Raw genomic sequence first — 139,258 nt, forward strand, 5'->3', positions numbered from 1 at the left:
ATTCCCATCATCATCCCTGACAGCATCCATGTCATGATCCCCATCCTTATCCTCATCCCTTCCTTTCCTCTTCCTCATCCCTGTAAACCATCTCTGATTCCATTCCCATCCCCACTGAGGCTTCCAGCTGCTCCCACAGCCACAGGGATGCCCATGCCAGCAGGACTTTGCTCCAAAGGCCAAGGTATGAGTCCAGCTCTTGCCAGCTACCTCTTTTCTAACTGACTGGTGCCAGTTTGGCTCAGGAAGTTGGGAAAAGGCACTTTTTAGCATCCTTAAGACTGCAGAAAGCCTGGCAGCTCTTCCTTCCCATTTGCAGAGGATCTTCAGGGCCCGTGGTTTGTATTTTCAACAACCCCCAAACATCCCTTGGAGCAACAAGGTTGTCCTCCCTTTCCCTCCCCTCTTTCCTGCTCCCTCTGCCTGTTGCCACCTCCAAGGTGCCACCAAATGCCACCATTCTCCATGGGAGGGACACCCCATCTGGGGTTTCACCAGGCAGAGGGGCTGCCGGCCCCTCACGGCTCCCAGTTTCCCTGGAGAGCCCTGGGAGGTGTTTGAGCTTCAAAGAAAAGCCACTTTTTGGCACGGGGAACTCCTGGAAGGCTGCGGATTGTGTCCAGCTGGCCTGGACCCCACTCGAAGCCCTAATGGTTTTCCATGGCCAGGCAGAGTGACTCCTTCCAAGGGCTGGAGCCAGCCAGCTGCCTGCAGCCGAGAGGGCAGCAGCCTCTCCGGATGTGACCCCCACGGTCACATTCCCTGGGACAGCCGGGCTTCCAAACAGCTTGGTCCCGGCATGGCTGGGAGCTGCTTTCCAGGATGACCAGGATGCAGTGGATTGCACCCTGCCCAGGATGGAGGGGACAGGAGCCACAGTGATAAATCCCTGTCGCTGCGATAGACGGGGTGGAGGGTGTCCAGCTGCTCCCCATGTGAGGATTCCTGTCGGGAATGCCATGAATGTGTCCCTGATTTATTTCTCTCGACAGCCCACAGGGGTTTGACACTTCTCTCCTTGTTATCTGGCATTCCTCGGGCATGTATATGTCTCGGGACAGATGCAATACTCCAGGCCAGGGAAGTGGGAAACGCTCCAGGAAGCTGGAGCAGAGCTTTTGGCTGCTCCCAGCCCGGATTTCCAGGAGCATTCATTGAGTCCAGCTGCCTGGGATTTGAGCTCGTCCTTTCCTCCACCGCTGTGGGTGCTCCCACCCCAACATCCCAAACCAAAGGCAGGGAACCCCTCCTGGACCCGTTGGTCATTCCAGACCTCTCCGGGCGGGGATGATGGATGATGGGATTGAGAAAGGATAAACAGCGGTGACCCCGCGCCCGGCCGTGCGTGCGTGGGGGGCCTCTCGCTGACAACTTGCCAGTGGAGCTGTACGACACATTTTGGCCGGTGGCTGTCCCTGTCCTCCCCCGCGTGTCCCCTGTGGATGAGGAGTCACGTTTCTTCCCGGCTCCAGGGAGTGGGATCCGAGGGAGAGAGCGGGGAGCGGCCAGTGCCTCCCGCCCACGCCGCGGCCCTGGGCCCGACCCGGCTGGATACGGGCCCGGCCCCGGGGGCGTTGCAGCGAGGTGGGGGGTGCGGGGCTTCGGGGGGCACCGGGGCACGAAGAAGGGATCCCACTTTCCTTCCGCAGGAGGAGACCCCCCAAGGGATGCCCTCCCGGGATGCCCCCTCGGGGTAGCGCCGCCGTGGTACCCGGGTCCCCCCGGGTTGCCGGTACCGGCACGGGAGATGCGGGCGTTGCGGGAGGGGGGGGACTGCGACCCGGGACGGATTTTGGGATGAGACCCGATTGGTCGGGGCCGGGGCCAGGGGGTCCAATGGCGGCTCGGCCGCGGCTTGGCCACACCCCTGCCGGGCCACGCCCCGCCGGCTCCGGTTCCCTCCGCCGGGCCGGGGCTGCCCCGTCGGGTCCGTCCCGCTCCGCTCCGCTCCGTCCCTGCGCTCCGGTTCGCCCCGTCGGGTGCGCTCGGCGCCGTCGGGGGGTCCCGCGGGCCGGCGGCGGGATGCGGGCGGTGGCGGCGGTGCTGGCGGCCGTGCTGGCGGTGGGGGCAGCCCTGCCCCGCCCGGGGCTGCTCCCGCACGGCCCGGCCCGCGGCGATGCCCGGCTCCGGCCCGGGGATGACGAGAGCTCGCCCGCGGTGCCGCTCCGCCGCGCCCTGCGCCTCTACGGCCGCACCGCCCGCCGCCTCTACGTGAGTCCCGCCTGGCCCCGGCCCCGCTCCCCGCTCCCCTCTCCCCTCCCCTGCCCTCCTTCCCCCCGGCCGGTCTTCCTCCCAGCCCCCCTTCCTCCTCTCCATCATCTCCCCCTGTCCCTCCGTCTTCCCTCCTCACCGTCTCTCCACACTCTATCCCTTTCTCCCTCCATCCCTCCGTGTCTCTCCATCTTCCCACTCTCCATCCCTCTGTCCCACCGTCCCTCCCTCCTTCTGGCTTTCCACCCCTCCGTCCTTCCATCCTGCTTCCCACTCAACCCCTTCCTCCCCAGCCTTTACACCCCTTCCTCCTCCCCCCCAACCCTGCCCCTCCGTGTGCCTCTTTGCCGTCCCACCTCACGTGTCTCTTCTCCATCCACCCCTTTCCTCCATCCATTTGCCCCCTTCCCGGTGTCTCCGGCTGCGGAGGAACAAGAGGGCTTTCTCCTTCGCAGCTGTTCCTGCCAGCAGCGGCCGCAGCTGGGATGGCCCCCGAGCTGCAGCTCCCTGGGGGATGGAGAAGCCCGAGGTCTTTGTTTTCTCCCCGTGGCCGGATGGGGCCACGCGGCCTCAGGGCTCTCACTCCCCCGCGGAGGGGGGGGCACGGCGGGGGGACCGGGGGTGGTGGCACCTCTGCAGCTCCTGAGCACCCTGCCCCGCTCTCCCTGCAGGTGGGGACCAACGGGGTCATCTCCACCCAGGATTTCCCCAGGGAGACCCAGTACGTGGATGACGATTTCCCCACAGACTTCCCTGTCATCGCTCCCTTCCTGGCCGACCTCGACACCTCCGGGGACAGAGGGAACATCTACTACCGGCAAGATGACTCTCCGGACCTGCTGGACCAGGCTGTGGGATACATCCAGGCTGGGTTCCCCCGCACTGCCGGCTCCTTCGTGCCCACCAATGCCTTCGTTGCCACCTGGGAGGATGTGGGTGCTTACCAGGAGCTCTCCCAGGACACCGAGCCCTCCACAAAGGTGAGGCCAATGGGCTGAGCTTGGATTCCCACCCCCACAGGATGAGTCTTCCTCGTGTAGCACCCTAAACACTCAGTCTCTTCTTTCTGGATGGTGGGTCCATCCATCCATCCTTGGGTGAGCACCAGGGGAGCTTTTTCTCTCTGCTCAGAGCTGTGGCACTGGTGGAGCTCTTGGCTTTGCTGGTGGGCAGGAGAGGTTTAGAGGTTGCCTTCAGCTCCGTGGTTGGAGGTGCTTGTACAAGGGCCTGGAGTGACAGGATGAGGGGGAATGGCTTCAAATTGATTGGATTAGATGTTGGGAAGAAATTCTTGACTTTGAGGGTGGTGAGGCCCTGGCACAGGTTGCCCAGAGAAGCTGTGGCTTCCCCAGAAGTGTTCCAGGCCAGGTTGGACGGGGCTTGAAGCAACGTTGTCTAGCGGAAGGTGTCACTGCCCATGGCAGGGGGTGGAATGAGATGAACCCTTCCAACCCAAACCATTCCAGGATTCAGTGATCTTTTCAGGCAAAACTGTCCAGTGCTGGTAGCTCTGGATTTGCAGGGGCAGCTGGGAGAAGCCGTGGCTCAGCTCCATGGTGCTCCTGACCTTTGCCAGTGGCTCGGGGCTGGTCCTTCCTTCTGCCCCCGTGCTGATTATGCTGCTGGCGAGGAACTGGCTTCAGAGTTTCCACGATGGGTTGATTTTGTGCCTGGAAAACAAGCTCATAGGTGGTCTGCCAGGTCGGGGAGGTGACCTGTGCTCTCCACCCACGGGGCTGATAAGGCTCCTGCGTGGGTGGACCTACAGCGCTGCCTTTCCCCGAAAACGCCGGGACATGAGGTGTCACACCGGGCTGATGATGTGCTGAGGAGGTGACAGTGACACTCTGCCAGCAGGATGGACTCCTTGGAGCGAGCTGGATATGATGAGCTGCAAGAGGAAAACTGGTGATGGATACCCAGGGCTGTGTGATGGGTGACAGGCTCTAGCCGTGGTGGGGTGGGCTGATCCCAAAGCCCATCAGCAGCCACCAGATCCCCATGGACCACCAGGAGCCATCCCTACCATCCATTCCCCCGCTCCGGGGCCCTTTGGGAGCGGGTTGCTGAGAGAGAAGCCAAGCAGGGGAAGAAACCGAGGTTTGGAAGGAAACAAGGCACATTTTTTCCTCTAATTTAAAACTTGGGAAAGCAGCTGAAGAGATGCCATCAGGGGCCTCACAGTGACCTCCCGGCCATCGAAAACGCAGCCTCCTCTTCTTTTCTCTTCCCAATTGTTGGGTTTTTTTTTTTTCCCCTCTCTGAGAAGTTGGATCAGGCTTTAAAATGAAACTGGTCTTGTTTGGAAACGAGCAGCTCCGGGGAAAGCTTCATTGAAGACTCGCTGAAGTGCAGCTTGTGCCTGTGCTTTGCTGAGCTCCCCCTTAGCCAAAACTGCTGAAAACCTCCCCAGACACCACTTTTTCTCTGACCAAATGTGGCACTTATGGAAACGCTGCCCTCCTGCTGCTTGGAACCGGGATTGACTCCAAAGCCTTTCCCCCACCACCGCTTTGAAAAGTCGCGGCTCATCCTTTTTGAGCCTCAAAAGCAGAAACCTGGGTTAAGGTGGGGGTGTAGGGGGTCCCCAGACCCCTGCTTTGGGGATCCTGCCTAGATGGGGGGTCTGGCAGCGCTGTGGCAGCGCCCCGTCCCCTCCAGCTCCTTGGGACACATTCCTGGTCCCTGCAGTGACGCCTTCCCGGGCTGCAGAGCCGGACAAGAGCTGACCCCGCTTCTGCAGAAGCAAGACTTGCCCTTTTGGGCTGGAATTTGCCCTTTGCAGCTCTTTGCCGGGAGCAGCCGGGGGCTTCCCCCCGCTCCCCCCTCCTCCCCTCCATCCCACCGTGCCAGCACATCGATGTCACCCATCGCGTCCCCCCTCGCCACCCACCACACGGCCAAGCGAGCCCTGCAGCTGCTGCTGTGATTTGGCTGCGTGGGGGAGGAATCCAGCCCCGGGCGTTGGTGGTGGGGGGGTTATCCCCGCCCCTTCCCAGCTTTTTGGCCGCCTTTTCGGGGTCTCTGAATGCCCGAGTGTGCGACGTGCACAACAAGGCTCTTTATATCCCGCGGGGCTGCCGGGAAGCCTCGCAGTGCCCCGGGGACCCCAAAATCGGGGCTGGCGCTGTGGGGACGGCGCGGGGGCAGCCCCCACCCCTCCCTCCCGCTGCTCCGGGGAGGGGGGAACTGGGAGTTTAATCACTTTTCCTTCGCTCGGGCGCCGTTCCCTGTGTGCTGCTTCCAGCGGCTCCCTGGGAAGGGCTGCTGCCGCTGCCCGCTCGTGGTTATTTATTGGGGCGGCAGGAGCCGTGTGGGGTTGGTTTCTCCGCCTTTGGGGTGACCACGGTGCGTGTGTGTGGATTCTCCGGCGGCTCCGGAGGGCTGGGCTTGCTCCGCAGGCTCCCCATCCCTGGGTTGTTGCCGTGATCCCGCTCCCTGGCGCGGCCCCAAGGCTCGCAGGGCTGGCAGGGCAGGCGGCCAGCGTGCCTATAGCGGGATGTATGGGTGTGGGGAAGCCGGGAGCACAGGCGTGTTTTTTCCGGAGGAAACCGGGCTAAAATTGTTCTCCGGGAGAAGCGGGGGGTGCGGGTTTTCCTCCGGCACTGATGGGACGGGGGGAGGCTGCTGCTGTCAGGGGGAGGGAAACAGCAGTGAGGGGCTCCCAGGCTTCAGCACCAGCCCAGTGCAGGGGTGACATGGCCAGGGATGCTCCTGGGTATGGTACAGGGCTGTCACCTTCCTGTGTGACAGCTCCAAGGGACACCCCTGCACGGAGGGGGTGGCCTGGTTGTGCCATGGGATCCTGTGAGGATGCTGAGCATCTTGCCAGGATGTTGCACTTGGGCTCTGGCTGTGCGTGAGCAGGAGGTCTCTGCAGGCTGATTATAGAATGGTTTGGGTTGGAAGAGACCTTAAAGATCATCTCATTCCAACCCCCTGCCATGGGCAGAGACACCTTCCACTAGACCAGCTTGCTCCAAGCCTCATCCAACCTGGCCTTGGACATTTTCAGGGATGGGGCAGCCACAGCTTCTCTGGGCAATCTGTGCCAGGGCCTCACCACCCTCACAGGGAAAAGTTTCTCCCCAATATCCCATCTAATCCTTCCCTCTGGCAGTGGGAAGCCATTCCCTCTTGTCCTGTCCCTCCAGGCCATTGTCCCCAGTCCCTTTCCAGCTCTCTTGGAGCCCCTTTAGGCACTGGAAGGGGCTCTAAGGTCTCTCCAAAGCCTTCTCTTCTCCAGGCTGAACAATCCCAGCCCTTCCATCCTGTCTCCATAGATGTGCTCTCTGATGGAGGGCTCTTTTGGGGTGCTTCCCTGCGCTGTGGTGTGTGGGGAGTTGCCAGTCACATCCTCGGTCTCCATCCCCATCTCAGTCCTCCACTGGGGTCTTCCTGCCCCTCCGTGACATCCATCTATCCCACCCTCCCTTTGGCAGCTCAACACCTTCCAGACAGTCATAGCCTACAGCGACGAGGACACCTACACCATCTTCCTCTACCCCGACGGCGGCCTCCAGTTCCTGGGGACGCGGCCCAAGGAATCCTACAACGTCCAGCTGGAGCTGCCAGCCAGGGTGGGCTTCAGCTGGGGGGACGGCGACGACCCCAAGAGGGACGGGCTGTTCCACAGCCTGGCCAGCAGCGAGCAGGCTCTGAGGAACCTGGAGCGGTGCGTGGTGCCAGGGGGGGCTCTGTGGGATGGGCAGGGGGAGCAGGGTCACCTTCTCCCTGCCCTGGAGCCTTTTAAAGGCTGGAAGAAGGAGGGGAATGAGCTGGGGGTGCTGCATTTGGGGTCCCGGAGGGGTGGTGTGGAGCAGGATGGGTTTACCAGCACGGCTCTGGTGGATGCTCACGTGTGCTGCTGTCTGCAGGGAGAGCAACACGGGGGTACCTGGAGTGTGGGTCTTCCGTGTGGGCAGCGTGGACCACGTGGAGCCAGGAGGCAGTGAGGCACTCGGTCCTGGAATGCCACAGAGCCTCCCTGTGCATCCTGATCCCGACTACACCCGCACACTGTACAGCCATGCTGACCACGCATCCACGGAGCTGCCAGCACAGCATCCCAGCCATGGGTCCCGCACCCCAGTGCTCCTGGGCTTTGTCCCTGAGAGGAGGGATGCCCAGGAGCGGAGCCGCCGGCTGTACCCCGACGGGGACGGCGACACCCGGCAGAGCTACTCTGCCAACCCCTCTTCCTACAGCTCCGGGCACCACGGCGTCGGCGTGGAGGAGGACGTGCATTTCAACCCCGATGGTGAGTGGCCACAGCCCTTCCAATGACCCAACGGGGACAATGACCCAGCGGGGACAGTGACCAAATGGGGACAATGACCGAGCAGGGATGGCTCGTGACGGGTGGCTCCCTAAAAAAGGCCCCTTACCGCAAGTTTGTCCCTTCCCAAGCAGCCAGGGCTGGAGCGAGCGTGGGCTGGAGTTGCTCCTGCAAAGCTGCTGCCCTTCCAGCTCCTCTCCCCCCAGCCAAATCCTGCTGCCAAGGGGCTGCTGGAGCCATACAACCCTGCCTGCTGGGTTTGCCGGTGGAAGCTCATGGGGTGGGATTCTCAGGGGGCAGGTCCTGGCACAGGGACAGGGTTGACCTTTCTGCCCTCCCCGCCACCGAGCCAGCTGTGGAACCACTGTGGCACGTGCCTGGGGGAGCAAAGTCCCATCCCCAACCAGCTGTCTCCCAAAAATACCCAGGAATTTGACCTCCTGCCCTCTGTCAGATCCGCCTGAAATCGGGCAACAGGTTCCAAACCCTCCACCACCTCTCTGCATCCTGAGTGACTTCCTTGGGAACTGCTGCCAGCTGGCCTGTTTCCCAGCGGTGTTTTGGGGCCCAAGAAGGCAAGGCGCCCACCCCGCAGTGAGGGGTGGCTTTGTCACCGTGTCCCAAACCCTTTTCCCCCTGCCCCCAGTGTTCACCTACAGTGCCTCCAGCAGGGAGACCTGTGCCCAGCACCACGGGCGCTGCTCCCCACACGCCTTCTGCACCGACTACGCCACCGGCTTCTGCTGCCACTGCCGGGCCACCTTCTACGGGAACGGGCGGCAGTGCCTGCCCGAAGGTACGCGGGGCGGGCGACGGGGACGGGCAGCCCCTGCCTGGGTGGCCACTGCCAGGGGTGCCCCTCTCCCTGACCAGGGGCCGTGCATCGCCTCAACGGGAAGGTGAGCGGGAGCCTGACGGTGGGACGGGCGTCCGTGCGCTTCCAGGACGTGGACCTGCACGCCTACATCGTGGGCAGCGACGGCAGAGCCTACACGGCCATCAGCGGGGTGCCCCAGCCCGCTGCCCGCGCCCTCCTGCCCCTCCTGCCCGTCGGGGGGCTCTTTGCCTGGCTCTTCGCCCTGGAGGAGCCCGGCTCCGAGAACGGCTTCAGCATCACCGGTGAGCTGGGATCCGGGATGCACCATCGCTCCGAGGGACGTGGCTCCTCGGAGTGATGTGTGGCCTGGGGTGGGTGATAAGGGGCTCAGGGCAGCTCCAAGGCTCCTCCAGCCTCCCCAGGTTCCGCTGTGCAGGATGGGCAGGAGGAGCAGAGCGATCTTCTCCAGCCCCTGGAGCCTTTTAAAGCCTGGGGGAAGGAGGGGAGTGAGCTGGGGGTGCTGGGCTGCGTCGGGAAGCTCAGCCCCCCATGCACTGGAGCTGCATTTGGGGTCCTGGAGTGGTGGTGTGGAACAGGAATGGTGTCTTTGGGGTGGGTTTCCCAGAACAGCTCTGATGGATGTTCATGTGTGCTGCTGTCTGCAGGGAGAACAACACAGGGGTATCCAGCACGTGGGTCTACCATCTCATGGGTGTGCTGGAAAGGTGGGGAGGGATGCCTTGGGGCTGTAGCCCCTAAAAATCCTAAAATCCTTAAAATGATGCCTGTTTCCTTTTCCTGTCCAGGTGCTGAATTCACCCAGAGCCTGGAGGTGACCTTCTACCCTGGGGGGGAGACGGTCCAGGTCACTCAGACAGCCGAGGGCCTGGGGCCGGACAATTACTTGAGCCTCAAGACGCGCATCCAGGGAGAGGTGCCATTTCTCCCGGAGAACGTCACTGTCCACGTCACTCCCTACAAGGAACTCTACTACTACTCCAGCTCAGGTAAGACCTGTGCCCACCTGGGCTCAGTTTCTTGCACACCATCCCTGCGTGCCCCAAAACCGCCCAAGGCACGGCGACACTGCAGCCGTTTTTCCCACATCCCACGGGGTTTTCCTTGCCGTCTGGCAGCCGTGACGTCCTCGGGCCAGCGGGAATACGTCGTGGCCGCGGGAACAGCCAACCAGACCTTGTCCTACCGCCTGCGGCAGAACATCACCTTCTCCGGGTGCTCCCACTCCCGCCTGCCCGCGCGGCAGCAGCTCAGCGTGGCGCGTGCCTTCGCCCTCTACGACGGCCAGGAGCACGTCCTGCGCTACGCCCTGGCTGCCCGTGTTGGCTCGGCACAAGGTGAGCGCCAGCACCCACCCCCAGGGTGCCAATCCAGGGTGCCACCCCCCCGGGCCAAGGGATGCCGGGTTCTCCTGCCCGCCCCCAAAGTGCGGCACGCTCGCTTTGCCCAAAAACGGCCAAAAGAGAGGGGGTCTCATTGCAGGTACAACTTCCTCGTGAGGGGCAGAGGAGGGGCGGGCGCTGATTTCTGCTCTGTGGGACAAGTGACAGGACCTGAGGGAATGGCCTGCAGTTGTGTCAGGGGAGGGTTAGGTTGGACATTAGGAAAAGGTTCTTCCCCCTGAGGGTGACTGGGCACTGAACAGGCTCCCCAGAGCAGTGGGCACAGCCCCAAGGCTGCCAGAGCTCAAGAAGCATTTGGATGATCCTCTCAGGCACATGGTGTGACTCTTGGGGATGGTCCTGTGCAGAGCTGAGGGTTGGACTTGATGATCCTTGTGGGTCCCTTCCAGCTCAGCTTATTCTGTGATTCTGTGATTCTGTTTTCCAAGCAGCCTGAGCCTCAGCACTCCTGGCATGGTGGGGTTGCACCCAGAGTGGCAGTGGGTGGTGTGGCCATAGTTCCCTGCTGCGGTGCTGCGGTGATGCCTGCATCAGATACAAGTGGGAATGGTCACTCCCTGTGTCTCCCAGACCTCTTCTTCCCCCGTTACATCCCTCTGTGCCCACAGATGGTGCCGGGAATCCCGCGGTGAACCCGTGCCATGATGGCACACACGGGTGTGAGGCACCGGCGCGCTGCCAGCCTGGAGCAGGGATGGAGTACACGTGTGAGTGCCCGGCCGGGTACCGCAGAGACGGACGGGGCTGCCGAGGTGAGCGGGGCTGGGGTGGGCGCTGGAGGGGGGCTGGTGGACCCTGTCACCCATCGGGCACTGTGGTGGCCGCTGACATTTGGGCTGCTGGGACGTGCCACGGCGTTGCAGCACTTGCGATCTCCTGGAGCTTCACCAAGGATATGAGGGGAAACTGAGGCAGGGTGCTGGGATTCCCAGGGGAAGCGCTCCACAAGCATCGTGGGGATGGAGGATGTGGCAGATGTGGGATGGGCAGTGTGGGGCAGGACATTCTCCCCCAAGACCAGGAGCACCCAGACTCCAAAAACGGGTGCCTGCTGTCTCCCCCTTCCTCTAGATGTGGACGAGTGCGCCGAGGGCCTGAGCCGGTGCGGCCCCTTCACCGTGTGCCTGAACGTGCCGGGCAGTCACCGGTGCGAGTGCCGCGGCGGGTACCGGCCGGCGGGGGACGGGCAGGCGTGTGTGCGTAAGTCTGGGGTCAGTCTGGGGTCTCCCTCACTCTTATGCCCCACAGACACGCCCCTATCACTCCCTCCCCTGTCCCCGCAGCGCTGGCCCCGGCGAGTGACCCCTGCGAGGACGGGAGGCACCCCTGTGCGCCGGGGGGCCGCGCGCGGTGCCTGTCCCGCGGCGACGGCCGCCCCAGCTGCGAGTGCCTCCCGGGATACACCGGCGACGGCATCCACTGCTCCGGTACGTGGGTGAGGGAGGGACCGCGGGGCTCGCACACCGCGCAGCTGCCGGGGCGCCCTGTCCTGGCTGATCCCCTCTTCCCTGCGCGCAGACGTGGATGAGTGTGCCGAAAACCCGTGTCACCCGGCCGCCACCTGCTACAACACGCCGGGCTCCTTCACCTGCCGCTGCCGGCCTGGCTATGAGGGAGACGGCTTCCGGTGCATGTATGGTAAGGGTGCCCGCTCACCTCCACGCCCTCTCTGCCCGAGGCAGCTTCCCTGGCCTCACTCTCCCGTTTTCTGGCTTCCCAGCGGTGGGAGGGAACCCGCAGCGGCTGACGCCCTGCCAGCATGAGCAGATGTACCCGCGGGAGGTGCCACCGGGACCCTCGCCCGTGGGAGGCAGGCACGTGCCCCAGTGTGATGAGGAGGGTCGGTACCGGCCCCTGCAGTGCCACGGCAGCACCGGGCACTGCTGGTGCGTGGATGCTGCCGGGCAGGAGATCGCTGGCACACGGACAGCACCGGGCACCACCCCACCTCGCTGCGGGAGCCCAGGTCAGTGACATCCCACTGCGCTCAGGGGGGAGAGGGGACGTGGGTCTGATCCTTTGGCATCCCAGTGGCATGCCAGTTTGACCCAGGCACCAGCAGTGTGGGGACAAGGAGGCCACAGCAGAGGGGACTCACAAACTAAATGGCCACAATCTAAACCCCAGCACCTCAACACGAGGAATAACTTTTCACTGAGGGTGGCAGAGCACTGGAACAGGCTGCCCAGGGAGGGCATGGAGTCTCCCTCTCTGGAGATGTTCCACATCCACCTGTGTCACCTGCTCCAGGTGACCCTGCCCTGACAGAGGGGTTGGACTGGATGATCTCCAGAGGTCCCTTCCAACCCTAATAATTCGGTGACCCTCTGTCCAACTGCCCGGCTCGAGGCTTCACTGCCAAGGCCTGGGGGCAGGGTGCTGCCAAATGGGTGCTTGAGCACATTGGGGGGCTCCTGGGTGTTTAGGGCACCCTGGCCCATGGGGTTACACTGCACTGGCCACTGGGACACCTCCTGTGTCGAGTTGTGATGGAGGGGACAGCTATGGGGTGTCGAAGGGGCTGGAGAGGGGCAGTCCCATCCACCTCAGCCCAAGGGGTGCACTTACAGCCTGGGGTGAAGGGGGGGCCAAACCCAGGTGCCAGGTGGGTCCAGGGGAGGTGCGTGGCAGCCCCTGAGCCCGGGTTGGGGGAATTTGTTGCCGGCAGAGTCCATCCAGCAGCTGACGCCCTGCGAGCACGCGCGGATGTACCCGCGGGAGGTGCCACCGGGACCCTCGCCCGTGGGCGACGGGCACGTGCCCCAGTGCGACGAGGAGGGCCGGTACCGGCCCCTGCAGTGCCATGGCAGCACCGGGCACTGCTGGTGCGTGGACGCTGCCGGGCAGGAGATCGCCGGCACACGGACGGCGCCCGGCACCACCCCGCCTCGCTGTGGGAGCCCAGGTCAGTGCCCGGGGGGGCATCCTCAGCGTGGAGGGGGCACCCAGCAAGGAGAGGGGGGACCCAGGGCTGTGGTAAAGCCCTGAGCCCCCCAAGCTCGCACGTGGGGGGTGACTGTGGCCCTTTCCCCCCCCCCTATTCCAGAGCCCACGGAGCGGCCGCCCAGCATGTGCGAGCGCTGGCGGCAGAGCCTGCTGGAGCACTACGGGGGCAGCCCCCGCGGCGACCAGTACGTGCCCCAGTGCGACCCCCAGGGACACTTCACCCCGCTGCAGTGCCACGGGGACAGCGGGTACTGCTGGTGCGTGGACGAGAGCGGCAGGGAGATCCAGGGCACGCGCTCGGAGCCCGGCACCGCCCCGCCATGTAAGAGCTGAGCGCCCCAAAGTGGCCCCTGCTCCCTCCTGCTCGCTCCTACTCAGGTGTAGAGCTGAGCCGTCTCTCCCTGAGCCATCTCTCCTTCCCTGTTCCTGCTGTTCCCGTGCCAGGTCTCCCCAGCGTCGCGCCGCCCACCGTCCGGCCCTCGCCCCGGCCCGATGTGTCCCCACCGACCACGGGGACCTTCCTGCTCTACGCTCAGGGACAGCAAATTGGATACCTCCCGCTCAACGGGACGAGGCTGCAGAAGGAGGCGGCCAAGACCCTGCTCTCCCTGCATGTACGGTATCCCTGGGGATGGGGGCGGGGTGTGGGAATACCAGAGGGAGTTTGGGAAAGGCTGGTGCTGCTGCTCCGTGTTTCACACCTCCCTGGACCACTTGTCTGAGCTGTGATGGTTTGGAGGGGGTCACCTCTTGAAGGCTGATGTTGTTTTGTGGGGACATTGGCTGTGCTGACTTGGTGCTGAGGTGGCACTTTTGACAAGGGCCTGGAGTGACTGGACAAGGGGGAATGGCTTCACACTGACAGAGCAGGGTTAGATGGGATATTGGGAAGGAATTCCTGGCTGGGAGGGTGATGAAGCCCTGGCACAGGTTTCCCAGAGAAGGTGTGGCTGCCCCATCCCTGGAAGTGTTCCAGGCGAGGTTGGACAGGGCTTGGAGCAGCCTGGTGTGGTGGAAGGTGTCCCTACCCATGGCAGGGGGTGCAACAAGATGGTCTTTGAAGTCCCTTCCAACCCAAACCATTCCAGGATTCTATGGAGGAGTGTTCTCACCTCTCCCTCCGCTCTTCCCCAGCAGAGGGGCAGGTCAGTGATGGATCCCAGACCTGGGACTGCCCACAAAGAGAAGGATCCTGGGTGCTTCCAGAGCTCCCCAAAGTAGGTCATGGCCCTGGGCTTCCAGCTGCACGGCTCTACTGCAGCCTTGCCTTTTCCCTTCCTCGGACTCCTCTTGGAATGTGGCCATGTGCATCTCCAGCCAGGCCAGACCAAGGGGGAGGAACACTGAAAGCTGGGCCACGACCCTCCCTATACCCCAGGGAATTAAACACTTTGCCAAGTATTCCCTCTCCCCATCCTGAAGGTCATTCCTGGGGCTGGCTTTGCTCTTGGAGCAGCCTCGCCTCGAGGCAAGGGGTTCAGATCCATCTGGCTGTGGGTGTGTGCCTGCACCAGCTGGCCTAAAATCCTCTGCTGCAGGATTCCGCTGGGAGGGTGCAGTAAGGACCCGTTGGAGTTGGTTTGTGCTGGAAAAAATGGGATTTGAGTGTCATTACCTATTGCTGCATCCCTCAGTGTGCACCAGGCAGCTCCCACTGCCAGCTGGTGGGATAAGGATGCTCAGTGAGCCTCCTGGCAGGATTTCACCCCGTGTCCCTCTCCCAACCTTGCCAGGGCTCCATCGTGGTGGGGATCGACTATGACTGCCGGGAGAAGATGATCTATTGGACGGATGTGGCCGGACGGACCATCAGCCGGGCGAGCCTGGAGCCAGGGGCCGAGCCGGAGACCATCATCAACTCAGGTGTGTCCCCGTCCCAGTGACACCTGCCCCAAAGCCACATCAGCAGGTCACAGCTCCAGGACTGTCCTGCTTTGGGCTCCTCCACCCGCGCTCCCATTCCCCGGTGTCGGGTCAGGAGGGCCGTGGGGGGCTCTGAGGGATCCCAGAGCAGCAGTTCCTGAGCCGCTGAGCGTGGCCTTCCCCGGCAGGACTCATCAGCCCCGAGGGCCTGGCCGTGGACCACCTGCGCCGGGCCATGTTCTGGACCGACAGCGGGCTGGACAGGATCGAGAGGGCGCGGCTGGACGGCTCCGAGCGGCGCGTGCTCTTCGACACCGAGCTCGTCAACCCCCGCGCCGTCGCCGTGGACCCCGTCCGAGGGTGAGCAGCGGCAATTCCCGAGGGATTTGGACACCAGGTGCGAGGGTCGACCAGATGCGGCCGCGCCAAGGCCCCATCCTGACCCTGGGAGCGGCTCCGCTGCGCCGCACACCCCGCAGGAGGGGTTGGCTCCGTTCCCCGGCCACGCTTTTATTTGGTAATTCAGCATTTGGCTGAAGCTGCTGTTTCAGTATCAGGATGGACATTATTTTTGAAAGCTCTGAAACACTCCTGGCGTTTGGAAACACAAGCTGTGCCTCCAGGGTGCTGTTGTGATACAAAATGTGCTACTCCTAAGGCTCGCCCTCGTCTGGGAGCTGCAGTTTGGGTCATAAACATGTTTGATATTGCTCTGCTTTGCTTTCAGGGATATTTTCCTAATCAAATAAAGATGTTTCAGGCACTGATAAGGGGAAAACCAGGCCTTGCTCCTGACAAGAACCAAATGAAGGGATAATCTCCCGCCACTCCTTACTGTTGTGTGTCCTGTTTGTGCATTATTTCCCAAGAAACCTTTACTGGACGGACTGGAATCGTGAAGCTCCCAAAATTGAAACTTCCACTGTCAATGGAGCCAACAGGAGGGTCCTGGTGCACACAGACATCGGTTTGCCCAATGGCCTGACGTTTGACCCCTTCTCCAAGCTGCTGTGTTGGGCAGATGCAGGTAAGGTGAGCTCCCCTGTTGTGCCAGAGTAGAGCTGGGTTGCATATTGGAAGAAATTTTTTTCATGGAAAGGGTGGTCAGGCATTGGAACAGGCTGGCCAGGGCAGTGGTGGAGTCCCCCATCCCTGGAGGGATTTAGAAGCCCTGTGGATGTGGCACTTGGGGACGTGGGGCAGTGGTGGCCTTGGCAGTGCTGGGGGAACGTTGGACTCGATGATCTTGGAGGGCTTTTACAACCTAAACGATTTTATGATTCTACATCCTTAGGCTTAAAAGCTGCTTCCAAATGTAGTAAATCAAGAAAAGGTTTTTCACCCATAGGGTGGTCGGGCACTGAACAGGCTCCCCAGGGTGGTGGTCACGGCCCCAAGCCTGACAGGGCTCAAGGAGTGTTTAGACAAGGCTCTCAGGCACATGGTGGGATTTTGGGGGTGTCCTGTGGAGGATCAGGAGTTGAACTTGATGATCCTTGGGACTCCCTTCCAACTCAGCATATTCTATGATTGTATGAAATACAAAGAACGTATTCGCTGGGGTGTTTTTTTGTGGTATGATAAATACCTTGTGTTTGAACAGGCACAAAGCACCTGGAATGCACATTCCCTGATGGCACAGGCCGGCGTGTCATCCAGAACAACCTCAACTACCCCTTCAGCATCATCAGCTACGCCAACCACTTCTACCACACGGACTGGAGACGGTGAGGGGGGAAAAGCCACTCCCTGCATGGCTGGGAATGCTGAGCTCCCTCCAACAGCTGGGAGCCAGCCTCCATGATTCCCTGAGAGCAGCCTGGAGGGGTTTTGTGCCAGAGGGGGAAAACAAAGGCTGTCCCCAGCCTGCTCCCGAGTCCTGGAGCCTCACCAGAGCTGTCGTGGCTCTCTAGAAAGCTGAACGTGGGTTCAGCAACACCCGCTTGTAAATCTCAGCACAGAGTTGTTTAGACACAGCCTCAGCTCTCTGGGAGGGACAGAAATAGTGGTTTGTTTTTTTTTTTTTTTAAACTAAAACTTGGCCCAAGTCTCCAAATCTAGATTAGGGCAAAGCAGAGATTCTGTCCTCAGCCGTTCCCTCTGCCCCGACACCCAAAGGCCTCGGCACCAGGAACTCGCCTCTGTTCCCACTCCAGCTGGAAGCTCTCAAAACTCCCATCAAATCTTAGATTACAACAAACACTTAAGTGCTTGCCACGCTTGGAGGAGACTCTCAGGGAGATAATCTCTCCTTGGAAGGCTCTTTCTGTGGCTGCATCAGCGGAGAGAAATGCACTGAATGAGCTGGAGGGAGCTTTTATGGGGCAGATTTCTTTCCACTTGTCCTGCAGGTGTTCAGACCAGCCTTTTTAGCTGCCTCTGTTCTTAAATGCACATAGAGGGGGGGGAAAAAAATCAAGATTTATAGATGAATAAAGCACTTCTCCCCCTTTTTTCCCCAGGGATGGGGTGATAGCTGTAAATAAAGACACCGGCTCCTTCACTGATGAGTATCTTCCAGAGCAGCGATCCCACCTCTATGGAATAACAGCAGTTTATCCCTACTGCCCTGGAGGTAAAACCCACCCCAAAACCCACCCCCTTGTGACTCTCTGATGGCTGCTTGACACACTAAAACTACCCTTTTCCCCCCTGCAGCAAGGAAATAGTAACTCCCAGTTTCAAGGAATCAACAATCTTTGCACCCAGAAGAACTTCAGACCCAGAAAACTGTCACTGCATGAAAGGAGGGAAAAGCCCTCAGCCAAGGCCAACCAAGCAACCTGCTTTCCTGCAAAAAGTATTTTTTTTTATGGTTATACCTCAAGACTTTACTACTGTATTTTTTTACCGAGTGGAAAACATTGATATATTACCAAAAAAAAAAAAATGGTCCTGGGCATCTCAGGCCATTACTCAAACTCTTGCTTAATGCAAGAAGGTTTAAAATGTAGCTTTTTTTTTTTTTTTTTTACTCAAATGTTTTATTTTAATGGAAGAAGAATGGATTAATTTTTAACTTGTTTGACAATCTGACCAACAGGTCCTTTTATCCAAAAAAAAAATTAAGTGCCTATGGGAAGCTTTGGATGCAGTATCTCGCTGGGTCTAAATAACCTACAGCCCTGAAGACAGAGACTGTGTGTGCTCCAAAAAAGGTGCAGAACAGGGATGTGACGTGGCAAAGGCATTGAAGATTTTTCCAGAAGATGATTCTGTGTTCTCACCACTGCCTCAATGCATGTCTTTTAGTATTTATATTAGAAGAATATGCTAGAATTGATCTGTTCATGCTTGTTGGTTCTTCCAAGTGCCTTCATAGACCTACCCAGTGTAGACCAATACATGTTCAGAAATACCCAGTTACCTTGTAATGCTTCACTTTTTCTAGGTTACTTCAATAATTGAATAAAGAGGTTGGTTTAAGTTTCCCTTTGGATTTAGTTTTTTAAATATTTCAGGGGGGGAGCAGCAAGCAAGCCAGGAGCAAGCTGTTCACAGGGCAGGACCTCAGCAAAAGAGGGTTTTATGTAACGCTCCCCTCTCGACACGAAGCCAAACACAATTGAAAAAGAGGGGAAAAAAGTCTTATTTGCCAACCCAGAGCTAACCAGAACAATTTGTCTGTTTTCTCCAATCTCATTTATTTAAAGAAAAAAAAAAAAAAAAAGACAATTCATTAGAAGTCAGAATTCAATTTCCTGTTTTCTTTCCAAACAGTGAAACAATCCCGTTTCAAGCCGCATGCCGGAGTACGGGGCTGTACGTGGTTCCTACTTGCACTAAGCACACACACAGGGCTGGAAGCCTTTATCCCTTCATCTCCCAACTTTCCCCAGTCTGTGGTCAGTCTTGGGATCAGCGATAATGGCCTGGACAGCTACGATGGCTTCGTTAATCTTGGTCTGCAGCTCCCGGAGCTCCTCTATGTGCAGCAGGCGGAGGATCTGGGCAGCCTCGTTGATAACAGCATCTGGGGAGGGGCAGGAAGAGAAACTTTCATTCCATCCATCATTTTTAGCTCACAGGAAGGACTTAAGAAGAGCTTAACTGGAGCTGGTGGTTGTGGTTTCCAGGCTGGCGATAGGAAACAACTTTCCCTGCTGCTACAGAGGGATGGGGTGTCCTCCAAAACCTCACCCAGCCCTCAAAAATCCAGGGTTGGGTCAGAGAATCAGAGAATCACAGACTGGTGTGGGTTGGAAGGGACCTTAAGGATCATCTCATTCCAACCCTCTGCCATGGCCAGGGACACCTCCCAGTGGAAGGTTGGTATGAAACATTCCAAGCAGCGATTTAGGTGGCGTGGAGCCAGACTAGTGGAGTCCCAGGTCACCTGGTCATTCTTTATAAATAACCCATCAGGTCACGCCAACTTGAGCTGCCTCCATTAGGTTTTAGGTAAATCAGGCAGCTAAAATCCCTGGAAGCAGCACAGATGTCCTCTGCTGGTAGCAGCAGGATTTACAAACAGCAGGATGCATTCCTTCCTTCCTTCCGCTGGGAAACGTGGCTGCCACGAAAAGCTGTTATTTAAACATGACTCTGAAACAACATCTTCCCCAGCTCAGATTTAGGCTTTTCTGTTCCAAACCCAAATGCTCAGGAGTGCTCATAAATAACCAGCTGGGAGGGAGGAATTCTTTCCACTCCAGGGTTTTTTTTACTGGACACATCAGCTACATATTTGACAGTAATAGGCTCTGTGGCTGTTCAAAAGTCACATTAGGAGAAGTGCTCACCTCCCGTGTCAAATCCAAGAATGTGCTTTTCCAGAGCAACAGGCAGACCCTTGGAAAAGAAAAAAAAACGTGTTCAAATGCAGTTAAAAATGTATGTTTGGTAAATAAAAGCAAGTAATGGCAGCAGGTAACTCTGGAGGAGAAGACACGAGTTTTGCTTGTGTGTGTTTGGTTACACAAGTCTCTGTCCTGAAACACCAGAGTTTTATTACAGAAAAATCTGCCTGGTTAATAATCCCCTGAGTTGTCAAGCAAACCCCATTGGACACACACTGCCTGCATTCAATCCTTAAAAGGCCAACACCAGGACTGGGAGAGAACACCCAATCCAGCAGCATCGCTCCCCAGGCGAACAAAAACCCTGCACAAACTGGGCTTTCTTAGAAACTTCTGCCTTTAAACAGCTGCCAGGTTTTAAGCACTGGATGATTCAAAAGAGCTGCAAAAACGCTCTGTAGTAAGAGTTTCTCGAGCTCACAGCTTCCAGCAACATCCCCCAAAGCATTTGCTCAAGTGTTAAGCTCAGGAATAAACTAAACATTCAATTTTTCTAAACACTTGCTCTATTAAAACACTCCAAGGCAGAGTTTATTAGTGGTCATTTACAAGCATTGCTCTGTTTCCTTTACCCTCTCCAGCTGTAGAGGAGCAGTCACGCTAAATAATTACTCACCATGTCTCAAAATGCACTTAAAATCAGACTTAAACATTGCAAATCTCAGAATTTCCTTTTGCTGCCTCAGTAATCTTTTTTTCGACGTTTGCCAAATGTTTTGCATTTGGCACAACAAAAACATTAAAGCTCAGTACCACCAGTTTCTGCAGTGATGGGGTTGTAAAGCTTCCAAATGGTGAGGATTTCATTTAAAGGCTTTTATACACGTGTAAAAATAAAGGATCTGAGTTGATCAAAATACACATTAAATACAAATTGGTGACTGCAACTCGTTACTTACCCCATTTTCAAAAAGTGGTTCTTTTCCATGGCTTTTATAGGCAAATATATGTATTTTTAAGATTGCAGTCGAACATCTCCACTGTTAAAACTGGTGATAAAAATGCCCCTAATGCCACTTCAAACAGATTCTAGCAATATATCAGACTTCCTACATGTATTTTTAAAGAAATTAGGTTTATACTTGAGGCTGCAAAGAGCTTCCTGCCACCCTGGTGTGTTTTTTGGTGTTGGTTTTTTTTTTCCAGTCAGTTCTTTGTGGATGAATTTCCCCAAGGCCACTGCAGGTTCCCCCAACACTGAGTGTCACCTTCACCTGGTAGCACAGCATTCCTCACCCTGCCTCCTTCCCACACTCCCTGTGTTTGCTGCTTTTTGGGAGGTGGGAGCTGCCTTTGGAATCCCCCCAGCCCACACCACAAGTAAAACAAACACATCCTCCTTTGCACAGCAGCTTCAGGTACATCAGGGACTACACAGACCATTTCCAACCTCAGTCCCCAAAAATTTAATTTATAAATGCTGCACAAAACACTTGCAATGGGCCTGACCACCACGGACAACTCCCCTGTAGCAGGAAGTATTAAAAATAAAACCAAATTCCCTGGGAGTGGGAGGAAAAAAGAGTGTCCAGATTTCACAGCAGGGGATAAAAATACCCACTTTGTCGTGCTTTCAAACATATCCCCAGGGAGCATCCCTAAAGTGATCCTGAAGGGCATCTGTTGTACTTGAACCTACTTGGGATACACTCACCAGGGGAGAAAAACCCAAGATAAAAGGCTGTCAGCATAAATCTGACTCCTGTCAGTATAAATCTGAACTCACTGAATTGCCAGCCATTCAAAGTATAACCTAAAAATCATATCTTACCTCGCAAATATCTTGCAATATCTGACCTTGACCACCCAACAAGATAAATCTCATTTTTACTGGGTACATTTAAACCACAACCACAGCAGTTTGTTTCCTCAGCACCACCCTCACCCCCATCCTTCAGTCAGAGAACATCTCTCCACCTATTTTACCTTTTCCCACTCTATCTTGATCTCACCAAGAAGGCAACTGGTGATATTTTGGGTATCAAGCTGTCTGCCATGAGCAGCCACAGCTTTTATTATTCATAACCTGTTTCTGAACACACAAAGTGCCACTGGCCAGCGTTTTGGCCATTAGCAAACCTGTCAAAATCAGCAGCAGAGCTCTAATTTTCCTTTCTTTTTATCCTGCAACCCTCTGCTTTGAAGATATTTTCTCCACTCCCCTGACACATCATGATGTTGATGATCTCTGCTGGCACAGACAAAGCTGTTTTCCTGCCTCTATCCCCCTGCTTTTTCTCCACCTCCCTTGAAATTCAGCATTCCCAAGGAGGATATGCTCCCAGTAATATTTATCACAGTCAGTGGCATCTCAACCTGAGACCTATCGAATATGAGCATCTCCCTGTCAGGAAAAAAATTCCCAGTTCCTCAAGGAAAATCCCATCTTGATCCCTGTGTGTCAGCTTTGCAGCTATGAAAACAACAACTAAAAGCTGGTTTTTATTATTATTATAGAACTTAAAATGAAGACAAGTCTCAGCTGCTTTCATATTTTTCTGCTCTTTTAACAGTTTTATGGATATACAAGTCCAAAGCTTTGATTTACTCTTCCAAGGCTTCTGGCAATTACTGCAACTCAGAGCACCTGTGGTTCCCTGTTGGAAAACATCCCCGGCAGTGTGATGATAATAAATAAATCATGGACTGTTGTGAGCAGCTGCCAGGAAAGATGAAGGGATTTGGGCTCTTTGAGCAGATCCAGTCACTTTATCAGGGACTCTCGTACTCAAACACCTGATACACCTGCAGGGCAGGTGAGGCCTTTCCCAGCTGTGTCCAAACTCAGTGCCAGCAGCTGCTGTGCCAAATGCCAGAGAGATGAGCAGAGAAGTGGAATGCTGAAGAAATGACAAGCTGAAAAACCCCCCGGAACACCTTCCCAACAGAGGTTACAAAAGAATTCTGCAGAATCTGAGTTTAAGGGTGGAAGTTTCCTTCATCATCTCTTTTTTTGGGGAAGAGAGGAGGGAGGAGTTGGATGACCAACATCTCATGCCCCAAACATGAAGTGTATGCACAAAACCAAACACTCCACACAAGGAATGTTTCAACCTGTTTGCACAGCCAGTGCTGCTGATTCCAAGGAAAAGCTGGGCCATACATTTCTTCTCAGACTTGCTGTACTGAACAGTCAGGGTAATGCTCTGGAAAATAACTAAGGGAAAAGCTATCCCATGATACATTACACAGATATATTTGTATCCAACTGAAACAAAAAGAGCTTTGCCTACCACCCTCCACAATCCTCTGGGTGTGTTGGGACCAGAGTGGTGAGGATAAAGGAAGCTTCCACCACCCTCCTAAAGGAAGTGTTGATACAGAACTGGCTTTGCCTGAGGGGACAGACATTTCTCATCATTAATTGATATGGAATAATTAACCCTGGACACATGGAATGTGCATACAAACCTCCTTGGACTGACTGGCCTTGGCGATGGCGTCCTGCGTCAAACGCTCCTGAACCAAAATGCGAATTGCCTGGGAAAGATATGGAAAGGTGAGAGGAAATAACTCATGCCTTGGTGCATTTCTCAGTAATTCCAAGGGAAAAGGAGCCAAAATTATAACTCAGCATAACCTCAAACCCAGTTCTGTGACAGTTTTTTCTGGAGAACTCTTTCAGACCTCAAACCTTTTCATTTCATTTCACTCCCGGTGTCTCACGCGGGTGTGTGAAGCAGCTTAACCAGAACAGACAAGGACATTAATTCCACATGAGTTATTTCAGCCACTCCTGGGCCAGAAACTGCAAAGTACAAGGAACAGCCCAAAAAGCTCATGATTTTTAGCCTGGAGAAAAGGAGGCTCAGGAGGGACCTTCTCACTCTACAACTCCCTGACAGGAGGGTAGAGCCGGGGCAGGGGGGGGTTGGGACCTTCTCTACTGGTAAAAAAACACAAGACAAGAGGAAACAGCCTCAATTTGCACCAGGGGAGGTTAAAATTGGATATTAGGAAAAATTTCTTCCCCAAAAGGGTTGTCCAGCCCTGGCACAGCTGCCCAGGGCAGTGGTGGAGTCCCCATCCCTGGAGGGATTTCAAAGCCATGTGGATGTGGCACTTGGGGACGTGGGTCAGTGGTGGCCTTGGCAGTGCTGGGAGAACAGTTGGACACAATAATTTAAAGGCCTTTTCCAACCTAAACAAGCTGATCACAATCCCAAAAGCAGCAGCACCACTTTTCTTTTTCTGTGATCTCACACCTTAAACGCTGCACCAACGTAGATTCTTCAGGAAGGAAATCCTGCTTCAGGATGGAATTCCTGCTAACAGCACCTCCTAGTAGGTGCTGGACCACCTTCCATATGCAGAGAAACCTGGAGCAAGGCCATCCACCCAGGTTTTAAAAGAGACTGAGAGCAAAGAGGAGTTAATTTTAGACTCAGGAACAAGAACAGCCTCGACTTTGACAATCCTGCTGCTCATCCGTTCTCACTGGCTCCAGCACATGGGATGAAATCCTATCGGAGCCATCAGTTACTGATCCTTTCCAGCTCTAAATGCCTCTAAGAATAACTGCAGGAATACCAGGCAGGCAGACTTCCACAGGAAAGAAGAACTGGGTCTGTCAAACACATTCCTCAGACTTTCCCTGATGAGCAGCCAAACGTGGCAGAAGCAGCTTTACCACTTCGTGTTTCTCCCCCAGGATTTCTCCCAGGTTTGGTCATGATTAAAGCTGAGCTGATCCTAGAAAGTTCCCACAAAATACTTCTAGAAATCTTTCTAAATGAAGAGAATAGCCTGGACAGAAGAATGATCTGATGAGGATTTTACCAGTAAATTCCAGCAGTGAAACCAGACCTTGTGAAAGAGAATTCCGAGTGCCTTTTGCCTTAGAACACGGATATCCAACTGTGTTACCCAGATGCTTCCTGATCAACCTGCCAGATTTAAATTAATAAAATGGGATTCCAAATATCTCTGCTTGCTCTGGGCCAGATGTCTGTGGTGTGCCTGCACCCTTTGGCTCTCCCTAAGCATCCTCTCCTGAGCGTCCAAGCCTTAACAGGGATCATAAATTCCCTCCGTGTGCACTGAAAACCTGCTTATTGTGGTGTAGAATGAAAAGTTTCACTGACACCTTCTAAGATCACCAAGCCAGCACTGCTGTTGTTCATGTAACATGGATTTTCATTGCAGGGATTTACTCTCACTGTAACTAACAGCAAGGAAATTCAGGCTGGTTTTGTCCAGCCGCGTCTGTCCGAAAAAAGCAAGCCTAGAAATGTAGGGACAGTGACAGAAATGTAGGGACAGTGACAGAAATGTAGGGACAGTGACAGAAATGGAGAACCAGTGACATAATTGTAAATGTATTTATGCAAAAAGCACATTCTATCTCTTCCAGCTGCCAGGAGCAAATTTGACGGACCCAGTAAAGTTTGCCAGCCCTGGACAATCCTGCAAGAAGAGGTGAAGGAATTCTGTCTGGAAAGAGCTGAGTTCATGCTGCAGATCCTCAACATCACCATTCCCAGCATCTCCTCTCTCTACCTCATATCCCTTTTCACTGATTTTTGTAGGATTTTAGGTTGGGTTTTTTTGGTAGGGGTTTGATGTAAGATCTCCACTGCTCTTTAAAGATTGATGAAGGGTTGAAGGGTTATTTTATCTTCCCAAAAAAGGAGGATACCATACTGGAGAGACTGAGAAAGAATGGATGGGATAACTGCAGGCTGAGAATTCCTTAAGAAACCAGGCTACCAGGATAACCCTCTTTCAATAGACCTGTTACAGACTTACACACACTAAACAAACTCCAATACTCCCGGTGTTTAGTTTCTCCAAAATAAGTTTGGCAAATATCACAACTACTGTCATGAGTGGAACTATAGGGGTTTTTTTCCAGTGAAATGCTTTTATTTTGGTGCCAAAGAAAACTCAGCTTATTTCCATATTTATGGCACGATCAAGTAGGAACTCGGGATTGCTACAGTCTCATAAATAAATGTATTTAAAAAATACAGTATGGGATTGACCCCAAATCTACTGAGTTCCACCAGTAAGTCCCAAATTTTCCTAAAAGCATAAAAAATATGCTTTAGAAAATTAATTATCCTATTTAGTGAGTTTAAAAGCCATAATTAGTTGTCAAAACTAAATTGACTCTAGTAATGACAAGGAATAAACAGTTCATAGGACCAAGAGAAGGAGGAGGAAACTTTTAACTGTGGGTCTCCCTTGGATGTTTGTTTTAAAACATCCTCTGCGTCATTAGCTCCTACATTTTCAAGTTTCTCTGAATTTCTAGCACTGGAATACAACCTTCTCCTTTGAGTATGTTCCTCAAGGAACTCTGCTCCAACTGAACTGTTTACCAAGGTAATTACCCCTGCATTAATTTCCAGGCTTTATGTTCTTCCCTGCTTGAAAAGACACAGAGAATAAGGGGTTTTTTTTCCCATTTGAGCCCAAAAATTCATATTTATCAGTAACTCTGCACCTCAAGCTATTAAACACATACCAGGCACTGGGGAAAAGAAGGAAGAAAGGAGATGGGACAAGGGGGAAACTCACCTTGAGCATCACCAAATAATCATCGTGGCGCTGGATCTGAAGCAGATTAGCCAAAGCCATCACTCCAGCCTTGAAATCAGGATTATTCACTGGAAAATAACCATTATCATTAAAAATATATGCTACTTTAACTGATTCCAGAAGATAAAACTGGCTTCCTGACTCCATGGTATTGGATTACTCCCTGGAAGTGTTCAGAGCACAGGTGGATGTGGCACTTGGGGACATTATTTAGTGGTGAACATGGCAGTGCTGGGTTAATGGTTGGACTTCATGATCTTAGAGGGCTTTTCCAACCTTAGCAATTCCATGACTCCAAGGCCATGGATACCCAGCAGCAAGGAACCACCTAATCTGGCTGCAGAACAATCAGCACTGGGCTTCACAACCAGGCAAAGGCTTTGAAAATAAAGCAAGTTACATGCAGGTGTTTATTTTATATCTACCTACATATAAAAATAAAATATAATATTTATAAATATAACATATAAATACAAATATTCACATCTACCGTACAGATATTTATTTTACACACTTTTATCACTGTGGAGCAGAACTGTGCCTGCTGGGTGAGGGCAGCACCAATTCCCAGCTGCCTTTTTGTAGGAGGAGGAATGGGAAAAAAACCATGGGGATAATTTTACAGCTATTTTCCACCACTTCCACTTTTAGTGAGAAAAAACCCAAAATTATTATGACAGGAACAGCTGGGGAAGACTGAACCAACACATAACACCTGACAGTATGGAAGTAACCAGCGTGCAATCATGATTCCTTGGATTTTTAAAAAATTTTTAAGGTATTTTGCTACTTCTTCCTCACCCAGAGTAAGTATTTATGATTTACAGAACTCTCTGCAAAGCTGTCAAGGTAAACACCCTTCAGCTGCTCCTTCACTGCCAATAAGAGCCCTCTCTAATTATTCATATCTGGGCACCTCGTTCTGCTGGGAAAGGTTCTCCCTGTTGCCCTTCCTTTTCCCAAGAGGAGAAGCTCACATCCATATGGAATTCACAGTGGAGCAGTTCCTCTTTAACAGGAGCACAGAAACAACTCTAACTCTCAAACCACTGTTCACAGAGAGGCACTTCCAGCAGGTGTAAAATACACGAGCTCTGCACTCCTGAAGCTTTAAACTGGGCTTTAAAAATCTGCATCACGGGATTAAAGAACTTCAAAGCTGAAGAACACACAGGCCATGGAACCCATTCCCATCCAGGAGGTTGGTGCACACTCACCATCCAGGTTAATCAGTGGCTCTGCATTTTTGGCCGTGTTGTCAGTGTTTTTAGCACCATCAGGGGTAGAATCCTTATATTTATCAGCTGTAAAATTAAGAGACAAACACGAACACCGTTAGAGCCAGTGACAAAACCAACCAGTTCCAAGTTTAGCACCAAGCTGGAGTTCACTATACCTGGATTTTTTGGGGTGTTTTAATTATCCAAGAGCCTTCTGAGCTTATAAACTGGTATTTTGGAGCTCCCTACTAATGTTCCCAAAGGCTGAGAAGCAGAGTGCAGGTATTTATATCCCATCCTTGTGTTGGGCAGAACTCAGCCCTGCAGGAATTATAATGGAAAACAGCACTTTGGCTGTTAGTTTTTTGCCCCCAGTAATTACATTTGCATCCCCACTCTCACTACAAGGAGATGAAACTGCTGTGACTGTGGAGATTTTGACTCAACTTTTTCATAACCTTGTCCTAGTTCCCAAGGGTTCCAGATCTACTCCCTGTAAAAGAAGGGTCTAAGAATAACTTATTGGAATAAGTGTAGTACTAAATATAATGCATTTAATACACTTCAGAGGAAGTTCTCATAAAGGCAATCCCACAGGGAGAAGGGGATAAATATGTACAATGGGGGTTGCTCTATCCAGAAATTAAATAATAAATGCAATTATGCTACTGCAGCCCCAGGGGAGCTGAAAAGAAAGAGTATGGGGCGAAAACAAGCACATGGAATTGTATTTATTTTGTTTAAAGATAGCAAGATATGCTTTTGACATTGTCTGAATTTGATGAATATTTCACAAAAGCACTGTGGATTTGTCTAGGGGAAGGTGTCCCTGCCCATGGCATTTGATGGCAGCTGACACACCCCACACCTGGGATGACATTCCCAGCCTGTGGGGTGCCAGGCTTGTGACATCACAGCACGTCTGGTGACACGTGGTGGGTGACAAGTGACAACCAGAGCTCAGGCTCTGTGAGCTGGGCCCAGGGTGAGCTGAGCAGAGACCCCAGCAGGATGTTCAGACTCTGTGAGCTGGGCTCAGGCTGAGCTGAGCAGTGATCCCAGCAGGATGCTCCGAGCGGAGCTTCCCCTGCTCCTGACCCTCGGTGTGTCCTGGCTCTTCCCCCGGGACAGCGGCTCTTCCTGCCCTCCCTCCTGGGCCACCCTGGTGTGGGATGTGCCTCCCCCGCTGCTGGAGCAGGAGGGCACTGCCAGGAGGGGCATCACCACCCCACAGGTGGTTTTTTGGAGCACCTCAGCCCTGTGCCTGCTGCTCCTGGGGTATCACCTTGGGCGCCTCCTTGCCAGAAAAGCCAGGAGACCCTGGAGAAAGGTGAGGGAACGGCAGGAGGGTGGTCTGGGAGCCCAAGGGGAGAAGGAAGGTCCTCCCCAGCCCTTTGCCAGCCCCAGGAGGCAGAGGTGGGGCTCAGCCACCATGAGGGAAACCAGGACAGGCTGAGCATCCCTGCCCACAGCAGGGGGTTGGAACAAAACGGTCTTTAAGGCGCCTTCCAACCCAAACCATTCCAAGATTCTGGCACAAGCTGTGCCTGGGGGGCAGCCCAGCCAGGCTTGAGTCTCTCTCCAGGAGAGGCCAAGCCCATCATCCAGAGAAGTCTCGGCCCCCTGAGGCCCCTCTGCCCTTTCCATCACAAGGCTCCCTGCCCTGTGCCTTCCAGGTGAGACCCTCAGAGATCACCTGCCGGGACGGTTCCTGCTGCAAGTCCTACTGGCTGATGCGCCGGCTCAAGGAGGATCCCGAGCTGATGAAGCGCTTCCGGAAGCACCTGAGCAACTGCAGGACATTTGCCCTGGACAAAATTCAGGTCAGGAGGAACCTGGCCCGGCTGGAGATGCCCCTGCCCAGGGCAGGGGTTTGGCCTGGAGGGTCTTTACAGGTTCCTTTCAATTTACAGGTTCCTTTCAACCCAAACGGCTCTGTGACCCCCCAGGCAAGGCAACAAGAAAAAGTGGGAAAACTTGGAAGAGGAGATGACAGACATTCCCAGCTCCAGCAGGGTTCTCGGGAAGGCAGAACACTGCAGGGGTCGGAATGAGCTGTGCTGTCCCTGTTCCTTGGGCCACCTTGGACAATAAACGTTTTAGATGCAACTGTGTCCAAGGTAAAAATAGCATGGAATGGATGCTCCAAGGGAGGGTACATTCCCTACAGAGGGAAGTGACACTGCACAGGGACACTGCAAAGTGCCTCTGAACCAAAGGGAAATCATATCCATGCCAACTGTTCAGGCTTCTCCACAGAAAAAGCAGGAAACAAGAAGACTTGCATCAGCAGCTAAAAAAAAATAAAAAACTGGACCCTCCTGCACTGCCCATGAACAACATTATTCCAGTAATTAGTCCCACAGGATTAAGTGAGGCTGCTCTCTCATTCTCAGTTAAACACATTCAAATGCCTGCACAGACCACCATAAAATTTTATTTCCTTAGGTAAGATATAAAGGGCCTCCAAATGAGCTGGAGGGACTTTGGACAAGGGCCTGGAGTGACAGGAAAAGGGGGAATGGCTTCCCACTGACACAGGGCAGGATGAAATGGAATATTGGGAAGAAATTCTTCCTTGTGAGGGTGGTGAGGCCCTGGCACAGGTTGCCCAAAGAAGCTGTGACTGCCCCATCCCTGGAAATGTTCCAGGTCAGGTAGGATGGGGCTTGGAGTACCTGGGCTAGTGGAAGATGTCCCTGGCCATGGCAGGGGGTTGGAACAAGATGGTCTTTAAGGTCCCTTCCAACCCAAACCATTCTGGGATTCCATGAAAATAAAGAGAAACCCCCATTTCCCACCCATTCTGAACCATTAAATCCATTCCCTCATACCATTGTCTCCATACTCCAGCCTAACAGCCAAGCCAAGAAGCCAATCCACTGTTTCTTGTCGTTCCTGTATTTTGAAGGGACAGTTCACGTCCTTCATGTACTGAGGAGCAAAGAGAAGAGAAAACAAACAGATGTTACTGACCTGTGTGAATTAATCTGGAGCACAGAACTGTTGTGGGAACAGTCACTCTCCCACAGGCCTTACAGGTAGAAGACATTAATTAACAAGAAGCATCATTGTGGAATTCCTGCTGTGGCATCTGATCCATCCAAGAGATATTGGAGTGTCCCAATCCACCTCTAACTTTGAGTCTGACTTTTATTAAAAAGGAGGTGCCACTGCTAAATGTTATTTATTGCCAGGCTGCACCCAGAGAAACCAACACACCCTTTCTTTGCTCTCTGCTCATGTTACAGAGCAACTGGAGCATGGGAAAGGGGAAAAAATGGCAGCAAAAGCTTCCCACCCGGAGCAGGAAGGAGGAATGAGGCTGCCTAAGGCTTTCACAATGCTGAAACCAGAGGATTCCCAGGGGCAGCAGAAGTAATTCTCCCTTTTTTAGGGATTGTGTACAACAAGAGAGGACAGAAAGTGGCTGACATTCTGTCTCTGCTCTTCTCAGCCCAGAGCACAGGATCCAGCCCAGGCTGCTGCCAAGACTCCCAAAGGCCAGGACATTCTGTTGTGTCCCTTTGCTGCCAGTAATTCCAACAACATCTACATTTATCTATAGAATATTGGAATGATTTAGGATCCCCCTGCAAAGCCTGAGCACTGCAACTCCTGGGCAGTGAGCGCAGCACGTGATTCCAGGGGGAAAAAAAAGTGGGATGAACGGGCTCTGAGCATTACAGAGCAGCACTTTCAGCTCTTTGCTGGGCTGTTTGGAAAAAAAAGGGAAATGGGGAGCAAGAGGAAAAGCTCAACAGCCTCGTGGTGACTCAGAATGAGCACAGAGGAGATCACCCATGCAGGATGGCTTTGTGCCAGCCATGGAAAGCCATCCATCTGGAATGCCACGAGGTGCAGAGCTGTAGCTTTCTTCCACATGCTGGCACAGCCTAACCCACTTTCCTTTTGGTACATGGGAATCATTAATGCAGAAAAGAAGCTGTTTATTTGCAGCCAACCTTCCTTCTGCTTCAAGAGCTGAGTCAAATCAGGCAAAAAAAAAAAAAAAGGGATCAGGGTGGATACTCCATCTCTTGTACAAGCTGAGTGCAAACCTTCTACAAAATTCTCCCACCTTAATAACTCCCCCAGTTTGGCCTCAAGAATACATTTAAATTCCTAGAAATATAAGAGTTCACTGACAGGACATATACTCAGAGTCATTTCCATTCAACAACTGCAGCAGCTGTTAAACATCATTTACACCAACACTTGGAAGTGTGTTTGGAACAAGGAAATACCTTCTCAAAGGATTTGGGCCAGTCATCACTGTGGATGTTCCTCAAATTCCCTCGGTCTTCAATCTTGTAGTGTCTGATTTTCTGGTCTTCCAGCCAGACAATAAAGTTCCTGAATTCTGTTTCATCTGTTGGGAGAGGGAAACAAAGCAGGAATTAACCAATAGCTTAAAGGCAGAAACAAGACTTTATTTTTTTTATGGTAAAAGCACTCGAGGGCATCAGTATTTGTATGAATTGGATCAAAACTTAAAGTATATATATATTTCTATCTAACACTAAAATCATGTATCCCCTGACCAATAACCAACCCTGAGTGGTTTCCATCTTTCAAGTCACTTCAAACTGGCTTGTAACTGACTGACTACAATAAAAGACATCATCAGCCAACAGGTTGGTTTTGTTGGGAATACCATTATAACTTATCAAGCAAAGAGGAAAAGTGAAAAAATGAGAGAGAAATTCAGTTTCTAGCTCTGTTTTCCAGACAAACAAGACAAAATTCCTCCCCAAAAAAAACACCACACAGATGTCATGGCCGCAAAGGCATTTTCTTCCTTTACTGTTGACTCAACTCTTCTTGCCTGTTGATTCAAAATCTCGTTATTTGGGAGCTGGAATTCCATATACAAAGGCTGTGGTCCACACAGGGATATTCAGACTGGATGAAGCAATTGGTCTGTACCTGTGCTACAGTGACAGAACCCACTTGTGGACACAGTAGGTCACATCTCTGGGTGTCACCAGCCCTCCAAAACCTTTTGGCATTGGAGGAGCTTTAATCATGGAATTCTGGAATGGTTTGAGCTGGGAAGGACCTTAAAGCTCATCTCATTCCACCCCCTGCCATGGGCAGGGACACCTTCCACTAGCCCAGGTTGCTCCAAGCCCCATCCAGCCTGGCCTTGAACACTTCCAGGGATGGAGCAGCCACAGCTTCTCTGGGCAACCTGTGCCAGGGCCTCGCCACCCTCACTGCAAAAAAATTTAATTCCTATTTATAATAAGAAACAGAGACACGGTCACAGCACACACAAAGGAAACCTTTGAGCAAGACCTTCTAAATTTTCTAAACTGGCAAAACAAACCTTTTAAGCGAAAAAAGAAGAAACGGTTGACCGGGAGGAACTTGGGACACGCAACAAAAAAGATGCGAGCACACAACATCCCAGTAAAACCACGCGATTTTATTATCATGTTGCAAATATTACCGTGTCCCAAATCCTGCGCTGCAGCTCAGCCCTGAGCCCGGGGAGCTGCGACGGGAGCCCAGCAGACCCTTAACTAGCTTATCCTAATTAACAGACTAGAATTATGAAGTGGTTTGGGTGGGAAGGGGCCTTGAAGCCCGTCCCGTGCGCGGGGACACCTTCCCAGACCAGGTCTCTCCAAACCCCGTCCCGGCCCCCCCCTCAGTCCCTCACCCCTGCAGTTGAACCCGGCGGGGTTGTGGTAGTCGAGCGCCGAGAGCTTGCGGCGGAACATGGTCCCGGTGATCCGGGTGATCCGGGTGATCCCGATCCCGGTGATCCCGATCCCGGAGGTGCCGGTGCCGGTCCCGCCTCCCCCGCTCAGGCCGCGCCGACGTGACGGGCCCGAGCGAAGGAAGCGCCCGCCCCCGGCCTCGCGCTCCGCTCACCCATTGGCCAGCGTGCTGAGCGGCAGCCACTTCGGCCAATCAGAGCGGCGGAAGGGGCTGCCGGGAGGGGAAGAGGCGCTCGCCCGCCTTCAGGGACACGGACGGAAGGGGCGGGGCCAGAGAAGGGGCGGGGTCATGGGGTGGGACCTGGGGTGGTGGGCGGGGTCTGCAAGGGGGAGGGGCCTGTGCCCGCCGCAGTGCGAATTGGGGGTGTGCGCTGGGCTGTACTGGGAGCCGTACTGGGAATGCTGGGTAGCTGTACTGGGACCACTGGGGAGCTGTACTGGGAATGCTGGGTACCTGTACTGGGAGCCCTGGGAGCACTGGGCAGCTGTACTGGGAGTGCTGGGAGTATTGGGGAGCTGTACTGGGAACACTGGGGAGCCGTACTGGGAGTGCTGGGGAGCTGTACTGGGAGCTCTGGGAGTGCTGGGAGCACTGGGGAGCCGTACTGGGAGTACTAGGGAGCTGTACTGGGGGTGCTGGGGAACTGTACTGGGAGTGCTGGGAGCACTGGGGAGCTGTGCTGGGAGTGCTGGGTACCTGTACTGGGAGCACTGGGGAGCTGTACTGGCAGTGCTGGGGAGCTGTACTGGGAAGATGTACTGGGGATCACTGGGGAGCATTGAGCTGCACTGGGAGCACTGGGGAGCAGTGAGCTGTACTGGGAAGAACTGGGAAGCACGGAGCTGTACTGAGGAGCACTGGGGAGCAGTGAGCTGTACTGGGAAGAACTGGGAAGCACGGAGCTGTACTGAGGAGCACTGGGGAGCAGTGAGCTGTACTGGGAAGAACTGGGAAGCACGGAGCTGTACTGAGGAGCACTGGGGAGCAGTGAGCTGTACTGGGCAGCACTATGGAGCACTGGGCAGCACTGGGCAGCCGGCAGGTGAAGGATGCCAGTTTAAGGGGGATTTTTGGGTGCTTTTCCCTGGAGAAGGTGATGAGCTCCGGTTCGGAGTGAGCCCACCCCCGTCCTTCCCCCCCTCTCCCAGGCCAGGGTGGCACTTTGCAGACGTGGTGCTGACAGCGTGACGAGCCAATGCAATCAATATTCATCCTGACATTTCCCTCCGTGCCAGCCCTTCCCAACGCTCCAGCTGGCAGCCCCCGGCTGCGGTGCCGCGATGGCAGGGTGGCTCAGGGATGAGCCAACCCCTTTCCATGGAACTCCCAAGCCCTGGGGGAACCTGGGGGGCTTCTGCCTCCCTTTTCTTTAGCATCATTCCTCTTTCATCTGCTGTATCTCCTCTGGCTTGTTCCTGGAGCGGTTTAAGGAGAGCAGGGGCTCCCTGTCATCGCTTCCTCCTTCAGCTTTCATGGAATCATGGAATCCTGGAATGGTTTGGGTTGGAAGAGACCTTAAAGCCCATCTCATTCCACCCCTGCCATGGGCAGAGACACCTCCCACGCTCCAAGCCCCATCCAACCTGGCCTTGAACACTTCCAGGGATCCAGGGGCAGCCACAGCTTCTCTGGGCAACCTGTGCCAGGGCCTCCCCATCCTCACAGGGAAGAATTCCATAAATCCCACCTAAATTTCCTCTCTTTCAGTTTGAACCCATTACTCCTTGTCCTGTCACTGCTGTTCCTGATGGAAGGTCCCTCTCTGACCTCACACCTGGAGCCCACGGGGGCTCCAGTGTGTCACCAATATGTGTGTAAGGGGTGACATGGAAGTGACAGTAAAGGCACAAAGACTCCAGCATGGATAAAAGGAGCTTGGGACTGTCCCCAGGGTGCCCTCAGCCACACCAGTGTCACACACTGTCCACCCCAGCAAGGAGGACCAGGGATGGATGCAGTGAAACCTCCGCTCTCCACCCTTCCTCTGCCTCTCTTGCCTTCATCACCCTCAGAACAGCCCTTCCCCTTCCTACCTCATCCCGTTTCACCCTGGATTTGGGGATCATCCCCTTCCCTGGTGGGTCCAACCCTTCCTGCAGCAACACCCAGGGCAAATCCATGCCCAGCAGCTGCAGTGCTTCTCCTCTCCCCACTCCACGCTGCAGAGCTAATGAATGCAATTAGTGCAAATGGGTTTGTTCTCATTAGGGACCCGCCCAGGGCCTGATGCCGGTGTGGGGATGGGCAGCAGTGAGGAGTGCAGGGAGCAGCATCCCGCCCACGCTCTCCCTGGATGCTCCACACCTCCTCCAGCTCAGCAGATGCTGCTGCTCCGGAGTGAGGATGGAACGGGGCGAGCATTGGAGATGGAGGGGAGCCAGCGAGGTGTGAAGCAGCTGAGCTGCCTGGCTTGGCACAGCGAGCAGGAGACAGTTGGCTTGTTCCTTCACAGTGACACCATTTCCCTTTCAAGCTGTTCTGATGGACACAGAGAAGGATGAGAGGCTGAGAGTTGAGCCCTGACAGCGCAGGAGAGAGGGGGGGACACTTCCAGCATCTCAGGGTTGGGCAACATCTTGCTGCTTGCTGACGTGTTCGGAATGTGGATGGAAAACTGGAATCCGTGCTGGGCTCAGTGCTGGTGGGTTTCATTGCAAAACCCATCCTGCCACCTTGTTCCCGGCCCCAGGGGTGGGCTGAGGCCAAGCAGCCTCAAACTGTGTCCGGCTGCTTTGCTGGGAAATCATCTGCTCATGAGTGTCCTGTGAAACAGGAGTGGAAGTGCAGGGTGTGGTGAATTTGGTAGGAGCAGAGTATCTTTGATTCTATGATCAGGAGGTGTTTTGGCAGTGGAACAAGTAAGAATTATGGGATCACAGAATCCTGGAACGGTTTGGGTTGGAAGGGACCTTAAAGATCTTCCAGTTCCGCCCCCCTGCCATGGGCAGGGACACCTTCCACTGGACCAGGTTGTTCCAATCCCCGTCCAACGTGGCCTGGAACACTTCCAGGGATGGGGCAGCCACAGCTTCTCTGGGCAACCTGTGCCAGGGCCTCATCACTCCCACGGGGAAGAATTTCTCCCCAGTATCCCATCTCGCCCTGCCCACTGTTGGTGTGAAGCCATTCCCCCTTGTCCTGTCACTCCACGCCCTTGTCCAAATTACTGTGGAGAGCCTGTACTGACTGCCAGGGATGAGAGAAAAAGGAAAGAGAGGGGAGAAGGGATGGACAACAAAGTTAGAAATTTTAAGTACCTCTCAGTTTCTGAGGAAGGAGCAATGTCCCACCCTGAAGGAGCCTGTTCTTCCCTGAGCTGGATCATCCTCTGGGAACAGAAAGCTGTGTCTGGGAAGGGGCTGAAACCCCAAGAGGCTTCATTTTCCCTCGCAGACAGGCACCAAAACTCCTGCCCGCCTCCAAACCCAATGGAAACAGGATCCAGCCGCAGCCAGGATGGGAACCCACCTCCCCAGAGGTCGACACGCACAGAGAAATCATCTCCAAAGGCTTGAAACAAATCCAAAAGTTTATTTCCAACGAGTACACAGACCACGTGGGATGGGGGATGCGCTACATCACGACGCCGACCTCCCCGCTCTGGCTTCCTCTCCCAACCACCCCTTCCCCAAAAACCTGGCAGTGGCAGGTTGGCACCCAAGGAATGGATTTCCCCCGCCACCAGCAACCTTGGCAGGCAAAAAAAATAAAGTCCTTTTCCAGTACTCCAGATATATTTTTCTTTAAAAGCCTGGGGGTTGAATGTCATTTGATACCACGCTGGAAATACAGCATCGGGATGGAGGGATGGCTGGTATTTTCATTGAGGAGGGAAAATGATCTTGGCAGGCGATCTCTACTTGGCTAACAAAGGCATATCTGTGTAAATATAAATACTGGGGTGAAATACCTGGCAGCACACCAATGTCAACACCTCTACCAACATAAAATAAAGCCCAGCAACATAAAACACCTTCAATGAGTAGTTTGGGTTAATTCAAAATTCCCTCCCCCCCCCCCCCCCCCCGCTCCCCATATTCTTCATGCAGGTTTATTTCACCGTTCAGTTATTAAGAATTCAAGTTGTAAAATACGCAAGTCGTTAAAAAAATTATTACAAACCACTTTATGACAGTGTTTGAGAAGGGTCAGGGGTGGGAGCCCCGGGGTCAGGCCGGCTGCGCTTCACTCTCTGTGACGGTAAATCAGCGTTAAAAAGAAAAGACAAAAACCCAGGATGGGGTATTTACATGTCTTGGTAACACCAAGAGTGAAACCAGCTGCAGAGCAAACGGCTTCATCCATCCTTCATCCTAAAGCTACACAAGCTGTAGTAAAAAGATCAAAATTGGAGGGTTAGGGGGGGCCAAAAGCCACCGTGGGAGGGCTGGGACCATCTACGCTACTCGTGGCGTATAAACATTCCCAGATGCCAAAGGTTTTGAGTCCAGTGTAAGAACAACTGGTCTTCTCCGTAGAAGACTAGAAAAAGAGTATGAAAAGGTAGAAAAACCAAAAAGCACTTGTTACGGGCTAGAAAGAGTCACCAAAAGGTACCTAAAGACTAATGCCCTCTGGAATCCACAGGGATTAAGCTGATACCTGGTTCAGAACTAGTTTAGTAAGGTCACCACAGATCCCCCAAGGCCCCATGAGACACCCACCTAGTTATTCCCAAAGTTATGATTCCCAAAGTTTCCCAGGAGTGTAGAAGAGCAGGGGAAGCCAGGAGGGGTTTAGCAGCGGAAAGGAGAGACAAGCCACATCCTTGGAAGTGTGAACCCGAGGCAGAGCCCAAAAAGGTGGCGTGTGTCCCCTGAGAGCAGATGAACCAGAGCTGGGAATAATTCCCCAGCCTGCCAGGGAGCTCAGGCTGTGTGTAAACAGGGTATCAGGCACCTCCATGAAGGGGTGGGCCCACAGCTCCCCAAGCTGCTCCCCTGCCCCTCACCAACGTGGTGGAGCAGGAATGGGATTTGGTGGGTGTGGGAAAGGGGCAGAAGCATCCCACCAAAAAGCAGTATCCCACAATGGGACAGCATCCCACGGTGGGGCAGCATCCCACAGTGGGGCAGAATCCCATGGTGGGGCAGCATTCCATGGTGGGGTGCCATCCCACCACGAAGCAGCATCTCACCATGGAGCAGCATCCTATGGTGGGGCAGCATTCCACGGTGGATCAGCATCCCATGGTGGGGCAGCATCCCACCACGGGGCAGCATTCCACCATGAAGCATCATTCCACCATGAAGCAACACCCCAGGGTGGATCAGCATCCCACCACAGAGCAGCATCCCACCACGCAGCAGCATCCCACGGTGGAGCAGCATCCCACCACGGAGCAACATCCCACCACAAAGCAGCATTCCAGACCAGCCCCAAGGGAAGGAGGTACTACCGGGAAGCCAAAGAACAGGACCAAGCGAGCAGGGCAGAGGCACAGAGGTGTAGGAGAAAGGAAAGACCCGGAAAGGAGTGGTTGACTTTGACTTTCGGATTTTTAGCTACCCCACAACGCCCGGGGCAGGGGCCACCCCGAGCCCCTTCACCCGGGTTCTGGCACCTGCCCTATCGCAGGAGGTATTTCAGGCACGTCTAAGGCATCACAGGAGTTCTCTCTGCTTTCAGAATCGCCTCAGTCTCCTCCCTACAGCTCCTTCCACCAGCCAAACAACAGAAAAGAAAAGCCTGGAGCGGATGAACGGACACAAACTCTCATGCACTACCACCGAACGTCGTCACGGGAGTATGAAGCACCAACCACGACACATGAATCACTTTTACTTGCAGAACCAAAGCTAACCATATACAAAATGGTAAAAAAGTGGGGTTTGCCAGGAACACGGAGCTGCCAGCACGTGGGGGACAGGCAGGAGCTGCCGGTGTCCCCCCCAGACCCACCGTGGGGCCACTCAACCCCCCTGCTGTGCTACCACCAGAAATTAAAAAGCACAAGACCAAACATTGAGCAACATCATAAGTCACCTAACCTGTTGCTATATATCTGACAACTTAAATAAAAAATATTAGTCTGGAAAGAAACCAACAATATCATTCCAAGAAGGTTACACACATCCTTAGCAGTTACTTTGCTCAGCACAGCTCTGGTGCTTTGAATATGGAACAATCAAACGATTTTTGTGAGCAGAAAAGTGACACATATTTATTCTTTACATTTTTTTTTTTTCTCTCTTTCTAGGCAACTCTACAGACTTCAGATCTTTTGCCTCACAATGCAGATCATCTTATTACCCCAAAAGGTGGCCAGGTTCTTTAAAACATGCACATCTCTGTAGCTTCCAGGCTGTGTATTTTACTTATTTTTGTTTAAATTCTGCGGACTAGCAGGTCGTCCCCATTCCTAAAAACTCTACATCAGTGTTCAGGGTGGCCTGAGTGCCCGTCAGGCTCCTCAAGGGTTTACAGGATCACACAGAAGAACTTCTTCTCTCTAAAGGGGTTTTCTGAGGCCGGGACGGGGGTCAATAGAGGGTCCTCCTTGGCGTGGGCTTCGCAGTACGCCATCAGGTCTGCTGCTGCTTTGGACACCTGCAATGGAAGGAGCCCTGAGTTAGGGACAGGCTGTGCTGGGAAAATCCCACCTGGAAAAAGATCCTGCCAGCAGGGTTGGGCAGGAAACATCAGACCCTCGACAAGAACCTGACCCATGACCTCACAGCACATCCTTGGTGGGGCTGGTTCTTCACCTCTGTGCTCAGGGCTGGTTCTTCACCTCTGGGCTCTAAGCTCATCTGTCAGCACACGATCCCAAAAGCATCCTTCACGTCCTTTATCCATTCACATCCTTCACCCATTCCCATCCTTCACCAAACCTGACCACAGCAAGGTCCGACTCTAGCATCCCTGCATCCCTGCTGGCTCTCCCCCAAAACCCTCAGCAGGGACATCCATGGCTGCTACAGCAACATTTGCTGCACTCAGCCACCAACCTCATTAGTTATTCTGGACATGGCAGCAGCTCCCAAGCCACTGGAGCTCAGCCACACCCCAAAAGGTGAGGTGTTGCTTGCATCCAGACGTGCCTGCAGCCAGCAGCCGCCACTGCAGCACTTCTCTCCCTAGATTTAACCTCTTCCCAAGGAGGTGAGATGCCTTGGGAACAGTCAGTCCTTCCCACCCACCCAGCAGGGCTCCAGGTGATGCTTCCAGCTGCCTTCCATCCCTAGGAGTGCTCGATGGGGCTTGGAGCAACCTGGTCTAGTGGAAGGTGTCCCTGCCCATGGCAGGGGGTTGGAACGAGATGGTCTTTAAGGTCCCTTCCAATGCAAACCAGTCTGTGATTCTATAATTCCATGGGCAAGCACCTCCCTGCCTCACTGCCCTCAGCCACGGCCATCGGGATCACTTGGAAGAGCATCTGCCAAAAACACCACCCAGCACCACATCCCAGCTCCCACCATGTGCTTTGGGCAGCTGCTCAGCAGCAGCCACTGCCTCAGAGCATTCCCCAGCCAGCTCCTGAGCCTCCCTACCTTTATCCTGTCGATGTTGGCTTCCATCTTCAGCTGCTCCACCAGCTTCCGTGCTTGCGCTATGCTGGCAGTGTTGTTGCTAGCCATGGGCAGGGCCAGGCACGCTCCCCGGGGGGGCTGTGGGCATGAACACACGTGGATCAGCCTTTGGGCCCTGAAATTCCCCAAACTATGTGCTGGGGTTGCATATGGGGAGCGTTAAGAGCCATCAGAATGAGGGTGTGAGGAAGGGGGTGCAGACCCAGGGCAGGGAGCTGCAGTGACCCGCTGCCAGTGGCCCTCTTCTGTGCCCTCCCCACGGTCCCCAGAGCCAAGCTTTGGGGCCACTGGGACCATCTGGAGCCCAGCCGAGCTGTCCTTTGGCATTTGCTGTTCCATGAAAGGCTGTGACAGCAACAAGGAAGTAAGAGAACAGGCTCCCCCCCGGCAGCCCAAAGTGCCTCTCCAGGCTCATTCCCTGCGCATCATCCAGCCCGTGCCGGTGCCCAGCGTGAGTCCGGTGTCCCTTGGCCTCCCTCGCTTTGTTCCTGCTGCCAATTTGAACACTGAGATGCTAAACAGGATGCTGGAGTTTCCTGTTTCTCGAGATTTCCACCCCAGGCAGGCGGGGGGACGCTCATTAAGTCCCTGCCGGCTCCATCACGGATGTTTTTCCGTCACCTTCTAACAGCAGTGAGCTCCGGCCAGAGTTCCAGCATCCCACTCCCCCGGCAGCCCACGCTTTTACAGGCAGCAAGTATTTTCCAGCAGAGGCACAGCTGTGCTCCTGCCTGCCTGGGGCTCACTGCCAGCTCCAAAATGTTGGGGTTTTTTGGGATGTCCCGCAACAGCAGGGCTCAGCGAGACCCCCGAGTGGGGGGGACAAGGATGGCACAGCCCTAAAGGAAGGGAATCGTGATGTTTTAAGGAAAAGCTGAGGGCATGTCCAGCTCAAGCCCATTATAAGGGTGTTTGGACAAGGCTTATCCTGGGACTTAGAGAAAAAATCAACCTGGCACTGGTGCCTGTGCTCAAAGAGTGAGTCGTGCCGGGGTTTGAGGATGAGACCCCTCCCCAGCCCCCTGCGCCCGGTGGGGACCCGAAGGAGGTTATTTTTTACCAGAAGCCGGTCTCTCCGCTGATCTGTGCCTCTAGGGGAAGATCTGCTCCTCTTGGCCGCTCACCACCTTCAAGCAAAGGGAATATGGAATCAAAAGGAGCCGGGTTAGGTGGCAGTGATGCCACTCAGCTCCATATTTACGGCGCCAGGAGCCCCGGTGGTCCCGCAGACGCCGAGCTCCGTGCCTGGCACAGAGGCCGTGGCTTTCCTTCCGTGTGCCCCCCCCGCCCCGTGCCGTGCGAGCACGGCCCCCAGCGGCATCATTTGTTTGCATTCGGCGAGGTTTTCGGCACAGGAAGAGGTTTCAAGCCAGTGGGCGAGCATCCGAGGGCTGCTGGCAGCCAGGGCTCGTGGCTGCTCCCCAGCTCGCAGGACGGAGGATGCTCGGGGAGAGGGGATGGATTTAACCGTCTGGTGCACAGAGCACGTGGCAGGACGGAAGGAGCATCCCCCCGGGGAATGCTGCCAAAATCCCCCAGCTCCCGACAGCCCGAGCTCCCGGCTGGATTTGCTCTGCCCGGGCAAATCTCTGCGCCTTCGCTGGGGGTTTAGCTCGAGCCTGTGCGCTGTTTCCGCGCTGGTTCATCTCATCTCTCCCGCCCTTTTTTTTGTGTTGGTTTTTTTTTTGTTGTTGTTGTTGTTGTTGTTTTTTTGTTTTGTTTTTTTTTGTTTTGTTTTGGTTTTTTGTTTTTGTTTTGTTTTGTTTTTTTTTTTTTTTGTTTTTTTGTGTTTATTTTTTTTTTTTTGGCTGGAGAGGAGTTTGAGCAGCAGGGTACAAGGGTACAACTCTGCTTTTCCTTCCAGTTCTCCCTCTGCAAAGCCATGGAGTGGATGGTGATGTGCTGTGGTTCTGCCACAGCACCTGGCACTGGGCTGGTGGGGCGAGGACACCACCAACCAAGATGCTGTCGTGTGGTTTGGATGCCACAGGGGCTCTTCTAATGCAGCAAATGTTAATCTGGTGGAATTATCATCCCTGGAAGTGTTCAAAAGACGTGTGGATGTGGCACCTGGGGACAGGGGTTAGTGGTGGGCTTGGCAGTGCTGGGGGAATTGTTGGACTCTGTGATCTTAGAAGGATTTTTCAACCTAAACAATTCTAACAACAAAACCTGTTGCTGCTCCAATGACAGGGAGTCACTTCAGCAATTTCAGCCACTCCATGTTTAAGGTCATGGAAGAGGCATGGGAGCAGGGAGGACTGCTGGGAGCATCTGTACGGCTGCTACAGCCCTGATCTTAAAAAAATTATATATATCCAACCTTGCTGCCACCCTCCTGCAAGGAAACCCTCCCTTCTCTTACTACTTCCAGACCTGAGGGCACTTAAGTGTGGAAAATAGCTCCAAAAACAAAGCTAGGGAAGACCAAGACCCTGCTGGGACAGGGGAAGGGACATCTGTGTGAGCTGGGATGTCCCAGGGCTGCTGAGGTGACAATGGGAACTCAGGGGCAGCTCAGACACCTTGTAGGACCCTCCCAGGGGCCACCACAAACCCCAGCCACGTTCTGCCCCTCTGCAGATGCTTCAACTAGAAACTAAAACCATTTTGGGGGCAGTGATGATTTCAGAGCGTTTCCACTCTGTGTGTTTCCTTCCGCATGAATAACAAAAACATGGCAGGTGACACCTCAGAGTGAGCTCGTGAGTATCCTGCACCAAAAAACAACCCCACAACAGCCCAGCAGTTCTCAAGTGGCAGCAAAGCTGCTCAAACAGGGCAGCCACAAAAGCAGGTTTTTTAATCCCAAACTGAGGACACCCCACTGTATCCCCGGGAGGGTGTGGAGCCACCAGGAGTAAACTCAAACCCCCCTGTCTTTTTGTTTGGGTTGGATTTATCAGAGAATCACAGGATGGTTTGGGTGGGAAGGGAGACTAAAGACCATCTCATTCCATGCCCCTGCCATGGGCAGGGACACCTTTCACTAGACCAACTTGCTCCAAGTCCCATCCAACCTGGCCTTGGACACTCCCAGGGATCCAGGGGCAGCCACAGCTTTTCTGGGCAACCTGTGCCAGGGCCTCATCACCCTCACAGCCAACAATTCCTTCCCAATATCCCATCTAACCCTGCCCTCTGGCAGTGGGAAACCATTCCCCCTTGTCCTGTCACTCCATGCCCTTGTCCAAAATCCCTCTCCAGCTCTTTTGCATCCCTTTAAACAAATTCAACCCCTTCCACATGCTCTAAATAACCCATGACCCCTCTGCACAACAGACAAGTATCAAAACAACCTGCCAAGATCCCGAGTTGTTATTACTGTGGCAGAGCCCAGAAGAGACAATATCCATGTACTGGACACGTTAAACATCATTAGCATGAAAATAATGAGTAAGGACTCATTAACCTGTTGGCTCCAAGGCACGAATCCCATTATCCAGGCACATGTGCCATTAAGCTAGGGAAAAAGCACTCTGTCTGTATTCCCTTGTGAGCACCATAAAACTCTTTTCATTGCAGGCAAGGTTTAGCACAGCAGCAGAGGGTGTGAGATCAGCCAGTGACAATGGGGATATCAGGAAATACTGGGAAGCAGGGTGATTTTTAGCTCTATGGTAGGCATTTTTCCTCCAGCTTGAGGATTTACCTACTTTCCAAGGTGTAGTTGGGTTGGCTGCAATCAGTGGTAAGAAGGCACTGGCGGTTTGAAGGAGAGGAGGATGCTCCAGCAGCTTGGTTTGGATTAAATCTCTTCCCTGTGAGGGTGGGGAAGCCCTGGCACAGGTTGCCCAGAGAAGCTGTGGCTGCCCCTGGATCCCTGGAAGTGTCCAAGGCCAGGCTGGTCAGGGCTTGGAGCAACCTGGAATAGTGGAAGGTGTCCATGCCTGTGGCAGGGGAGTGTAATTAGATGGTCTTTAAGGTCCCCTCCAACCCAAACCATTCTGTGATTCCATGATTCCACAAAAAGCCCTTGCAACAAATGCCTGGACTTGGAAGTTTTGTTGCTAATTTTTACTAGTTGGCACCTAAGCTGCAAAAAAATTCTAATTTTTTGTTGTCTGTTGAATGAAGAGCCACTGACATATTTGAATAACATCATCTTCTTTTACCTGCAGCACCCGGGCAAAACAGGCACCAAAAACTGGGATTTAGTTGGGAAAACAGCAAGGGAAACCCCTGTTCCCAGGGCACTGATGCAGCATTTACAGCTGTGTCAGCCCTTGGTCTGCTCCACCCAGCTTTTTCAAAATCTTCAGCTTTCACCTGTGATGTGGAGCAACAAATGTGGATGTGGAGCGGCGAGTTGCTGCTCGATGGGATGAGATTGGGATTTAATGTGCTCTGAGCTTAAAGCCAACATTGCTTTGGACCAAGGAAGAACTAGTTCTCCTCAATCCCAGTAAATTAATCCCATCTACCTCGATTTCTGGATGCATTTCCACAGAAATTGCCACGTAAAACCCAAGAGAGCCGCTGCGAAAGGAGCATTTCTTGACGCCGAGCCCTCCTGCTGAGCTGCCATCCCACTCCTCCCTCCCAAACTGGGCTCCTGGGGGGCTCTGGCATCCTGGACCTGCCAACACTGCTTGAAACAGTAATTAGGCTTCGTTTGCCAGCTCCTTGTCAGCACAAGCTGCCTCCTGCTCTGCGCAGAGCTGTGCTGAAAGGCTGCGGAGCAAGGGCTTGGGAAGAGAGGATCCTGGAATCCGAGTGCCTTGTACCAGCTCCGTCGCCAGCTCCAGCTCCAAACCCAGGAAATCTGAGCCCAACCTCCCCCCTAGCAGTTTACCCCCCTGTTCCCTTGGGGCTTATCCAACTTGCATGTGGGTGGAGATCAGAATTCTCACAAATGTTTTAAAAAATGGCACTTCCCCCCCTCTGGAAGTGCTGAAGGCCAGGTTGGAATAGGCTTGGAGCAACCTGGGACGGTGGAAGGTATCCCTGCACATGACAGGGGGTTGGAATGAGATGAGCTTTAAGGTCCCTTCCAGCTCAAACCATTCCATGATTCTATGATTTTAAGGGTGATTAATTAGTGCAATTACCCTAAATAGGACACCAGCATCCTTGGAAAGTGTTTCCTTACATTCCTGAAGGTGCAAAAGGGCATCAAGTGAGATTTCATGGATGTCACAAGACACCTCCTGTGTCTCCCGGGGTCTGAAGTGTTTACCCACTCATCTGTGATCCTCTGCAGTTTTAAGCCTGTGGAAAACACCCTCTCCTGTCTCTCAGTTGGAATTGGAATAGGCAGGAACAGGCACTGGAATAGGCTGCCCAGGGCAGTGGTGGATTCACCATCCCTGGAGGGATTTAAAAGCCGTGTGGATGTGGCACTTGGGGACGTGGGTCAGTGGTGGCCTTGGCAGCGCTGGGGGAACGGTTGGACTCGTCGGTCCTTTTCTAACCTAAACAACTCTATGATTCAATTCTCCAGACCTTTTTCATCTCCCAGTGAGTGTTTTCTCAGCTCTCTCCCACCACACCTCCCAGCTGAACCGAAAGGAAAAGCAGGAATGAAACAGAAAGTGCTGCCAGAGTGAAACCTCGCTGTTCCCTCACCACAGAGACCAAAAGCAGCATCACCCACCACCCAGAACGGCCCCTTTTCGGGGTGAAAGCAGCAGCTTCCCTGCTCCTTGATTTCAATAAAAAGTCATATTTTCCATCCCTGATGCACCAGTGTTTTTCACCCAGTTAATAGTAAAGTGAGTGAATCCCATTGGGGCAGCCAGGATTTGGGGAGAGAAGGGATCAGGCTTGTTCCTACCAGGCAGGGCAGCACCCAGGACTTTTTTGGTCCAGAGGAGGGTTTTTTTGTTCTGCAAATGTTTTTTTTTTTTTGGTCCAGAAAAGGTGCCAAGCTGGGTATCGTAACAGAGGGATTTATCCGAGCTCTCATTCATGCTCGGATTTCTCCTGCTTCCTGTGCTTCCCAGCAGCTGAGCCCATCCCAGCTCACTGCATCCCCCCCTTGAGGCAAGCAGGCTCTCCCCAAACCTGCCTTTTCCTCCCCAAAAAACGCCTTTTTCTCCCCAAAACCAGCCATGACACAGCATCCAGGAGGAATAACCGAGCATATGGAGGTGCCATCTCCTCCCCGGAGCCGGCACTGCCGGTCACCGGCCGGCTGGAGCGTGGGAATCCCTCCTGAGGGGCCGCCTGGCTCTGCCAGGCATCTTGTTGCTTTTCCTAAAAGCCACAGGCTAAAAATAGGCGGCTCAGCTGAAAAAAAATAATTGCTAAATATATCCAGAAAAGCATAAAAATAGCACAGGCTGAAAAGAAAATAGCAGAGCCACGTTTGCAGGGGGTGGGAGATGGGGTAGTCGCGTGGATCCCCGCAGCAGTTACCGACCTAGGTGGGAAAGGAGCCTTAACACGCCCAAATTCCATGTGTTTCGTTATTTCCTTAAGGGAAGAAAATGTTATGAGCTCGGTTTGTGCCCGTGGGCTCCCATCACGCTGCTTTGCTGGGGCAAAGAACCTTAATCCTGAGTGGTGGTTACAGCCACAGCTCCCAGCCCCCATCCCCGGGGGTTGGATTCCCTTTTCCAACAGCCATTTTTTATCCCTGATGTTCAATACGGTGTATAAATCACTACAGAGCAGCTTGCAGGTCAGAGACGTGCTGGCAAATAAATAAATAAATTAAAAGACAACTGAGTGGAAAATGGGACTGTTTCCATGGGAACAGCTCCGTTATCACACCAACATCTGATCCTTCCTGCCAAACAGGGATGAGGTGGGATGGGCGCCCATTTTGGCCCAAATCATTCAATACCAGACTGGTTTGGGTTGGAAGGGACCTCAAAGCCCATCTCATTCCACCCCCCCCTGCCATGAGCAGGGACACCTTTCACTAGACCAGGTTGCTCCAAGCCCTGTCCAACCTGGGCTTGAACACTTCCAGGGATGGGAATTACCAAGGCAATGCAAAGCACACAGAGCAAGAGGGAGCTGCAGGAAAGATTCTTCTCTTCCCTAGTTTTGCTGGGGCATTAAATGGAGAGCTCAGGGCTGGAGCTGGCTTTGCAGAGAGCCTGGCTCGGGATGTCCCCTCCACCCACCTCGTGTGCCGGAGCCAACCACGCCTGCAGCCCAGATGGAGTCAGGAGGCTCCAGCCTCACATTCCTGGTCTGGCAGGGCTGGCCCTTTTGCCTGGAGAAGTCACTGCTCTGTGGGCATCACGTGGAAGTGAGAATCTCAGCGTTTTGTTTTCTCACAGGCTCCGTAACGGCTCAAACCGAAGCAAACAGGAACCACCCTCCACTTCCTTTTTTTGTTTTTTAGGCTTTTTTAAAGGTTTTTCTAAAGGTTATTCAGATGAAGGATCAGCTGCCAGTTGGCACAGCCTGGCATATCTGCTCTGGTCCCTCCAGCCACCATTCATCCAAGATATTGGCTCTCTCCACCTGGGTACCACGGGGAGGGGGCACCGACCTCCTCCAGGGTTGGCACAAGGGTCTAGAACAATGGGAATGCCACCAGGGAATGCATCAAAAGCCAAGCAACCCTCCCAGCCTGCCCCAGGGACTCCAGGGAAAACCATTTCTGGGGGAAAACCCTGGGAGAGTGTTTGTGCAAAAGGGACAACCCCAGTGGTGTGCACAGATCTGGGAGGATGGGTGTCCTGAGCTTGGCCAGATACTGGGGAACAAGGATGCCCAAATCCTGAGGAATAGGATGCCCAAGTAATATAAAATAAGGATTTCCAAATACTGGATAATAAGGATGCCCAGATACTGAGGAATAAGGATGCCCAAATACTGAGCAGTAAGGATGTCCAAATATCAGGGAATAAAGATACATGAATATTGGGGAATAAGGATCCCCAAATACCATAGAATAAGGATGGCCAGATTCTGAGGAATAAGGCTGCCCATATACAGGGAAATAAGGATGCCCAGATACTGAGGACTAAAGATGCCCAAATACCAGGGAATAAGGCTGCCCAAATACTGGGGAATTCAGGGATGCCCAAATACTGAGGAATAAAGATGCCCTAAGCCAGAGAAGGCTGCTCTCTCCTTATGCTGTGACACAGAAGGAAAGAGGCCTGGGCTGTCACGTTCTGGTGACACCAGAGGGGACAGATAAGGGCACATCCTGTCACACCACCCCCAGCACAGCCTTCCAGGGGCTTTAGGCACTGGCTCCAATCCTGTGGTTTCCCCAGGGCTCAGCTCCACCACTGCTGCACTTCACTGAAAAGAAAAATGGTTTAAGGGTTGGGCTGGTTTTGGTTTTGGGTTGTTATTTTTAAATTTAATAATATGTCAGGCAGCACCCAGAGGCCAACGGGAGACTGAAGGCTCCTTCAGCACACGGGAGCAGAGGAGAGGAGAACACACAGCTTCAGGAATTCCCCAAAACCCATGGGTAAAGTGTCTCCAGCACACAGATCACAGAATCACAAACTTTGGGTTGGAAGGGACCTTAAAGTCCATCTCATTCCAACCACTGCCATGGGCAGGGACACCTTCCACTACCCCAGGTTGCTCCAAGCCCCGTCCAACCTGGCCTTGGGACACTTCCAGGGATGGGGCAGCCACAGCTTCTCTGGGCAACCTGTGCCAGGGCCTCACCACCCTCACAGCCAAGAATTTCCTCCTTATCCATCCAGCTCTGAACTCCTGACCCTTAATTAAGGGAAGCAGCCAAGAGCTATTATTTCACACTAATTAACGGATCCAGTCTTGAGTTTCAGCTTTGAACATCCTGCCCTTAAGAATTTACCAGGGTCAAGATAAAGATCTTCAGGGGAAGATGGGAAATGAGGATTGAAAGCGAAGGGAAGATGAAGGGAGCACTGAAAGGTGGAGACATTTCACCCACCATCACATTTCCAAGAAGATTTGGGTACTTGGCTGTGTCATCTCAGCTCCTGAAGAGCCAAACCCACCCTGAGCCTCAGGCAAAGTCACCCCAAATTCATGTCCACAGCAGTGCTGGGGAATGGTTGGATCTGATGATCTTAGAGATCTTCTCCAACCTAAATGATCCCGTGACTTACCAATCCCTGCCCATCAGCAGCCACCCTGGAGGAATTGGGGCAAGACATTGAGTTGCCCTGATTTGGCTTAAAGATTCTATTTTTTTAGGGGGCATCCTCCCCATGACTGTAGAAAATGGGAAGGAGCACGTGGATTTTGCATTAGTTGGTGGTGGATTACGTGCTCATCCTCCTGCCAAGCAATTTTCAGCTAAAATAAACCCCAAAATGGCTCTTTTTTTTTCGGTGAAAGCCTCACTTTTTCTCCCAAAGAGCTCCTGCAACAGGAGAAGCCTTGGGCTGCAGAAATCCTTGCAATGAGAAATCATCCTCCGATGATTTCACCCCGATCAAACCTTTATTAGAATTTTATTTTAAGTAACACTCACACAGAGCCCAATAACCCTTTCCAGCCTCTGGGAATCACCCAACAAGTTACATCAGCGAAGAAACAACCCCATTAGCTTCGGCTCCCCCCCCAGGAATTACCTGAGACTGCTTTAATTAGGTAACCACCATACAAAAGAATTAATTAATTGGTGATAAGCACCTGAACCACATTACTCATAAGGCTCTATTTCAAGCTTCAAATACAGCAAACAGGTCACAGCCCATTGGGGATCGTAGAATGAATTCCCAGTGCTGCCACTGCCTGGTATTTCTCTTCCCATCCCTGTCCTGGAAGCAGCAAGGCTGGGAGTTTTTTGGGTTTTTTTCCTTATTTATTGATTGATTCATTGATTGATTTTCCTTCTTTGTCCCCTGGAAGTGCCCAAGCCCAGGTTGGACAGGCTTTGAGCAATTCAGTCGATCAATTTTCCCTCTTTATCCCCATCCCTGGAAGTGTTCAAGGCCAGGCTGGATGGATCTTGGAGCAACCTGATCTATTGATTTTCCCTCTTTATCCCCATCCCTGGAAGTGTTCAAGGCCAGGCTGGACAGGGCTTGGAGCAACCTGGTCTAGTGAGAGGTGTCCCTGCTGTTGAATGATTTCAAGGTCTCCTGCAACCCAAACCGTTCAGGGATTCTATTTCTTTTCCAGGTTTTTCCCGGCATCCAGAGCTGGTGCCTTTAGGGCCAGTACTCAGACAGTGGCTGCACCACATGGAGATGGGAGTTTTGTGCTGATTTTTTGGGATTTGTTGTGGTTTAGGTGTGGATTATGGGGTAAAACCCCGTTATCCCGCAAGGGTTTCACCACAAAGCTGTTGCGCGACGGCATCTCTGAGACACCCGTGAAATGAGTGAAGCATCTGCTCGTGGCCACATCCCAAAGTGCAGGTGGAGGACTGGCATGGAATGGGGGTGGGTTTAGCAGGTTTCTGAGGGGAAAAAAACAGGTGAAAAAAAAAAAATAAGAGGTAAAAAAGAGGGGAAAAAAGAGAGGGAAAAAAAGAGAGAAAAATGATTAAGCAAACAAACAAACAAAAAAAAAACAAACCAGAAAATAAAAGAGAGAAGAGAAAAAGAGGGGGAAAAAATCAAAATCATAAATCATAAATCATTCTTGCAAAGTGATTTATCGTGGCTTGGGCTGGCTCTGACATTTCATGACCTGGTAAAGGAAAGAGTACAGACAAGGATGCAAGCAGGGATACAGGTGGGCATGAGGAAGGGATACAGGCAGGGATGAGGACAGGGATGAGGACAGGGATCTGGGCAGGAATGCAGTCAGGGATGTGGGTAGGGTTGCAGTCAGGGACACGGGCAGGGATGTGCACAGGGATCTGGGCAGGAATGCAGGCAGGGATGCAGACAGGGGTGTGGGCAGGGATACGGGCAGGGATGCAGGCACTGATGCAGGCAGGGATGTGGGCAGAGATCTGGGCAGGGATGAGGGCAGGGATGCAGGCAGGGATGTGGGCAGGGATGTGGGCAGGGACGTGAACAGCGATACTGACAGAGGTACAGGCAGGGATGTGGGCAGGAATCCAGGCAGGGATGTGGGCAGGGATGCAGGAAGGGATGTGAGCAGGGCTGCAGGAGGGGATGTGAGCAGGGATACGGACAGGGATGCAGGCAGGGATTCAGACAGGGATACAGGTGGGGATGCAGGAAGGGATGTGAGCAGGGATCCAGACAGGGATGCAGGTGGGGATGCAGGCAGGGATGCAGGCAGGGATGCAGGAAGGGATGCAGACACGGATCAGGGCAGGGACACAGGCAGGAATGCGGGCAGGGATGCGGAGCCCTGGCAGTGCTGCAAACCGGGTTAGCTGGGCTGGCTGGGCAGAAGTAGGTTGTTGCTGCTGCTGACCCATATTATCCCAATTAAATTTCACTCCTGTGCCCTGCTGCTGCCTCTTTTTTTCCCTGTAACCTAATGCATTTCTGTCTAAAGTAGGCCCTGGTTACGGAGGCAGCGAGTACACCTGGGTCCTTCCCCATGGAATGAGGAGAGGAGGGCACGGCCAGCGTGGCAGAATTGGGACAGGGACGTGGAGCGGCATCGAGAGGCATCAGCACCGGGGCCCCGTGCTCAGCAGCTTCCCTTTGCTCCAGCCCTGACCCACCTACATCATTCCCGACAACAGTGCTCCTGCAAAACAGCAAAATCCGCTTTTCCCTCCCGAGCCGCGCCCTCGGAGCCTTCCCCACGTTATTCCCCAGCCCGTCTCCATCCTCGCTCCCTCTCACTGCTTACAAACCTCCACACACAACATCTTGCTTTTCCCCACGGAGCCCAAAATCCCTGAACCAGACAGTTTTCCCCTCAAAACGCGGGCAGAGCATCCCTGCCCCGCTTCCTGCTGAGTCAACGGCCCTGCTTTTCCCACCGTTCCTGCTTTTCCCACCGTTCCGGCTGGATCTGGAATGACACCCGCTCGGCACACACCGATGTTACGCGGGCGGGAGGAGAAGCCGCCAGCCCGGGCGGTGGTTTTACACTTCCATTGCAAAAAAACCAAAAAAAAAATTAAAAAAAAAAAAAAGGTTAAAAAATTTTAAAGCCAAAGAAACTCGTCAAAGCCCGGATTAAGCAGCGCAAGACGCGCTGAATTCCCTCCCTTCCCGTGCATTGAACCTCATGTGCCGGGGATCAATCCACCCTGGCCCCACGTGCTTTATTTATCCCCCTCCGTGTCCACTCCCACAGATTTAATCCTCCTGCCAAAAGAGCTGGAACTACTGGGATTTGACTCCAGCGCTCCACAAACTGCTTTCCCAAGAGCCTTTCCCTGCCTACCTGGTGCTGGAAAACCTCAGTTTCAGTGGGTTTCTGTATTTTTCCCAGTATGAGCTACAAAATCCATGGAGGCAGCTGCTCTTTGGGGGCTTGCAATGCCAGGTAGGATGGAGCAGCAGCATGGATTCACAGCCAGCCTAACTTTTCCATCATTTAACAGAAACACTTACTCAGGGCTTAGATTTAGGTTTAAAAAAATAATAATCAGTGCCTCCCTTATTTGCTGCTTATACCTCTCCATAAGCCTGGGTTGCTGCATTAAAATAATCTTTTTATTCCCTTTGTTCCCTGTTTTTATTCACGGGGAGCGGAGGCAGGAGGGGAGAGTCCCCCCTGCAGGCATTAGATGGGGAGCGAGGGAAGCACCGGAGGCGGATCCAAGCCCCCCCCAAGCGAGGATGTGAGGCTGAGCAGCAATTATATTAAATCAGCTGATAAATAATGCAACGTATTTTGATGGTCCCGGCCCTGCCAGCGCCGCACAAACACCACCACGGCTCCACGACTTTAAAAATCCAAGGGATGCGGCGCAATCGGGTCGGCAGGACTCCAAAAACTGAGCCTTTGGAAAACCCAAAGCTGCCCCAGGGTCACACTGGAGCCCTGGCCCCACGGCAGAGCCACCAGGTTGTTGCCTCTTCCCAGGGTCCTACACAAATCCATGGAATCCATCAGACCTGGTCAATGTTCAGCACTTTCCCAAGGCGAGAAACCTTTGCTTGGGCACTTTCCAGCAGGATCAGAGCTGCTCCAGAAGCACAGTCCTGAGGACTGATTGGAAGAGGATCAGATGTGGATGGCTGATGACCCCCCAGTTAAGGACCTCAAACTGCTGCAGACCCAGCGAGGGGGTGGGAAGTCCCTGAGAAGGCACAGCTTCCCAATATCCCATCTAACCCTGCCCTCTGGCAGTGGGAAGCCATTTCCCTTCTTCCTGTCACTCCATCCCTTCTTCCAGGTCCCTCTCCAGCTCTCCTGGAGCCCCTTTAGGCCCTGGAAGGGGCTCTAAGGTCTCCCTGGAGCCTTCTCTTCTGCAGGTGAACCCCCTCAGCTCTCCCAGCCTGTCTCCAGAGCAGAGGGGCTCCAGCCCTTGGAGCATCTCCATGGCCTCCTCAGGACTCGCTCTGGGCACTGGGAATCTCTTCTGCCCTCAGGAGGAGACTCAGACCAACACCTGCCTGTTCCTCCCAAGTCCTATGTGAAGAGGAACAAACCCTTTGGTTTGGGTTCAGCCCTCAGCAAAATCCAAACCCACCCAATGCTGTCAGGAAGGAGAGGGACAACCCCAGAGCCCAAAGCTCATCCCATGGGTGCTCCTCAATCCAGCTCTACCCCAAAGTGGCCATCACAGCTGCAAACATAACGAAGCCCTAATGATGACAAATGTTCCAGGCAGGGACACTGTCCTGGGAGATTTGTGGAGACACAATTCTGGCACTCCTGACTCCCTACAGCTTCTTCATCCCGCTTCCCTCCCTTCCTTGCACCTGCTCCAAAGGAGAGCCAAAGACACCGGATCCAGAAAGGAATCAGATCAACACCGAGCATCTCACATCTGCTGACAGCTGGTGCTTTCTTACCCAAAATGACCCCAAAAGCACAACTTCTCCAAACACGTGGTTACTCACGCTGTGCTCAATCCGAAGGAATTCAAGGCTACACGGAAGATTTTAAGACAACCAAAGCCTGGAGGATCCTTTCAGCATTCCTTCAGCGTTCCTTCAGCATCCCCCTTAAGGGGATCACGCCTCAGGCTGTGACTCTTGGACACCTGGCAGCGCTCCCTGTGCCATCCCAGGTGGATGCTGCAACAGATTCAATGCTCCTGCACTTCATCCACCCTCAGCTCCCGGTCTCTCCTCTGGGACACAGCTCAGATGGGAGCAGGCAAGAGAGAAAACACCACTCCTGTCCTACTCCACATCCCTGCGGGCGCTGTTGGATGCACAGGGACACTCTGCCTGTCCTGGGGGAGCCACGTGGGTCCCACCACGACGGCTGCTTTTCCCTGGCTGCAGGGACTCAACGCTGCTCACGGGCAAATAGACCAAGAACAGAAATTATTAAAAGAGGACTGGCACTGGAACAGGTGGAGGCACCATTCCTGGAGGGATTTAAAAGCCCTGTGGGTGTGGCACTTTGGGATGTGGGTTAATGGTGGGCTTGGCAGTGCTGGGGGCACATTTGGACTCGATGATTTTAGAGGGCTTTTCCAAGCTAAACAATTCCATGATTCTAAGCCTGAGGCTGGAGCAACGCTGGCATTTGCTGTGCATGGATCCAGCCACGGGAGCTGTTGTGGAGGAGCACAGGTTTCCTGACACAGCAGGAATAACACGAGAGAGACGTGACAGCACTGGAACAACCCAACTGTAATTCGAGCACGGACCCACCCCAGCAGTGCCAGTTTTCCTCGAGGTGCCAGCCATGGAAAAACCAGGGCTCCAGCACAGGCAGGTGGAGCAGGAGGAGGAGGAGGGTTCTCAGCACCGACTCACTCTGGGCATCTGCCATCATTAGGTCTGTGTCCCTGTGCAGAGGCAGTGGTGGTGGCACAGGGCACCGATGTCCCCACGGCACCGACGTCCCCACGGTCCCCACTGCAGCTGGCAGCTCCTCCCATGGGGATGGGCACAGGCAGCTCTGCCTGCAGGGATCTGAATAGGCAGCTCTTTCTATGGGGATGGGCACAGGTAGCTCTGCCTGCAGGGATCTCAATAGGCATCTCTGCCTGCAGGGATGGGCACAGGCAGCTCTGCCCATGGGGATGGACACAAGCAGCTCTTTCCCTGGGGATGGGCACAGGCAGCTCTGCCTGTGGGGATGGACACAGGCATCTCTGCCTGCAGGGATGGACACAGGCAGCTCTGCCTGTGGGGATGGGCACAGGCAGCTCTTTCCCTGGGGATGGGCACAGGCAGCTCTGCCTGTGGGGATGGACACAGGCAGCTCTTTCCCTGGGAATGGACACAGGCAAATCTGCCCACAGGGATGGGCACAGGCAGCTCTGCCTGCAGGGATGGGCACAGGCAGCTCTTTCCCTGGGAATGGACACAGGCAGATCTGCCCACAGGGATGGGCACAGGCAGCTCTGCCTGCAGGGATGGGCACAGGCAGCTCCAGAAGGCAGCAGCCAGGCTTTGGATCTGCGATTTATCCGCCCTGGTCGGAGGATGCTGCAGGCAGAAGGAGGAAGGATGCCGAGCAGCCTGGTGTGGGGTAAAACCAGCAACGCAGAGGACTTTGCAGTGGGAATATCCCATGGTCTGCCAGAGACTTTTTTTCCCTTTGGACAGATTTCATGAGGTCCAGGAAGGAGCACTGATGCTCAGGATCCCAAGGCTCGGGCAAGGCTGCTCCTTCCCACCTAAGTCATTCCCTCTCACTAACCCAGCTGCCCAGCCAGGACCTTTCCAGCCAGGAGAGCCACTTGTAGGAATCATTACAGGATGAACAGAGTCAACTTTCCTTCCCAAAGCTCTCGGGAGAGCAAGTGAGGGCAGGATGATAAACCTGTTAAACTGAGACACCAACTCAGCCAAAGGAGCTTATCCACAGCTCCAGGGTGCCCGGCTGTGCCTGGAACAGCCCTTTGGGGGGCACAGCCACAGCCCTGAAATAACCAACCCGCAGCTCAGTGGGCCTCTGGATGCTGGAGGAAAGCATCTCTCACCACCAGAAACCTCCCTGTGGTGCCAGGACCCTCTGGCCACAGTCCAGCAACACCTGGACCTTCCCTGGGATAAACTAATTAACCCGAGTTATGATGACAATGGACTACAGGGGAAGAAAACTGCTGTGTGAAAAGCAAGGGAAGGACGAGATAAGGTGAAAACTAATGGTGTTTGGTAGGATAAGCAGGTCCTGGCACAGCTGCTTCCCAGGAATTATTGAGGATGTCTCAACTGCAAGTTGCTGATTTTTTAAGGCTTGGTATGATGCCATTTCAGAGGGTTTTTTTTCCCACTGAGCCTGTGAAAAATTTGGTTTGGTGTTTGAAGTCCATCATTCCGACATGAAACGCAGGAGAGGAGTGATTTTAGACTTCAGCCTCAGCACAGCTGCATCCTCACTCATCCCAGATGGTCCTTCAGGTCCCTTCCAACCCAAGCCATCCTGTGATCCTGTGGTCCTCTGATCCAACATCCAGCTCCCGCTGCCTCCCAGCCCGCCAAGCGCCGGCGATTTGCTCACACATCTTAATCAAAGACACCATTAATTAATCACTGGCCTGACCCAAAGTCCACGCTCGACAGACACCATCCCAGACGCTTCAGATGGGTTTTGGAGCAAGCCTGGCTTCCCCATGGAGCCAAATCCGTGTCCTCCTGGCAGCTGGAGCCCGTCCTTCTCCCCAGCTCAGACCTGCTTTTCCACGGGGCGAGCGCCAAACGTCTCGTGCCAAGCATGTGCGGAGAGCTGGGAATGACAGCCCGTGTTCCCCGCAGCCATCACGCGCCTCCCCAAGAGCAGCAGAACCAGGAGCCTCCCCTTGCTGTTCTCCCCAGGATTTTGGGGGTGCAACACTGCTCCTGTGCTTTAGACGGTCGGGTTTTGGGGGAATTTGCACCGTGCATGTGGCACGGAGGAGGAAAAATGCACATGAGGAGGGGCTGGGAGTGAGCAGGGAATAAAACTGAGCAAGGGCAAGTGTAAAAATTTCCTGGTAAGCGGACCAGGATGCATCCCACATCCTGTCCTGCATCATGGGGTACCATATCCTGCTGCCTTTCCCCCCATCCCTCCTCCCAGCAGCTGCTGCGACCCCAAAAAGGGGCTGAGCGAGAAACCAGAGAGGGAGAAACAGAGAGAAAAGAGCCTGAAAAGCAGGAAAAACTGAAAACCCATCCTAACCCCTTTGCTCATTCCTCCTGTTTCTGAGTTGGCTGTGAAAGCACACGGACATATCCCACTCCTGCATCCCACTCCGGGTGCAGGAGTGAAACGCTTGGAGAAGCCCCTCTGAGAACGGATGCAACTCGTGCCAAAAATGGTGCTTTTCCTGCAGTGAACCCCTTATTCCCAACCCAAAGTGGGTCAATCCAGCAGGAGGGAGCAGGAGGTGCAGCCCCGTGGTCCCCGGTGGCACCACACGTGTCACGGGCGCGCCAGCCTGGAGCATCCCGGCACTGATCCGTGGGATGGAGCGGCACGGACACCCCTGGGCAGCACTTTTTGGGGACACAGGCGGGTCTGTGGGGCTCCAGCCCCGTCTCTCCAGCCCTAATTACTATGGTAACAGCCTGTGCCGGTGCCTGGCTGTCCTCCTTTGGTGACTCACTGGGTTTCAGGAGGAGAAGTGGTGCCTTGGCCACCGCCGTTCCCAGGCCAAAGCTCTGGAATCCCACTGGGAGCATCTGCGGGGCTGCCACGTGGGATGGCACTGCCCACCCTGGCAAAGTCACCTTTTTATTGCATTTTCCTCCTGCTGCCACGTTGGCACTGGGTGGCAAAGGAGCAGGATGGTTCGGTGATTAATAATAATAATAATAATAATAATAATAATAATAATAATAATAATAGAGCTCTGTCACCAGCTCGCAGCCATCTATCCATGGGAATCCCATCAGGATTGCCTGCTCCTGGCCTTGATAATCCTTATGCCCTGGTTATCATCTCCCCCAGATCCAAAATGTGCCCCAGAGGCCACCACCAGCTCATGACTGCAAGGAGCCTGGAGAAAACACCATGAGATCCTTAATGCTGGTATATTATCCACTAGGAACAAAGCTGGCAGCTCCCAGGGAATTTGGGAGAGACAACGAGGCACCATGTTAATGGGGGGGGGGGACCCACAGGTCCTCCCAAGATGGGACTACCCCGTTTTGGGGACAAAGCTGACTCGAGGTGTTATCCAGGTGATGCTGAGACTGCCAAAGTCATGTCACAGCCGGCAGCACATCGTGTGAACAGCATCAAGCAGCATCTCTGCTTCCTCCTGCAAGGCTGAAAATGCCAAAAAAAGCCCCAAAACCAGTGCCAAGGAAGCTGGGGCAGGATGGGGCTGAGCCACGTGCCCCTCTATCCCACGGCACGGGGTGAGAAAAGCCCCATTATAACCCCGGGAGCACCTCCAAACCTCCTCCTGGAGAAAGGCTTCGCCCCGGGGCTTTCCTGGCAATAATTAATTGAGTCATATTTCAATCCAGCCAGCGGCCATATGGTAGGAAAGAGGATTAAAATCGCATGCTCCAGTTGCATTCAGGGAAATCCAGTTATAAGGAAAAATCCTCAGTGCCTGGCTCCAGCCTGCTGCCAGGGGATGTGCTGCTGCCATCCACATCCACACGGTCCCTGCCCCTTTTCCCACTCGTGGCCAGGGAGCACGGGATTGCTGGTGAGGCCAGAGGGAAACAGGGAAAGAAAGAACACAGAGAACCTGCGGCAGCAGGGACAGCAGTGGCAGATCACTCCTGCTCCGAGCCACTGCCCTTTGGGTACCGTGCTTTAAGTTCATTAGTAACTCATTAGCAATTGATTAATGGGAGGGGTATCGCTGTGCATCCAGGTTTGCCTTAAATATAAATCATTCTCCACCAAGGAGGCAAGAATCATGGAATCACAGAACGGTTTGGGCAGGAAGGGACCTTAAAGATCATCTCATTCCACCCCACCCTGCCATGGGCAGGGACACCTTCCACTATCCCAGGTTGCTCCAAACCTCATCCAAACTGGCTTTGAACACTTCCAGGGATCCAGGGGCAGCCACAGCTTCTCTGGGCAACCTGTGCCAGGGCCTCCCCACCCTCACAGGGCAGAATCTTCTCCTGATACCTAACCCAAATCTCCCCTCTTGCCATTTTTTTGCTGGATTCCCCTCCCACCGGGGAAAGCAAGCCCTGGACCAGGTTTCCCTGAGCACATCCTCCCGGTGATTTTCCCGGGGTTCCTTCACCGAAAGCGCTCGCCCCTCAAACCACTGCTGGGAAAAATTAGGATTTTTATAGAAATGGTGGGCATCCTGCTGTAGGGATGGCAGGATGGATGCCCCTGCACCTGCATGGACATCGCCCCCCAACCCCTCCAAGCCAGGCTGGGGCAGATCCATCCCAGCTGAGGCTGCTGCAGGGATTTGGGGTTGGGAAAGTCTCCCCGTTCCTTCCCATGATTAAAAAAAAAAACAGGGAAAGAAAGAACACTACATCTCATTCATCCACAGAAAAAGCCTTCCCTGTGATGGCAAATCAGTTGATTAAGGAGGATCAAACCCTCTAAATCCAACCTTTGTTGGGAGACTGAACTCCCCGTACAAGGCACCTTCCCGGCTCCCAGCCCCCGGCGGGGTGGGACCCTGAGATTGTGGGGTCCCCGGGGGGTTGGGGGGATGCGGGGATTGGCATCCTGCGGGATCTGGGGGGATCTTCTGTTGATTTGGGAGCGGTTCGGTCCCCGCGGGGGTCAGTGACAGCGAGTGGCGGGGGTGGGGACCGCCCTGCCCAGCCCCACCGTGCGCCAGTGCGGCCAGTGCCAGCCTTCCCAGTGCTCCCAGTGCTCCCAGTGCTCCCAGCGCCCCCAGCCCCGGCTCCCCCCGTGCGCCCGGCGGTACCTGGAGACGGGCGGTGGTGCCCCGCGGGGCGGGCGGCGGCGGCGGGACGGACGGACGGAGGGATGGAGGGATGGATGGACGGACGTTTGTGAGGGATGGAGGGATGGATGGAGGGAGGGATGGATGGAGGAGGGAGGGCCGGAGGGATGCGGCCGGAGGAGGAGGAGGGTGGTCAGCAGCAGCCCCGAGCGGCGAGTCCCCACCCAGCTTTGTCTGCGCTCATCCCGCTGCCTACAGGAAGCGGCTCAGCCCCGACTTCCTCCTCCTCCTCTACTCCTCCTCCTCCTCCTCCTGCTCTCCTCTCCTCTCCGTCCCCCGGGTTTTGCAGATCGCCTTTCCCCAGACCCCGCCGCCTCCTCCCGTGTCCCTCACCCTGCGTCGGTCCCTCTCCCTGGCTCTGCTCATCCCTGTCCCTGCCCCAGTCCCTTCCATAGCCCCTTGTCCCTGTCCCCGTCCCTTCCATAGCCCCTTGTCCCTGTCCCCGTCCCTTCCATAGCCCCTTGTTCTGTGCTCCCCATTCACCCCCCCGACCCTGCACCCCACACATGTCACGCACCAACCCCACAGCCCTCCCACCCACCCACCGTATCCCCATCCTGCACCCACATTCCCTGCACCCCACAACCCCCCTGCACCCATCGCACACCCTGAACCCACATCTCCTTACACCCCATCACACATCCTGCACCCATCACACGCCCTTCACCCTACACCCCGTGCACCCATCACACATCCCAAACCCCACATACCCATCCCTGCACCCACAGCCCCCCAAAGTCTCTCACCCCACACAGCACACGGCTCCAAACACCCCATTCCTAAATCCCTCATGTCCCCTGAGCCCCCCAAAACCCTCTATTACTCCCTCCCCTACCCCAACCAACAGCCCCCTGGCATCCCCAGGCCCCTCCCTGTCCCCTTGAGCCCTTCCCAGCTCTAAAGTTCCCAACCAGGGCACATCTCAGGGATCACTCTGTATTTTATGTTTTCTTTTCAATCAGTAAAAGCCCACATGCCCAGATTTTGGGATTTCAGCTGGAAGATTTTGGAAGCACAAGGGAGCTGGTTGGGTTTTTATAAAGTGGCTTTTTCCTTTCTTTCATCTGCCCCTTGAAAAATCCGCTGCCGGCCCAGCTGTGTGCTCATGGAAATCCTTCCCTGTGAGGGTGGTGAGGCCCTGGCAAAGGTTGCCCAGAGAATTTGGGGATACCCCACCCCTGGAAGTGTCCAAGGCCAGGTTGGATGGGGCTTGGAGCAACCTGATCTGGTGGGAGGTGCCCCTGCCCATGGCAGGGGGTGGAACAAAATGGACTTTAAGGTCCCTTCCAACCCAAACTGCTCCATGATTCCATGATTTTATGAAAGAACATTCATGTATTCCCCAGACAGGGCTTGGGAAGGGGCAGAGCAGAGCTGGGGTGCAGCACAGGCCCCCAAAACAGCCGTGCCAGTGCCCCCAGCAGCAGCAGCACTGTGGGATGCAGCTTCCCGTTGGAGCATCCCGCAGAGGGTGTCAGAGGGAGCCCCCCGGGGCCTCAGCAGTGGGCACAGGGGGGCTGTGTGTCACCCCTCCACTGGCCAGGCTCCACAGGGCTCCTGGCAGGGAGGCACTGGCTGCCACAAGCCAAGTTTCCCCTCCCGTTTCCACAGCAACACTCGATGACTGATTTCCTTCGATGACTGATTTCCTCCGCTGCCCTCCAAGCAGGGCGCGGGAGCTCAGCCCTGGCACAGCACCTCGACACCCAAAACCCCTGCCCACAGCTGTCCCTGGAGCCCTGGCACCCCACTGGCACTCCCTGGCACCCCCTGGCACCCAGCATGGAGCTGGCAGTGGCACGATACTCCTACCCCTACACGTTGACCCCAACGCCGCGTTAATTAAAACTGCTGCAACCAGTGATAATTTCAGGGTGCCAAAAACGCCCTGAAAAACACACCAGCACACGGGGGATTGTTTTTGTAATTATCACCAATTAGTCATTGGTGCCTGATTGGGGTGGTGTTGATGGGTATGTCCAGCCTGTTTTGGAAGGGCTGATAAAAGGAGGATGCTGTGCCAGGCACCCACCCCGGCACAGCCATCGCTGCTTAACAGCAGGAAAAAGCGGCTCTTACTTGGATCTGGTTGCAAAATTAATTGATAAATTAAGGATACAACTGCAACATTTCCCTTTTTCTATCGTGCATTTTGCAGTTGGCTCCATAAAGGTGCCATTTCCCTGTGTTGTCGCCCTACAAATCCCAAGCCTTGGGCTTCTCCGGCTGCCACCAAATGGTGACAGGAGGTGCAAAGTCTGGAGAAACTGGAGGTGAGGTGGCCCAAGTGCAGCCTTTTTGTCAGAGCTTAAATCTGTGAAATGGTAACTCAGAGCAGCAGGAGGGCTGCCAGCAGCCGGGAGCATCCCAGGGAAAAGGCCAGCGTGGGTGCCTGGGGACACGCCGGGATGGGAACTGGAGGACCTTTCCCTCCCCTGGAGACCTCTCCCGTGGCAAGATGAAGGAGAAATGGAGGCCGAGTCATCAAAGGGAGGGGGATTCATTAAATTCATTCCTATTTAGCCTTTATTAAACACAGCCCATGGGGAGGGAAGAGCCACCTCCCCTCCTCACCCCTGGGGAGACAGGGCTGGCTGGTCCAAAAAACCCTTCCACATCTGGTTTTAGGAAAATTTAGGGGTTTTTTTTAGGCCAGGGCTGAAATCTGGAGGCTATACTTAGCAGCAGACAATGCAGTCCCCCTCCCAGAAGTTGCTGATTCTCTCGTGCTCCTCCCTCCTGCCCCGAAAATGTCGGGTCTCAGCAGAAATCAGCAATTAGGCACCGGGACCGGCCACGGTCAGTGCCCGCCTCGCGGGGGCCAAGGGGTATTTTTGGAGGACAAAGGGAATTCTCTGGTAACATGCAATTATTTTTGGAGCCCATAGAAAAGGCACAGGATGCTCCTGGTGCTGTGGGTGCTGAGAGTGCCAGGGGAGGGGAGCAGTGGGGATACCCCTTGCTGGAGGGGCACAGCCCCATGTCTCCATCCTCATCTCTCTCCCAGAGTGTTTGGAGGCATGGACAGCAAAGGCAGGCAGAATCCAAGGATGCTCCATGCTCCTGGACCCCCAGCCTTAAAGTAGGGCATGGTTGCATCCCAGGACAGTGGCTTGTACTGGCAGAAACCACTCCAGAAGCTTTACTGGTGCTGCTTCCCTATGGGAGAACAGGCTCTTCATCATCTTCATGGAATCATAGAATCCCAGAATGGTTCGGGCCTTAAAGATCATCTCATCCCACTCAGTCCCTGCCATGCACCTTCCACTAGCCCAGGTTGCTCCAAGCCCCTTCCAACCTGGCCTTGGACACTTCCAGGGATGGAGCAGCCACAGCTTCTCTGGGCAACCTGTGCCAGGGCCTCACCACCCTCACAGGGAAGAATTTCTTCCCAATATCCCATCTAACCCTGCCCTCTGGCAGTGGGAAGCCATTCCCCCTTGTCCTGTCACTCCACACTCTCTCCCTGTGAGAGGATAAATACACTGAGGATCCAGAGATGCTCCGACAGCTGGGAATGGGGACATGGAAAGGCTGTGGGTGTTTGTACCATCCATAACAGTTTTCCTTGGCTGGAGGAAGGAGATGCCAGGATCAGCAAAAACTGGCAAAATCACAAGGAAAAGGGCTGGCTAATTATGTTCTGTGGAGTTTAATTAGCACTAGTGGGAGATGGGATGGTGCTCCTGGGTGTCGTGGAGGAGAAAAGCAGCACAAACCCTCTATCACACACCAGGTGGTTCACACAAAAACATCAATTTAGGATCCTCCCTTGGGAAAACTCACCTGGCTGCTGCTCCCAAACACTCATCCTATTGTCCCTAAGGAGAGCTCGCTCCAAGAAGAGGGGGAGGGAGAAAGTGGGATTAAAGGGGTGGAGCGTGGCCGGCAGAGGATGGACTCACTCATCACACTGGTCACTCCTGTCTGTTACCCGAGGTGGGGAGCAGGATTGGGGGCCCTGGGGACAGGCTTTTCCCAACCAGCTCCACAACAAGGGGCTCATCCCTTTATCCCAGGACTTCTGCGAGTTGAGGACCCCTCTGAACATCCCCTCGGGAAGCACAGCTGCAAGGAGCACAGGATCTACATCCCTTACTGTGGATACCCCCTAACCCCACTCATTTCAGGAGCTCCTGCAGCTCCCCCAGCACCTCCACCCAGCTCCAGAGCGCTGGACCTGGCTGCCACTTCCATAAAAATCACCCCAAAAATCAGAACTGAAAGGCTCAGCCCATCCATTCCCCTGCCCGAGGCAGGAGTTGCCTTAACCAGCTCTCCGGAGCCGGGATCGCCGGAGCAGAGAGCACAATAAACGCAGCGTGTCCTTAAATTCAGACCCCTCCCTTAAGCCTGGGAGCATTTCAGATCTCCACGAGTCAAAGCGATGCAAACAACTGTCACTTTATTGTCACGTCCAGCCGTACCGCGAAAGGCACACAACAAACTTCATTGGTACAAAAGAATTTCGCTCCGGGTGTGTGTGTGGGGGGAGAAGTTCGTACAGTTTTCCTTGAGTTTTTTTTTTTCTTTTTCCTTTTCTTTTTTTTTTTTTTTTCTTTTATGTCTTTGTTCCTTTTGCAACACAGTCACTGGCTCTCCCATCGCCCCCGACGGGAAGATCCTTTCACAGAAAGGACTATTTTGTGCAGACAGACAGCTCGTTATTGCGGGGGGAACGGCCCGAGGGGCAGGGCGGGCACGGCCACCCCCGGTCCCTGCCGGAGCCGCCCCGGCCACCTGCGGAATAAACGGGAATAAATGGCACCTCTGTGTCCCCCCTGCTCCAATGGCACCTCTGTGTCCCCCCTGCACCCTGGCACTGCTCCTGCTTGTCCAGGGGTGAGCTCCATCACAGCCCAACACATCATCCCAACCCCATCACTCCAACACTCCAGTCCAGCTTCAGGATAACGGGATGAGGGGGAGGAATGGAGAGGCCCTGGTTTAGCTGCCCCCCCTGCCCAATTTTGAGCATTTCTTTCCACAATTTATCCCTTTTTTTTCCCCTCCAGCTCCGTGTTTCGGCAGGGCAGTGGGTGAGGATCCCGTGGATGGAGGGGGTGCCAGCATGACTCCCCAGCAGAGGGGGAAAAAAAGAGGCTGGGGGTGAATTTGGGGAATTTTCCTGCCTGTACCAACATGGAAACCCACATTGCTGGTGCACACACCACAAATCCAGCCATGGATGGGGATCTGGAGAGGCAAACAGGATCCCAGCCTCGGATGTGGCACTCACAGGAGAAGCTTTTGGGGTGTCCCCCCCAAAACCAGAGCAGGGCACACAGCCCTGAGCCCCCAGGCAGCATCCACCAGCTGCCCTGTGTGGATTGAGGGAGATAAGGATGCTTTAGGGACCACCATCCTCCTGCTTGCCCCGCCAGCACTTGGATATCAACGTTATTTTCCCATAAAATCCTTTGTGCCATGCAAAATCCTGAGGTGGGGACACACTGCCAGTGCCACAGTCCCACGGCAGCACCTGAAGCTCTCCCACACCTGCTCCCACATCCCAAAAATCCCAATAACACCGAGGTTTTTTGGCACTGTGCCTCTAGCTACGCTCCCTTTCTTTTGGTACCAGCTCCCCTTTCTTGGCTCCCTCCCCCAACATTTCTTACAAAAATAAGATTGTGCTTATTTATAAAATAATTATAATTTTTCTTTTTTTTTTTTAAGAAAAGCTTCCAGTTAAAAAACGGTGGTGTATCAAAATATGGCAGAACTTTGGCTGTCAATGGCTAAACTCTAATTAAAAATATCTACTAAAAAGGCATTGTGCTGTGAATATTAGCTCTGTAATGCTTCACCCTCCGGTACCGATGGCAAATATTCCACCTGGGCTGTCTGGCTTCCCTAGGACACTCTCAGAAACCGCCCTTGGATTTTTCTAGCACATCACCAGCATCCTCTGGCAGAATTATTCCAACTGTAAGAGACTTAAAGACACGTGAAAAGCCTTGGGAAAATACAACAGAGACTGCACCGGGAAGAGCCACACATACAAGGCAGTTGCATACATATTCTCCTCGAGAGGAAAGTCTATTTTCTCACCTTAGTGCTTAGAAAAAAAATATGATTATTTATACAGTTCATGAAAGAAGAGAGGCAGATCCTTTGTATAAAAGGGATTTTAGAGCAGGAGTAAAATGCAAATGGGTCTATAAGATCCAGACATATATAAACATACATACCTCGATATATTTATATATGTATTCTCTAGATATTCAACCTTTCAGATGCATTATTGCAATATCCTTACATGGGACCTGTTCTTTTCCATCTTTTCCATCCTTCTTTGCTTTCTTTTTTTTCTTTTTTTGAGGTGTTTTTTTTTTTGTTTTGTTTTTTTTTTTTTGGTTTTGGGGTTTTGCTCTCAAAAAAAAAAATTTTTTTTAAAGAAAAAGATTAAAACAAGTTGCAAATGGCTCTGCCAACTCCCAGCCACCATCCACCTCGCTGGGAACCGCTCTGGCCTGACCCCCTGCACGTGTTTTTGGAAGAACCGGGATGATGCTCTGCCCCAGCCGTGCCTTCCTCCACGGAACATCATTATTGCTTAATTCTCCCTTCCCATACTGGCCTTTAGGGTTATTTACATTTCTTTGGCTTGACTTGAACTCAACAGTCTGGCACTTTCTCTCCAGCTGCCAACGCGGAGCCGCCGCCGGATGGGGGGGGGCAAGGAGGGGAAGAGGCCACAAGGAGAAAACACGGGTGGGCTTCTGCTGGTCAGGCGAGCTGTGCTTCTCCCAGTCGAAATAAGACAGCTTGTGTTTGGCACAGACTCATCCGGAGTCGATTCGCCGCGCCCGGGGATCCCCATCGGGACAATCCTCCCGGTGCCGCGGTTCCCACGGGAACAGGGAGCGGGGCGGGGTGGGGGGAAGGGGCTGTGGACACCCCCCCTCCATGCAGGGCAGGGAGCCCCATCCTCCCCCACCCCCGAGGGCGGGCAGCCGGTCCTGCCCCCTCCCTCCGAGGCGCTCAGACCACGAACTCGGGGACTTCGTCGTGGGTGAGGTCCAAGGAGAAGTATTTGCTGGTTCTTTTGACGGGGAAGGTCTCCTGGATGTTGATGCACTGCTGGGCCAGGCAGCCGTTGCAGTAGAGCCCGTCCTCGTCCAGCCCGTGGGCGCAGCCGAAGGTGTAGCTCTGCGCCGTGTCCTGGCACAGGTTGGCCAGCTGGAGGAAGTCCTTCTGGTAGAGCCGAATGTCGTCCAGGCTCAGGCTGTGCCGGTCCGTCGACGTCTTCGACTTCCTGCACGACGTCTGGGGAAAAAGCAGAGGGGCTTCAGGACCCTCCGGGAAGCCAAGGGAATCCTGAAAAATGGCAGCCCCACCGAGCCACCCCGAACCACCCCCCGAGGGCCACGCACCTGGGGCAGGGAGTCGGTGCTCTGCCCCCGCAGCTTCACCACCGTCTCCGAGGAGCTGGAGGTGGAGGAGCTGATCTCCTTCACGATAAGCCCTGCGTGGAGAAGGGAGGAAGAGGAGGGTGTGAAGGTTAATTTTGAGGTGTCTCAGCTCTCTTGGGATCCAACCCTGCTGCCCCTGGGGCTTGTCCCTGCTTTGGGGCACAAGGCAGCCTCTGCTCAACAGGGTGCCACTAGCTACAAAGCATCCCAAATTATCCCCCAGAACTGCATCCAAAGCCATCCCCAGTGAGCCTGGTACCTCAGAAACCTCCCAGCATGGAGCTGGAAATGTGGGTGACTCCCTGGGTGCAGGCACAGCTCCAGAGAAGATCATTGAGTCCAACCATTCCTCCAGCACTGCCAAGGCCACCACTAACCCATGTCCCCAAGTGCCACATCCTTTTAAATCCCCGCAGGGATAGGAACTTTACCACTTCCCTGGGTAGCTGTGCTGGGGATGGACCACGCTTTCCACGTAGAAATTTTCCCTAATATCAGCCTAAACACCCCCTGGCACAACTTGAGGCAGTCTCCTCTTTTTTTTACCCCATCTCTCCTTCAACCCACTTGGGCAAAAGGCTTTTACCGGTGTCCCAAATGGACACTTTGGGCTAATTCCGCTCTGCTGAACACCAAAGAATCACAGAATGACCTGGGTTGGAAGGTACCTTAAACACCCTCTCATTCCAAGCCCCAAAGGTATGACTTGGGCTGGGGAATTGGAAGTGAAAGCGGCCACCGCCTTACCCGAGTGCCCGTTGAACTTGCGGGACAGCAGCATGTCCTCCGTGATGTAGACGCACATGTCGGGGCTCACCTCCATGTCTCCAGCCTGCTCCAGCTCCCGGGGGTCATCCACCAGCATCTCGATTTCTGCCGGAGACAAGAAGGTGGGACGAGCCGCTGACGTGACTCCTCACACCCCGACCACCCGCCGGGACTCACGCTGGAAAGCCCAAACCGGTGTCTCACCATCATCCTGGGAGTCCTCCTCCAGCCGGTCCTTCCCGCCGCTCTCCACGCCGGAGGTGTGGGAGCTGCCGTGGCTGGTCATGGAGCTGCAGGTCTTCAGCTTGCGGTGGGCGCCGGCGCCGGAGAAGCCGTCGTCGGGCCCCATCTCCCTGGGCTTGGGGTCGGCCTCGATGCCGGAGGTGTGGGAGCTGCTGTGGCTGGCGGTGGAATGCCGGGAGAGCCGCTTGTGCCGGATGCTGCCGGCGCTGCTGCCGCTGGCGCGCGAGCGCTTCTCCAGCTGCTCCATGTCCAGGTCCAGGGTGTCGCTGATGTAGGATTCCCGGTACTGCTTCTTCTCTGCAGGGTAGAACAACGTCAGCAGCCTGCATCCCGACCCCCCCGGGCTCCCTGGATTCCCTGGAAGGGCGTGGACCACCCCGGCACACAGGGGCACCCGGGGGAACTGCCATCCGAGCCCGGCGTGGGGACACACCTGGAGCCAGCCCTGCCCTGGTGGCATTTAGGGATGGTGGGATGGGGGGCCTCAAAGTTGCTGTGCTCTGTGCTGGGCTGCCCCTCAAAGGGGGGGGAGGAGGAGGAATAAGAGTTGAGGAAGAGGAGGAGAAGGAGAAAGAAAATTAGGAGATGCAGGAAGAGGAAGAAAAAAAGAGAGAAGGAAGATGAAGATGAGGAGAAAGAAGAAGATGAGGAGGACAAGGAGGAAGAAGAAGCTGAGGAGTAGGTGGAGAAGAAAGTAGATGAGGAGGATGAGGAGGAAGAATAAGATGAGAAGAAAAAAGAGGAAGAAGAGGAGGGGAAAGAGGGAGATGAGGAAGACAAAGGAAGATGAGAAGGGAAAAGAGAAGAAAGAGCAAGAAGAGAAGCAGGAAGAGGAAGAGGAGGAGGAAGAGGAAGAAGAGGAGGAGGAAGAGAAAAAGAAAGTAGAGGTAGAAGAGGAGGAGGAGAAAAACAAAAGGAGGATGAAGATGAGGACGAGGAATGAGATGAGAAGGAAGAAGATGTGGAGGATGAAGAGGAGAAGAAAGAAGAGTAGGACAAGGAGAACAAATAAGAAAAGGAGGAGGAGGGGAAAAGGAAGATGAGGAAGAGAAAGAGGAAGATGAGGAGAGGAAAGAGGAGGAAGAAGAACTTGTATCCCTCAGTATCTAATGGGAACGTGGACACCCAGCCCTGCCAGGAGATTATCCTGTTGGGCAGGGATGGGGCATAGGATGCACAGCCTGGGGGGACGTGGGGACAGTCATCCCCTGACACACTCCCAGCCATGGGGCTGGCACACCAGGCACTCCTAGGGGCAGAAATGCCAGGTGGGAGCCTGTCACTGTGGGATTTGGGAGCCTGTCACCGGTGGGATTTGGGAGCCTGTCACTGTGGGATTTGGGAGCCTGTCACCAGGGGACCTACCCTCGTTCTCCTCCAGGCGCCGGACCTGGCGCAGGACGGGCTGCAGGTTCATGTAGAGCCGGTGGCTGCTGCTCAGCAGCTGCAGCAGGTGCCGGGAGCGCAGCGGGCACCCCGTGTAGTAAATGAGCTTCCTGGCAGAGGGCAGCCCGTCAGGCAGGATCTCAAACTTCTTGCCCTGTGTGGGAGAAGGGAGAGATCAGCCCTGAAGAGGGAAAACACTCCATTTCTCCCCCCTGTCCTGCTGTAGCCCATGGTTAACCTACGGGTTGCAATCACCCGCTTGAGGTCTGGGCAACTGTGCCCCACGCCCAAATCAGAGCCCAGGAGATGCTCTGCCTGGGGATCATGGAATCACAGAGTAGTTGGGGCTGGAAAGGACCTTTAAGATCATCTCATTTCACCTCCACTACCCCAGGTTGCTCCAAGACCCGTCCAATCCAACCTGGAACACTTCCAAGGATCCAGGGGCAGCCACAGCTTCTCTGGACAACCTGTGCCAGGGCCTCACCACCCTCACAGCCAAGAATTTCTTCCCAGTATTCCATCTATCCCTGCCCTCTGGCAGCGGGAAGCCATTCCCCATCATCCTGTCCCTCCATCCCTTGTCCCAAGTCCCTCCCCAGCTCTCCTGGAGCCCCTTTAGGCCCTGGAAGAGGTTCTCAGGTCTCCCTGGAGCCTTCTCTTGTCCAGGTGAACACCCCCAGCTCTCCTAGCCTGTCTCCAGAGCAGAGGTGCTCCATCCCTTGGAGCATCTCTCTGACCTCCCCTGGACCTGCTCCAACAGGCTCACATCCTTCCTGTGCTGAGGACCCCAGAGCTGGAAGCTCTGCTCCAGGTGGAAATGGTGGCACTCACCACAAAAACCAGTTTCCCCACGTTTGTCCACGGGAAGTCGTAGAGCAGCTGCTTTTCTTCATCCAAATTCTGCAAAAAGAGGAGAGGGAGCCCTGGCTGAGGATGCTGGCAGGGGCAGGGAGCCAACCTGAGCCATCACCCTCCCTCAGCCACCTACCTGGAAGATCTGGATGCCCCGTGTTGTCAGCCCCAGCGTCAGGGAGGCCTCCACTTCCCTTTTGTCCTAAGGAGGAAAAAATTACATGGTTTTAAATACCCAATTTGCAGCATGAAGTGGAGAAATCAGCCCCAGCTCAGCCCAGAGATCCTCCATTAGTCACCCCAGTCACCGTTTTATGATTAATGTGCCAAATTAATAATATAATCATACTGTGAGGGTGGGGAGGCCCTGGCACAGGTTGCCCAGAGAAGCTGTGGCTGCCCCTGGATCCCTGGAAGTGTCCAAGGCCAGGTTGGACAGGGCTTGGAGCAACCTGGGCTAGTGGAAGGTGTCCCTGCTCCTTTCAGGGGGTGGAACAAGATGACCTCTCAAGTCCTTTCCAACCTAAACCAGTCCAGGATTCTATCACAGCATCCTGTGCTCTCCCAAAAGCTTCTCCTTTTTAACTTCAGGATGCTACAAAAAGGCCTGTGAAGCACCATCTCCCAGCAAACAAACTTCTTGTTCCCAGGAGAAAGACCCAGCATATGACTCTTGGGGATGGTCCTGTGCAGGACTAAGGGCTGCACTCAGTGATCCTTGTGGGTCCCTTCCAACTCAGTGTATCCTGTGATTCTGTGACATATTTCCTGGAGAGGGGACTGCCAAAAATAAGATCCCAGAAACCTCAAAACCTCCTGGATGGGGCTCACCTTGTACAACCTGTAGTAGTGCACAGGCACGTCGTCGAGCCGGACGGCCTCCTTGATGTACTTGAGATGGGCTTCAGAGGCTGTCAGGGCAAACTGGTCTTTGTGCATGTTGGGCACGTGCTTCAGGATGTAGTCCTTGCCCCTCTTTGCAACCACCTGTTTGGAGGAGAGGAGAAGTTTGTCCAGCTGCTCCCTGCTCGCTCAGGGCCTGATTCTGCCCCAGCGCTCCTGGGCAGTGGTGATTCCAAGGGAAAAGGGGAAAGGGGAGCAGCACGATTTGTTATAGAGACCTGCAGGAAAAAAATAAAATAGATACAGTGGCCAGCAGCTTCTCACCAGCAGGATTTCCCACTGGGAAGTGCATGTGTGCTCCCTGTGCCCAGCCCATGGAGCTCACACCACTGGTGACACCTGTGCTGGGCCAGGAGAGCCATGCTCAGACTCCCTGTGGGAATGGGGACACGGACCCAGGGCCATCACTCCTCAGTGACATGTGTGAGAAAAAGAGAAGCCAGCAAATTTTGGAAAAAAAAAACAAGAAGGAGGTTGGAAAGGAGAAGAGAAGGCTCCAGAGAGGCTTTTGAGCACCTAAAGGGGCTCCAACAGAGCTGGAGAGGGACTTGGGACAAGGGCCTGGAGGGACGGGACAAGAAGGAATGGCTTCCCACTGCCAGAGGGTAGGGTTAGATGGGATATTGGGAAGGAATTACTGGCTGTGAAGGAGGTGAGGCCCTGGCACAGGTTGCCCAGAGAAGCTGTGGCTGCCTCTGGATCCCTGAAAGTGCTCCAGGTCAGGTTGGACGGGGCTTGGAGCAACCTGGGGTAGTGGAAGGTGTCCCTGCCTATGGCAGGGGGTGAAATGAGATGGTCTTGAAGGTCCTTTCCAACCCAAACCATTCTGGGATTCTATGGTTCTGTGAAACCAGTTCCCAAAGGACTGCAAAGCCGGAGGGGCTACACCTGATGGTGGTGGGGTGATGCCGTGCTGGCACACGGCACACAGGGAATCCCTGCCACATGGGGAATGCCCTGTGAGCACCCCAGCAGCACACAGGGAAATCCCCCCCAGCGCAGGAGCTGCTCCAGCCCCACACCAACCCCAACCCTCCCTTCCCACAGCTATTTCCAGCCCCGCAGTTGTCCCAGGTTATTAATAACCAGGATTAAGCCAGAGACAGGGATGCAGCCGGAACGGCGGCCGCCTGGGAACCCTCTGAGCCGCTTCCCGGGGGCTCCCTCAAGCTCAGAGCAGGGAAACACTCACCCAGGCAGGGAAATAGGCTTCGGGCTCGAAGTACTTCCCGTAGTGCTTGTTGCGCTTGAAGTCTCCCAGGTCGGCTTGGAGGGCGAAGGCGGTGAGGAGGAAATAGGCCTCTTCCCGCAGGACACACTGGGAATGCAGCACCTGCTTCCTCAGGTGCCAGTAGTAGTAGTAACGTGCAGTCCGGTCACTGCGGGAGCAGGGGAGAGAGGGAGGAGGGAGGAGCAGAGGGGAGAGGGGCCAGTTTCGTCATTGTCGCGTGGGCTGTGCCTGCTCCCCCAAAAATGTCACCTTTGGGCACCTGCGGGTTTCAATCTCTCGGAGTTGTCTCCTCTGGGTTAGGGGGTACAGCAGGATCAGGGGATGTAGCAGGGGTAGGAGGTACAGCAGGGTTAAGAGGTGCTGCAGGCTTAGAGGGTACAGCAGAGTTAGGGGGTATAGCAGGGTTAGGGGGTACTGCAGGATTAGGAGGTGCTGCAGGGTTAGAGGGTACAGGAGGGTTAGGGGGTATAGCAGGGTTAGGGGGTACTGCAGGATTAGGAGGTGTAGCAGGGTTAGGGGGTACAGCAGGGTTAAGAGGTGCTGCAGGCTTAGCAGGTACAGGAGAGTTAGGGGGTATAGCAGGGTTAGGGGGTACTGTAGGATTAGGAGGTGCTGCAGGGTTGGGGGATACAGCAGGGTTAGGAGGTACAGCAGGATTAGGGAGTATAGCAGGGTTAGGGGGTACAGTAGGGCTAGGGGTTACAGCAGGGTTAGGAGGTGTAGCAGGATTAGGACATACAGCAGGGTTAGGAGGTGCTGCAGGGTTAGAGGGTACAGGAGGGTTAGGAGGTGCATCTGGATTAGGGGGTACAACAGGATTAGGGAGTACAGCAGGGTTAGAGGGTACAGCAGGGCTAGGAGGTACAGTTGGATTAGGGGGCACAGCAGGAGTATGGGGTACAGCAGGGTTAGGGGGTACAGCAGGGCTAGGAGATAGAGGAGGATTAGGTGGTGCTGCAGGGTTGGGGGTACAGCAGGATTAAGAGGTACAGCAGGGTTGGGGATACAGCAGGATTAGGGGGTACAGCGGAGTTAGGGGATGCAGCAGGATTAGGGGGTACAGCAGGGTAGGAGGTACAGCAGAGTTAGGGGGTACAGCAGGGTACCCCACAGCTGAGACCACAGGGTGGGAGACCACTCCAGCACCTTCTTCCCACTGGGAATCTCTTAGGAATTGAGCAGGGCTGACTCCTGAGTCGTTTGCTCACTTTTCCCATTCAGCAGTGTAAATCTGCACTGCAGCCAGCTGGAATATCCCTCCCAAAAGTATCCCCACGGGGATGCAGATGCCACTGTGTCCCCAAAACCCTGAAAATCACTTTGCCCCCGAAACAGGACCTGAAGCTCCCACCCGGCCACAGGCACAAAGGTGAGTTAAAATCAGGGTTAAACTCCAATAAATCCCTAAAAGTGATGTCCCCAGGTCCCCTGAAAGGCTTTGCATGGCTGGCTGGGAGCAGTGTCCCCATGTCCCCACCTGCCCCTGTGTGGCAGGAGAAGCCACTCAGCACCCACCCACAAACAGCTTCAGCTTTTGGGATGCCAGCAGGATTCCGCAGCATCCCGAGGCTGCACACCCACCCCAGCAGGTGCCTGGGTGAGCAGGGACAGGGGAGTGCACCCTACCTGATCAGCCTCCCGTTCTCCACATAGTACTGCACTCGGAAGTGGATGATCATCGGGGGGCCAAACTGGTCGATCCCCTGGAATGGAGGAGATTTTCAGGGTTCCTGTGGAAACCCCAGCATTGTGCCCCAGTCCCTCACCTCAGCTCTCTGGGGGTCATGTCCTTCATGGCCAACCCCTGCCCCACATGGGTGGGTTCAGTCCAGTGGCATTTTTTTCCTCAGTTAAGATTCTGACACCCATTTTTCCCCCCCAGTCTGCTGGAACTCGAAGGGGATTTGGGTTTAAAGAAGCAGGTGGCTGGGTTTCAGACCCCCAGGGGGTCTGCATCCCCCCACCACTGCTGCTATCCCTCTCCCAGTCCATTATCCACTGGTCCCCATCTCAGTGCCAGTGCTGGAGCCTTGAAATAGTGGCACTGAAATAATGAAAAGGTGCTTTGGGGAGAGAGAAAAAAAAAAAACCAAATTGATTTTAGAAATCGGAAGGAGGGACCTTAAAAATTCTGCTGAAGGAAGGAAGGAAGGAAAAAAATGGCACTTGGAGTGCCAACCATCAACCACCACCCTGTTTTCATTCATTTTGCACATCCACCCCCCCATCTCCCACACTGGCTAAGTGCCCCCCCCCCCACACACCCCTCGGCTGCATTCCCGGGTCCTGGAAGTGACCTGCGACGGGGACAGAGGTGGCCTTACTGCCGTCAGCTCTCCATGCAAGACCTCACCGCTGACCTTGCTGGCCTCCTTCTTCCACTCCTTGGGGCAGTACTTGTAGAGTTTCTGGGCCATGTCCATGTACACGTGCTCATTGTCTGCGTGGGACAGAGGTGGCATCAGCATCCCCCACGTGTGTCCTGCATCCCGCCAAGCCCTGCCCCGACCCCACCCTCCCCATCACCTAACGAGGCCACCAAAAGGGTTAATTTGGATGCACCCCCAACCTGGTGGCACCACTTCTTGCTGAGCAACGATGGCATCAGGCTGGACCACCAAACCCACGGCACGAGCCCCTGACTTACTCTGGATGACGCTGAGCCCGAAGAGGTGACAGTCCTTCAGCCTCAGGAGGTCACACACCTGCACCAGTAACTCGTGGCACAAAATCTTCACCTGCAAAAAGAAACACCCCATGAGTGGTCCTGGCTGCACCTGTGCCCACCTGAGCCAGGCAGGCACCACTGAACCCCTCACCAGAATCCCGAGAAGGATGGGGGGGGTTGACAGGCTGGGCTGTGGGGTACAGTTTTCCATGGGGTCATTATGGAAGTCTGCAAAAGCCTGGGGTGCTTTGAAGAGACTGGAGCTCTGCCAGGGATGGGATGCACAGGGGACCATGGGGCAGCTTGAGAGCAGTGGGTGGTGGAGGAGCCCTGCACTGGGGAGGTGGTTTTGGGGGCAGAAAACAGAACATTCATAGAATCATAGAATCCCAGAATGGTTTGGGTTGGAAGGGACCTTAAAGATCATCCAGTCCCACCCCCTGCCATGGGCAGGGACACCTTCCACTAGCCCAGGTTGCTCCAAGCCCCATCCAACCTGGCCTGGAACACTTCCAGGGATCCATGGGCAGCCACAGCTTCTCTGGGGAACCTGTGCCAGGGTCTCACCACCCTCACAGCCAAGAATTTCTTCCTATCACCTAATCTAAATCTCTCCTCTTTCAGTTTAAAACCATTCCCCCTTATCCTAACACAATCTGCCAGTGTACAAAGTCGTTCTCCATCTTTTTTTATGAGCTCCCTTTAAGTCCTGAAAGCAATTTCAAAATTTTCCTGCATCAAAAGAAACACCCGGCGGTGGTGAATTAAAAAAAAAAGAAAAAGTGGGGGGAAATTCGCATTCCAAACTACATCCAAACCAGAGCCAAACCCCCTCCTGTTTATTCCCTGGGAGGCTGAATTGCCATCCAGAGTGGGTTGTGGAGTGAGGGTTTGAAGGAGGGGGCTTGTGCCACCCCGTGGGATGCCAAGCAGCAGGTCACCCGCCGACAAACACGCTGCTGCCAGCGGAACATCGAGTCAAGAAGAGGCAGGAGAGCGTAAAACGCTGCCGCAGCCTTAGGGGGAATAACTCCTGTGCATTTCTCCGGCAGGGCGGGAGCAGGCGGGCTCGGGATCAAACCCAGCGGCAAAACCAGAGCGTGCAAATGGTTGCAAGCCCCCGGGTGTGATGAAAATGTCAGTGCTCAGGGGGTTCCCCAGGCCCACACCCCACCCCGCCGTCCCCCGCGCTGCCTTACGTTGATGATGATGTTGAGGGAGTCGTCGTTGGGGAGGAAGATGCAAACGCTGCGTCGGTCCTGCATGACTCTGTTGTTGTGGAAGGTCAGTTTGCTCATCGTGCTCGGGGTTCGGGGGGGCTGGTGGGGGGCACCTCACCGGCGGGCCGGGGCGGCCTCGGTCCCCGCGGGCGCCATCCCTGCGGGACAGAGCGGGGCTGAGCCCTGTGCGTGGCACCCCCAGCTCCACACACCCCTTCCCACCCATCAGCACATCCTCCCCCCCCCCTCCCCAGAAGCAGGGTGTCCCCCAAAACCCCTGAGCACACCCCAGCACAGCCACCCCCCACACCCCCAGCCTGGCGCCGTGGTCAGGGCAGGATCGCGGCCCAGCCCGAAAAAAACTGAGCCAGCAGTTTTGTTCCCCAGGCTCGGGTTCAGAAGAACCTCAGGAAAGGCTTTCCTGCCATATTTAAAGCAAATAAAAGTTTATCTGCTGGGAACAACCCAGCTGTGCCAGCACGGAGCGGTGTGGGACGCGGGAGGTTTCCCTGCCAGCTGCAGAAAGGCAAGGACATGGTCCCATAACAGGACCCCCACATCCCTTCCCGTTCCAACTCTTTACTGGGGTTAAATAAAACCATCCAAGCACTAACAGCAATTTGCAGACAGGAATTGCCATTCAGAGCTGGTGAATCCATCCTGACACTGACCCCACGCAACCCTCATTCCCAAGGGTGAATATTCCTTAAGCACCTTTTACCCCACAACCAACCACCCACGGGGACACAAATTCCCACGTGACACCACGAGGAAGGACCTTTAAACTCTGAACTAGTTCAGCCTTTTCCCAACCCCCAGATTTACGCTGGCACCAGGACAGCAGAGTGTCTCCCTTGTCACCAAATATTTGCTTTGGTCTAGATGGGAATGCCTTTGGCTTCCGAAAGCCTGGAACTTGCATGTTTGTGCAGCAGGGAAAAAGTGCCCCGAGGTGCCTTCTTTTGTTGTTGGTGGTTCCTGGGGTTTTGCAGAAGTTGGGAAACCCAGAGGTGATGCTCTATCTCACCGCCACGGCACTTTGGGTCCGCACCACCGAGGCCTCATCCAGCACTGTGTCCGTGTATTATGGATTCCATGCACTGCATCCCTGTGTTGTGACGCTGTGCTGCGGCCACGTGCTGCATCCATGCATTGTGGTGGTGCATCGTGGCATCCATGCATTGCATCCATGCACTGTGGCCGTGAATTGCATCTACATTTTGGCACCTGTGCATCGTGGTGGTGCATCGTGGCATCCATGCACTGCATCCACATACCACAGATGGTGGTATCGTGGCCACGCGCTGCATCCGTGCATTGTAGCATCCATGCATTGTGGCATCCATGCACTGCATCCGTGTGTCACAGTTGTGCATCACGGCCATGGCATGGCACCTGTGGACTGCATCCATGCATGGTGACGTGCATCATGAATGTGCAATGCCTCCAAACATCACGGCCACGCGCTGGATCCGTGCGCTGCATCCGTGCATCGTGGCTGTGAACCCCGGCCGTGTATTGCATCCATGCATCATGGAATCCTTTTGCACTGCATCCATTGTGGCCACGCACTGCATGCACTTCACCTGCACACTGCATCCATGCGCTGCACCCATGCACTGTGGTGCTGCATCACGGATTCTACACGCTGCACCCGTGCATCACGCGCCGCGCCAGTGCGTTGCATGCGTGTTTTGTGGCACCCATGCATTGCATCTGTGTGTCACAGATATGCATCATGGCCATGCATTGCATCCCTGCATCCTGATGATGTGCTGTGGCCCTGCATCAGGGCTGTGCACTGCAGCCACGCGTTGCATCTGTGCGTTGCATCTGCATGTCGTGGCCTTGCATTGCATCCCTGCATTGCAGCGGCGCAGCGTGGCACCTGTGAATTGTATCTGTGCATTCTGACATCCGTGTGCTGCATCTGAGCATCGTGGCTGTGAACTGTGGCCATGCACTGCATCCATGCATTGTGGCAGTGTGTTGTGGTCATCTGTTGCATCCACGCATCGTGGTGGTGCATCCCAACATCCACACGTTGCATCCGCGCACCACAGCTGTGTATCGTGGCCATGCACGGCCCCTACCCATAGTATCCATGCCTTGTGGCCATGCACTGAGGCTGTGCCTTGCCCCTGTACGTCGTGGCCACGTGTTGCATCTGTGCTTGTGTTTGTGCACCGTGGCTGAGCATCCCGGCCGTGCCCAGACACGACTGATCCCGACCGGAGCAAACAGCACCCGGCTTGCTTTCAAGGTTCATTAAAAGGCCCAGGAGTGAATGAAACGGGGCTGAAGGTATTTGGCAAACGTCCTCTACCGGCCCTGTGCCCGGCAGCTCCAGTGTCCCGACGCAGGGCCAGGCGTGACGTGACTTGCACGAGTTGTGATGAGGAGGAGCCACATCCCTGGCAAAGCAGCTGCATCCCAGGGCACCCTCCAGCACCCTCTGTGCCCTGCTCCCATCCAAAGGTATCCTGCAGCCCCAAAGGATTCATGAGAGCATCTTCCCATGGCAGCTCTGTGGGCTACAGCCGGCTCAGAACTACAGCCACTCCTGAGTTACTGGTGAATCCGTCACTGGGATTCTCTGCTGGGCATCAGCTCCCACCCAGAGCTTCCCCATGGCACCACGGTGCTCTTAGAATCACGGAATGGTTTGGGTTGGAAGGGATCTTAAAGACCATCCACTTCCAACCCCATGCCATGGGCAGGGACACCTTCCACTATCCCAGGTTGCTCCAAGCCCCATCCAACCTGGCCTTAGACACTTCCAGGGATCCAGGGGCAGCCACAGCTTCTCTGGGTAACCCATGCCAGGGCCTCCCCACCCTCACAGCCAGGAACTTCTTCCCAATATCCCATCTAACCCTGTCCTCTGGCAGTGGGAAGCCATTCCCCCTTGTCCTGTCACTCTCTGGCATCCCAGGGCTGTTCATCCCTAATCACTGTATTTTCCCCTCCTCCTGCAGCCTGGATTGTTCCCAGAGCATCAGGGATGAAACCCCACAAGTTGCCAACAGCAGAACACAGATATGGGAGGAAAAAAACCCAAACCATACATTTCGGTATTTCTTTAGAAAACACCCCAGTTCCTGCTGCTGAATGAGAACATTCCATCAGCTGACCACACAGGGATGGTCCCTGTGGAGAACCCCCTCAGTTCCAGGAGCTTCCCCGGGGGCTCTGCCAGCACTTGGAGCTGCACAGATTTAGCAAGAGGGCACACAAAGCCCTTTCCAGGGTGCTGTGCCTCCAGCAGCCTCGGCCAGACGCCGGCAAATTCTTTCCAAGCATCTGCTGCTCATTCCGACAATGTCAGCTTTGATTCCCTGGGACCCCGCGCCGCTGCCCTTGGAGTCGTTCCTGCTCCGGCGGAAGCGTCGATATGAGGAACAAACAGAGAACCATGGAATGGTTTGGCTTGGAAGAGACCTTTAAAGATCCAGTCCAACCTTCCTGGCTCGAAGCTGGAAAAATCCTGGAGTGCAGGGAGAGCCCCCCTGGATTGCCACGCAGCGGAGGGGGTGACACAGGTCATCCCACACTCCAAGTGGGAACCTCCACCCCAGGCAGTTTTCCAAAGGGTTTTCCATCCAGAGAGCAAAGCCAGCTGGAAAAAACACTTGGGAACAAGGACTTGGGCACGGATCAGCCTCTGCAGTTCCAGGAGATTCGGCTCTTCCAGCCACGTTTTCCAAGCTATAGGAAAAGACCACTAAAACTCCACAGGAACACACTGAAAATCCCTTGTAGCTCCAGAGAAAATTCCTCGATCCGCCGTGTTTTCCAGCCCAGGCTGCTGGGATACTGTCTCCCTCCCTCGTACTGATGCCATGGGATAAATCCTGCCACAAAGCTCTGCTGTAAAGAAAACACCACGCCACGAACCTGCTTGGAAAAGCAGCCGGGGCCGGCGCTGCTGACTCGGCGAGGGATTTGTTCATCCCGGGATCCTGCAAACACTGAGGGCAGGGAGAGGCTGGGCTTGGTTCAGATGGAGGTGCTGGAGCAGCGTGACAGGCTCTCATTGGAAATACAAATTTGGATGCAATTCCAGGCTGGGGGTTTAACATCGCTTGAACTTGCCGGCTTGAGGTGGGGTTTTGCTCCGAGCGCGCAGATTCCGTGGATGAGAAGAGAGGCTTGATGCACGGGCAGCATTTTTCCCACTCCATACATTCAAAAGAAGCATACAGGTCTCTATCCTGATGGGTTTGGGTCAGGTTTGTACCCCTGTGGCACCCACCGGACATCACAGTGCCCCCCCCGCTCAACCCAGCCATGATCTGCAGCCTCCAGGCAGATCCAGCCCATTTCCCATCACGCAAATTCACCCCCTCCTTGCCAAAATATCCATTTTTTTTTTAAAAATTTGCCCCTGACAGCTGCCCTGTCAGATCTCTCCATCCCTGGAGGGATTTAAAAGCCATGTGGGGACGTGGCACTTGGGAACATGGATTAGTGGTGGGCTTGGCAGTGCTGGGGGAATGGCTGGACGCGACCTTAGAGGTCTTTCCCAATCTAAACCGCTCCACAGTTCCATGATTCCAACCCACCCCCAGGCTTTTGTTCCAGCCCTCCCGAACCACAACAGGGGCGAGGGAAGGGATCCAGCACAGGATCCACATGTAGGCACGGGCCATCCCGCAGCCAGAGGCTGCCCAGAGCGCAGAGGGAGACGGGAAGGTGAATTCACGGGGCAGGAATTTCTGGTTTTTAAGCGTTTGGAGTGGGTCTCACCCCACATCATAGGGCTCAGGTATGTGCAGAGCTGTTATTACAAGTTTCAAGGCCGTCACTTAATGCAGCTTCTCCAAACCCAAAAGCCAGATTAATTCCTGCTTGCGGTTGCCCCGTAATTAAAATCGTCTCCAATTCTTCATGAACTCAACAGTTTCCTCCTAATGAAGGGAGGCAGATGAAAGAGACCTTCACTGGGAAAAAGGACTCGGTTATAAATATTCCATTACTTCATCCACCACAAAAGCTATTTGGATGCTGGAAACTCAGCCTGGGCAGCCGGGGGCCAGCCCCCACCAGCCCCAGCAGATACCCCCGAGTGCTGGGGGTATCCAAAAAGCCTCTCCAGGGAAGGTTCCCTCAGGAGCTCGCCTGTCTCCACCTCTGCAACACTCCTCCTCTTCCTCCTCCTCCTCCTCCTCTCCTTTGCCTGTTGCAACGGGACAACAGCAATGGGCAGAGGGGGTGCTTGGGACACCCGGGGATGGCTGAGCCATGTGCATCATCCCAAAAATGGGATAATGGCCCCTCTGTCCTGTCCTGCTGGGGACAAGCCCCATGGGACATCACATTCCGTAGGAAAACACAGGCCAAGCCACGGCAGCTCAGGAAACTGCTCCCCTGCTCATTCTTCTGTTGTGCACGGAGCCGAATCCAGCCTGGAAGTGCAGATTTTCCATTCAACACGAGGAAGAGCCATCCCAGGCCTCTTCATTGCCTTACTTTGGAGCACTATAACATAAATAAAGTGTCCCAGCCTCCGCCAAGGATGGACACGGAGATGGATTTCTCCTGGCAAAGGTTCCAGCGAGGGAGGGACGGTCCCTGCTTTTCCTCTTCCCTCTCCTGCTATAGAACCAGCCTCTTCCATCGTATTTCCTTCCGGCAAACTTTGCCTGAGCCGTTGGGATTAGAACAATATCAAGACTGGGTTGGAGAGGATCATGCTCAGGACAGCCCAGCTATCCAAGCCGACTCCAGCTCCTGTCCCCCAGCATTCCCAGGAGCTTTATGAACCATCCCCCAGTGTCAACAAGCCCAAACCTCCCAGAGTCCGATCCCTCTCTCAGGACCACAGGCATCACACTGAAGGATGCACATGGATGTGAAGAATTGCCTTTGCTCCCCTCTCCGTGGGCAGGCTGCAGCCCACACCCGCAGCAGCTGCCATAAATCCCTTGGGATTTGGCTGCGGGATCCCTGGACCACAAAGCAGCCCTAAGGGCCAGAGTCACCCTCCTGAATCCCTGTGCCACAGAAAGCACAGCCCTGATTCTCCAAACCATGGACCTCCCTATTTATGAATTAGAACGATATTTTAAGTATAATTAACGATATAATTGAATTAATAGTGTTGTGTGGTTATTAATATTCATAATATGCAATTACGAATATTCATGTTATTTTATATAATAACACACCCCCAAGACGCTCTGACCCCGGGCAAACCCTTCCCAGCATCCTGCTCCCAGGCACACTCCTCAACATGGGATCAGAGCCCAAACCCATTCCCACTCTGGGGAACGTGTGCTGCTCGGTGCACAGGGAGAGTAAAAATAGAGGGAGGATGTGAAGTGCTCTGCAGACAGTCCAGAGCCCAAAAACCAGCTCCATTTTATGCCAAAACACACAAACCCAAGCCTGGACTATCCGGAGCCCCCACTGCCCTCCGTGGCGTCCTTGCCTCCCGCTCCAAATCCAGCAAAACAAAGCCAAACCAAGTTCCTTATTTTTTTAATCCTGGAGTGGGCAGAGGGGGATTTATCTTCCCCCAGCAGCACCGCCTTCCAGTTTTCCAGCTGGGAAAGCTCCTCAGCCACTCCACAGCCTCCATCAACTTCCCTGCCCCAGCAGCAATGGGGAAAACCTCTTCGGGAAAAATAACCTAAGCCCACTTTTCAGTCAAGGAGGAAAAAAAAAAGCAGCCTAAAACTCAATTAAGGAGCAGGCAGATATTTTAACCAGCGCCATGGTTTGTATACTCCATCTGGAGTCCAAAGGCTGCCGGGTTTTTTTTTTAGCAGGAGGGAACTGACATCATCTTAATTTCAAATTCCCATTTATTTTTACATCTGGTCTGAATTAATCTTTCTCAGCGTCCTGACTTTCATGTAATGGAATAATTGCTTACAGACTCGGGGTTTAAAGAGCCTGAATAAACCCAGTTTAAAAAAAGAAACTCCTTTAAAAAACGATAGTAAAAATCCAGTACCTACAACCAAACCCCAGCACGCCTTCGGGATTGGGAATTTTAAACGGAACATCGCCTTCAAGCAAGAGAGCTCAAATTAATCCCAGCTCTATCCAAGAATCAAGAGAGGGTGAGCGAGCCCTGTGGAAAAACACCAACACAAACCAGCCCGGAATTAGGGAGAGCAGCAAAGCTCCATCAGTGCCATGCTGAAGCATCTCTGGAAAATTATCTCTGGAAAAGCAGAGTTTGGCTTAGGGGAAAAAACATCCTCATGGCCAGAAAAGCGTTGGACATGGGCAGAAAAGGGGGGATTCAGGAATGGGAGATGACAGTGAAGGTGGCAGGGAGTGGGGGGCACAGAGGGGCCAGGACGTGCCTGACTCCCACATGTGAGTCAAAGGACACGGGAACACCAAGTATGGTCCTGGGAAACCTCAGCTCCAGCCTGGGAAACCTCAGCCCTGGTTCCCCTGCTGCCACGAGGGCACGGTGTCAGATAAAGCCTGATTTAGGAGCGGCATGGATTTATCCCCACCGCTTCCAGAACGTGGCAGGGATTCACATCCCTGGTGAGAAACACGGAGGAGACCATCAGTGACACTACCAGGAACCACCAGCTGGCACCCCCAGCACCCCCACGGGGTGAGGGGCACCCACGGACAACGGGGTCCCACGGGTGCCTGTGACCCAGAAACAGGAGGATCCACGGATGAGAGAGAGGAGCACAGGTAAGGGAGCCAAGAGATGATGGGAACCACGGGTGAGGGTGCCCGTGGGTGAAGGGATGGGTGGGTGAGTGTGATCCAGGGGGTGAGGCGTGCCATGGGCAAGGGGATGTTTGGGTGGGTGTCACCCAGGGACAAGGGGACCCGTGGGTGACTGTGAACCAGGAATGAGGGGACCCGTGGGCAACTGACCCGTGGGCAGAGGGACCTGTGGGCGAGTGTGACCCACGAGCAAGGGGTGTCATGGGCGAGGGGTCCTGTGGGTTATTGTGTGACCCAGGGATGAGGGGACCCGTGGGCAACTGTGACCCACGGGCAAGGGGACCCGTGGGGGAGAGTGATCCATGAGCAAAGGGGTCCCAAAGGTGAGAGGACCCGTGGGTAAGCGTGACCCGGGGGAAAAGGGTCCCACGGGTGAGTAAGACCCGTGGGTGAGTGTGACCCGAGGGAAAAGGGTCCCGTGGGTGAGTGTGACCCAGGCACGAGGGGACGCGTGGGTGAGTGAGACCCGTGGGCGAGTGTGACCCAGGGACAAGGGGACCCGTGGACATGTGAGAGGCAGGGGTGAGGGGTCCCACAGACGAGGGGACCCGTGGGCAAGTGTGAGCCATGGGCGAGGGGTCCCGCGGGCTAGCGCGTCCCTGGAGCGCACCCTGTACCGGAGCGGGTCCGGCGTGGCCGTGGCGGGGCCGTGGGGGTCCGTGGGGGTCCGTGGGGGGGTCTGGCGGGGCAGCCCGGCCCCGCTCGGCCGCAGCTCCCGCGGGCGGGCGGAGGAAATGACTCGCATTCCTGCAGCCGGGGCCGCTCGCTCCGCTCCGGCTCCAACTCACCCCCGAGCGCAACAAGCGGCCGTGCCGGGCCCACCCGCGGGGGCGAGCCGGGCCGGGCTGAGCCGAGCCGAGCCCAGCCGAGCCGAGCCCAGCCGAGCCAAGCCAAGCCGAGCCAAACGGAGCCGCGCCGGGATGAGCCGAGCCGGGAGCGCGGTGCGGGGCGCCGGGCACGCACCTACCTGCGGCTCCGGGGACCGCGCTGCCTTGCCGAGCCCTGTCGAACCCCGCCGTGCCGAGCCGAGCCGAGCCGTGCCGAGCCCAGCCCAGCCCAGCCCATGCCGCCGCCCCCGCCCCTTCCCGGGCCGCCCCGCACCGCCCCGAGCGGCACCGGCACCGCCTCCCGCCCCGACGCGGTCCCCGGGACAGCGGGGGAGCGGGAAGGGAACGGGGTGGCCCGGGGAGGGCACCCGAAGTGTTGGCCCCGGGGGAGGCGTGGGAAGTCGGGCACCCCTCGCCCCGGTCCCGTGTTCCTGGGGGGGATTCACGAACAGGCTCTGGAAAGAGCCTGAGCATCCCCCGGCAGGGAACACGGGAACTGTCCTTGGGAGAATTGAGCAGGGAGGGGGATCCAAGACTCGACAGAGGGTAAACCCACTCAGAGGTGCTTAGGAGAGGAGCTGGGCATCCTCCCGCGGGGACGGGGTCCAGGGGAGGGTCAGGAAAGTACTCCCAGGTCTGGAGCACCTCTGCTCTGGAGCCAGGCTGGGAGAGCTAGGGGGGTTCAGACTGGAGAAGAGAAGGCTCCAGGGAGACCTGAGAGCCCCTTCCAGTGCCTAAAGGGGCTCCAGGAGAGCTGGAGAGGGACTTGGGACAAGGGCCTGGAGGAACAGGACAAGGGGGAATGGCTTCCCACTGCCAGAGGACAGGGTTAGATGGGATATTGGGAAGAAATCGTTGGCTGTGAGGGTGGGGAGACCCTGGCACAGGATGCCCAGAGAAGCTGTGGCTGCCCCATCCCTGGAAGTGTCCAAGGCCGGGTTGGACGGGGCTTGGAGCAAGTTGGGCTAGTGGAAGGTGTCCCTGCCCATGGAACAGGTTTGGAACTTGATGGTCTTGAAGGCCCTTTCCAATCCCAACCATTCTGGGAGTCTATGATCTCCCAGGGAAGGGATTCACATGTCCCCTGTGGGGACCCAAATATCCCTGGAGAGTGGAGCCCAGACACCCCCTGCACCCATCCCTGCATCCCCAGCCACTGGCACATTAATCCAGTTCTCAACCAGGAGTCGGGTTGAGGCAGGAGCAGAATTAGGGCCAAATCCCATTCCCATTAAATCCCCCACTGCTGCCCTGGCAGCTGGATAAAGGTGGGTTGGGCCCAGCCGCCCCTCAGTGCACGTAACGGAGCCGATGCACTCACGGATCCCTCTCCATAGGTGACCCAGGACGGGAATAGCAACAGCAGCAGCACCATAAATTAGCAGCAAAGCATCTCCGAGCCTGCTCCTTCTTCAGAAGTGCCATCTGGCGAGATTGTTTTTGGAGTAGTTATTTATTCCTCACTTTCAAGTGTCTACAGGCATTTTTCGGGATGACCTGCGAGGCCGGCTCGGCCCCCGCAGTCTCTACGAGGCTCAGGAAGGGAACAGCCGCTTGTTCCCAGGCCTAAATAAAGAGCAGCTCTGCTGTGAACACCCCGACACTCATTGCTGAAATCTGTTTGCAGCTCAACAGATCGGGCTGGGTAATTACATTATGTGAGTGCACGGTACCAGCAGTGGGAATCCAACGCGCTGCTCTCCTCATGGAAAAAACCAGCCTGGCTTTCGGCAGGGGCTGGAAACCCTCGGCTTTGGGCCTGATCTCATGCTCCCATCCATGCCATGTGGAATTGGGAGAGTGTTTCTACCCAACAGCTCCTGCCTGTGTGGCATCCAGTCCTTGCAAAGCCACCGAGGCCAAATGCCACCGACGCCGAGGGCACGGGCAGCGTGTCCAAGCAGGGCCCATCGTTCCAGCCAGAAATGTCCTCTTTCCCCCAGAATTCACTCTGGAAAAACCCATCCTGGGGATAACCAGGCAAGCTGCCATTTGGCTCATTTGCCCCAATTTAAAGGTTGGGGAGGCACGAGCGGGACACGGCCCCACCGCTGCGGCGCTGAGGAGGACGAACTGGTCCTGCTGAGCGCATTCCCTGCCCCATCACATCCTCCCCCGGCCTCATGGAATACAGGAATACAGAATCCCAGCGCCTGCCTTGCCGCAGAGGCTAAATAAAGCAGCAGGAAGAGCTCTCGAATGCCAGCGAGGCGATATATAAACACCGACGTGGATGGCGCGTGTGCTAATGCTGCTCCGGAGCCCAGGAGAAATGTCTCGTCTCATACCAACGTGAGGGGCTCCCATGGCCAAAGGAAAATCTCCGGGAAAATCCACGCTCAGCATGAGCCATCCCAGGCTCTGCGACGTGGGGAGGGCTCGGAAAGATGGAGCTTATCCAGTGTCCGGTCTTGTCTCTCCTCTTTGGGAAAGGAAAAGCCCGAAGACTCCGGTGACATTTCTCTAACAGTCCTGGAATTAATCTCCCTCAAGGTCCCAAGAAGCGGAAACGCAGATGGAAAAATGTAATAAATAAAATTCTTTTTGTTTTTGGTTTGGTTTGCTTTTTTTTTTTTTTTTTTGGATACGGTTTAACCGAGCTAATGGCATCGCTAGGCCTATCTCTTTTAGGGGAAAAAAAAAAAAGGGTGTTGTGGCTATGACTGAAAATACCATTCCCATAAAATAGACAGATTTTTCTCTCGCACTGGATGTATTTATATGAAGAGGACGGGAAACAGCAGCGGCTCACTGTGATCCTGCATTATCACCATCCAAGTATCTCCCATCCCAGCCTTTCAATACCAGCTTTGTTACTGGGCAGGGATGGGCACAGGGATGTGGGAGCTCTCTTATCTCAGAGTTTCCCTCTGAGATTTTGTTAATGGCATAAAAATTATAAACAAAGCAACAGAATAACAACTAAACCCATCCGGGTCTCCGCATCCCACTCAGGTTTCCCAAAGGCTGATGGATCAGCTGTGAATCCCCTGGGGCTGTGCTGTCGGTGCTCAGCGCCCACTTTTAGGGATTTTTGGGATGTCCTGCTAGGAAAATTCACCCTGGAGCAGCAGTATGGGGGCCTCAGCACTGACCACGAGCCTCATGGGGTGCATTTGGGGACAGGGGCGTCACCGCTGCTCGGTGACACCTGGCACAGCATCAGGGCTCCAGCTCTGGCTGCAGCTGGGATTTAGAAATTCCTCCCCGGACAAGAGAGGAAAACAGATCCCAGCTACTGTGAGCAGGCTGTGCTGGGGCTGGGGATGGTTTCTCAGCCCATAAGGGGAAGAAATTAAATAAAGAAACCCCGGCACGGAGCCACAACAGCCGGTGTGTTGCTATAAACTCCGGCGAGGAGCTGGACCTCGCTCCGGTTCCTGCATTTCACGGGGATTTCTGAGGGAGCTCTTCCTCCCTCCCCATCCAGGCTGGGGTGGACATGTCCCTGTCACCCCAGGATGGAGGGACCCCCTGCAGCGTTTTCTGGGCCGTTTAGGAGAATTCCACCTGATTTTTGGCCATACAGACCCACTTCATTGAGATGTAATCAAGTCTGTGCTTTAATCGGGCTTATAATTAAAAGCTTGAGCACATATTAGGACCCCTTCTCAGGGGTTTTGCCCTGATTCTGCCCCGCTTTCCTATTTGCTTGGATGTACCCCACGAGGAAGTGACCCCCCCCTACAGCCTCAACTTCACCCATCCCAGCTGGGAAATTCAGTACCCAGCATTCAGGAGCCATCCCTGGATGGTGCTGAGCATCCCAGGTGCTGAGCTGGCTCCAGGGAAAGGGGGAGCATCCCTGGGAATGGCCAGGGGCACCCCAGCTCAGTATCCAGGTGGTGTCTGGGAGCAGGATGGCCCACTGATCATGCTGGCAGTGCCACATAGCCATGGAAGCTGGAGCAGGAATGCCTGCAGGAATGCTCCCAGAGGGGGTGTTGCCATCAGATTTTAGCTGTGAGGGGGTGTCAGGGTATTTAGTATATTTAACTGGCCCCCCAAGTCTCCCTCTCTGTTTACCCTGCCAGGTTTTGCCTGGGAAGTCAGCAAGGACGAAAAAAAATAAAAAAAATAATTTAAAAAAAAGGAGTTTCAAGAGATTTAAGTCCAACGAGGCTGGAAAGAGAGAGAAAATCCAGCCTGAATACCCAAGTGTTGGAACCATCACGAAAATCCGAGCGTGCATCCGGCAGGGAAGCATCCCCCGGGCTCGGTGCTCCGCCGGCAGTGCTGATACGGTATATTCTGCTAATCTACCCCGCAGTATTTACAGCTGCCTTTAACCCTGCAGCCTCTTTAGCATCGAGTCGCAGCAGCCGGATGCGATTAGAGCCTGTGAGATTCCTCGGGAATGCTGGACGGAAAGGCGGGATCGCCTCCCCGCACCGAATTCCCGGCTCCTCGCCCGACCCATGACACCAAACTGGGTCTATTACCGAATTATCGATAAACCGGGGTGAGGTGGGCAGGGATTTTCCGGGGGGTAGGTCTGGCTTTGCTGCAGCCCCCCTCAAATCCACTCGGCATCTCTGCATCCCCCGCTTCGAAAAGCCTGTTTCCCTCACTCCCATCCCAGCTCCCTCATCCTTTCCCTTTCCCGGGACCCTAAAGGGCTTTTCAGGGCTCCGGGCCTGGGGTTTATTCCCAGGGTTTGTTCTCAGCCTGTCAGAGCTGCTGAAAAGCCCGTGGAATTGTGGCATAAAGCAGGAAAGGCCGGTGGGGAGGGGCGGACAGGGAGGAAAGATCACAGAAGCTTGGGAATATTTTTAGCCCGTCTGTGTGCCGGCTCTCCGGCTTCAATGGCACTTCAATCCCATCTGACGGAGGGACAGATTCCTCAGGGCTGCTCCTGTCCCCTGAAACAGGAGGGAAACCATAGGAAGGGCCCCCTCAGGGGGGTCACCAGCAGCCCCAATGCTACAGGACATCAGAGAATCCCCACCGGTGGGGTGGGGTGGGAGGAAAACAGGTCTGGGGGTTTCTCTGCTGAAAAAATAAGTGCAATTCATGCAATTTGGGCAGTGAAAGCCAGGGCACCCAGCAGGGACCGGGGTGCAGTGGGTGCTGCAGAGGGGGGCTCATCCCACTCCCAGAATGGTGACCCAGTTCCTTGCTCCGAGCTCACCCGTGTGCATGTTCTTTCCACAGCAGCAGGTTTTGGTTAAGAGCTTTCAGAATCAAGCAAACCTCTCCATAGGGGGAAATCTGGGAATGGAGTCACGAAGCCACAGGTTTTGCTGCAAACCTGATCCAGGGGAGCATCGTTCCGGGATAACACCGGGATAAGGGGCCAGTGCCAAGCGGGTTAGGGGAGCAGGGCAGGATTTGCTCTGTGTCTGTGCAAAGTGCAGCGACATCAGGGATGAGTCGTGCACGAGGGGTCATGGACCAGCACCACATTCACACTGGGGGAACTGGAGATCCTCCAACGCACTTCCTCTCCCAGAGAGACTCCAGTCACACCCCCGTGTCCTAAATTGGTTAGAGTAGGTTTTTCAAACACTTTAAACCCCAATTCCCACACGAGAGGACATGAAGGCTCCCATTGTGTGGAGCAGTGTGGGCTGAGCACCCCCTCCATCCCCATCACTGTGTCCCGGCATTCCCAGCTGGCAGGGTTTAAAACAACCCTCAGCTGCCTGGTGCTAACACAACTTTCTGGGATGCTTTGGAAGGTGGGTGGTGCTGTTTGCATCCCCAGGGAGGGTGGGCAGTGGTGGGGGGGTGCAGGTGGGCACCTCTTTGCTCGGGGAAACAGGATTCCGACCTCGTGCTTTGCAAACACGTGGGATTGCAGCAGGGAAAAGCCAGCCCAGGCCACCCCTCCGCCCCCACCACCATCCCCGGGAACAAAGCAGGGGCACGGAGCTTGGCCGTGGCCCCACGTATCCATCACCCATCTATCAATGATTTACTGCCACTGTGAAGAGCTGTTTGTGCTCCGGGGCTTCCCGGCGGCCCCGGCCAAGGTCAGTGCTCCATTTGGCAGGGAACAGATGGATGCCAAGGGGGAGAGGGAATGGGAGTCCACAAGGCAGGGTGAGACAGAGCCCACCAGCACCACGGGCTTATCCTGAGCAGCCCCCCTCCTACCACACTCAAGGAGCCTGGAGCACCTGGGGCCAGAATCATGGAAATATGGAATGGTTTGAGTTGGACAGGCCCTTAAAGCCCATCTCATTCCAACCCCTGCCATGGGCAGGGACACCTTCCACTACTTCCACGTCCACCTAACCCCGCTCTGGCACCCCGAGGGGTTACAGGGCAGGTGCCAACAGCCCTTGCCAGGGGTCTGAGTCATGGCAGGGCTGAAAACCCCCTTTGGAGGCGGCAGCCGCTGGAACCGGGCTGGGAAACGCTTCCCACCGGGGTCACCGACACAGCGGCCGGCACAGCCCAAACCCACCCCCTGGGCACCGGTCAGACCCCGGGGTGTCGGGGCTGGACCAGAACAGGCACCTCACACAAACAGTTCCAGAGGTGCCGGCAGTGCCAGGCAGGATTTGTGCAATTCCTCCGTGTTTTGAAGCCGCCGCAGCCTCCTTTAAATGTCCGACCAAAAGCAAATTGATTTTTATGGAATGGGCTGAGCCGCCTCCATGAGGATCCATAGCTCGGCTAATATTTGTCTAATGGGCTCCCACAAATAGCCTGTTAATCGCTTTGTATTTATTAATGGCACACAGGAGCCAGACAGCTGCAGACAAGCTCCCTGTGCCCCTGAGCTCCCTGGATCCCCCAGCTCCCTGTGTCCCTGAGCTCCTGGGGTCTCCAAGCTCCCAGGGCCCCTGAGCATGTTGCTGTGGTCCCCATATCCCTCCATCCCTTTTCTCTGGCCACCCTGATGCCTCTTCTTCCCCCATCCCTCGCTCCATGCCACCCCACCTGCAGCCCAAGGGGATCCCACTCTGCTCCAACACCCACCGGGGCCAAAAATCCCATTTATAGGGCTGCACAGTGAACTGGCACTGAGCACCAGCTCAGAAACAACCATAGGCTTTGGCTGAGCTGCATCCTGGACCATTTCCCTAGGAAATCTCACCGGAGAGTTGCCACCACTGAGCTCTCTGGCATCCCTGGGGGAGGATGGAGGGGGCACCATGTCCAGAAAAGCCTTGAAACCCCATGGCTTTAAGCACTGATTCCAAATATCTCCCTGCTGTTGCAGCAAACACTGGATTTATGTGCTTATTTACTTATTTAGCTGGGAATTAATATCAGATCAGGAGGCTCAGGAACATCCTTTTAAACCTGTGAGCGAGCAAATGCATTCGAGGGGTTGTAAAACCGCAGTGGATTATTGCAGTGCATTTGCCCAGAAAGTATTTCAGGGTGTTCCTCTGGCAAGTAAAGCATGTGGATATACATACAAACATACATACATATATTTATTTATATATATATATATATATATATATATACATATACCACCTGGTCACATATATACAACCTGAGCAGCCTGGTCTAGTGGAAGGTGTCCCTACCAGTAGCAAGGGAGTTGGAACAAGATTGTCTTTAAAGTCCCTTCCAACTCAATCCATCCTGGGATTCTGTGGTTCCACGATCCCAGCACGTACTACCCACCCTCTCTTCCCTGCAGCAGGAAAGCACAACGTTTTGTTTTGGTTTTAAGGGCAATTTTTCAGTGGAAACATTTCCCAGACGCGCCATTTCCCCGGGAAGCAGCAGCTGTGCCGTCTCCGGCCGCCGGCGGGATTCCCCTGCCAGCTCCACCAGCAGCTCCCAACCCATGGCACAAAGCAAAGAACGTGTTTAAATGGTGAGTCAGGCCTGGGCAGGATCCTGTGCCAAAATGATCGTCCCCAGCTTTCACCCGGCGGGGTTATCCTGCTGCAAAGGGCGTGTATCCCTCAGGAAGTTAGTGAGGCCCCCTCAGGAAGCATAGGAAGGCAGGCAGGACAGGCAGGGAGGGGGTAGGATGTTGCCTCTCAGACCATCATCAAATTTAATCTTGCTGGAAAGTGTGGCCCTGAAATGACATCATTCCCTCATGTCTGGGGTGTGTGGAATGCCCAAATGGTTTGGGGGGGCACCGAGGCCAGGTCAGGCCCAGGGATGTGCCATGGATCAGCCTGCTTAGGGACGACCAGATGGTTTCCACCCCAGGTTCCTTCAGGATCTGATGAGGATGGGAGGAGCTGGGTGAATGCAGTGCCCAAGCCGCCCACCGTTGGGTGCTGTGGGTGTCCTGGCATCCTGCAGACGGAGGAGGGAACACGGTGCTGATCCCAGACCAGGGTCCTGCACCTCCAGGAGGGAGTTTGCTCAGTTTTCAGATCCCTGAGGACCCTACTCCGTCCCTTCCCAGGGTCTGGAGGAAGCCAAGGTGCTCAAGAGGAGCCCAGGCAGTGGTTTCACTAAAGCAAACTGGGAGGGAAAGAGGCTGCTCGCCCTTCCCCAAGGCTGCACCCGGGAGTCAGGGTAAGGCAAGAGGGAGTAATCACAGCTTTGGGGGCTGCTCTGGGCCACCCCAAAAATGCCTTTTACCCCTCTGACAGCCCCATCCCTGGAAATGTTCAAGGCCAGGTTGGATGGGGCTTGGAGCAACCTGGTCTAGTGGAAGGTGTCACTGCCCGTGGCACAGGGTTGGACCAAGATGGTCTTGATGATCCTTCCCAACCAAAACCATTGTAGGATTCTACCCCATTTTTGGGGTCCCACCCCACCAGTGGGTGCTGCAGCTCTCCCCTCCATACCTGGCAGAGGGGGGATTTGTACCACAGCATCCGTGCCAGTGGGCAGGGAGTTATCAGTGCAGGCCCCTAACACCAAAACCTTGATCCACTCTCTCCTGTGCTCACATTTCCATGGCACCCTAAAAATCCCTGGATTTCTACCCCAAACACCCCATGGCAGTGGCAGGAGCCATCTCCACGCTGCTGGTCCCTGCCCTCTCCACTTCCAAACCCGAGCTGTTTATGAGCTCTGTGAGCCCAACAAAGCAAAAGCAGCTGTGGCTGCTCCCTCCTTTCATGGGATTGCTTTTTTTTTTTCCTTCCCCCCTCCTCTGAATTTTTATGGTCCAGATAAAAAGCCCTGGGAAATACAGGTTTAGAGCAGAGCCCTGACACCCATTACTGCAGGAGCATGAAATGCAGTGCCCTGTCTCTCATCCATCCCAGGAGATTACTTCCACTGATTTTTTTACTTTTTTTTTTTTAAAAAGAAAACACTAAAAATAAAGTGCCTGGAAGCTGGTGATGGGCAATGAGGGAGAAATCCCAGGTGTTTCTTGCTCACAGCTCGTGTTTGCACAGCACTGCCCTGTGCCAACATTTCTCTGCCCCAGGCTTTACCTGAACAGAGGCAAAGGGGTGAAGGATGTTGTGAGCATCCCAGGAAAGGACTGGGAAACTGTCACCCTCACTGAAACCCTGCTCAGCACCGTTGTCAGCTCCCATTGCTTTGGCAGCACTCACTGTACTCAAGATCAGTGTATTTTTTGCAGAGGGACCTGGGTCCTGTTGTGTTATCTCACACAATAATCACCAACCTGGCTCATCCCTGTATCCCATCCTGCTCCAAAATCCAAAGCAGGTGACAGAGATGCCTTCTTTGCCTCCAGCCATGCTTGTCTCCAGTGCAAGGCACCCATTTTGCACCTTTTTACACCCTCCTTTGTGCAAACTCAGCCCTCAGACCCCTTGTTCTGAAGGGATTAATTAATTTTGGTGCTTTGCAGAAGGGGGTGCCCCCAACTCAGCTGTCCCAGCTAATTGAGTCCCCCACAGCAGCTCCCCTGATTTAAGGAATCCTGGAAGGGTTTGGGTTGGAAAGGACCTTAAAACCATTTAATTCCACCCCCTGCCATGGACCAGGACACCTTCCACTAGACCAGGTTGCTCCAAGCCCCGCCCAACCTGGCCTGGAACACTTCCAGGGATCCAGGGGCAGCCACAGCATCTCTGGGCAATCTATGCCAGGGCCTCACCACCCTCCCAGCCAAGAATTCCTTTCCAAAATCCCATCTAACCCTGTCCTCTGGCAGTGGGAAGTCACTTACATCCCTCCTCCAATTGGATGTGGCAGCACATCCCACTCCCCTGATTTACAGACACCCTCGGCACACACTTGGAGTGGCTCGTTTTACATCACCATTGATTAGAGAGATGCTGCATTGCCCTGGAGCCTAATTAATAATGGGAACTCTGTGCTGACCCAGCACTTTGCATGTCAGAGCTGAGGATGCAGCCAGCAAACTGTCTACCAGCCCAGGATGGCTTTGCATTCCCATGGCTGGGGCATCCCAACACCCTGGCATGGGGCAGCAGTGCTGGCTGGAGCTGGGTGGTTTCTCCCTGGGAAAGGCTGGAGGTGGGCTGGGAGCATCCTGCAACCCAGACTGCAGCACCTCCTGGTGTGAAACAGCATGTCCTTTGGTCTGTAGGCTGGTTCTTGTTGGCTTAATTGGAGAGTCACTTGTTCCCACAGTGGGATCCAGTGGTTATCCAGCTCTCCTGGGCATCATTGCTGGGATGGATCCTCCTCCCCGGGATACAGGAGTCAATCCTGTGCACAGCCCCTCTCTGCAGCTCTGCCTTCCCCACTCCCCCATAATTGATCACCCCATCCATGATCAGTCTTGAAAAAGGGAAGGATTTGGCCTGTGAGAACAGGAATTGATGGCTCTAACCAGCACCACAGTGCTCTGGAGAGCCTGGGGGTCCCCAGGGCTACCCTGGCACCAGCTGCTCCAACTCATCACCCACAAACCAGAAAGCCCCCAGAAATAAAACTAAAAAGTCATAAAACTCAAATTCTGTGCTCTGTATGTAAGGAAAGAGCTGCAGCATTCCCTGGAACAGCCAGGACCCCTGTGCCTGGCATAGGCTGCACCCCTGGCTCTGCCAAAACAGCTCACCCTGGGGTGAAGGCTGATGCCACCTCCTCATCCACCCTCACCCATGGTGGGGTTTTTCCCCTCTTTCCAGCGTTTCCAGGAATCAATATGCCCCATGGCTGAGGCTTTCCTAGGAATACAGGAATATTTCTTCAGGAATATGGGATGCTGCTGCAGACACGCATCTGCCCAGCCAGCGCTCCTAGGAGGTGATCAGTCAAACAAAGCAGAGAAAACAATGCTCACAGAACGTTTTCCCAAATATAAATCCCTGTTTTTCAGAGATATTCATTCCAGTTTCCAAGGCAGAAAAGGCCTTTTCCATTTCTCCATCGCCGAGCTCAGCAAGCGGCCCTGCCTGTGGAGCCGGATGGGATTTATCACATTCCCCTGGCTGTGTTTATGGCAGGACTGGATCTTAAGCTGTTGCACGAGGAATACCAGGCCTGTATTAGGCTTCACACCCAGCCTAAGCTGATACCTCATCTCATCCCATCCCTCAGACGCTCCAATCACCTCCACAGGGATCGCTCCAAGCTCCTACCAGCTCCCAGGTTTGTGCTGCTCCTTCCTGGCCCTGATGCCATGGAGAGGGGCCTTCCTTCCCAGCCATCCCAGCATCAGCAGGAAAGGATAACACACCTGTGGGACCAGCAGCATCCCATCCTGGAGCTGCCCCTTCCCAGCAGTGTGGGAAGTTTCCCACAGAAGTGCCCGGGCCAGCCGGGTGGGGTGAGTGTGGAGAAGACCTTTAATTACACAGCACGGGGTGTTTTTCCAGTTGCAGAGCCCCAGCTGCATGTTCTCCACCCGTGCCAGGTGCCATTAGTCCTGCTTGATGACTAATTGGCAATTAATAATGTCTTTGAATCATGCAAATGGACTACAAACACCAGCAGATCGATTATTTTAGTGCCTTTGCATTAGCAAAGTGCTGTGGTGCTTGGGGGCTTGGGTTATGCAGTTTTCTATGCTATGAGCTGGAAAAGCAAGTGTTTAGGGATACAAGAGGATCATTCCCACAGCAGCCAGCAATGAGCTGCCAGCCCAGGGAATGGCTGGCACTGGAATTTCCATGGCTGACCCATGGAATGGCAGCCACAGCTTCGAGGCAGGGCTGAGCCCGCCGGTGCCCAGCTGATGAAAGGCCACTGGGACGTGTCTGTCTGCCCATGCTGGAGGCTGTGATGTGCCAGGCTGGCCTGAGTGCTGCTGCTCCTGCTCCAGGTGCCTTGGGAGACTAGGGAAGGACGTTAAAAACAGCCTCAAATAGCAGCAGGAGCAGCAGCCACGGCAGCACCCAGCCAGCTTAGCTTTGCTTATGCTAATGGGGGAGAAGAGACTGCAAACAGCTCCAGGTGAGAAGATTGGGCCCTGAGGAGGGAGCTGGGATTTTCCACAGGCAGGCAGCCAGCCCCATCCCTTTTATCTGCTCTCAGGAGTGTCTGGTTCCTGGGGGATGGATGCCTGGCTGCCCCTCACCCCGAGGCTCCCACTGCTGTGTGGGGAGCAGCATCCTTGTGCCAGTGGATCCATGGCCCCCACGTTGGGATTACTGGGGGGGAGTGGCAACCTCTGAGCATCTCATTCCTGCAACCATCTGCAGGAGACTGGGGAGAAGCTGGACAAGCAGCACAGGGTCAACCCATAGCCCTCCAAAGGCTTCAGAAATTCTGCACGGGGGTGGTTTGGGAAGGGCAGGAAACACAGCATCATTTATTTCGTTTTCTATTTCCAGGCAGCACTGTTTGGAGCAATCCTTTCCCCTCCACAGCCCCATCCCAGCAGGACCAGCTCCCTTGGGCTTCTAAGTAAAAGCCACGGTGGTGGCAACCCCTCCTCAGCGATGCTCAGCCCTTTAAATCCATCAGGATACAAAGCTGAGGTGCTTTTGCATAGCACTTAGAGGCTGGTTATACTCCAAGCTGTGTTCCCACACTGCCATTCCTTTTAATTTTGGAGGAGCAGGGAGTTCATACCAGCCCTGACAACACTGCTGGCCACCCAGCAAGTCTTGCTCTGGGTTTAAAGAGGCATCTTTGGGAAGGATAAGCAAGATAAAGGAATTAAACACCCCAAAATAAAAGAAGAGGCACTCAGAGTGCAGTGGGAACACCTGCACTTCTGCCTCCCTGACTCCAGGGCTGGTTTTGCAATCAGATCTCCCAGAGTATGAACTTACACAAAGAACATGGAAAACCAGCAAAGGTCCCATTTTTCCACAGCCTGGACAACTCCCAGCAATAGGTTTGCAGACCTGGAGACCAGGAAAATATAAGTCACTCGTGCAATGGGCCGTGTGATGCTGTCAAGTGCTCAGGGAGATCTTTCACGGAGGGGAAAGTCATTTGGGAATGAAGTAAAAGGTATTTTTTTTCTTTTCCTGCCTCTTCCCAAATGTTTTGCCTTACACTGAACAGACCCTGCTCAGGGAACACCTCAATAAACACTTTCCTTCCCAGGCTACCCAGGAACTTCTTTAAAAAAAATAATCTGTGTTCCTTTGATGAATCATTTGCATTCGAGGTAATTAAACTTTAATCAGCAAAGCCAAAGAAAATGAGATTTTTTTTTTTCCAGCAGAGATGAGATAGAGATGGACCTGATTCCTATCAGATCTAACGTGCCCCATTAACACTGCCCAGCTCCTGCAGGTCTCTCCATCCCTCTTGTGGGAAACAAGACGAGGAAGAACAAAGGGAGCAGGGAAACAGCAGGGTAATTCATGCATTTTCCAAGTGAAATGGCACTGCTCAGTTCATGGGGATAAAAATGACCTCCTTGTTCCTGTCTGCTTTCTTTATGCCTCACTTGCCAACCCTCAGTGCTGGAAAAATCCTCCCCACCCAGGTGGGGGAGCCGAGGGCAGCAACCTGCTCATTACTGGAGCTGGATGAGCCAGTGAGGCAGTGGGAATGCGGGCAGGAGGCTGCTCCCTTTCCCTTTTTGCCCCATCTCCCTCTCCGTGCCCATTCTTGTCCCTATCCTTGTTTCCATCCTTATTCCCTTCCTCTTCCCTATCCCTGTTTCCATCCCCATTCCCACCCCTATCCTTGTTCATGTCCTCATTCACATTTCCATCCCTACTCCACCTGCATTCCTATCCCCATCTTTATCCTCATTCCCATCCTCATTCCCATCATCATCTCTATCCTTGTTCCTCTTCCCATTCCCATTTCCCTCCCTGATTCATCCCCATTCCCATCCCCATTCCTATCCCTATCCTTATCTTTGTTCCCATTCCCATTCTCTTCCCCATCCCCATCTCCTTATCCATGACCATCCCCATCCCTGTCCTTGTTTCCATCCCCATTCCCATCCCCATCCCTATCCTTGTTCCCATCCTGGTTCTCATCCCCATCCTTGATCCCATTCCATTCTCCATATTGATTGCCATCTCTATCCTTGCTTCTGTCCCTATTCCCATCCCCATCCCTATCCTCACCCCATCCAACTCCCTATCCTTGTTCCCATCCCCATTCCCATCCCCATCCTTGTTCTCATTCCCATTCCCTTCCCTATGGTCATCCCCATCCCTATCCTTGTGTCCCTATTCCCATCCCTATATTCACCCCATCCCCATCCCTATCCCTCTTCCTGTTACTATCACCATCCTCATCCCTACCCCTTCCCATTTCCATTCCTATCCCCATCCCAATCCCAGTGGGGGACAGACCCTCTCCTTCAGCAGCAGCTGGAGAGATTTTAGATAAATCCCAGGTTTTTAGCTAAATCCCAGAGTTTTTTTGGGTTTTCATGGGTGACAGTCCTGCTCAGCCACTTCCTAAGGGATAAAATCTCCAGAAAGCAGGGAAGAGTGATCCTGATCTAGTGGATGACATTCCTGCCCATGACGGGCTTGGAATGAGATGATCTTTAATTTCTCTTCCCACTCAAACCATTCTGGGATTCTGTGAGTCCACGAAGAGCACGGAAACGGAGTGAAACCAGCCCTGGGGACAAGATGTTTGCAAACCACCGAGCATTCCTTCTCTTCCCTGCAATCCTGAACACGCTTCCCTGTCTGCTAATAACTCTCTGGGATGTCAAAATAACAGCCTGCGCCCTTCCTGTGTCTCGGCGCACACCAGTCCCTCTGCCAGCAAATAATGGCCAGAAAAATAACTCAAAACCTGACATTTTTGAGGTTCTCTGAAGGGCCAAAAGTGGGTCTTTGGTGGGAAAAGGTTGGAAGAAACCCCGGGATATTCTGCTGGGAGTGGGATGTGTCCCCAGTGCCACCCACTGAATGGAGAGGGGACCGAGAACTGATGTCCCAGAGTGTCCCTGTGGGAAGGGTGATGCTTTTGGGAGGGGGTGGTGTGGATACTTATGGGATGGAGGTCCCCAAAGTCAGCTTTGCAGGCAAGAGTGGGGAGAGGGCTCCCTGCAAAGGGAGGGAAGGAGAGGAGGAGGAAATGAAAACTAATTAACTAATAAATATGCTGTGTTGGCTCAGGGCAGCAGGAGAGCAATCCAGAGGGCTGACTCACTCTGAGTCAGGCTGTGAGGAGTGGGATGAAATCTGGCACATCTCCTGCCTCAGCCACACTGCTGGGACACAGGGACTGATCCCAGACCTGCCAGGGCCGAGGATCCCACAGGGACCTTCTTCACGTGGGCACTGTTTTCTTTGCAGGAGAGAAATCGCTTTCCAGAGGGAAGCAAAGCCAGATTTGCCGGCTGGAGGGAGCAGCTTGAATGGACTCAGGCTTTGGAACACATTTCCCTGTATCCCTGTTTTCACCTTAAAATCAGGCAAATGCAGGGCAGGTGGGAAATCCTCCTTCACGCAGCCAAACCCACCGTGGCTGTGGGAGGAGCTGATGTTATCACTGTAGCTGGGATCCCAGAGACCAACTCCAAAGCCAGCAAACTCATCCAGAGCCAAAGGGATCACAGAATCACAGAATTCCAGAATGGTTTGGGTTGGAATAGACTTTAAAGTCCATCTCATTCCAACCCCCTGCCATGGGCAGGGACACCTTCCACTAGACCAGGTTGCTCCAAGCCCCGTCCAACCTGGCCTCAGACACTTCCAAGGATCCAGGGGCAGCCACAACTTCTCTGGGCAACCTGTGCCAGGGCCTCACCACCCTCACAGCCAGGAATTCCTTCCCAATATCCCATCTAACCCTGCCCTCTGGCAGTGGGAATCCATTCCCCCTCATCCTGTCCCTCCAGGCCTTTGTCCCAAGTCCCTCTCCAGCTCTCTTGGAGCCACTTTAGGCCCTGGAAGGGGCTCTCAGGTCTCCCTGGAGCCTTCTCTTCTCCAGGCTGAACACCCCCAGCTCTCTCAACCTGGCTCCAAAGCAGAAGTACTCCAGCCCTCGGAGCACCTTTGTGGCCTTGTCTGGACTTGTTCCAGCAGTTCCACGTCCTTCTGATGTTGGGAGCCCCAGAGCTGGAGGCAGCTCTGCAGGGGGGTCTCACCAGAGCAGAGCAGAAGGTGAGAATCCCCCCCTTCACCTGCTGCTCACGCTGGGGGATGACCCCAGGACACATGGCCGGCTCACACTGAGCTTCTCACCAACCAACACCCCCAAGTCCTTCTCCTCGGCGCTGTTCTCAATCCCTTCCCTGCCCAGCCTGTACTGGAGGCTCCGGAGGGATGGATTGAGCCATGCCCTCCTTCCCGAGCCGGAGCGGTGCCGGTGCCTCGGGCCGCGCTGCCCGGCGTGTCGGCGCACGCCGGCGGGGAGGTGCTGCCTTCCCTCTGCTTCTCCTCGTTCCTGCCCGATGACTGGGCGCGATTGCTTCACCCCACGGGCTCCGGCTCCCCCTTGGCACCCACTCCCTGCTCCCTGGGTGCTGCTGCCCCGGGGCACGGGCACGGCGGGGGATGCGCAGTGTGGGTGCGTGGCGAGGAGTGGGGCACAGGGTTAGATGTGGTCAAGAGCATCGCCCGGGGCTGGGCGGCGTCACCGCCCCGCACCCCCACCTCCAGCAGCCTGTGCCTGAGTTTTTGGAGGAGATTCTGCTCCTCCAGAGGGGACAAAGCTCCCGTCTTCCCTCTCTGACCACGCTCAGCTGACGCTGTGCTTTCTGAGTTCGGTGAGAGGAGTCCTACTCCCTGCACAGGCACGAAGGAAAAGGCAGAGTAAAAAACTTCTGCAGTCGAGTTGGTTTTTTCCCACTCCCCGGAGGCTTTTGCGCAGGCTTACTTGCCTTTTTTTTTTTTTCCTTTTTATTCTGTTTGTTCTCTCTCTCTTTTTTTTCTCTCTCAAAATATTTTCAACCGATGCGTTCCTGAAGACTTTCGCCTCCTGACAAAAACCTGGGCTCCCAGCCAGCACATATTTCTGATAATTCATCCATTATTAAATGAAATCAAAGATAGAAGTGAAGAAGAAGAAAAAAAAACAACGCGGGAGTGTTTGCATCCAAGAGAGAGGCTGTTTACAGCTGGGATGGGAGTTTCTTTGATGGCAAAAAGATGTCCCCATGGGAAACCCACCCAAGATTCTTGTCCTGCTCATCAAACTGCAATCATCTCTGTGTGGCCATGCGAAAAACAAGGCATTCTACAGTGTTTTCCTGCCTGGATAAAGGCCATTCCCTCCTTGCTGTGTGCTGGAGTGACAGGAGCCCTGACTTGGGTGGGTGCTGCTGGATATTCCCCCCTCCCTGCCAGCGGGTTCCCTGGGGAGAGCCTTCAACCCATGGCCAGAGACAGCCCGACTGGATCAGCCAGTCCTCTCCAAACCGGAGCAAGAGGAAAATCTGATGGAGAGGGAGGGGCACAGCAATTACAGTCTTTTGCTTTAATAACCCTCGCTGCTTCCCCGAGTCCGTATTTACATCCTCGGCACCCAAGTACTAATTAAACTCTCTCTGCTCAGGTCTGAACAACAGCAGACCCTCCTGTTATTAAAAGCAGGGGCAAAGCTGAAAATAAACCTGATTTTTACGGCTTTGGAGCCTCAAAACCCCCTCTATTAGTAGTTGGCTGATCAAGGTGGGCAACAGGTTTTGAGGCCATGCATCCATGCTGTGTTAGGGCATCAATACACTGCATCTACCTCCATGGGATGGTGGGGATGGAAAACTGCATGGCAAACTGCTCCAAGCCACTGCTCCCCTCTCAAGCCGTTTTTGGACCATTTCCGTCACCCATAAGGGAGAAAGTGGGTCTTGGGGTCTGCAGGCACAGGAGAGCAGGCTGAGCTGTGGTTGTACTGGAGCCGCTCAGCAGCAGCTCGTGCCGTGCTGGAGCAGCTCAGGCCCTCTTGGGTTAAAGGAGCCATCAGAAAAAAATGTGAGAAAATTAATTATTCACTAGGACTACTAATTAAGCTGATTTGCTCTGCGAGGGCATGGAAGGAAACGAGCTGGAGAAGCTCTTAATTGTTTAAAAAGAGCCGTCCTGCAGACGCTCCTCCCAAGCTGCTCTGCCCGCCGAGAGTGCCTGGTCCTGTGTTTCACTGGGTCCAGAGGAGTTCCATAGAATCCCAGGATGGTTTGGGTTGGAAGGGACTTCAAAGCTCATCTCATTCCAACCCCCTACCATGGGCAGGGACACCTTCCACTAGCCCAGGTTGCTCCAAGCCCCGTCCAACCTGGCCTGGAACACTTCCAGGGATCCAGGGGCAGCCACAGCTTCTCTGGGCAACCTGTGCCAGGGCCTCATCACCCTCCCAGCTGGGAATTTCTTCCCAATATCCCATCTAACCCTGCCCTCTGGCAGTGGGAAGCCATTCCCCCTCATCCTGTCCCTCCATCCCTTGTCCCAAGTCCCTCTCCAGCTCTCTTGGAGAAGCCCCTTTAAGCCCTGGAAGGGGTTCTCAGCTCTCCCTGGAGCCTTCTCTTCTCCAGGTGAACCCCTCCAGCTCTCTCAGCCTGTCTCCATGGAAGAGGTGCTCCAGCCCTTGAAGAGGCTTCATGGTCTCCTCTGGAATCACTCCAGCAGTTTGCCAGTGTCAGTGCCAACCTCCACCTTGCAGATGATTTTAAATCAGGAAAGATCAGCGACGAGACACAAAGTGCTCCTGAACCCCCATCCCCAGCCTGTGTGACCTGGTGCACCCAGCACCACACTGCTGCTCCTCAGGGAGGCTCCACGAGGAACCTGGGCGAAACCAGTCCAGAAAAAAATAGCACCCCCATCATGCAGACTATTTTTAGATGTCCCAAGAGCTCAAGGAAGTCCTGATCCTGTCCCAGGTCCGGCACGATGCGGCACTGGAGCAGCCACGAGCAGGGAGTGGGTCAGGTCTGCACCGTGGGCATCTCTCGTTGCCCCTGGACCACCACGGGGTGCCTCATCCTTTTCTCTGCCCCAGCACTGCATCCAGGGGAGCCTCCTACCTGGGGAAACAGGGTCCCCATGGGGCAGCTGGGAGGATCCTCCATTGCAACCAGGCTTTCAAGGAGGGGTAGGAACCACTATGGGATGGCCAGCAAGGCACCCGGTCTGCCAACAGCCGGCAGGAAGCCTGAGCATCAGCTCTCCACATCACCATGGTTTGGGCAATCCAGAGGGGATCCCAGACAAAAACACCCAAGGAACAGCTGCCATGCATGCCTGTATAAACCCAAAGGCTACAGGCAGCTTGGTAGTGCAGCAATCCCAGCCCATTCCTCAGGTTATGGCAGCAGGAGCTGTTGGAAACAACCACCACCTGGACCTGCCATCGCTCCCCCTGACCCTAAGGCAGAGCAATCACCCAGTGCCCAAAGCACCCTCGGGTGGGTGGGTGTGGAAGGTGGAGCCCTCCATGCCCTGTGCCAAGGGAATTGGATTCCTCCCAGCTGCTGGGGTGCAGCAGCGGGAGCAGAGGTGCCCCCAGGACCTCCACCCAGCCTCCCACAGCAAGGAGTGGTCCCATTCCCTGCCCACACCCAGCCTTGCCCTCCCACTCCCACCACCATTTCGTTCTGGTCCCCCTTTGCTGGGACTTTCCCTGCCTGTCCTGTAGGGGTTGGTGGGGAAAACGCTCCCGATTCCCCGTGGCTGAGAACAAAAGGAGTTGTTTTGAACCAAAAGGATTCACCTCCGAGGCACTTTGAGGAGAACAGGGCGATGTTGCCCCAGCCTCACTTCTCCCACAGAAATCAGGGAGGCACAAACATGGTGGGATTGTGGACAGGGAGCACATTCCTCCACCCCAACCCTTCACCAGGATGGGAAAAATCTGGGGCTTTGGTGCCGGCACTGACAGAGATCACAAACAAAACCCCGGAAAAAAGGAGCAGATCCAACCACACGGCCTTGCACCAGGAGCTTGGGGTTTTCCCAAGACCACATCATCCTCCACAAGAATTCCCAGGCATCTTCACCATTCCTGGCACAGCTCTCGTGCCAAAATGCCGTGATAAAGGAAAGCACGGCCACGAGGAGCACGGCTGCCAACTCTTGGCCAACTGTGTCCTCACCAGGAGAAGGCAAAGCTTTCTGACACCATGATTTCCCTGGGATCCTCTGCTGAGCTCTTCCAGCAGCTGGGAAGCATTTAGAGCTGTTCACAAGCCACAGGTAACACTTGGACAGGCACTTCTAAGTCAACACATCTGGGATGAGAGCCAGGTAAGATGGCCCCACCAGCACCAGATCACCCTCTGCCCCACCTTCCCTTTCCCTTCCACGGCCCAACGCCATTAAAACAGGCCCTTGTTTTCCTACCTGGTGTTGGGAACATTTATGAGTCAGGTTCCTCCAGCAGCTCCATGGCAAGCTCGGGGATAGCTCAGCAGAGCTGGAAGATAAAGCCACCAAAGGAAAGCTCAGTGTCCCTGCAGAGGTGGGATGCTTCAAGGCAGGTTCCTCCAGCCCCTCCCATGGGAGCCAGTGGGACCGTGGGGCTCTCCACGTCCTCCTGGGCTGGTGAGGCACCAGGATCCCTGGGAACTGTGCTCTGCTTGGAAGGACCTGCCCTTTTTGACTGGTGTCCAACCCCAAAGCGCATGTTCTTACCTGCTCAGTGGAAGACGGGGGAAGGCTGGACCACCTTTCCGAGAAACACATGGGTCTCAGCAGGGTTTGGATCTCGCTCTGCTCCTCCTGCTCTCCGCCCAAACGTTGTTCAGAAGAAAAGAGGCTGCAAAGTTGTGGAGAAAAGGTGGAGAAAAGAGGTCGGTGGTGCGAACGCTCCCCGCAGCCGGTGTCTCCACAGCTCTGCCGGTTGGTTAACAGAGGAGCTGTGATCAACAGGGATATTGATGTCAAGCTGGGACTTGTCTCCTCAGCGAGGGAAGGGAACAGCAGAGATTACTAAGCGATGCAGGAATGTGGTTTGCTTAATATGAGCCATCAACACAGAAGAGTAAAATAATGACAGATGTGCAATCACATTTCCTGAGTCTAAAACCATGAGATAGAGAATTTAAACACCACTTTTCCCAAGATCAAGAAGAGGAGCCGTTGGGCTAAGGACTCATTTGGTTACTAATTTCCTCGGCATTAAATCAGCTGTTTCCCAAATCTCTTGACGTGCTGTGCCAGCTCCGAGGACAGGGCTGGTCCCTGGCTCCCTTTGATGTGAGGGTAAGCAGAGGGAGAAGATGCTTTGGAAACATGGATACACCAACTGACCGAGCTGGCCTGGAGATCTGAGGTTCCTCAGCGTTGCTTAATTGGTTTATTCTAATGAAAGATGGCGAGACGAGTTTCACATGGATCTTTATCGGGGGAGCGGCGAGTGGTGGGAGACACAAATCCGGGTCTGGGCTAAGCCAACCTTCCAAGGGCAGGCTGGGGGAAAACGGAGCCCTTCCCCCAGGAAAAGTGGGAAAGCCATTGTGGGAAAGCCAGAGCCTCCTGCGAGGCTGGTCTGTGGCTGAGGGACACCAAACCCAAAGCCCACCAAGGCTGGGGGATGAAATGGCTTCTTGGCTTCCAGCTGTGGCGTTTTCCCAAAGGTCACGGGGGCAGGAGCTGGGAGGGAGCAGTTCCCTGCCCTCACCTCTGCAGATGGTGGGGAAGGGCTGGGAGGGAACGGTGTCATTTGCTTGTCAGGTGTTTTTTATTTGTCTCTTAAGATCAAAAGTGGGAAAAACACCAAGTAGGGAAGGTGCTGCTGGCACAGGAGCCAGATGTACAGGGACACTGGTCTGCCTCTTCTGGATTTGGGAAGCATGCTTCCTCTCCTGTAAGGACAGGCTGGGAGAGCTGGGGGTGTTCACCCAGAGAAGAGAAGGCTCCAGGAAGACCTTAGAGACCCTTCCAGTGCTTAAAGGTGCTCCAAGAGAGCTGGAGAGGAACTTGGGGTAAGGGTCTGGAGTGACAGGACAAGAGGGAATGGCTTCCCACTGCCAGAGGGCAGGGCTAGATGGGATATTGGGAAGGAATTCCTGGCTGGGAGGGTGGGGGGGGGGCTGGCACAGGTTGCCCAGAGAAGTTGTGGCTGCCCCTGGATCCTTGGAAGTGTCTGAGGCCAGGTTGGACAGGGCTTGGAGCAATCTGGTCTAGTGGAAGGTGTCCCTGCCCATGGCAGGGAGTTGGAACTGGATGGTCTTTAAGATCCCTTCCAACCCAAATCATTCCATGATTCTCTGTTTTTTGTCACTGGCCAAGTTATCAACCCTTCCTCTGCTCCTCCTCCCTGTCTTTGCAGGACCTGTGGTCCCATGTCGCTTCACTCCTGTGCATCCATGGAATTTCTTGGATGGCTTCAGACAGTTGCAGCAACAGCCTTATAGTGGAAGAAGGGCAGAGACAGCAAGGCCCTGTGACCCTGGAGAATAAAGGAAAATTATTCATTTATTTAGCATTTCCCTTCATGTCCCTGTGCTGGACCTTGCTGGTGCTGGTGGAGCTGTGCTGTCTGTACATCTGATGTCCTGAAAGACCATCAGCTCACAGCTCCCTGGTGTGAGCCAGGAAATGTTCCCGTATTTCCAGGTAATTGGACAAAGTGGTTCCTCCCCTGAAGGTTCTTAACAAGCAGCGTCCCTGTATCCATGACCACGTCCATGCCTTCCTCCCTGACCTTATTAGAGCCCACAAAGCTGTTTCCTCCTGCCATGGGAAAGGCAGCTCCTTCCCCTAAATGGACTTTAATTAGCCTGACTGCCTGCCAAGAGCTATTCTGGTGACACCCAGGCTCCAATTGAGGCATGGTTTCACCCCATACTGTGCAGAACCCGGGCACAGCTTGTCCCTGGCTGGTGGGGACCTTGTTCATCCAGAGGAACTGGGGGACAAATGTCCAGCACTGGGGTGGTAGCACTGGACATTGCACAAAATCATAGAATCATGGAATCCCAGAATGGTTTGGGTTGGAAGGGACCTTAAAGACCATCTCATTCCACCCCCTGCCATGGGCAGGGACACCTTCCACTATCCCAGGTTGCTCCAAGCCCTGTCCAACCTGGCCTTGGACGCTTAAGGTGGCCTCGAACATTCATGATGCAAAGGGATAACTTGGAATCCAGGGAAAGCAGCCCATGCAGTGGATTGGGAAGCATTCAGGGAGCAGCCACAGGAGGCAGAGCAACCTGCCAGCCCTGCCCGTGCGGAGCAGCTCTCCCCGTGCCCGGGGCACAGCCGGTTCCCGGGCGCGTCTCAGCCCCGTGGCCTCCGTTCAGGGCTGCAATTTCCTCGTCACTCACTGGGTTGGGAGTCACCCTGGGTGGGATGCAGACTGGGCTGAGTCACACCCTCCCAGCTGGCCCTCTCTGCCCGGGGAGTCTAGACGGCGGCTGATGTGGAGACATCTCCTCTGCGAGATACCTGCGCCGGGTCCCCACATCAAAGGGCCCCTGAGCTGCTAAAGTGGGGTTGTAATTAAGCCACCCCGCGGCAAGAGGGAAAGAGTTTCTCCCAGGGCCGGCTGATCTCCCTCCACAGCTCCATCAGTCGAGGTGGTGGCCTCTGTCACCATCCCAGGAGGCTTTGGTGGCTGTAGCAGGGTCTCTTGTCCCACGGATTGTGGGGATCGTGTCTGCTCTGTGCTGACCCTGGTCTAGAAATCCAGAACCTTTTGCAATCCAGCCGTGCTCTGCTGCAGTTTCTTCTCTCTCTTGTGCGCAAGGAAACGAGCCCAGTGCAAGGACCAACGTGTCAGGAGCTCCTTAAACCCTTTTTCCTGCCCAAAAGCCGTGGAACAGACTCCAAGAAGGGCAGAATGAAGCTGAAGCCCTGGAAATCCTTGCAAACCCCATCACAGCCCGACATCTGCTCACTCCATAGGTGACCAAGCATTGCAATGCAGCAGGGTGGAATTTGCACTTCAGGGAAAGCCCAGGAAAGCAGACATTTAATTAACCAGAGGAACCAGCTCCGTGTCACTCCTTGGTGTGAAGAGCATCCGAGTCTCATCTTTAGCAGTGCAAAAGGCTCCAAGGAACCCAATGCCTTGCAGGTGGGAGATGCTGGATGAAGTTTCCCCCTTTTCCCGGGGATTTGTGCAGCTGGACCGTTTCAAAGCCAGCTGGTGACCACAAAAAAAAGAAAAAAAGAGAGAAAATTGGCACAAACCAGGATGTGAGCTCTGGCAGGCAGGGAAAGGAGATCCAGGTGTAATGTTGCCTTAACAAAAGCAGGGAGAGGCTCCTCAACTCACCATTAAAACCCAAGCTCCATAGGATATCCCTAAAGCTCACATTAAAGGATTAACCACCGGTGAGGAGACCCCAGGAGGCAGCTGTATTCCATGAAAAACCTCCATGAAGTGGAGTGATGCTGCTGAAATCTAAGCTACAAATTTAAAGAAAACAGTGTATTGAAAGGTGGATCTCATCCATCCAACTGGCTCTTCAGATGAATTACCCCACAGAAGGGGGTTATTTGGTTCAACAAGAAGATGACCATTCCAAAATGCAGGACTGGTTGCTCAGGCTGTAACTGTTCTCCACGCTGGGAAAATCCTTGTTATTGACTGGCCCGAGCAGACACACCGAGATGCACCAGGCAGACTTGCTGCAGAGCAATCAGAGAATCCCAGAATGGTTTGGGTTGGAAGGAATCTGAAAGGCCATCCAGTTCCACTCCCTGCCACGAGCAGGGACACCTTCCACTATCCCAGGTTGCCCCAAGCCCAGTCCAACCTGGCCTTGAGCAAATAGAGGGACGAAGCAGCCACAGCTTCTCTGGGCAACCTGTGCCAGGGCCTCACCACCCTCCCAGCAAAGAATGGAAACTTGTCTTGGAATTGATTTTCCAGTTTCCAAGAGAAAATTTTCACTCTTTCTCTCATCTGTTAAATCCAAACTCTGTTTGAACACAATTTCTGTGCTCGTGCTCGCAGCCACACAACGGCCTCATTTCCCAGCAGAGGCAACCGGGGAAGGCTCAGTCAAGAAGCTCGGTGGGATTAAGAAAGAACACCCCTTTGAAATGTGGAAACCTGGCTTAAAGCTGAGTAAGGATTTAAGGTTATGAATATTCCAGCAGCAAGCCAATGCAAACTGGCTTTAATGATTCACTCTGTCTCCAAGCTGATCGAGAAGTCGGTGCAGACTGAGATGATCAGTGACATCGAGATGAGAGGGACAATATGGGGACAAAGAGAATATAAGGTGCAGTGGCATGGTTTTATGGGTTGTATAATATTATATATTATATAATGGTGTATGTAATTTAATTATTATCCCCTGCCCAAACAGAGTTCACCCACGGTTTGCTGTGTTCAATCCACAGGGAACAGTTGTGCTGAAGAGGATGGGCTGGAGCAGAGGACAAGAGCTGGTCACCAACACACTCCCTTATCCAGGAGCACGAGGGGCTGAGGGGCAGCAGCACGAGGTGGGTGGGAGAACTGCTGGTACAAAGCTCTGCTCACAGAGCCCTTCCCCTCCCTCCCACGGCTTTTGCAGGTTTGCTCCTCTTATAGCAACACAGGTTTGAATTTGAGGCAGGAGGAATTACCCAACCTCACTGCCCTGAGCAGTTCCAGGGCACTGTAAATGCAGGAACTTGTCAGAGCTGCAGTTGATTTGCAGATTATTTATTTGCTTATTAGATCACATTTGGCTAATAGCTCCTGTGATCCTCCACAGCACGAGCTAATAGATCTTCCCCGGAGACCCACCAGCGTCTGGCTCAACGGTCACCTTGGAGGCAACCCTAATTAATCCAGTTTTGCCTTTCTAATGGAGCCCTAGATGTCAGCCAGCAGAGCAGGAGGCATTTCCCTCGCTGCCACCCTTTGCTGGCAGGAGTGGAGGTGAGGAGGAGGAGGAGGATGGTCTGCCTGAAGCTGTGCCACGTGTCCCGTCACAGCCCTGACCTGTCGAGACCTCCTGAGGTGCCTGAGCTCGGCTCAGCGTGGATGTGTGTGCTGGACAGGGGTCCTTCAGTGGCCACTCCTCTCCTTGCATGGACATGGGGCAGTGGGAGAGGTGGAGGTGGCTCTCCAAGCGAGCTGAGCCTTGCACACACAGTCCCTGCAGTATTTTCCCAAGGGAGATGCTTTGTGCCCATCCTGAAGGGACATTCCGGCCTCTGCATGCTCTGAGCTGTCGTACCAATGGAGCATCCATCCAACTGGCTACCCAGGAGAGCCTGTCCACCTCCAACACATCAGGCACCTCTTCCCATCCCACCTTCTCCCTGAACCACTAATGGCTCTTCTTCAGGGACCTGATGTTCCTTCCCAGACCCTCTTCCCACTCTTCCAAGACCCGCACTTTGTGTCACCCTGACCCACCGACGGGCTCTTCTCCAGGGACCCCTGGAGGATGTTCCTCCCCAAATCCTGCTCTTCCTACCCTTCCAAGACCTGAGCTTTGTCTCATCCTGGCACGCACCCCTCCGGCACAGGGAATGCTTCCTCCTGGCACGGCTCAAGCATGGCAAAAATGTGTCCCGGCTGGCTGGGGCTGCACGCCGTGGGCAGGCATCCCAAATCCGCCTCTTCTCCAGCACCATCCCACCATCCCTCACCCTTCTTCGCCTCCCTCTTCCCCCGCCTGCGAAACAAGAAGTCTTTGTCTGCTCGGCCCCTTCCGAGGAGCACGAACGGCTTGAACTTTCCCTGAGTGAGTTTTTCCCCTCCAGCAGGATCGTGCTGTGCCGGTGCCAGGGATTAACTAAGAGCATGACTCAACGAACCAGTTCAGACCAAGCAAGAACAACCCCTCACTTCTCTTCCAAGACTCCGGCTCAGCCCAGCACAGGCTGTTCTGGAGCATCAGAAAAGGTTAGTTAACTTGAAATATGGCTTTTTAAACAGTTTATTACATTTCCCCCCCCTCTGTGCTGCAGCTGGTATGGGAGGATGATGGAAACACAATCAAGGAGATCATTCCAAAGCATTTTTTTCCCCGAATTTTCTGTCTGGTTTCGAGGTTTCCCTCTTTGATCTAAGCATGTATTTCATAGAAGAGATATACTATGAGAAGTGACACATGCCATGGGATGGGGATGGAGATTTTAGGGAAGGATGAGCTCCCCAAGTTGTGTTTGATAGAATCATGGAATCACTGAGGTCGGAAAAGACCTCTAAGATCATTCAGTCCAGTGTTAACCCAGCACTAAGTCCACCACTAAATCATGTCCCTAAGTGCCCCATTGTTTTTTTGTCCAGGAGATCAGCAGAGTCTCATGAGCTTCCCAGCATCCAGAGAGCCACAACATCCTGAGCTCCCCAGCATCTTGAGCTCCCCAACATCCTGAATTCCTCAGCATCCTGAGAGCCCCAGAAGACTCTGCCAGATGGCTCTGGCTTGTGACAGGGCACAGAGATGTGGCATGGAGGGACCCATCCTGCTCCCACAGGGTTGTTGGCTTTGGCTCCGATGGGGAGCAGAGGCAGCGCTGAAGGTTTCACCTGGGGAAAGCTGCAACACTGAAATGGGCTGGTAAAGGCAGTAGTTAAAGAAGAAAAACAAGCAAACTAGAGAAGACTACAGAACTCCAAGCAGCCTGTGGTCTGGGAAACACAGCTGGGCAGGGCCACACTGGAGGCTGGAGCTGCAATTTGGGGTTGAAGCTGCCATTTCCATGAGGAGCATCATTAACAATGTGTTTTTCTTTGCTGTTCCAGAGCTGCTCCCAAGCCCAAAAAGCCCCAGTGCTGCCAGGAGCTCGCCAGGAACAACCCACAGTGCTTGAGATTGCCCAGCAGGCCTGGCTGACGGGATAGTGCACGTGCCCTGCACATCCTGGATGAGCCACCTCAGCCCCTGGATGGTCGGTGGCCCTGTGATGTCCAGGTCATTGCAGAGGGATAACACATCCAGGAGACAACCAGGAGACATTGGTGAGGGCCTGGCACAGGCTGCCCAGAGAAATGGTGGCTGGCCCATCCCTGGAGGTGTTCAAGGACAGGTTGGATGGGGCTTGGAGCAACTTGGCCTAGTGGAAAGGGTCCCTACCCAGGTGAGTGGGAACAAGATGATTTTTAAGGTCCCTTCCAAACCAAACCAAACCAAACCATTCTGTGATTCTGTAATTCTATCTCCTCCCTTTGTTTTCTTGTGGATGACATGGAGAAGAAGAAGGAGGCAAGGCAAGAGCATGGGGTGTGAAGAAGGATCATCAAGGGAGGACAAGGGGTGGATCTGTACATGCCAGCACTCTGGAGGTTTGTCCTGCTGGAGCTCACTGGCATTTGGAGAGAAGGAAACCAGACCTTTAATGGCAATGGAATATCTACACCCAGCTCCACCAGGAGAAATCCTGCAATCAACTGGGACTGTCCCAGCAGGGAAAGGAGCCAGACCAGTTCAGGGGGATTGCGCCAGACTGGGCAGTGACCAACAAGTGCAATCCAGGGAGAACAACTTCAAAGCAACGCCGGGGTGGGAAACCAGCTCCTCCTGCATCTGGAACGGGCTCCAGACCGAGGAGATGCCTGGAGAGGGGCTCTGCAGAAGTGTCCTGAGGGTGAGGAGCACACAGCCAGGAGCGCTCTGGGTGTCATGAAGGAATGTCCCTCCGGAGCAGAGCCGTGCCGCCGGCATCGCAGCCAGCCTGTACTCCTTGTCTGATCTCCATCCAGCAAACACGGGCTGGGAATTGTTTGCCCTGTATTATTCCAGGGGGATGGACAATTTCAGTGCAGTGATATCTGAGCTGTCACAATTCCAGCCCAATGGCTTCGTTTTCCTCTGCGACACCTGCCAAGCGTGGCTGACACCTGCTTTCAGCTCGGGAAGGAAAATCAAGGTGTCACCTTCACTTCCATTAAAAACCACCTCGCTGGGCTTCCCACAAAGCTGAACACGCTGTATCTCCATGCTTGGAAAGAGGGATATGCAGTGGGAAGGTGCCTCATATCCCAAACAGAGCAGGGGGACAGGGACGTGCTGCGGGCTCGCGATGCGAGGGCTGCTCCACACAGCGAACCGAGCAAGGCCAGGGTGGGTGGGAGGGAAGGTTTCCCAGCACTGAAATGTTTCATTTGGATGTTTTTCTACATGGAACTCTCTGCTTCCAAACAACCAGCGCTTTCTGTTCAGCGCTGACCTCAGTGGGAAGAAAAATTGCTGCACAAAAGGGACAACGAACTGACGCCAGAAGCAAAAACTCGGCGCTGGTCCCACGAGCAGTTCTGGGTGGGTCCAGACAAAGCCTTTTTCAGAGCTTTTGTAAAAGCAGTGGAATAAAAATCCCTCAAAAATCTGATTTTTTTTTTTTTTTTTTTTTTGGAGAACTCTAAAACACAGTTGGTTTGGACCCCCTGCACCAGCATCCTTCCAGTTTTATGGCTTGGCCCCTTCACCGAAAGTATCCATATCTTTCCTGTTTCTTCCTCTTCTCTGGGATTCTTTTGCTCATTCATGTTAATAGAAAAACAACACCCCAATTAATAAACCCTGTGAGAATCCTGAGGGCCTCATTAGAATTGTTGCCTGTGAGGGTGGGGAGGCCCTGGCACAGGTTGCCCAGAGAAGTTATGGCTGCCCCTGGATCCCTGGAATTGCTCAAGTCCAGGTTGGATGGGGCTTGGAGCAACCTGGGCTAGTGGAAGGTGTCCCTGCCCATGGCACAGGTTTGGAATGAGATGAGCTTTAAGGTCCCTTCCAACCCAAACCATTCTGGGATTCTGTGATGTTGATCAACCCTCAGTCTTGGTTAATTCTTCTTTCTGCGTTTTTGGCTCCTTTATTTGGCTGTGGGGATCATGGCAATTTATATTCATATATTTACGTATTCATATACTCATATATTCAGGGAGCAATAGAATTTTAGTCACTACTGATGGCCCTTCCCAAAAGACCTTCTCCAGGTGGAGGAGATTTCCCAAAAGATGCTTCACTATTTTGATCCATGAACAGTTGATTTGGGGCGAATTGCCACGTTTTGCTCTCCAGGGAAGGCCACCACAGAGCACACCAGTGGTGGGAGACATCCAGGACAGAATTCCCATTGCGACAGCCGACAAAACCGAGCCCTGGTTTGGCAAACAGCACACTCCAGATGCCTCAAAGAGAGTTTTGGATTAAAAAGTCCTATTTCTGTGCGTTCTAAAGAAAAATCTGTCTGGATTTTTTTCCCCCAGGGCAGGGCAATTAATTCACTCCAACACTTCACTCAATTAATTTCAAAGTGTGCTTGAGAGAAGAAAGGAGAGGAGACCTGCACCCTAATTTTCCATAGTACCAGGCCTGTGGCAAAACACATCTGAGCTCAGCCATCCATGAAATTTACTTCCCAATCCTGGGCTGGGAGTTTTCCATGGGACACACAGACAAGGAAACCCAGCCTGGGAAGACCACTGGGATTCGGGGGTGGCTGCAGGATGGATCATCTGGAAGCTTCTGTTTAGGGGTTTAACTGCTGGTTTGGGGCTTCAGCTGCAGCATCCATAATTTTGGATGCTCCAATGAGCATCACTCACTGGAATCCAGTGCTTGGCATGGCTGTGGGCTCCAACTCCCTTCCTGGTACTTCCCTGTAGTCCCAAAAGTGGTATCTAACAGGGTCACTGCTCACACTGGCAATCCATCTGAAGGTCCAGACGTGGCAGACAGGGATGCACTTGTGGGATTTCTAGGAAAATGCCCATCAGGTGTTTTTTCTGCCCTCTGGGAGCTTCAGGACCCTGAAGTGTGTGTTGCTGCATCCAGGACTGGGCATCCCTGACTCCCTGTTTGCCACCATGACCCCATTTCCTTCCTTTAATTCATGATGTTTTCCGTGACCTTGGAAAGATATAAATCCCTGCGTTTCCCAAGAGGTATCCATGACTTCACTTGAAGGAGTTAAAAATGCCTGTAGAGCTCTCCAACCCTCTTCAATGATGAGAAACAAAGGAAACACGGAGGCAGCAGGATCTCAGGCTGTAAAAGAGGGACAAGATGAAGCCCCTGCACCCGACTGAGCTTCCCCACGTCACCAGAGCCTCCTGGGGCTGGAATTGGGAAGCAGCATCCTGTAGCAATGACCTGCACAGTCCAACGGTGTGGTGAGTGGGAAAACGCTCCCTTTGGCACGATTTGGGTTGCAAGTTGCTGGTTTTGGTTCTCCTGGTGGGGAAGTTAAAGGATGATCTCGCCCTCAGGATCACAGTTGGGCTGAGTCAGTCGTGCTGGCTGGCAGTGGCATCTGCTTGGGCTTTATTTCTGATTCCAGGCCTTAAATCCCGGACTTCCATCCTGAAATGGGAAGAGAAACGGGTGTCTGCAGGCAGCAGGTTTGGGCCTGGCTCACAAAGCATCAGCCTGACCGTGTGCTTGGGTAAATCCCAGCCGGTCACCCATACCCACCCAGCCCCTTCAGCAAATTCCAGGCTCACAATCCCAAAAACCACAGGCTTCCCAACCCTCTCCTTAGAATCACAGCATCATTAAGGTTGGAAAAGCCCTCTAAGATCAAGTCCAACCATTAACCAGCAGTGCCGAGCCCACCACTAACCCATGTCCCCAAATGCCACATCCACATGTGAAGCGTAACCCTTTGCAGAGCTGAGGAACCAGTGACAGGTTTTCTCTGGAAAAAAACTCCAGGAGAGGAAAAAACAGAGGGGAAAGCATCCCTTGCAAGAGAGGGTTTGCTTGGGCCAGGCCCATGAATGAACTGTTGCAGGTGGAGGGTTTTTCCCCATCCCTTGGGTGCTCTGCCGTAGGATGTCGGGAGCTGCCGCCTGCCAGGATTGCTGGGAGTGTACTCCATGTTTTCAAACTCATTTCAAAAACATCCTGAAATTTGCCAGGAAACAACTTTCCAAAGAGAAACCGAACACTGGGACGAATCTGGATCTTTTATTCCAGCTCTGATTAAAAGAGCTCACGGAGAGGGAAGTTTGTCCCCGAAGGAAACGTCAAAACATGCCCTCGCAAGGAGGGTCAGCCACGTTCCTGCAAAACACCTCAGCCTGGGTGAAATCTTAACTTTCTGCCAGGAAAACTGCTTTTAAAACAAAATACCAGCCCCTGGGAGATAGGATGTGACAGAAATCATCCATCATGTCCATTCCAAAGAGGAGGTGCTGCCCTGAGCTGACTGTCTGGTACCAGGACATTGCTGCTCCAATCCCAATCCCCCAAAGTTTACCTTGGCTCCAGAAGACCTTCCCGAGCAATCCATGTGTCTCTGAGCTGACATTCCAAGTGTTGAGAGGTTCTGGCTGGCTACAGAGTTCTGCTCTAATTATGTTCTGTGTCATGAATTCATTACTGACCTGATCCAGTGGGGGCAGATTGCAGGAGTCATATTTTATCCGTGAATGCTCATATTTTGGATCCCCTCCTCGTTAGGGACTTGTCCCAGGAGGTCTTCCAACCAGAAGGACTTTTTCCAGTTTTCAGGACTTGCCGTGACTTCATCGTGTTTTCTCAGCACGGACCTGAAATTTAATGTCAGAAAAATAAATGTCTTAATCCAAAAGATTAAGTTTGCAGGGAATGTGAAAAAGCAGAGAGCTGGGAAAAGCGAGATGTAAGACGTGAGAAGATTGGTTTGATACCACAAACACGAGAAATACCCCAACCCACAAACAACCAGCCCCCTCCCAAAACATGTGAAGAATTCCCACTGCTGCTCACAGGAAGTTTGTTGTGCTTGTTGTTCTTTTTTTCTTTTCAAGACTAATGTTTTGATTTTGAAACTCCTGTCATGAGAGAACAAGGCAGCCCACTCCGAGTCCCAAGAGCAACCAGCTGGGCTTTGGATGTGCTGCCCCCTTTGAACGAGCCTGGCTTTGGGAGCTGCCAAACAAACCACTTTGGCTCTGCTGGGCTCCTCCCCACCCGTGGGCACGAGGCAGGAGAGGAGCTGCAACGCAGTGGGTTGTGCCTGAAACGGGGTGAGATGCACCCAGGTGGGGATTTGGGCTGGAAACTCAGGATTTGCACGGTTTGTTCACATCTCGGAGCAGCACACGGGCTTTTCATCCCCCTGTCAGCTAAGCGGGGCTTAACGATGCCACTGCTTCTGCTCGGGGTGGAGATGACACAAACACCCTCAGAAAGCTCTCAGAACTCAGCAGGATCTGTGCAATGTTAAGCTCAGCCCAAAAAGGGGTGCTTTTTACCGTTTTTTCTTAATTATGATGCTCGTCAGTGGCAGCAGAGCAGGAGCAAGGGCTGCTTTCCTCTCGCCAGTCATCTCAGTGCCATCTATCTCCCAACAGCTCGTTTTAATTATGCAATTACAGTGTGTACAAAGCTTTCTGTGAGCTCCAGTGGATAATTAAAACAGATGGGGAGCTTAATGGGACCAACTCCTTTTTCTTCTTTTAATTAATGTGTTAACAGTTTGCAGGCCAGCCCATGGCAATCTGTTATTTGGCAGCTCTGGGGGGGTCTCAACAAACCTCGTGTTGCAGGGACACCTTCCACCAGACCAGGTTGCTCCAAGCCCCGTCCAACCTGGCCTTGGACACTTCCAGGGATCCAGGGACAGCCACAGCTTCTCTGGGCAACCTGTGCCAGGGCCTCACCACCTCACAGTCAAGAATTTCTTCCCAATATCCCATCTAACCCTGTCCTCTGTCAGTTTGAAGCCATTCCTCCTTGTCCTGTCCCTCCATCCCTTGTCCCAAGTCCCTCTCCAGCTCTCTTGTCAGCTCCCTTCAGGTACTGGAAGGCCACAATTAGGTCACCCCAAAGCTTCTCTTCTCCAGGCTGAACAATCCCGGTTCTCTCAACCTTTAGGTTTTGCCAGAGGCTGAAACAACACACCTGCATCCCAATATTGCCTCGTGACACGTGGCCAACAACAGCCTCTGAAGTGACACCAGGCACTTTCGATGCACACTGTGAGTCTTTCCAGGCCAAAGAAAGGTGCAGGTCAAGCTTCCTGGAGGAGCTGTCCCACTGGGAAGTGCCAGGTGTCAGGATGGACATGGATCAGGGCGGGAGCAGGTGGAACCCCAAAGACGAGGTTTTATTAGGAAGTGAAGCTCTGGGACTGCCAGGGCCGGGTGGCACAGTGCAGGAAGGTGGGGAGAGCAGGGAAAGGATGGACAATTCCAAGGAGCTCTCTGTGTTGCCCAAGGAGACTTGAGGCTGCAGGGTAAGGCAACAGCAGTTGTGGAATCTCAGTGGCCTCAGGAATTAGGAGCCATGTCCAGTTACTGCTGACACAGGACCAAGCAGGCATCAAACCCTTTTCACAGCACCCAAAAGAAGCTGGGTCCCCAAACAGCCCATATTTGACTTGCTGAGCTCCCTACCACAGAACACCAGGAATGCCAGTGGTTCATGAGGACACTGGAGAAGTTCATGGGATAGAAATCCGCCGGGTTGCTGAACTCACAGGAGCCCCACCGGGAAGCCCTCGAGCTGGACATGTGAGGTGAAGTGTCCATCACTGAGTGACTCCTGTGAGCCTTTGGCAGTGGGACAGGGTGGGCTGGGAGGATTAAAGGGCTTTTCCAACCTAAGCTGTTCCATGATTCGATGATTAATTAGTCTGTTATTAACTTCAGCAGGACAGTGCTCTGCAGGCAAAAGTGCAAAGCCCGAGAGAAAGAAGGAAGGGTTTGGAGAGCAGCTCCCAAGGCTGTGGGTGGCTGGAGGGCTCATTCCTGAACGTTCCTGATAAACTGATAATATTTTTGTAAACTGGCTCTGATTACAGTAACAAACAAGGCATGGGGCATAGCTGGAGCAGAATCCCATCCAGCCCACCACTGGATTAGGGATAAATCAAGGCCAAGGCACTGGCTGTGCTCTGGGCTCCATCGGGCCACTGGGATCAGCTTCCTGAAAGAACAGCGGTTTTATGGGAATGATCCCCAAGCAAGAAGGGCCACTTGATGCCATCAACAGGAAAACCTCCCTGCAGAGGTTTGCTTTGCCCAGGCCCTGGTGCCCTTCCAGGCAGCGCAGCGCTGAGCTCCCACCAGGCAGCACACGGAGCTCTTCCTGCCAAAAGCCTGGCTGAGGGATGAGCAGGGCTGGTCTGAGCGAGCTGGCCCAGCTGAAATAATAATTCCGTGGTCAAGGGGAAAACAATGTGTTATTTCTGAGAGCGCTGGGGGTTCGCCTGGGTTTGATTTCATGTTTTTCGATTGCAGGCTGGGTTGCAAAGCGGCTCCGCAGCTTCACGGAGGTGCTGTGAAAACTAAGGATGATCCCTGCTCAGGGATGTGCATGGAGGGCAGGGGAGGCTGGAGGGGACAGGGACACACACATGGATGCTGCAGGCTGGCGTGGGTTTTTCCCACATCTGCAGCCCAGCTGTTGGGCTACGGCTCAGCAACGCTCAGCTTTTCCAGCCCTCAGATAAAAATGTTAATGGCAGGGAGAGGGACAACTCAGTGAGGGACAGCGTGGCTCAGCAGCCACATTCCAGCACTGGGAGAAGCTTTTCGTGGCATTGGAGGCATTTGGAAGTCGAGGGACTGGACTTGGAGGAAAGCATCCAACCCTTTCTGGGCCAGAACCACAGGGACATTCTCACCCATGCCAAGCATGTTGTCCCCAGTAAGGGTCATGCTGTCAGGACAGGATAAATCATCTTGATAAGCCCTGTCTTCTTTCCAGGCTGTCCCAGCTCCCTCCTGCCCCTCTCCAGAGGACCACACGTTCCCCAGCCCTTCCATTGCACAAGGAGCTCGTTGCTACAACAGAAATTGCAAAAACCATGGAAACTGCTTGTCTCGGCCAACCCCAAACTTAACTGTATACACAGCATAAAATTTAGTTGCTTTAAACTTGCATTTTTTGGCTCAACCCTCCTGGCCACATCCTGAGCCCGGCTGGATTGAATTACTGAGCACAAAATAAATTCCATCTGAGCGGGCTGTGGTCCTTGTCTCCCTGAACAAAGGCAGAGGTGTTTGCTTTGCCCCTTTTTTTTTTTTTTTCTTCCCTGTCTTCTGGAAGAAAACGAGCTAATTTTGTCCACGTGGAGGAAAAGAGCCTGGGGTGCTGTGCTAGCCATGATTCCCTGGCATCAGCCACCTTCCCTGCAGAGCTGGAGTGGAGACTGTAGTGCCATTGCCTGTGGATCAGTCCCAATGGCCACAATGCCACTGCCTCCAGCATCCTCCTGGCAAATGTCACCTGATGTGGCAGTGCCACCTCCCTTTGTTCCAGGACTCTCTCTCCTCCTTTGGAGCAGGAACCACGTGCTAGGTGCTGCACGAAAATACAGGGAATGAGGACTCTGAGTCTTTGGGAAGGCGGGTAGCAGGGGACAGGGCTGCCTGGGAGCTCTCTTTGTCCTTAAATTGGACAGGGGGAAGGAAAGGGACATAGAAAGGGCTGGCAAAAGAGCTGGGGGGGGGCTGCAATCACCCAGAGAGCACCAGCACCCTCTGCCAGCCGGGGGGTATCTCCGAGCCCCCCACCCAGACACGGTGCACAAAACCTGGGAATGTAGGGAGGGAAATGCCCTCCGTGGTCCCAGCGCTGCCCGAGCCTGAGGGGGCTGTGGTGGGGCAGGAGGGGTTTCCCTGGGCTGTGGTGGGGCAGGAGGGGTTTCCCTGGGCTTCAGCTATGGGGTGGAGTGGGGGGATCCAAGCGAGGCATCGCACGCCCCAGGCGCATCCTGCTGATTCCCGGATAAACTCAAACCGAGGTGAATTCCACAGACAGGCAGAGAAAGAAGCTGGAGGGGAACGCCCGTGGCCCCTCGGTGCTGCCTCCAGCCCGCGGCTGCCTCGGAGGTGTCTCGGTGCGGGCGTGGGAAGCGGCTCAGCCGGCTCTGCCTGTCCCAGCACCTCGCCTGTCCCGGCACCGCTCCGCCCCGGAGCGTCCTCTGCCTTGCACACACCTGCAGACCCACTCCGTGGTCTCCCCCACGGAAAACATCCCCGCAGGCTCTTGTCCAAGGGGTCACCAGACCCCCCGGTCCTCACTCGAATGAGCCCCCCCAGGAGATCTGACCTCAAAACCATCCTAAATAAGACAATCCCCCCCAAAAACATGCTTTAGATACCCCCCAGTGCTCATCTCACAGCCCAGTTCCGTCCCTGCAGCAGTGCTGTGGGAAAGGAGTTTTTGGGGAGTTTTCCTTGATGAGCCATAATTTGCTCAGAGCAGCCAAAGTGCCTCATGATTTGCCCAATTAATTCTTCGCTGGTGGCTCGTGGACCCTTCTCCTGGTCAGGGGGAAGAATGGAAAGCTGAAGCACGTGTCCCACTCCAGCCTGTAGGATGTTCCTTGAGGATATTTTGGCTTATTTATTGACTTTAGTACTGCAGCCCTTTTTGGACTTAAAAAAAAAAGCAGGTTGGGGTCACCTCTGACACCGTCACTGTGGGGTTTGTGCATTGCTGAGGGCAGGGCTGGTGGCCACGGTTTGGTGTCACCCTACAGCTGCCACCACTGCCACTGGCAGCCCCTTATTCCAGCCTCCAAAATGAGCTGGAAATAATGGGATAGCAGTTGAGGACATGGGGATGGTCTTCTGGGATTTATCACATCCTACTTGGCACGCTGGGGGGGGGGCAAAAATCTCCTCAAAGAGAGTCTTAACGGAAAGTGATGGATGCCCTGGAGCAGGAACATCCCTTCTGGTTGCCATCCTTCTCTTTGGGAATCACCTCTTTGGGCTGAGCTGTCCAAACTCTGTTGCACATCAAGGTGTGACATCCTCGGCGCTGGGGCTGAGCCACGCGGAGCGAATCCTTCCTCACACTTTCTCAGGCTTGGCAATTAATAAGGGTTTAACAATCACTTAATGGCTCGCAGGCACCTCGGGGAGGGGTGGAGCACTAATTGCCCAGTTGCCTTATCAGGGCCCACATCCATCCAGGGAGGTTTGGCAGGGCTGGGGCTTTGATCTCTGCTCCCGGCGACTCCCCCGCGCCAGCGCTGGCGGATCGCGTGTGCCGAGCTCGGGTCACACTCCCCGTCCTGCCATGGGGTGACTGATCAGCTCTGTGGGCCACCACCTCTTCCCAAACCACTGCACGGGAGTTACGTCACCGTTTCCACAAAATCATGGAATCCCTGAATGGTTTGGGTTGGAAGGGATATTAAAGATCATCCAGTCCCACCCCCTGCCATGGGCAGGGACACCTTCCACTAGACCAGGTTGCTCCAAGCCCTGTCCAGCCTGGCCTTGGACACTTCCAGGGATACAGGGGCAGCCACAGCTTCTCTGGGCAACCTGTGCCAGGGCCTCACCACCCTCACACCCAATGATTCCTTCCCAGTATTCCAATTAACCCTGCCCTCTGGCAGCTTAAGGCCATTTCCCCTTGTCCTGTCATTCCAGGCCCTTGTCCAAAATGCATCTCCAGCTCTCCTGGAGCCCCTTTAGGCCCTGGAAGGGGCTCTCAGGTCTCCCTGGAGCCTTCCCTTCTCCAGGTGAACATCCCCAGCTCTCCCAGCCTGTCTCCAGAGCAGAGGAGCTCCAGCCCTTGGAGCACCTTCGTGGAGATCTCCTGCAGCCAGGCTGCTCTAATCCCTCTGTGATGAGCAGGTACAGCTGGAGAGAGAGAAATAAAATTAAAATAGCAGAGTTCCCTTCTCCTCCTGCTCCTGAACCACTGAGTCTCCTTCCTGAGATGTGCAGTCACTTGGAAAGTGGAAACCTGTCCTTCAAACCAGGGCTGTTATTACAGTAGATGAGTTTGCAAACAAGGATGAGAAAAACAAACAAACCCAAGCCCGAGCCCTCCAGCTTGTCACAGAGAGAAGGAAAACAACCACTTTCTGTGGCCTGTGGCTCCCTCCCAGCCCCCCTCATGCCCACACCCAGCTCTGCTGGGATGCAGCATTCCAGTAACTCCAGCTGTCCCAGAAGTGTTGCTGCCATTACCTCATCCCAAAACCCACCAGTGCTGGGAACAGGGCTCTGCTTGCCCCATGCCTGGCGTGCTGGGGGGCTGGCAGGGGGTGAGCAGATGGCTCAGGGTAAATTCCAGTTCAGCAGCAGGATGGGCAAATCCTCCGTGGAGCAGGATGAAGGGAGAGGGACCTTATCAGGAGAGGAGAATTCCAAAATTATCGACCCACCGCCGTCCCAACCTGAGCCAAATCCAACAGCTGGTTTGGCCTAAAATGAGAAGGTGCATCCTTATCTTCCCCTGGAGCATTGGGAAATTGGATTCTCCTATAGGGGGAGATGCTCTGGGGTCATCCCTGTCCCCACAGCCACAGGACAGGTCTGTTGTCCTCAGTGCTTGACTTTTCTCTGGTCACAGCAGCTGACACAGCACGAGGTCAGGAAGCACTACAGGTGTCCAGGAGCTGGGAAGCTACAGAGGAATCTTCTGCCAGACCCAGAGGGAGGGAGGGAGGGAGAAGCCCAGCTGCAGACACGTCCTGTGCAGACAAAAGCATCCGGCCTGACCCTCCTCACACACGTCTGAGGAGCTTGTGCATATTAAAATAATCCCTTCAAAGAGACTGGCAAGGGAGGGAGCACTGAAGTATTGATGAGCCCAGCTGGCACAGGGATTGATCCTGATGTGTTTGTGAAGTTTATTAATAACTTTAGAGGGGGCACACAGCACCCCTGCACACAAACACAACCCCCTCACTGGGCTCTGAGAGCCCCCCATCCAAGGACAAGGCAGGGGTCCCATCACCTAACCCCAGGCTGGGACATCTGTCACACCAGTCTGGCTCTGCCTCTCATCTTGACCTCCTTAGAACCTTCAAACATAGGAACAAACAAGAGATAAGGGCAGAATTTGATGCTGCTGATAAACACCAACTACAGTCAGGGAGGGGGAGGGAAGGGGGCACGAGGCAGAGCCTCAGATGAGATTCCAGCTCTGCCTCCTCTGGGCCTTTTTAATGCAACACCGCGGAAATCCCCCACATTCCCATCTTTAGATCTCCTCTCCTTCTAAACCCAGGTCAACCTTTGCTCCAGCAGAGCAGGTCAGCACCCAGGAGAGGCTCTTGCTGCTCCTGATGGAAAAGGTTCTTCCCCCAAAGGGTGATCAGGCACTGAAGTCTCCCCAGGGCAGTGGGTACGGCCCCAAAGCTAACAGAGCTTAAGAAGGGTTTGGACAACGCTCTCAGGAACAGGGTGGGATTGTTGGGGTGTCCTGAGCAGGGCCAGGGGTTGGACTGGGTGATCTCTGAGGGTCCTTTCCAACACAGAACATTCCATGATTCTATGCCCCTGACCCAGAGCAGCTCTGCTCTGCCCTCCTTCAGGGCTCTCATCCTGATACAGGTCAGAGAGTTTTCTGGTCTCTCTCTGAGACTTCCAGTGTCTTGTTCCCAGGCTGCCTTGCCTCTGCTTCCCTCCCTGGGCTTTGTAGGTAAATCAGATGGATATCAACGAGGGTTTAACGTGACCCCCAGTCCCTCCTGCAGATAAGCCCAGGTCTGGTGGTGCCCAGCCCTGCACCTCCCAGGCAGGATCTGGAACATCTGGGTTGCTCCTGGAGAAGGGATGGGCTGGATGTGGGGTCTGCTTTCAACTGCTGCCTCAAGGCCAGGACTTGGAACAACCTGGGATAGTGGAAGGTGTCCCTGCCCACGGCAGGAGGTGGAATCAGATGTTCCCCAAGGTCCCTTCCAAGCCAAACTATTCTGGAATTCCATGATTCTCCCCAGGTCTGCACATCCTGCCTGGCTCTCTGTCCATGCCAAACGTCTTCTGTCTCGCAGGGAAGCTGCTTTCCCAATCCCATTTGCATTCCTGCCTGAAATATCTGCTAAGCATCTCGAGCCTTAGAGACACGTGGAACTGCAGAAGAGCTGTGGGTCCCCAGGCCAGGTTTGTGTGGGCTCAGAAGGACACCAGTCACCCCTGAGACCACACATGGGATGTGATCCAACACCAGCAGAGATGTTCCTCACGCTGCTGACAGCAGCAAGTGCCAGCTCTGCACTGGCAAATATCACTGAAAACTTCATCACAAACCCAAACCATCCTGATGTGCCCATTTTAGGGGCAGAGAGAAAAGAGCTGCGTGAACCCCTGAGAAACCTGGAGTAGGATCTGCCCTCCTTGTGTTCCTGCCCTCACCATCAACTCTTCTGGCTCAAAGCAAACACTGCCCAGGCCCATGGGACCTCCCCATCCCACATCTCCAGGAGAAAGGGGAGACAAAGAAAGAAAATAGCAATTATTTTCATGATCTCTTCAACACCTGGATTGTCCTTTCCTCCCCCTGTTTTGTTCAAGGCCGTGCCAGGTTTCCCTGTGGAGGCACCTGCACCTCCACCACAGGACACCCCACATCCCCCCCAGCTCCTGCCAGGGCTGTCCCCTCCCCATTTAGCAGGTGACTGGTCTCCTTTCAGCCCTTTCCTCAGCCTCAGAACCCCTGCACTTGTAAATCCTGGGAAGGCACATGGTGAGCAACCAGAATGATGTCATCTGGGGCTGCTCTGACTCACCAAAATCACAGGAACGACCTCAAAACACCGGGAGCAGAGATTTACAGCCTGGCTCCCTGCCAGCTCCAAGGTGACATTGTCTACAGAAGGAGACAGTTTATGGGGCCAAAGCTCTTTGTTCCCACACCTGAGATCTCCTGGAGGTGACACTGAGATGTGGTCCCACGGTGGCCACATCCAGCCTGCCAGGAAGCTGCAGAGCACCCTGGAAGAGCATCCCCCACACGTGGCACACATCACTCCACCTGGGAATAGAGGGGTGCTGTGTCCTGGGCTGTGTGGGCAGTGCAGGCCCTTCTCTTCCTCACCATTTGCCCATTATTTCCAAGACAGTTTCCCCAGGGCTGGTAGCCCAGTGATCCCAGACTTTGAAAATTGCCCCAAAAGCCTGACAGTGGAAAACTTGTGGGTGAGGAGCCTGCAGAGCCTGGTTTGGGTGCAAAAGATGGGACATTGCCCTCCCCTAGACTGTGTCCCCCACCCTGGAGAGCCCTGCTTGGCACTGGGATTTAAGCAAAATGCTGCCTTAATCTCATCCAGCTTCACAGATTGGTTTGGTTTGAAAGGCACCCCAAAGATCACCAAGTTCCATCACCCCGCCATGGGCAGGGACACTTTCCACTAGACCAGGTTGCTCCAAGTCCCATCCGACCTGGCCTGGAACACTTCCAGGGATCCAGGGACAGCCACAGCTTCTCTGGGAAACCTGTGCCAGGGCCTCACCACCCTCACAGCCAGGAATTCCTTCCCCATATCCCATCTATCCCTGCCCTGTGGCAGCGAGAAGCCATTCCCCTTGTCCTGTCATTCCAGGCCGTTGTCCCCAGTCCCTCTCCAGCTCTCCTGGAGCCCCTCTAGGCCCTGCAAGGGGCTCTCAGGTGTTCCTGGATCCTTCCCTTCTCCAGGTGAACCCCCCCATCTTCCCCAGCCTGGCTCCAGAGCAGAGGGGCTCCAGCCCTTGGAGCATCTCCGTGGCCTCCTCTGGACTCGCCCCAACAGTTCCATGTCCTTTGTAGGAAACCACGGAGCTGGTGATGCATCCACAGCTCAAATCACGGCCATGGTCTCTCAGCTAAGAGCAGGGTGTTGTGTTCACAGACTTGTTTTCCTCTCCCCATGCCATGACTCTCCTCCTGGGCTGTATTTGAACCCCTCAACCCTGGGGCCAGGAATTATCCAGTGACTCACCAACCAGGATTGGGGACTCGGAGGGAAATTTGCAATTCAGAGCAGCCCCAAGATGGGCAGATTTGGAGAGGGCAAAACCTGGGACAAGGCCAGTCAGTGACAGGAAGGAACACAACCTTGGGTGCTCATCCAGCTGGGTGCAAAGCAGGGAGCACCCCATCAGTCCAGCACAGGGCTCTGACCATTCCCACCAGGAATTCGCCCCCTTCACCCCCATGGGGGATGCAGGTGCCCCATGGGATGCTGCAGAGCTGGAGGGGATGTGTGTAGGCTGGGACACCTCAGCTCCAGCCCCACTGAGCATTCCCATGGGATGCTGAAGCACTTGGGTGGGGGGTCAGAGTCAGCAGGACTTGCAAGAAAACCCTTCTGGTAAAGCAAAGCTCCAGAAGCTCCATCTGACAGCACTTCCTGGGTTTATGGATGAGGGTCTGCAGGCACCCAGTGGGAAAGGATTCCAGTCAGGTTCTGCCTCCTCAGCCTTGAAAACAGTAATTGCAAGAGCGAGCAGTTGACATAGGACAGAATAATTTGGGAGATGATGTACAAAGTGAGAGCTCTGAGGAGGTGAGGAGGAGGTCAGAAGAACTGATACCTCAGGGGGGAGAGACATGATAAATGGACCCACCAGTGAGAGAGCTGAGGTGGGGTTTCATCCAAATACTGGCACAGTTGCTGCTCCCAGAGCCAAAAGAGCAGTGAAAAGCTGGTTCTGTGCAGAAACCACAAACAGGAAAGAAAAGTCAAGAAGGGAGGCTCCAGGACCCAAAATATGAGGGGTTTGGGGTGGGAATTTTTGCAAGGAGGATGAAGGAAAAAAATAAATCACGGAAGAAAATCTACCCCTCACAACAGCTTATTTTTTGCACTGCTCTGGTGCCACATGGGAGAGCCCTGGGTTGCAGGAGCAGCTCTGGGGGTGCTGGGGTCACACAAGTGACCTGGAAAAGCAGCTGAAGGCTGGTCCTGGGGAGAGGAGGCAACAGATGGTGAACCCTCCTGTGCAATAAATATTGCAGGAGAGCCTTGGTTTGCCTTGGCAGAAGCCTCTCCACCACCTGGGAGTGGGATCAGACAGGAATGGCCCACGTGTGGGTTGGAAATGGCCACGGCACAGAGGTGTCCAGGCAGGAGAAACTGTAAAGACCAGGACCAGCACAGAGCAGAGACCAGCCTGGGACAAACAGACAGTTCTGTCAGTGATGGTGCTCCAAGGAAGACAAGAAATTTGGGAATGAGGTTGGGATGTGTTGATTTGCAGCTATCCCAAGAGGAAAGGGAGAGCAGCAGTTGTCTCCATCTCCAAAGCAGTGGCCAGTAGCTCCCACCAGCTGGCAGGACACAGATTCTTCTTATGGAATCATGGAATCATTCAGGTTGGAAAAGCCCTCTAAGATTGAATCCAACCATCCCCCAGCACTGCCAAGACCACCACTGACCCATGTCCCCAGGTGCCACATCCACAGGGCTTTAAAATTCCTCCAGGGATGGGGACTCCACCACTGCCCTGGGCAGCTGTGCTAGGGCTGGACAACCCTTTTCATAAAGAAATTTTCCCCAATATCCAACCTAAACCTCCCCTGGTGTAACTTGAGGCTGTTTCCTCTCCTCCTGTCCCTTGTTCCCTGGGAGCAGAGCCCCACCCCTCCTTGGTCCCCACTGTCAGGGGGTTGCAGAGCCAGAAGGTCCCCCCTGAGCCTCCTTTTCTCCAGACTAAACAACTCCAGCTGCTTGGGCCAACTCAAGATGACCTTGAGTATCATCTCCTGAAGGAAAATGCTCAGGTGATCTTCTTTTCTTCCCAGTAAGGTTGGCTGTCAGCTGTCCTCCCAGGCAGGGGAAATGCTCCTGGCATCTGTTCACGTGGACTGGAAAACCTTTTGGGTGGCCTGGTCTCCTGGCAGCCTTCCCGAAGAACGGGATCACGGATCCAGGTCTGCCCTGAAGGGATTGTACAGGCTCATCCCTGTACAAACGTAGCAAGGATCCCCGAGAGATTTTCAGCAGGAGGCACATTTGTGCCAAGTGCTTGGAAAAAGCCCTAAAAATCAGGGAACACGGATGTTTTGGCTCACACTGCCAAGGGCAAGAGCTTTCCAGTGAGGAAGGGACGGCAGCAGAGCCAAGCCTGGCTGCAGGAGGGGGGCTGAAAGCTGCCCATTCCCAACCTGCTGCCAAGGTTTTGGGGCCAGGAGGGATTTTCTCTCTGTTGGAGCCGAGCAATCGAGATCTTTCATTGATAAACAGCGTTTGATCCAACAGGGATAATGTGCTGGCAAAGCCAGGCCCGATGACTCCACAGGATTTGTTCCATCAGTGCAAAAACAGGTGTCAGGTTTGGGGGGGGAATTAAGGCCCCACACTGGCAGTCACTGCTCTGGGACACCCAGGAGGTCTGTTAATGCCACACCCAACAAGCAGGACTCCTTTTGGAGAAGGAGACAAGAGACAGAGTTTGTCAAGCTCTGTTGCTTCATCGTGGACTCAATCTTGGAGCTCTTTTCCGACCTTAATGATTCCAGGAACAGTTTCTTCCCAAAACAAGGAAATCTCCACGTGTCGTCTCTTCGGTTCAACAAACAAAATCAATTCTAAAATAAAGCAACTCAGCACTAGTGTGTTTTAAATGTACCTTTTAGCACTGACAGTGCTAATGAAAAATGTGATTATTCAAAAGCTCCTACAGTCATCAGGGCAGTGCAGCCTGCAGATATTGGCAACCCTCGAGCATTCTTCTTTTCCACCTGCCATTAAATCCACTTAAAGTTCCCATCTTAATATATCAGAATTAATTATGTGCTTTCAGGCAGAGATTACTGGAAGAAGTCCTTAGGTTTTGTGTTCCACAGGTCTGGCTGAAGGATTGTTCCATCTCCAGCAGCAGGAGGGTGATGAAGGGACCAGGGGGGTGGATTCTGCATCACTCTGGGGGCATTTTTGCCCTGAAAGATTCAGGGGTGCTCATGGAATCAGCCCCACAAAGAGGTCACTGAGCATCTCTCATCCACAGCAGGAATGGATGGAATATTTCAGTTGGAAGTGAAGATTATCCAGTCCAGCTGCCTGATCATTTCAAGGTGGACCAAAAGTTGAAGTAAATAGCTGTGGGCATTGTCTAAATGCCTCTTAAGCACCCCTGGAACTGTCCAAGGCCGGGTTGGATGGGGCTTGGAGCAACCTGGGCTAGTGGAAGGTGTCCCTGCCCATGGCAGAGGGTTGGAACCGGATGGTCTTTATGTCCCTTCCAACCCAAACCATTCCATGAAAAGTGTTTCGGGCTCAGGGCATCACCCGTCTCTCTAGGAAACCTGTTCTCCCTGCACACACCCACCACTGCAGCAGAAGTGCAGTCATTCCTGCCCAGAGAAAGTCCATTCCTGGTGCACTTCCAACCCATATATTGTGCTTTGGAGTTTTTGTTGGGCTTTTTTTTCTCCCCACTGCCTTTTTTTTTTTCAGACAACCAAGTTTGGAAAGTCACAGGAAATAAAAACAAGAAATTGCTGACAAGTGTCCCACTGTAATTGAGTGAGAACACAGAGCTCAGCTCTACAGATTCCCAGAAATGCAGGCCAGATGTGGCTCTCCAGGGTGGCTCAGCCAAGCCACAACCCCCGAAATGACTATCCCTGAGACTGGGAAACTTCCCCAGCACCCCTTCCAGCCACTCACCACGACAGCCAGTGCCCAAACAACACCCAGACAAAGAGCTGGGAAAACACAGAGCTGGCAGCAGAGCCTGGAGGGGCCCTACCCCTCCCCAGAGCCAAAGGTCTGCAGCAGGGATCAGGGAATCATGGAATCCCAGGATGGTTTGGGTTGGAAGGGACCTTAAAGATCATCCAGTTCCAGCCCCTGCCATGGGCAGGGACACCTTCCACTAGCCCAGGTTGCTCCAAGCCCTGTCCAACCTGGCCTTGGACACTTCCAGGGATCCAGGGGCAGCCACAGCTTCTCTGGGCAACCTGTGCCAGGACCTCACCACCCTCACAGCCAAGAATTCCTTCCCAATATCCCATCTAACCCTGCCCTCTGGCAGTGGGAAGCCATCCCTCCTTGTCCTGTCATTCCAGGCCCTTGTGAACAGTCTTTCTTCATCTTCCTTGGAGCCTCTTCAGGTCCTGGAAGGGCACTATTGAGTCACCCCAAAGCTTCTCTTCTCCAGGCTGAACAATCCCAACTCTCCCAGCCTTTCCTCACAGCAGAGCTGCTGCATCCCTCTGATCACCTTGGTGGGCTCCTTGGCCTCGCTCCAACACATCCATGTCCTTCCTGTGCTGGGGGATACTGGAAGCAGCTCATTTGATCCCCACAGGGCCCACGTTTCTCACCTGAGCTTGAAAACATGACTTTCTAAGTCTCTCTTAAATCTCAGATGCCTGCAAGCCATGGGAAACTGGGAACACATCGATTGCAGAGGATCATTGCTGGGCTCTGAGCATCAGCACCCAGAGCCTCCCCCCGCCCCAGCTCACCCCCACAGTGCCTGACCCCCTCTGGGAGGGTTGCAATGACACAGCGGGTCTGCAGCGATCCCTCAGGCCCTGCAGAGCCAGCAGGCAGGCTGTGGTCTGCCATGGAGGTCCATCTGGAGATGGGGAAGTGAAAGCAGCCTCCTCAAATCACAGCCTGTGCTTTCCCCTCCGATATCAAACACGAAGAACATAACCCCGAGGTTAGGAGGGAAAAAAATTCCCTCCCTCCTCTCTTGTTGCAAACCAGATGGCCAACCAGGACAGCTGGGCTGGCTCTCCAAACACCAGCAGGTTGGTGGAAATCACATGTTTCAGACAGATGGTCCTTTCACCAGGAGTGTCTGCCCAGCCTTGCCCGACCCGTGTGTTTTGTGCAAACAGATCCCTCCGTGCATCCCTGATCCCACACCAGCCCACGGCGCATCTGAAGCACTGAAGCTCCAGTTACGGAGCCTCCAGGCACTTCTGTCACCCTTTACAGGGTGTAATGAGACTTTCCCCTCTCCTCACCACTCTGGGAGGAAAACTTACCAAAACCAGGAGGTGCTCCCCCATTATTTAAGCTGGGAGCAAAACCCACCAGGCAGGCTCACGGTGCAGCTGGTGATGGCCCCCAGCACCACAGCTCTGCTCCAGCTGCCCAAACACCACACATCTGTATTTCTTATATCTTAAAAAGACACTAAAACGGGCCACTGGACACCTCTCCCATCTGCCTGGGAAGAGCTGAGTTCCCATTTTAGTTAAATCCCAAGTGGGATGAGCCCCAGCAGCAGCACAAAGGGGCACTTGGGTGCTGTGATGCCCCATCACAGCCCCTGACCACGGGAGGCCACAGAAGGCAGGGGATGGTCTCCCCCTCTCCATTTTCATGCAGTGAGGCTGGGAGGCAAAGCACAAGTGCTGGGACACTGCCTGGGCCACCCAACACATCCCTCAGCCATGGCAGAGCAGTGCCAGGCATTCCTGCCTGGGAGGGTGGGGAGGCCCTGGCACAGGTTGCCCAGAGAAGCTGTGGCTGCCCCTGGATCCCTGGAAGTGTCCAAGGCCAGGTTGGATGAACTTGGAGCAACCTGGTCGAGCGGAAGGTGTCCCTGCCCATGGAAGAGGGTTGGAACTGATCTTTAAGGTCTCTTCTAACCCAAACCATTCAGGGATTCCATGACCACACTTTGCCTACACCAGGCCTCTGGGAAGGTGGATGGTTGCTCCTGGAAGGCCACCACCAGGCTAACCCCGGGCCATGGGGCCAGGGTAGCCCAGGAAAGCCCAGTTTACCCCATTTCTAATTTGGCACCCACTCCTCTCCACCTTCCCTGACAGGTACAGGGATGACTGTTTGCTTCCCAAACTTCCAATGCCCCCTTTCTCCTGGAAGTCCTGCAGCTCTCAGCTAAGCACACTGAAGTTCCCAAACCAAGAGTGAGGTTTGTGAGCCAACCCACCCCTCCCACAGCCAAATCCCTCCCCTGCAATGCCACACGTTGCTCCCGGGGCTCCTTCTCCGCTCTTCATTCAAGGAAAACCTCCTGCCACCTTTATTCCCACGGCTGGGAAGCGCTCTTCTGGCTGCAAGACTTAACTCCCTGTGCAGCAGAGAAGATTTATTCCCTGTGTTCCGTTGGAGGGATTATCTCCAGCTGCCATTATTCCCTTATCAATAATTCACCGTGCAGCCACGCTCCGGTTTGTGCCGGTGCTGCCGGCACCGTTCCCGACTCCAGGGGCAAGGAGTGATCCCGTCTCCTGCGACACTGCTGATGCTCCCAGCGAAGCAGAACGAGCAGCTCTCCCCACAAATGAGTCACATCCTCTGGAAGCTTCTCATCCCAGCCTCCCGTCGAGGAGAGCGGCTCCGCGGGAGGGTCGGGAGCCCTCGGCGCTGGAATAAATAAATAAAGGGGAGATAATTAAACTCCATATTTCAGTCTTCGAGGAGGAGTTCATAGAAAGGGACTCTTCAGCTAGAAAATCCAATACAATTAAGTGATTAAAAGAGGAAAAGCAGACATAAAACTCGAGGAGGGGAGGCCAGAAGAGCTGTTGTGAATACAAATGGGGCACCGAAGCCTTGATCAAGACTCACCCGCTCCCCCTTCGTTAGAAGCACGAGCTCGTTGCTCCTCCCATTTATCTCTCACGGAATAACAACTGTGATGCACAGAGCTCAGGATTAAACCAGCATAATTTCATTGGACTCATTTATCCTGTACAATGCACGGGCACAAATGCCTCATTTCCCACTTGAAGAGATGATCATCGGAATATGTGATACCATCTCGGCACACCAGCCTTCCACTGCTGATTAAATCCCAGCCATTAGGGTGATTTATGGCTCTGAAGGTGCACAAGTGTTTCTCATGACTAAATTAGGCACTGGGTGAGGGATGAAAGGTGATCTGCCCCTTCCCAGTTGTCACTGGGAAGCTCCAAAACCGCGGCTTGGATGAACCATCTCGGGTGTCCGAGACATCTGTGCAGCCAGGGACTGAACCTTTAATCTTGCAGGGTGGCTTTTCTCCAAACACCCTGTCACAGAGCCAAGCCAAGCAGCAGCTGAGGGCTCTTTGATCCAGCCAGGTGGATCTGTCTCCCATGGATTTCTTGGCACATCCCTCCCTGGAAGTTGTGCCTCCTGTTTCTCTATTCATTCACCTGCACGTTTCAACATATTGTGTCACAAAATCATGGAATTCCAGAGTGGTTTGGGTCGGAAGGGACCTTAAAGCCCATCTCATTCCAACCCCCTGCCATGGATAGGGACACCTTCCACTATCCCAGGCTGGTCCAAGCCCTGTCCAACCTGGAACACTTCCATGGACGAGGCAGCCACAGCTTCTCTGGGCAACCTGTGCCAGGGCCTCACCACCCTCATAGCCAACAATTCCTTCCCAATATCCCATCTATCCCTGCCCTCTAGCAGTGGGAAGCCATTCCCTCTTGTCTTGTCACTTCAGATCCTTCTCCAAAGTCCCTCTCCAGCTCTCCTGGAGCCCCTTTAGGCACTGGAAAGGGCTCTAAGGTGTCCCTGGAGCCTTCCCTTCTCCAGGCTGAACTCCCCCAGCTCAGCCAGTCAATCCTCCCATGGCAGAGCAGAAGGGATCCCTCTGTGGGACAGCAGGATGCTCTCCAGCGTGGTTTGAGCAAGGCAGAGGACAAATGACTGGAATACAGAAGTTTGGAGGAGGGGAATTCCTCATTGGATGGCCAGTGCCATCAGCACATGTAGGTAAAGCTGAAAATATAAAACCCAAAAGGTTGGATTTCAGCTCTCCAGGCTGACTTATCCAGCACCTAAAGGGGTTCCAAGAGAGCTGGTGAGGGACTTTGGACAAGGGCCTGGAGCGACAGGATGAGGGGGAATGTCCTTAAGCTGAAGGAGGATAGATTCAGATCAGATGTTAGGAAGAAATGCACAAGAAATTAAAGTGCCTACCAGAGAGTTGGTTCCAGAAGCTCATCCTGAGCCTCCATTTATCCAGGGAGTCAGACAGGAGATCTGCAGTCCCTAATGCACTGCAGGAGATGACAGGAGTTCCAAAGTGAGGGACAACATTAAAGACAGTGTGACCAATGGGATGAAATAGTCAGAGCTGAGCAGCTTCAGGAGAAAACAGGAGAGAGGGGGTAATAAAAAGCAAGGCTTAGAGCTTTGAGCCCCAGGATTCAAAGGAAAGGCGGCTCTGGGGCCCCCAACATAAGAACAAGTCCAGGGGAGGCTACAAAGATGCTCCAAGGGCTGGAGCCCCTCTGCTCTGGAGACAGGCTTGGAGACCTGAGGGTGTTCACCTGGAGAAGAGAAGGCTCCAGGGGGACCTGAGAGCCCCTTCCAGGGCCTAAAGGGGCTACAGGAGAGCTGGAGAGGGACTGGGGACAAGGGACGGAAGGACAGGACGAGGGGGAATGGCTTCCCACTGCCAGAGGGATATTAGATGGGATACTGGGGAGGAATGTGAGGGTGAGGCCCTGGCACGAGTTTTCCAGAGAAGCTGTGGCTGCCCCTGGATGCCTGGAAGTGTCCAAGGCCAGGTTGGATGGGGCTTGGAGCAACCTGACCTTTGGAAGGTGTCCCTGCCCATGGCAGGGGCTGGAACTGGATGATCTTTGAGGTCCATCCCAACCCAAACCATTTTGGGATTCCATGGGCAGCGATGTGGCTCCTGTGCTCACACTGTGTTTTATCCTCAATCTGGGGGATTTACATCCTGCCTGGGCAGGATCCCAAAGGCACCAAAGGCAGCAGGTCTCTCCCTCTACATGGCCATGGATGTGCAGAGGGGCTGGAGCCCTCAGCAGACTTCTCTCCCAGGCACAGGATGCAATGATCAGCCCCTCACTGCTCTTCCCTCATGGAACCCACTTCCCTTTCCATCCCAGCTCAGAAATCCACCCCGAAGGGTGAGCCAGCATTAGGTACCTCAAGATCCATGCTTGGCTTCCATGGACACCAACCTCCTGGTGCTTGTAGAGTTTCGGGGTAGATGAGCTTGCCTGGATGGTCACACTGAGGAGTGGGGGGCTCTGAGGGGGGACAGGGGCTTTGCCACACTCAGGGATGGAGGAGAGATGGAGGAAGGGTTGGAAAAGGGCTGGAGGAAAAGGTTGGAGGAAAAGGTTGGAGGAAAAGGCTGGAGGAAAAGGCTCTCTGGAGGAAATGGCTCTCTGGAGGAAATGGCTCTCTGGGATTTACCTGCTGTGTAGGCAGGTAGTGAGAGGAAGCCCTAGGGCTGTGCCAGGGCTGTGCCAGGGTTGTCCCTGTGTGGAGCTGTGCCAGGTTTTCCTGCAGGCTGTTGGCAGAGGATGCAGCCAGCAGGCTGTGTGTGCTCCAGCACCTGATGCTGAATCCTGCTGTGTGATGTCTCCAGCCCAAAGGTTGGGAAACACTGTTTGCCTTCCTGCTTCCACCTCGGAGCTTCCTGCACTTCCTCCTGCCCTGCCTGCTCCCAAGGGATGCAGCTCTGTGGATGCTGGATACAGGTTTTCCAGTGGCACTTGGGAATGGCAGCATCTCCAAAACGTGCTGGTGCCTCCACTCAGTCCTTTAAAATTTAAATAAAATTAAAACATGCAGTCAAATGGACCTAAAAGCACATAAACCCTTGAACTGATACCATTTAAAACCACTTCCCCTAAGCACAGTTCTCACCCCAGGGAGGGAGAAATGCCAGAAATCACCTGGAAATGGCAGTGGATTCTCAGTGGAAGGAATTCAGCTGCTCTGCTGAAAAAGCAGCAATATAAATCTCTAAGCTGGAGAGGTAGATCATTGAGGGAAAATGTTTAGAGAAATTAAATCCTTTTTTTGCTGTTTCTCATGCTAATAGGGAAAAGCAAGCTGATTTGCAGGAGGGCAACATTTAGGAAAATCAAATTCATCAACATCCCCATCTGTTCCCATTCTCATGCTGACTTTGTCAAAAATCAGCTTTCCTTCAACCAACACCCTCCTCACTCGGAACCAAAAGAGGCCAATTTTGGAGGGATTTGTAAATAAACCACTTGTGCAAAGCCAGCCAGGAAAAAAAAAAAAAAAACAACCACAAGGGAAAGGCCTGATTAATAGGAAATACATGTTGGGATTGAAGGGATTGAGGGGATGGCAAAGAGAATAAAGGACAGGGAATGACTAATCAGCTCAGCTGGGAAAATAACCCAGAGGGCAGTGCAGGGTTAATGATGCCAGAATGGGGAAAGCTCCAAAACAGGATCCTGCATCTCTGCCTCAGCTGCTCTTGTTGCTCCTGGATGAAGCAGGATCTGGAAATAGCTCCATGTTTTGCATGCAGGGACCAGCAAGCTCCTCCTTCAGTCCACAGGTTCTAGAATGATCTCCTAAAAATGTCACAGAATCACAGAACAGAATCACAGAATGTCCTGAGGTGGAAGGGACCCACAAGGATCATCAAGTCCAACTCCACATCCTTCTATTCCCTATGGGAAGCAACACTGACCTGGTTTGTTTTACTGTTCTACCTATTCACAGTTACTGACAAACCAGATTATCAATATAGTTAAATTTAAGCAAAACACCCTATGGAGAAGGTCCTATCTCAAAACACATCAGTTTGGGATTTCATAGAATCAGAGAACTGATTGGGATTGGGAGGGACCTTAAAGATGATCCAGTTCCACTCCCTGCTCCAAGCCCGGTCAAACCTGGCCTGGAACAATTCCAGGGATCCTGGGGCAGCCACAGCTTCTCTGGGCAACCTGTGCCAGGGCCTCACCACCCTCACAGCCAGGAATTCCTTCCCAATATTCCACCTATCCCTGCCCTCTGGCAGTGGGAAGCCATTCCCCTTGTCCTGTCCCTCCATCCCTTGTCCCCAGTCCCTCTCCAGCTCTCCTGGAGCCCCTTTAGGCCCTGGAAGGGGCTCTAAGGTCTCTCCAGAGCCTTCTCTTCTCCAGCCTGAACAACAAGTTAAGTAACAAGGCTGTGTTCCCATATTCTCCTTTAGGGACAGGATTATCCTATAAGATCCTGTATTTCATTTATTTGGCAATTTGACCTGTGCAGGCATCTTCTGCAGCACTTCCAACACTGGGGATCCCAGGTCCAAGGTGGGCAGCCCCATGGATCATCCCTGTGCTTGGTGGGATCAGGTGGATGTGCTCCCCCAGGACATCCAGCAGCAGAACCTCCCTGGCAGATCCCGCTGGGACACGCACGCCAGGTGTGGGCACTGAGCTGGTTTGGCTCCTGGCACTGCAGCAAACAGAGGGGAAAAAACCCTGACATGAGCTGCCCTGAGGGCAAACCTGGGGTTTGTGCT

At 54.1% G+C, this 139,258-nt stretch overlaps 4 protein-coding genes across 10 annotated transcripts; 1 reads left to right on the forward strand and 3 right to left on the reverse strand.

Annotated features, from left to right (window-relative positions):
- The first annotated feature begins 1,926 nt into the window (after window positions 1–1,926).
- On the forward strand, window positions 1,927–17,967 carry NID2 (nidogen 2). Of its 2 annotated transcripts, none has more exons than XM_051772095.1 (22): window positions 1,927–2,211; window positions 2,883–3,191; window positions 6,654–6,886; window positions 7,089–7,471; window positions 8,136–8,285; window positions 8,363–8,608; window positions 9,113–9,313; window positions 9,443–9,661; window positions 10,336–10,479; window positions 10,799–10,927; window positions 11,011–11,154; window positions 11,246–11,365; window positions 11,448–11,693; window positions 12,396–12,632; window positions 12,774–12,995; window positions 13,118–13,287; window positions 14,407–14,536; window positions 14,725–14,896; window positions 15,406–15,563; window positions 16,140–16,263; window positions 16,999–17,111; window positions 17,195–17,967. In XM_051772095.1, exons 1-22 carry the CDS (start codon window positions 2,023–2,025, stop codon window positions 17,203–17,205), a joined length of 4,050 nt encoding a protein of 1,349 aa, XP_051628055.1. In that variant the 5' UTR covers window positions 1,927–2,022; the 3' UTR covers window positions 17,206–17,967. The 2 variants fall into 2 exon arrangements, with proteins under 2 accessions (XP_051628055.1, XP_051628056.1); XM_051772096.1 differs by lacking the exon at window positions 1,927–2,211 and adding an exon at window positions 2,711–2,740.
- Window positions 17,968–18,155: 188 nt separating this feature from the next.
- RTRAF (RNA transcription, translation and transport factor) lies at window positions 18,156–32,962 on the reverse strand. The gene is made up of 8 exons (XM_051772199.1): window positions 32,767–32,962; window positions 31,346–31,470; window positions 29,933–30,032; window positions 27,096–27,182; window positions 25,858–25,946; window positions 22,747–22,815; window positions 19,279–19,327; window positions 18,156–18,509 (listed from the first exon to the last, which is right to left on the reverse strand). The coding sequence occupies exons 1-8, from the start codon at window positions 32,825–32,827 to the stop codon at window positions 18,355–18,357; spliced, it is 735 nt and encodes a 244-aa protein (XP_051628159.1). The 5' UTR covers window positions 32,828–32,962; the 3' UTR covers window positions 18,156–18,354.
- Window positions 32,963–36,339: 3,377 nt separating this feature from the next.
- On the reverse strand, window positions 36,340–60,346 carry GNG2 (G protein subunit gamma 2). Of its 2 annotated transcripts, none has more exons than XM_051772211.1 (4): window positions 60,096–60,346; window positions 41,421–41,487; window positions 40,322–40,438; window positions 36,340–39,377 (listed from the first exon to the last, which is right to left on the reverse strand). In XM_051772211.1, the coding sequence occupies exons 3-4, from the start codon at window positions 40,406–40,408 to the stop codon at window positions 39,249–39,251; spliced, it is 216 nt and encodes a 71-aa protein (XP_051628171.1). In that variant the 5' UTR covers window positions 40,409–40,438; window positions 41,421–41,487; window positions 60,096–60,346; the 3' UTR covers window positions 36,340–39,248. The 2 variants fall into 2 exon arrangements, with proteins under 2 accessions (XP_051628171.1, XP_051628172.1); XM_051772212.1 differs by lacking the exon at window positions 60,096–60,346 and adding an exon at window positions 47,437–47,498.
- A 4,176-nt stretch (window positions 60,347–64,522) lies between these two features.
- Window positions 64,523–106,415, reverse strand: FRMD6 (FERM domain containing 6). Of its 5 annotated transcripts, none has more exons than XM_051772166.1 (15): window positions 106,144–106,415; window positions 105,853–105,925; window positions 76,806–76,984; window positions 75,586–75,676; window positions 75,236–75,378; window positions 74,565–74,641; window positions 72,900–73,086; window positions 71,636–71,791; window positions 70,941–71,006; window positions 70,784–70,852; window positions 69,929–70,103; window positions 68,525–68,860; window positions 68,300–68,425; window positions 67,514–67,605; window positions 64,523–67,406 (listed from the first exon to the last, which is right to left on the reverse strand). In XM_051772166.1, exons 3-15 carry the CDS (start codon window positions 76,902–76,904, stop codon window positions 67,122–67,124), a joined length of 1,902 nt encoding a protein of 633 aa, XP_051628126.1. In that variant the 5' UTR covers window positions 76,905–76,984; window positions 105,853–105,925; window positions 106,144–106,415; the 3' UTR covers window positions 64,523–67,121. The 5 variants fall into 5 exon arrangements, with proteins under 5 accessions (XP_051628126.1, XP_051628129.1, XP_051628124.1 ...); XM_051772169.1 differs by lacking the exons at window positions 105,853–105,925; window positions 106,144–106,415 and adding exons at window positions 83,788–83,907; window positions 85,504–85,580 and having other exon boundaries at window positions 75,299–75,378; XM_051772164.1 differs by lacking the exons at window positions 105,853–105,925; window positions 106,144–106,415 and adding exons at window positions 83,788–83,907; window positions 85,504–85,580.
- Between the last annotated feature and the right edge of the window lie 32,843 nt (window positions 106,416–139,258).

This window comes from Manacus candei, unplaced genomic scaffold, assembly GCF_025592945.1.
Source record: "Manacus candei isolate 608988 ecotype Guabito, Panama unplaced genomic scaffold, ASM2559294v1 h1tg000150l, whole genome shotgun sequence".
NCBI classification, from domain to species: domain Eukaryota; kingdom Metazoa; phylum Chordata; class Aves; order Passeriformes; family Pipridae; genus Manacus; species Manacus candei.

What these genes read in the sequence shown, in the direction of transcription:
- FRMD6 (XM_051772166.1), bottom strand. Translation starts at nt 76,904, where the DNA reads ATGAGCAAACTGACCTTCCACAACAACAGAGTCATGCAGGACCGACGC. An exon ending in CACCTCTGTCCCCGTCGCAG is followed by an intron (nt 74,642 to 75,235) that starts GTCACTTCCAGG and finishes CCTCCATTCCAG; the next exon opens with GGGATCGACCAGTTTGGCCC. An exon ending in ACTACTACAGGTTGTACAAG is followed by an intron (nt 71,007 to 71,635) that starts GTGAGCCCCATC and finishes TTTCCTCCTTAG; the next exon opens with GACAAAAGGGAAGTGGAGGC.
- RTRAF (XM_051772199.1), bottom strand. Translation starts at nt 32,827, where the DNA reads ATGTTCCGCCGCAAGCTCTCGGCGCTCGACTACCACAACCCCGCCGGG. An exon ending in AGGCCAGTCAGTCCAAGGAG is followed by an intron (nt 19,328 to 22,746) that starts GTTTGTATGCAC and finishes TTCTTTTCCAAG; the next exon opens with GGTCTGCCTGTTGCTCTGGA. An exon ending in TCTTGGATTTGACACGGGAG is followed by an intron (nt 18,510 to 19,278) that starts GTGAGCACTTCT and finishes GCCCCTCCCCAG; the next exon opens with ATGCTGTTATCAACGAGGCT.
- NID2 (XM_051772095.1), top strand. Translation starts at nt 2,023, where the DNA reads ATGCGGGCGGTGGCGGCGGTGCTGGCGGCCGTGCTGGCGGTGGGGGCA. An exon ending in CGTGCATTTCAACCCCGATG is followed by an intron (nt 7,472 to 8,135) that starts GTGAGTGGCCAC and finishes CCCTGCCCCCAG; the next exon opens with TGTTCACCTACAGTGCCTCC. An exon ending in GGACGGGCAGGCGTGTGTGC is followed by an intron (nt 10,928 to 11,010) that starts GTAAGTCTGGGG and finishes CTGTCCCCGCAG; the next exon opens with CGCTGGCCCCGGCGAGTGAC.
- GNG2 (XM_051772211.1), bottom strand. Translation starts at nt 40,408, where the DNA reads ATGGCTAGCAACAACACTGCCAGCATAGCGCAAGCACGGAAGCTGGTG. An exon ending in CCAACATCGACAGGATAAAG is followed by an intron (nt 39,378 to 40,321) that starts GTAGGGAGGCTC and finishes CTTCCATTGCAG; the next exon opens with GTGTCCAAAGCAGCAGCAGA.